General features: G+C 44.1%; 1 long non-coding RNA gene across 1 annotated transcript; it reads right to left on the reverse strand.

Moving 5' to 3' along the window:
• Positions 1-2,171: 2,171 nt before the first annotated feature.
• LOC129393881 (uncharacterized) lies at positions 2,172-121,056 on the reverse strand. The gene is made up of 5 exons (XR_008620986.2): positions 120,838-121,056; positions 115,045-115,313; positions 33,666-33,743; positions 6,191-6,408; positions 2,172-5,192 (listed from the first exon to the last, which is right to left on the reverse strand). It is a non-coding gene; the product is annotated as an uncharacterized LOC129393881 (long non-coding RNA).
• Between the last annotated feature and the right edge of the window lie 14,460 nt (positions 121,057-135,516).

The following is a 135,516-nucleotide window of genomic DNA, read 5'->3' on the forward strand; positions in this document are numbered from 1 at the left end:
GAAGTCTCAGGGAAGGACCCCATAGGTTCTTTTGAAATGCGCTTCATTGCCTTGTCACCTCCTGCACCCCCTTCTCCCTCTCCTAAGTTCTCCGCTAGCCAAACCTTCTCTTGTTATATACCCAATGATAAAACCAAAGTAGCTGTTGTAGAGGTTAAAGATTTAGAACAAACTATAGCAATTGAAACAGGGTATCAGGATGCAAATACTTGGCTGGAATGGATTAAATATTCTGTTTGCATGCTAAACAAAACCGTCTGTTATGCTTGTGTGACAGGCAGGCCAGAGACCCAAATTGTCCCCTTTCCACTTGTGTGGTCCTCTCATGGACCAGGCATGAGCTGTATGGTAGCTCTCTTCCAGAACCCCACAGCCTGGGGCAATGAGTCATGCAAGACTGTTTCACTGCTGCTCCCTGAGGTCAAGAGCCCTGTGGGTCAGCCCCCGAGGGCCATCCGGCCTCCAGCCCCTGATGTTAACTTCACCTCATGCCTTTCACGGCGGGAGGAAAAGTTAGCATTCCTTGGAGACTTAACAGGGTACAGCAAAACCAGGCCTTTTCAAGAGCTTACCAATCAGTTTGCCCTTGTTCATCCTGGAGCAGGTGCATGGTGGTATTGCAGGGGACTACTGCTGGGTACTCTGCAAGTAATTAGAGCAGCACTTGTGCTGTAGTCCAAGTGGCCATCCCTTTCACCCTAGCATTCCGTCAATATGATTAAGAAAATCGTAAAAGAAGAAGTGTTCCACATGGGTCCTTTGACCACCATGTTTATGTAAATGCTATTGGAATTCCTCAAGGAGTACCAGACAAATTTAAAGCTCAAGATCAAATAGCTGCAGGATTTGGCTCAATATTTTCGTGGGTGACAATAAAAATGTAGATTGGATAAATTACACCTATTATAATCAGCAGTGATTTGTTAAATACACCAGGGATGCTGTCAAAGGAATAGCTGAACAATTGGGGCCCACTAGCCAGATGGCCTGGGAAAACAGAATGGCCCTAGATATGATATTAGCTGAAAAAGGCGGTGTGTGTATTATGATTAAAACTCAGTGTTATACCTTTATCCCAACCAACACTGCCCCCACTGGGAGCATAACAAGGGCCTTACAAAGACTTACCGCTTTATCCAACTTGTTAGCTAAAAATTTTGAAGTCAATAACCCTTTCTCAGGATGGCTAGAAAAGTAGTTCGGTAAATGGAAAGAAATCATAGCCTCAATTCTTACTTCTCTTGCAGCTGTAATAGGTGTACTCATTCTTGTTAGGTGTTGTGTCATACCCTGCATCCGTGGGCTGGTGCAAAGACTTATAAAAGCAGCACTTACTAAAACCTTCCTTAACTCTCCTCCACCTTATTCAGATCAGCTTTTTTCTTTTAGAGGATTCAGTCGAGCAGCAAAGCCAAGACATGTTAAAAAGATTTGAAGAGGAAGGACTATGAAAATTGGAAGGGGGGAAATTGTAGGATATAATAACTTCCTCTTCAGAGGTTTTAGCCTGTAAATTGTTAAGTACAATGAGTTCTGAGATCCTCTCCAAAGAACCAACGTATCAGTACGTTCAGCTCCCCTGTTCTTTGCTCTTCATTTTCAAGGTTAACTTCTTCGTTCTCCTCGTTTCCTTGCCCCTAGCCTCAGTAAACAATCCGCCAGTTCTAATCAGTAGTTCACATCTGTTCCCCTGGTCACCTGCTCCATTCTGAGGCACTCCTGGTCACCTGCTCCATCCTGAGGCACTCCTGGTCACCTGCTCTGTCCTGAGTCACCCCTGGTCACCTGCTCTGACCTTAGTCATCCTTGGTCACCTGCTCTGTTCTTAGTCATCCTGAGTCACCTGTTCTGTAACTGTCCTTCCTGCGAACCACTCACCCCACCACTCCGACTCTCTTTAAAATAGCCAATAGGAATTAGCTTAGACCGTGAGGTCCAGCCCTAGCCAATAGGGGAACAACACAGCAGTAGGCACTACCTGCGTCAGGGATAAGAACCCCTTCCTCTCCCTTGTTCAGGTGTGCTCTCACCATTGCTCCATCTATGAGTCACACCCTTCTATAGAAGTAAAATTGCCTTGCTGAGAAAATTAAATTTATGTTCGAGTGCTATTTCTTTTACAGCACTGAAAATTTATTTCTAACACTATTTTTTTTAAGAACAAGGATAAAATTAGCAACTTCCATAATATCACAATAGCAGATTTTATTTATGAGGGTTAATGACAGGTACCAAAATCAAATAAGCAAGCAGGTTTGCTGAGGAGAATTTCTCCTGGTTTTCCTTCCTCTGCAAATGTCTTTATTTCATCTTCATTCCTGAAGGAAATTTTCAGTGGATAAAGAATTCTGTGTTGACGGTTTTCTTTCAGCAGTTAACAAACGCCATCCCACTGCCACTGACTCATGGGCCTGTGAAAGAAATCTGCAGTTGTCAGAGTTATTGTTTCCATAAAGGACAAGAAAGGACAACCACTAACACACGAGAGGGAAAAGAATTTTCTCCATTCTTTCTGACCTGTAGGGCCCCTGTTTCCTGTCTTTCAGACTAGAAACAGAGGGCTTGCCTTGGGATTTTTCTGTGCATAGTCAATATGTAATTCCAGGTTTTCAGCTGCCTTTGAGGTCAAATTGGAAGATACTGGAGGGAAAAGAAGAAAGATGGGTGTCAAATGAGACTCGCTGCTGATACAATAATTCTTTCAGTTCCAGCTTCCTCCTCCAGTCAGCCTGTTACCATCCACTTCCAGGAATCCTGAGGGCTGCCTCCTGTCTCCTGTCCAGGGCTTCCGTTTCACTCACTTCTTGGAGCCCCAGAGGAATGTACTTACCTCATCTTGACCCCAGTCATGTTTTATTTTATTTATTTATTTTTTAATTAATTTATTTATTTATTTTGAGTTGGAGTCCTGCTCTGTCACCCACGCTGGAGTGCAGTGGCGTGATCTTGGCTCACTGCAACCTCCACCTCCTGGGTTTAAGCAATTCTCTGCCTCAGCCTCCCAAGTAGCTGGGATTACAGGTGTGCACCACCACGCCCAGCTAATTTTTGTAATTTTTAGTAAAGACAGGGTTTCACCATCTTGGCCAGGCTGGTCTTGAATTCCTGACCTTGTGATCCACTTGCTTTAGCCTCCCAAAGTGCTGGGATTACAGGCGTGAGCCACGGCACCCAGCCCCCAATTGTATTTCCATAGATTCTTCTCTGACACATTGTAAGTTCCATGAGGGCAGAGACCACATTTGGCTTATTATCATTCTTATTATTCATCTTCTGGCCTTAGTTCAGTGTTTTTTGCACAGGAGTTACCCCTTAAAAATTCACTGAATCAATCAATCAATAGCAAACCTTAAATTAGATGACATTTTAAAGCAACTTACACAATGCTTGCCCATAAAGATGTTCGATATCAATAACTCATAACATCTATTATTGCCTGCAGAGACTTGAAGCCTGCCAGGCCTAACTTGTTTAGTTTCTAACCAGTTAACACAGAGGCATTTGACACAGAGCGAAGAACTCCTGCAAGTCAATAATCTATGTAAACAAGTGAGACACCGCTCCAGAAATGTTATCCACAGCCCCAAGAAAATCAGCATTTATTGTGCCAAATCTTGTACATAAAAATACAAGAACTGTTTTGCATACACACACAAATACAAACAGTATCTAAATTGAAATTCTTGAAAGTGTACTTTTTCCATTTCTTATATTATTTCAGCCAACAGAAGGAAACTTACATCTTTCAGGGGGAACCCTTAGTACCGAATATTTTGAAAAGATGATGCCCATTCTTTTCTGCAAAAATTATATTGCAGAACCCCTCCCTGCCCCAAGGCAGGGCATGCACGTTGCACAGCTCCAGGAGGATTCCCATGATAATCTTCTGTGAATGGTGTGGAACCAGGCTCAGGCAGTCTGTGACCTGTCCAACAGCAATCACATCTCCAGTCCAGCCTTCTTCACCTTTTGCCAAACTAATGAGTACCTCTCAGTGGTAGAAACTAAACTGGAACCATTGCCAGAGAGCCTGGGAAATGGAGCTTCCAGACTTCTAATCCCTGCAAGAAGACCTCAGAAGGTCAGGTAGAGGATGGAGCAGCAACGCACTATCTGCTATGTTTACTGAGACGGTCATATCGTCGGTCTCTTTTAACTGTTATTGCAGGAAATTACACTGATAGGTTCCCTAACCTCGAACCATCTTTTCATTCCTAGGAAAAATGTGATCTTCTAGTACATCACATTCTTGTATTTGCTCATGTTTTAGTTGGAATTTTTTTGTATCATTTGCACAAGTGGGGTGGCGTATATATTTTCTGCACTAGTTATGTCTGGATTTGGTGTCAGGGTAATACTAGCTTTATTGAATGAGTTGGAGATCATCTTTTTATATTCTGTGGAATAGCTTTTATAAGTATAATATTAATATGAATGTCATTATTCCTTAGAAATGCAGAATATGCCTGCACAGCAGTGTGGGCCTGTAGTCCTCTGATTACCCTTCCATTTTTTTCTATGGGTTATCCTTCTCTTTAGACTTTTCCCCTTCTTTAGATTTTTTCTCCTCTTCTGAATTTTAGTTAATCTATTCCCAATTATTTCTAAATAGTTTTTCATTTTCTTTCTTTCTTTTTTTTGTTTTTTTTGAGACAGAGTCTTGCTCTTTCACCCAGGCTGGAGTGCAGTGGCGCTATCTTGGCTCACTGCAAGCTCTGCCTCCCGGGTTCACGCCATTCTCCTGCCTCAGCCTCCCGAGTAGCTGGGACTACAGCCGCCCGCCACTGTGCCCAGCTAATTTTTTGTATTTTTAGTAGAGACAGGATTTCACCGTGTTAGCCAGGATGGTCTCGATCTCCTGACCTCGTGATCTGCCCGCCTCAACCTCCCAAAGTGTTCATTTTCTTTTTAACCCAAGTTATCTAGAATTTTTTCAAATTTGCAAGTAGATAGATTATTTTTTAATATTGCAGAGATATCATTTGTCAATCCCGACTGCGATCCTTGACTCCTTCCTGCTTTAGGGACCAGGCCCTCTGTTCAGCATGGCAGTGCGTCCTGCTCTCAGGCCTGGCTCCTGCTTCATTTAAGGTGGAACTCCTGCTCTTTTTCGTCAGATACTTAATTTCCCGGCCTCCCTTGAGATTGGTGTGGCTACGTGGCCTCATGTGGCCTCTTTCTTCCTGCTTTGGCTGTGAAAATACAACACCTGGAGTTACAATAAAACTTAGAAAGTAAGCACAGACTATGGGCTATGCCTGAGCTTAACTCCTGGCTGTACCAATTATTAGCTGTATGACTTTGGACAAGTTACTGAATCGCTCTATGCCTCTATTTTCCCATCTGTAAATGAGGAAAAATTACACCTGCTCATGGACAGATGTGAGCATGTAATGTATAACAATACGTCAGGGGCTCAGAACAACAATTGGCACAAAGCAAGTCATACGAAGTATCATTATCTTTATAATAATAATAATAGTTATTAATACTATTATAATCATCATCGTCATCTTGGGACCATGAGGCCAAGACAATGAGAATACAGAGCAGAAGGAACGGGCTTGGATTCTCCATGAGGATGTTAGACAGAGCCTGGAAAATGTACCTCTAGACATTCAATGAACAATACATATCGTTACTTTAGCTCCTCTGTTAATTTTTATTGGATGTGTTCTAATCAGTATGCCTCATTACGTTTTTCACTAATTCAGAAATTGATGCCAGGCACTATTCTAGGCTTTGGGGCTATAGCCACGAACAACAACAACGAAAACCCTCCGCCTCTTAGCGCCGACATTCTTTGGATACTAATTTCTAATTGTCTTCCGTTGAAGTCAGAGAAATTAGCCTAGTGAATTCTGCCTTGGGGACTTGGCTGAGATTTTGTTCCTAACAGGATTTTTGTAAATATTCCACAGGTGTTTGAAAAGAACACATACACACGCTCTTAGTATATGAGGAGTGAAGTCTAGGTTCAGGTTTTGTTTTTGTTTTTGTTTTTGTTTTTTGAGACGGAATCTCACTCTGTTACCAGGCTGGAGTGCAGTGGCGCCATCTCGGCTCACTGCAACCTCCCACTCCCGGGTTCAAGCAATTCTCCTGCCTCAGCCTCCCAGTAGCTGGGACTACAGGCATGCACCACCACGCCCAGCTAATTTTTGTATTTTTAGTAGAGATGGGGATTCACCATGATGGCCAGGATGGTCTCGATCTCTTGACCTTGTGATCCACCTGCGTCAGTCTCCCAAAGTGCTGGGATTACAGGCATGAGCCACTGCGCCCGGCCCAGGTTCATTTTTTCACATATCGATGTCCAATTTTTCCAATACCATTGGTTAAACCGACTACTGACTATTTCCCCATTGAATTGCTGTTGCACCTTTGTCAATCCAAATGGCTGTATTTCTGGAGGAGAGGGGAGGAAAAAGAAAAGGCAAATAACGAAAATGAGCACGAGAAAAATACCAAGTGTTGACCAAAACGTATGGCCAAGATGTACCCAAGCAGGACTCTCCCTCCTGGCCGCTGCAAACTGTCATGGCCTTGGTTGCATCTGTCTGTTAAAGATTAACGAGCCCTTGGCCTTAGCATGTCATTCCCAGGTAGGCCCTCCAGTAGACACGCTCACAGACATGCAACAAAAAGTGTAAACTACAATATTCCCAGCAGCACTGTTTGTAATAGCCCCAAACTGGAAGCTAACTACGTGTTCCTCATCAGTAGAGTAGATAAACCGTAGTACATTCATGCATTGGATTACCATATAACAACCAGAATGAAGGATTGAAAACCACAGGCAAGACTGTGGCTAAATCTGACTAAATGACTAAATGTTGCAACAAAAGAAACAGGCGCTAAGAAGGCACATACTGTGTAGCTCCGTTTATGTAAAGTACAAGAACAGGCAAAACTGCTCTGTATCATTGGAGGGCAGGCTAGTGATTTACCGTGGTGGGGAGCAGGGGCTCTAAGAGGGGAGTGGGGCAATTTCAGAGGTTATGGGATATTCTGTCTCTTGATCTGGATGCCAGTTACACAGGTGTGTTCCGTCAATGAAAAGGCATCAAGCTGTACACTCCTATGCACTTCTCTGCCTATGTATTATATTTCAAAGAAACGTTTAGAAAAGAGAGAGAACAGGAAAGGTAGCACTTCTATGGAAGAAAATAGCTAAAGACCTTCACAGTAAGAATAAAATCAGCCCCATTTTTGCAAACAGGGGTGCAACACGCCTGCCTGCTCCATAAACAAGTGTCAAAGCCAAGCCTTCTGGCAGGCCCTCCCCACACAGTTGTCGTTAAGTTTCAGGTTCTAGAGGGTTACAGAGGTTGCTGGCAATGAGGCACAGGGCAGGACGTGCCTCTCATGAACTTAAAATCTTGCTAAAAGAGAGGCCCCCCACCCCATTGCACCCTCCAAAGCTGAAAGCACAAGGTTCCAAGTAATTCAGGGTCCCCGTGGTAAGTCTCAGCTCAGAGTCGCGGGAATTCTGCTTGAAGACCCACGTCGTTTCCTGCCTAACGTCGCCATGAGATTGTCTGCACCAGGAGGACACAGCTCTTTTTAAAACCAGTCATCTTGGACCGCACCACTAAGGCAGTGTGTCGCTAAGGCAGGCTGTGGACACCAGAGTGGTTGTTAAGGAGCCAGGCTAAGAAGAGCGTAATGTATATGTCTGTCTATAGTATTGACATTTCGTGCAATTTCCAGAGCAGCACAGGGCCCCTGCAAACTCCTACTGGGAGGAAGGAAATCGTCTTTTTTCTTTATGAGAGTGGAAAATTGTTCATTCTCTCCAGGAGAAGCCACAGGGATTAACATTCTCAAAGGCACGGAAATGGCCTGTAGATAGGAGTTTTGCCTGCCTCCTCTCTCAATCTCTCTCTCATTCTTTTTCTCTCTCTCCACTGCCCCCTTCTCTTTCTCTCTCCTTCCTCCCTAGTTCAGAATAGGGATGGTGAAAAACTAGGCCTGTATCCTTCAATATTATTAGCAGAGATCAGGGACAGAGAAAACTCCCACTCACCACCCTAGACCCACACGTATGCATCAGGAACATTCTAGCTTCAGAGGTGGAAAGCAGGCATTAAAGAGTGAGGTGAGACTAGGGCTATAAAGCTTTCAGTCATCAAGAATTAGTTAACTGGGCTGGGTGTCATGGCTCACACTTGTAATCCCAGCACTTTAGGAGGCCAAAGCGGGAGGATTGCTTGAGCCAGGAGTTTGAGACCAGCCTGGGCAATATAGCAAGATCCCATGTCTCAAAAATAAATAAATAAATAAAGTTTTTAAAAAAGATTTAGTAAACTGTCAAAGCACCTAGATATCAACTTTCTTAATAAGCCATGCCATATAGCTGTCACTTTGGAATCAGGATGTTAAATAATAATACATAGTTGTTTTAATAAAGATTCTCATTTTTGCTATAAAGGAAAATATCTAGTATTGCCACTAGAAATACACCACAGAGTCAACTTAGAACCACTGTTCGAGATGAAGAACAATGCTTAGGCACTGTCTGCATCTCCTGGCATCTTGCCCTTTCTGTAGCGAAGTTTGATTGAATTGACAGAGGCTTAAATACCGAAAATGCCAAACAAAGCATATGAAATAGGGACAGTGTCCTGACCCCCAGCTACACTGTAAACAACGTGGGAGATGAAGGGGAGGAAGCTACGGAGTTCACTGTAGGGTGCCACCCCTGGGGCCTTCCACCTCACCCCCACCAGGACTCTGAGACAGGAGCTGCCCACCTCCACTCACAGACAGGGCAGCCCGAGCTGCGAAGGGTTTTGCCAGAGAGCAGAACTGAGTTAGTGACTGAGAGAGTCCACACTTTTGGCCTCTAATTCTGAAGCCAGTGTGCCTGCCTGTGATATCCCCACCCGGCTGTCCCCTTAGAAAATCAGCTGGTATCAAATAACTCTTCAGGTGATCCAGACGGTTCTGGATCCAACAGGATCCGCAGAGGCATGCCGAGAGGCCCAGAGCCTTGGCCGCCCCCGTGGGAGCCGGCCTCCGGGAAGACCCGCTCCACCTTCTCCTTCTGCCCGACAGCTCCAGACCCTCCCAGGCATCCAGAGTCCAAGGGTAGCTCTTGTTGACTTCGTTCTAGTAAGAGATCAGTTTGCTGAAAATAAATGAATAAATAATAAATAAATAAATAAAAGCTCATTATCCAAAAGTGAACATTTTCAAAAGCCTCACAAGTGGGTCTCACCTCCATGACTTCTTCAGCACTGCGCACCCTCTGCATGGCCGCTGGGCCACTCTGATCCCTCCCACGGCCGCAGATGGCGGCACCAAGGGAGTTCCCTCTTGAGGAGTCTCAGCCCAAGAGCGAGTGCAGAAACGGGAAAAGTGGCTTGACAGAGAGGAGGAGGGAACAGCCACCAGCAGGCACCAAGAGTCCTCTCCCAGATCCCTGGGACCCTGGAGCCCAGGCCTGCTTCCTTTCCGTCCTCACCCTGTAGAGGACTCAAGGGGGCCTTCAAAGTCTTCTCGTTGCTCCGTTAAAGCTCAAGGAAATACAGTGGAAAGGGGACAGGTTTGGTTTGATGTCTGTGTCAGTCTTCCAGGGAAGCGGTAATTCACAAAGCACCACAGACCGTGTGCCTTACACAGCCGAAGTGTACTCGCTCACAGTTCCGGAGGCTGCAAGATCCAGACTGCAGTGTCAGCAGGACTGCTTCTTTCTAAGACTGTGAGGGAGGATCTGTCCCTGGCCTCTCCCGGCTTCTCCTAACTCACTGGTCATCCTTGGCCTTCCTTGGCTTGTAGAAGCACCACGCTGACCTCTGCCTCCATCCTCAGGTGGCATCCACCCTGAGTGCGGGTCTGTCTCCAAATTTCCCCTTTTGATAAGGACCTGTCCTATTGGACGAGGGCCTACCCCATTCCAGCATGACTTCATCGTAACTAATTACCTCTGCAACTACATTACTTCTAAGTAAAGTGACATTCCAAGGTCCTGGGAGGTAGGACCATAACATAAATCTGGGGGGAGGAACACAGTTCAACCCATAATAATATGGACCGAAGTCCAGCCTGCAACTCAGCCACTTACAACTCAGCCACTTTCCTTCCTTGGAGACAAACTGCAACTGCATCTGCCCACACCATACTTCCTTCGGCTGTGAAATGGGAAGGCGGCGGCTGCTTGTCATGATTGTCATAAACAATCCAGGAGACACAGAAGCGCCTCTCAGGTGTACCACATGCCTGAGGCTTACCGTGTGCTCACAACGGTGTGGATGGCATTGTTCTCATTATCAGGCAGCTCTGCCAGTCTCTCCCAGCCTGAGAGAGGCCATCTCCCGGCCCCAGGTATAAACATCCTTTTTCCACACTTCCTGCCAGCGTCAGTGACCTTCAGAAAACCCTTAGGGGGCAAGCGGAGTGTTGAAGTGCTGAGAGTCGAAGAGCTCAATCCACTGCTCCAGTGCAACCCGGGGCCAGAGCCGGCTTTTCTCTTTGACACTTTCCTAGTGGCACTGGCTGGGCTCCACATGCTTGAAAGGAAGAAGTCATCTGCAAGGAGCTCTGGGCTGGGCTGCACACGCTGAAAATGCATTTATTTCATTTATTTTTACATCCAATCTTGTTCCAGAAAGGATTTGAGGGGCCATGTGGTGAATCAAATCCATTGCAACTTAATGGCTCTCCGCTTTGCACTTAGTGGGAGGGGGCCGAACAACTGGAAAATAGAAATAATCCCAAACTCCCATCTGATCCCAAAGGTGGCATCTTAGACCTGTTGCACATTGTTAAAGGCATTTTGTTTTTAAGCTACAAAGCTCAGCATGTCAAGGTGATGAGGACGATGATCATGGCAATGATGGTGATGACGGAGGTGTTGGCTAACACGTGAAAGCTCGTCCTCTGATGGACCAGGTACTGTTCAAAGGAAGGAAAGGAAAGAAAATGAGGGGGACAAAGGGAAGAGGGAGGGGAGAAAATGGAACAAAGGGCTGGAGACCGTGTTAGAGACCCGCAGTGTGGCCAAAGCAGTGTGCTCCTTACCCTCTAACCAAATCAAATCCCAGGAGAAAGCTCACTCATTCTTTCAAAGTTGTGACTTATTTCAGAGAACAATCTGTGGTCATAGGTGGATCATGTTAGTCGTTCACCTCCAGAAAGCCAAATCTGGACCTGGCTCTCACCACGAGGCTCTGATGACCTCTCCATTTGGCCCCTGGGAAGCCTTTGCCATATTAAATGCTGTCACCTCTGCAGCGAGCAGGTAGGCAGGCGCTGCTCCAGGGCCATCCCCAAGGATGCCTTGGCCAGCTTAGGGTGTGAGATGGCACCTGGAAAACTGTACCAGTGAGGCCAGAGGGCATGCAGCTGCTTCCTCAGTGCCCGGCATCCATCACACCTGCAGTGCCCCTTCCACATCAGCCACGTGTGGCATCCTACACGGCCACAAGTGCCATGTCTGCAACTAGTCACACTTAAGCCCTCTGGTGACCCAGAAGAAAAAGGGAGAAAAGTGGATGCTAAGCTGCTATTTGGTAAAGAGTGAATATGACTGCACTCACCACATGGGGTTGGGGAGGGGCTCCGACAAGGTGCCTGAGTCACCCAATGGGCACTTGTCCATAGCCGCAAGGATGTCCTAGCAGGGTGATCACAGGGTGCTCTGTTGAGCAGGTTCCAGGATGACAACTCCTTTGGTTTGCTCACACATCGGTAGCCACTGCTCCTAGCAAGGCCCCCCAGCCCCCCTTCCCATCCAGCACACACTGCTGGCACCCCCACTCAGCCCCCGGCACTGCCCCTGAATTTCTCTCATAGCCAGCTAGCTCTCCATTGGCAACGCTGGTGCCTGTCCCTGCCAGCAGCCCCAAGTCAGCACCATGCCCGGCTGTTCATTATTAAATTGAAAAAAGGAGGAGGGTCCTGCCTTGATTCCCTTCCAACAAAGAGGCTCCTTGGTGGCTATGCAAATGTGCCCACCTTCTCCTGGAACTTGCTGTGCAAACCGGCTTTGAAATTTCAGAGGGGCCCTGTGTCCCTTCCCCCAGGGGCTTGGCTAGCATTCCGTATCACTGAGGACTTGGCAGGAACCATGGAGGAAGGTCAGGAGCACCTGCTCCCAGCGCACATCTTGCCGAGATGGCCCACGAACCAGTCAGCAGCTCTTCTTCAGAAGCAATCTCAGGTCTGCCTGGCAGTCACAGCCCCACAGTGAAATACGCACCACGTCCCAACTGTGCATTCACATGTAATTCTCATCTCATTCTAAGTCTTATCCAATTCTCACCAAAAGGCTGAGTCCTGCTCGCCATCTGGGGAAACCAAGGCATGGTGAATCCAAGTGACTTGTCTTCTCATACATGGAGAAGGTGAGGTTGAAACCAGATCCAGGACACTGCAGAGACCCCTCTCACCCCTTTGACCTTTCCAGAAAAGGACCTGCAAGAGATAAAGTAGTTTCCGAAAGGCCTCCAGGCAGGGGAAGGGGCCTCTGATAATACTCACAGCTCAAAGTTGGTTTGGAACAAAGCCCTCCTGGTGCCACGGCACTGGGGCAGCAAAGCAGGGCAGAAAATGATGGGAGGGGAGCCGCCTCCCAAAGGGCTGCAAACTGGGGTGAATTGAGGCTACTTAATACATTCAATCCATCAGAGTAATGCCTTGTAATTAAGATTCCTGGAAATGAAGTAGTACCGGGGCACTCCATGGAAGATCTGCCTTCAAACGGTTCAGGTCAGCCTTAGGCTCAAGCACGGCTCTAATTGACGGCTCCCCTTGGGTCTGAAAGAAAAGATGTAATCAGACCACACAAAGCACGTCCTGTCCAATTACAAGGATCGGCATGGATGGGCTGACCTGTGACCTATAAAACAAAATTAAGATTTCCAAACATCACCAGGAGGTAGGGGGAGGGATGGCTGGTCCGTGCTCCAGCCTTCCAACTCCCCAGAGTGGAGACAGAACAAAATCGTAGCCCTGGAAAGAAATGTGGTGGACTTTGATCAGCCATTGTGCAACCTTTCAGTTGGAGTCTTTCTGGGGGGTGGGAGGGTCAGGGGGACTAACGCTCAGTTTCTTGCACTGGATGTCCAGATGCGTTATCACAAAAGAGCATTTCTTTGCAGTTGAGCCCTAGAGTGCCAGGAAGCTAGTTCTCGAAACAAGCCAGAATCTCCAACAGCCATAGGACATGTTAATTGCGTTTGGGGGCAGTGTGGGGATGCACTTGATGTCATGGTGGAAAACACCCCCATACTCACCCTTATGGGACCTGCACTCTGGAGCATGAGGCCGACTGCCTGGGTTCTGGGGTGAGAACCTATCAACAGCAATTGAGGAATGTTTATCCATTCTTCTGTCTCCTGACTCAGGGAGCTGTGTCTCATCTTCCAGGAAAGAACTGGGTGGGCACATTGCACTTAGCTTATTCAACTATCAGGGACCTCCAGCGGTCGGGAGGTGGAGGAAGAGTCATGGGGCCTCACAAAGTCTTTGCAGAAACAGGCCTTTGCCTCCGCGCCGCCGAGCCAGGAGAACCTGCAGCGAGCAACTAGCTCTTCTTTCCTTCTCTTTTAAAATCAACACCCGTCCCCAGATTTGCTTTTGGCAAACATTGCTTAACTGCTGCTGTTTTCCCTGAAGTCACTGAAGAGAGAGTTAGATAATGAGCTGGCATGCTCTTTTGAAATGTTTACTGTGTTCCTTAAAGCAAGGGACATGCTGGTTCCTAAACTAATTTGGGGTTGCTAGATCTTTTCTACTCTTTTTGGAGATCTCCGAAGTAAACACATGGACTTAAGTATAATTATCCGAGAGTCAAATAAACAGTCATGGGGCTTTCTAAAGGATGAACCTTTGCAGATTTGTCGATAGAAATTTTTTCTCAATTCTCCCCACAGAAAGGACAGAGAATGCATGAGTATTAAGATAATGCACCATAGCACGCCCCCAAAGATTTGAGGATAAAAGATCAGGTTGTCTTATTTTCAGTTCAAGGAAACCAAAGGTGATGACAGGATCTCAACGGCCATGGCATATGGGATAGACCCAGATAGTTAAAGAAAACTTCCTCAATGCAAACTGTTCTTCATAACGGAATTTACATTTGAAAAATTTCTGAGTTTCAACCTGGCAGGTTGCAAAGTCTTGTTAAAAAAAAAAATTAAAGCTCAAGGCATCCAGTCATGTGTAATTTCGGTAAGAACTGTAATAAATGCATCCACGTAAGCCCTAAATTCCCACTGTCGAAATGAAGATCTAGGGTTAGCATGACATTTATATAAATCCCACTTGGTATTTTGGTTGCATGTTTTTCCAAAGGAGTTCAAAGGCATTTATAGACATTCTGATTAGTGCTTGTGATATCCCAGTGGGGTGGCAAATTCTATTAGCTCGGTTTTACATTTGGGAATAGAAAATCTTAAAGCAGCCAAATGGTTTGGCAAAAACCATATGGCATGTCACTGATAGTGCTTTGAGAAGAAAACAGGTTTTCCCAGCATCTCTCCCTGCTTCAGTCCTCTGTCCAATTTGCTTGCAGGATTTTTTTTTAATGTTAGATAATGTCATGGTGATTTTTAGAGTCTATGTAAAATCTCATCTACATTTGCAGCCTGCTGGGCCAATGTCCACCTGTGCAGGACAGAGTAACCTTGAGCCCCTCCCTTCCATTTGTTGGGAAGGACAGACCTCTCTGAATTGCTCCAGCCAGCTGGAAAGCTGAGCCCCCAAGCAAATAATGTCAAGAAGAGATGATAGGAGCCCAGAAAGTAATTCCCCAAGCCCCTTTTCCTCTGCAGAATGTTTGCAGGCTCCCCGAGCGTGAGGCATAATGACTTCCTCCACTCCCAGAGTCCAAACAAGAAGTGGAGAAGGAAGAACAAGAAGAAAGACGTGGGCTTGTTGTCTAGGGCAGATGGTGTATCAGGAACAGATGTCAGGGATGAAGAAGACACTCCTCAGCTCCTCGTTGGTTGCCATCATCTCTTCAAGAAGTACCTCAGACTGCAAGGAACAGAGTGAGCAGTGGCCAGGGGAAGAGGTGAGCGGTCCAGGACTGCCGCTCAGGGGAGGAGGGTCCTATGCTCCCAGGCCACGTGATTCCATTCCAAGGCATTTGAAGACCTTGAAGACAAAATTGCTCGACTCAGCCAGTAGTAACATTTGAGGAGTTGCTGTGGCCGGAGGAAGGTGCCAAAATATTGCCGCCATGAGGCAACATTATTACTTGTGGGCCCAGAAGTGCCCTCCCCTGCAGGCTGGCTCCATGAACTGCTCTCCTTTCGCCTGGTTACACCCACACTGTCTGTCTGTCTTTTCTTTCCTCATTCTGCCCTTCCTGCTCGGGGGCCTTTACATGCTATGCCATCTGCCAGAAACGCCCTTCCCCACCTTGTGTGCACCTGCCTGTATCCTTCGAATGTTCAAACATGGCTTCCTCAAGGAAGCCTTCTTTCCCGAGCCTCAATCTGGGGTCAAGCCCACTCATTCCAGGCTTTGCAGCCTCTCCTGCAAGTCACTGGTGGCAAATGAGATGAAATCGTTGGTTGTTATTTAGTTGTGAGTTGGGCGTCTCTACCAGTGGCAGATAAACCCCATCGAGGCAGCAGGCTGAGCTTTCTCTTATTCATCGCTGTCAGCCCAGCATCCATCTATATTTAACAAATTAATAAAATAAATAGCTCATCAGTCTGGTTTGAAGAAACAGCCACATGAGCAGTGTAGAGGAAGATGCTGTAGGGTGAACTTACGGGTTTATTTCCCGCAGCCATGAAAACATTTAACACCAAGTCATATGATTTTGCCTCCTTTTCTCCATGGCCCAAATTTCCCATTCTAGGACCTCAGTCTTCTGACCTCCACTAGCCAGCCTCTGCTCCAAGAGGAAAAGGGAATGACAAGGCTCAGCTCACGTTTTCTGAATAGGAATGGTCTGCTCCCCCTTAGTGTCATTCCTGGAGAGCAAGGAGGGTCCCTTCTCTAATGGGCTAGCTCTTTTTCTGCTGGGAAATAGTGAATTTGTGTGGACTTTATAATATTTATTTTTAAAGGTAAATTTTTTCCATGGATTTTTGTAGGCTTTGCTTGTTTGGAAGAAATCAATTAGGATTTATTATATTTTAGCCATGCTTCAAAATACACAGGAGATTAAAAATCTAAACTCCTGATAATTGTATTTTATAAAATTAGGACTGCTTATTTAATTATGAGGAAAGTCTCCATCATCATTAATATCATTGTTTATAAGCTTTTGGGTTTTGTTTTCCTCTCAAACACAGTTCCACGTTTCCCAATGGGAACATCTTTAAAATATCATTAGAAACAAAGGTGTCAGCCACTCTTCACAGCTTCCGCAGCTGCTTTTATCAAATATCCAGGGGCCTGTTTTAAAAGCAGAGAAATTCTCCAAGGAAGAAATGGCTTGGAGATCTGTCATTGCTACTAGAACATAACAACCAATCTTCATAAGCAGTAAAAATAATTCCAAGAGAAGTAAGCGACAGGTAAACTGGGTCTTAAAAAGAGAGAGAATAAGAGGAAAGGTAGGAGGCAGGGGAAGGATGGAAGACGGAGGCTGGAAAGGAGCCACAGAACGGCACACAGGTTGCTGAGACGCGATTGCACTGACCAGGGTCTGGGGAGTCTCAGGTGGTGTAATGTGTCATGGAGCTTCTTCTTCTTTTTTTTTTTTGTTTTTTGAGACATAGTCTCGCTGTGTTGCCCAGGATGGAGTGCGATGGTGCAATCTCAGCTCACTGCAACCTCCGCCTCCCGGGTTCAAGGGGTTCTCCACCCTCAACCTCCCCAGTAGCTGGGATTACAGGCATGTACCACCATGCTCAGCTAATTTTGTTGTTGTTGTATTTTTGGTAGAGATGGGGTTTCACCATGTTGGCCAGACTGGTATCAAACTCCTGGGCTGAAGTAATTTGTCCGCTTCGGCCTCCCAAAGTGCTAGGATAATAGGCATGAGCCACTGCACCCAGCCACAGAGCTTCTTATTAATTACAGAAATTGTCCTGAAACTTTGAAACCAATGGGAGTGGGGAGTTGGGGGACAGGTAACAAATTTTGCCATTGATACCACTGACTTAAAATCATGAGATCTATACATTTAGAAAAGAGGAGTTTTATTTTTTATAAACGATTACAACCTGTAGGCTGTTCAGTTTAACAACTTGTTCAATCAGGAACAGGCACTTTGAAGAAGGAACAGTAAAAGAGGAAACTATGCTGAAGGAGCTGGCTAAGCGTACAGATTTAGCAGGTTATAGGAGGAGCTGGGAAGATTCATGAAGAGGGGCTGTGTGCACGTGTAGTAAGCAAACATCTTTGTTACATCCATCAACACACACATGTTCACCTGGGAGTGAAGACTTCACATTTAAATGTTTTACAGTTGGGCCCTATATGTCGCAAGGTGCAGCTGGGACTCCAAGGCACTCAGTGCACAGTCCCCATGGACCAGCCAGAACCAGTCCCCGGAGGGTGGTCTCCCATCAGGGGAAAGTTACTGAAATCAGTCTCTTGTTCACTCGAAGCTGTAGTTATGGCTTGCGGGACAGGGATCAGTTAGTCAGCATCTGGTGGAGCTGCCATTGTTTTAATACTGCTTATCTTGAGGTCAGTGCTTATTTAGCTGTTAGAAAAAAGACAAAACCTCGTGGCAGTGAGAGCCTCGTTTATTCTTGAAGCACAGAGGTGCGTGATTTAACCCTTGCCTGCCACGGCCTCCGGTCTTACTTGCAATTTGGCATCCTGTCGTCAGTCTGATTATCTCTAGCATTCATGCTGGTCAGTTGTTGTGTCTAAACTGCAAAAGGCAGGGGGTCTGGCTGTAACGTCAGGTGATTGGTTGAAATCAGCAGTGGAGCAAATCTTTCAAAAGGGCTGGTTTCTGTTTATCTCTTAAACAAGAAATTCTAATGGCGGTTAGCGAGGGAGGGGCTGTCTTGAGGTGTGCCTGACCTCTCATCCATCCCATGGCCGGGAACTCAGTTTTTAAGGTTCTCTGGGGGTCTCTGTGGCCAAGAAGAGTTCCATTCAGTCAGCTGGGGGGCTTAGGATTTTATTTGTATTTCTCAATACAATCAGATCTTTTTCAATTCCCTTCCTTAAGCTTGAATATCCTTTGAAAACTCCACAAACCTAAAATAATATGTGCACTGAATTCACGTATCCAAAATTATGAGCTTATGAAATTTAAAGATGCATTTCGATAATGGTCACACACTTATAATTCCCATTTGCTTCAAATGGTTTTAATTTCATGACAAAAGGCACTGGCCATTTACCCAGAGGCAGACACACATCTGAGAAGAGGCCATTAGCACTCCTATAAAAAACAAATGGAAGCCTTCTGTTTTCTTGACTTCATAGTTTCTACAGTGTCAAGCAAATGTGGAGCTGTCATTTTCATACCAGAAGCCAAGGGGGAAAAGGACAAAGGGAAACCCAAAACTCATGCAACAGATTTTCAGCAGCAGGGAAATTAATCTCATTGGACTCCTTTGCTCAGCTACCAAGATGAGCAACTTATGCTTCTTCAGTAAGTTCTTTTATCACTTTCTCAGATTCTAGAAGTGGAAGATATCTGCCCAGATTGAGACAAACTCCTCTCCCCTTTCCCATGTTAGTCTCTTTTCGTATCATCTGTGAGTTCCCAAACAAGGACTGAATTTCTGCCACCTGCTGCCAAAGACGGTGGCCTGTGACATGCGTGAGGAGGCAGGGTCTCCTGGGCTAGAGCTTAGCCATCGTCGTAAGAGGAAGGTGGGAACTGACTCTCCCATCCTCTGTGCGATGGCTAATTGTATGTGTCAACTTGAGTAGGCCAAGGGCTGCCCGGATCAAACATCATTATTGGGTGTGCCTATGAGAGTGTTTCAGGATGAAGTGAGCATTTGAGTGGATTCCGCCAAGCCAATCACCCTCCCCAGTGTGAGTGGGCAGCATCTCACCCCTTGAGGCCCTGAATGTAATGAAAGGTGGAGGAAGAAGGAATTCACCCTTCTTTCTTCCTACCTGCCTGCTTGAGCTGGAAAAAAAAAGATCATCTCATGTTCTTCTGCCCTTGGCCTGGGACTTACACCATCGTCTACCCTGGTTCTCAGGACTTTGGCTCCAACTGAACTATAGCACCTGGGGCTTTCCTGGGGCTCCAGCTTGCAGAGGCAGATCATGGGGTTTCTCACCTCCATAATCGTGCAAGCCAGTTCCTCATAATAAGGCTCCCACACACACACACACACACACGCACACGAGTCATGCACTGAATAATGTCATTTCAATCAATGATAGACCGCATGTACTACAGTGGTCTCATGAGATTATGATACCATATTTTTACCATATCTTTTCTATGTTCAGATATGTGTAGATACACAAATACTTACCACTGGATTACAACTGCCTGCAGTATTCAGTACAGTCACATGCCGTATGTCTTTCTAGCCTAGGAGCAAAAGGTGCTACCCTCTAGGCCTGTATGAATACACTCTTTAATGTTTGCACAACAAAATCACCTAATGACACATACCTCAGAAGGTATTCCGTCATCAAGCCAGGCATGACTGGATATATCCCCTGGTGGTTCTGTTTCTCTGGAGAACCCTAAGGCACTCTGCCTCGGCCTCATCCCCACTTTGCCAACCGGATCCTCCATTCCTTATGTCTTCACTGATTTCGTAAAGTCACTTCTCCGCAGGTGATGAACAATCTCCTATGGTCAGTGTGATCTTTGAAACAGGCAAGTCTGTCCATATTGGCCCCTACTGAAGATCCTCCCATAGCTCCCAAGATAGAGATTGCATCCTGAGTGTGACCTTCCCCCACACCTTCCAGCCTCATCCCCTGTGTCTCCCCCTTCCACCTCCTTTGCTGCAGCCACACTGAATCAGTTTCCAAAGCCGTCGGCTGTCTACACTGCCATGTCTGCCAACCAAGCAAGCACTCAGGGCTTGCTGGGCATTGTGATGGGCACTGGGTACAGTGATGGCTGCAGGGAGTTCACAGTTGAGTAAATTTAAAGCAATGTTGCAGAGTGCTGGACTCAGCTCCAATCACCCCAACCCTGGGAAAGTGCCCTGCCCACCATCCCCCAGCCCCGCTTGACCGGGAGCCCATTCTTTTGTGTTCTCAGAACAAAGTTTAAAGATTGCAGTGTAGATACTTCACACCCATTAGAATGGCTACTATCAAAAAACATAAAAGAAGTATTGAAGAGGGCATGGAGAAACTGGAATCTTTGTGCATTGCTGGTGGGAATGTAAAATGGTACAGCCACTGTGGAGAGCAGTATGGCACTTCCTCAAAATAGCTGACATATAATTATTATATGATCTAGCAATTCCACTTCTGGGTAGATAGCAAAAAGAACGGAAAAGAACTCACATAGATATATGTACACCTGTGTTCATAGCAGCTTTCTTCACAACAAAAAGGTAGAAATAACCGAGTGCCCATCAACAGATGAAAGGGTAAACAAAACGTGGTACATCCATACAGTGGAATATTATTCAGCCAGAAGATTTTGAATGCTCCCAATACAAAGAAATGGTAAATGTTTGAGGTGATAGATATACTAGTTACCTTGCTTTTCATTACACATTGTATACACATATCGAAATATCACATCTACCCCATAAATATGTACAATTCTTATGTGTCAATTAAACATTTGAAGAAGGAAGGAAAATTTGACACAATATTACAACATGAGTGAATCTTAAAGATGTTATTCTAAATAAAATAAGCCACACGCAAGAGGACAAATACTGTACTATTCCAAGATTAAGAAAGTAGAATGGTGGTTATCAGGAGCTGGGTGGAAGGTAGAAATTGGGTGTTCTTGTTTAATGGGGACATAGTTTTAACTTGGAAGGATAAACATGTTCTAGAGTGGATGATGGTGATGATTGCACCACAGTGTGAATGTACATAATGCCACACAACTGTACACATAAAAATGGCTAAGATAGTAAATTTCATGTTCTGTATATTTTACCACAATAAAAAAATGTATAGGTAAAATTTCTTTTTTTTTTTTTTTTTTGAGACAGAGTCACCCAGGCTGGAGTGCAGTGGTGCAATCTCGACTCACTGCAACCTCTGCCTCCTGGGTTTAAGTGATTCTCCCACCTCAGCCTCCCGAGTAGCTTGGATTACAGGTGCCCACCATCAGGCCTGGCTAGTTTTTGTATTTTTAGTAGAGATGGGATTTCACCATGTTGGCCAGCCTGGTCTCAAACTCCTGGCCTCAAGTGATCCACCTGCCTTGGCCTCCCGAAGAGCTGGAATTACAGGTGTGAGCCACCGTGCTCTGTCCGTAGGCAGAATTTCTGTTTCCGACCACGATGCAGTCACAGGAACTAGCTTTGCCCTCCCACACTAAACAACCAAACAACCAGACAAAACAACTATAAAAAAAAAAAAAAGACAGTGATTTTTGGACACAGAACAACAGGCCACACAGAGCAGAGATCCTTTAAAGAAGGGAAACAAATGGGCAGGCCTTACCACGGTCCTCACTTACCACCTAGAAATCCTTTCCAGGCTATGTTCCAGGGAAAGCTGACCCAAATAGAGCCTGCTGTTCCCTCAAAGGAGGAGACAGAGCTGAGAACCCAGGGAGGCTCAGGCAGCTAGAATTGTAGGGCGGAGTTCAACAAGGCTTCCCCTGGAGACTTCCACGGAGTATACCGATGGATGTATGCCTGCAAGACAACTAACAAGGCCAGGAAACTCCCACCAGAAAGGAACAGGCAGAAAAATGTGTGAGGCTCAGCGGGCCAGGAACAGATTGTGTTCTCACCAGTCCAAGTAGAGAAACTTTGTAATACCCAAGGCATCAGGTAGAGTACTCAGAAGGCTATTGCCACAAGAGCAAAGTAAAATCCTCCCTACACCAATGGCCATCCTGGTTTCCCCTGACAATGCTTTAAAGTAAACCTCAAAAAGCATCAGGCTGTTTCCAAGTAACACAATGGCTTCCAAGGATAACACTCAAGAACATGTAAAGGAATATAAAGTTATCCGGCACCTACAAAATAAAATGTACAATGCTGGCATCCAATGGAAAAGAATGCAAAGTAATAGAAAAATATGACCCAAAATCAGGAATATCAATCAATAGAAACAGACCCAGAAATGACACAGATGATAGAGTTAGTGGACAAAGATGTTAAAAAGTTATCATATTTTGTATGTAGAGTTAGTAGACAAAGATGTTAAAAAGTTATATTTTGTATGTAAAGAAGGTAGAGGAGAACATAAGAATATTGAAAAAGAGGCATTGGAAGTTGTAGAAAAGAAGACACAAATTGAATTGATAGAGTTTTTTTTAAAGCTTAGGATGAAGTGTAGATTACACTATAGAAAAAAAAATGTAGTGTACCTGAAGACACAGAAATGCAAGCCACACAAAATAAAATAAAGAAAGTAAAAAGATGGGGGAAGGGGAGACTGACCAGAGAATTAGCATTGCTGGGACAAATTCAAACGTCCCAATCTACATGTAATTGGAGTCCCTGAAGGAGAGGCAGATGGGAAAAAATTGAAGAAATTATGATTGAAATGTTTCCAAATTCTATAAAAACTATAAACCCACAGATACAAGAAGTTTGAAGAACCTCAACCACTGTACATCATAGTAAAATTGCCCAAAAGCAGTGATATAGAGAAAACTTTAAAAGCATTCAGCATAAGGGAGGGAGAAATACTTTATGTACAGAAGAACAAATGTAAGAATGAGAACCAAATTCTTATCAGAAACAAAGTATGCCAAAAGATAATACAGCAACATTTGAAAGTGAAAACAACTGTCCATCTAGAATTATTTACCCACCAAGAAAAATTAGCTTTCAAAAATAAAGGCAAAAAGGAAAGACCTTTTCAGATACACAAAAGCTGAAGAAGTCCATCGTCAGCAGACCTTCACTTGCAAGAAATGGTCAAGTAAGCCCTTTGAGCAGAAGGCAAATGATAACAGATAGAAATCTAGATGTATGCAAAGAAACGAAGAGCACCAGAAATGGTCCATATTGAATAAATATAAAAGGCATTTTCTCTTATTTAAAAAAAAACTATTTAAAAGATAATTGACTATTTCAAGTAAGCTTAATAATGAGGCTTAAAGTATATGAAGAAATGAAAGGCATAACAGCAATAGCACAAAGGCTGGAAAGGGAGAAAAAGGAGTACAGCTTGGTAAGATGGTTGTGCTATATGGGAGGTAGTCTAATATTACTCAAAGACAGACTGTTATAAATTTAAGACTTATACTGAAAGTCCTAAAGCAACCTCTATTTAAAAAATATATGTAGCAAAAGGCTGGGCATGGTGACTCACGCTTGTCATCCTAGCATTTTGGAAGGCCAGGGCAGGAGGATTACTTGAGCTCAGGAGTTCGAGACCAGCCTGGGATAAATAGTGAGACCTCATCTCTTTAAAAAAAAAAAAAAAAGGATCAAATTCATAAACCACTCTCCAGACAGATCTGGAAAAAGAAAGAGAAAAAAACAAATTGCCAATATCAGAAATAAGAGAGAAAAAGGATATCACTGAAAATACTGAAGACAATAAAATGACTATGAGAGAATATTATGAGCAACTTTCTATAAATAAACTCAATAATTTCAATAAAATGGAAAAAGTCCTTGAAAGACATGAACTGCCCGATCTCACTCAAGAACAGGTTATCCAAATAGCCCAGCTTCATATCTATTAAAGAAATGTAATTTGCTGTTTAAAATCTTCTCACAGAGAAAATCCCAGGGCCACTTGGCTTAACTAGAGAATTCCACCAAGCATTTAGGAAAGAAACAAAATCAAGTTTACACAAATTCTTTCAATAACCTAAAGAAGAGGAACATTTTACAACTTATTACATGGGGAACTATTACTCTGATACCAAAATGAGAAGACAGTATTACAAAAAAACTACAGAGTAATATGTATTATGAACACAGATGCAAATATTCTTAAAGAAATCTGAGTATATTGAATCAAACAATATGCAAAAAGGATAATATGCCATGACCAAGTGGAGTTATAAAGCAATGCAACATTGACTTAACATTTGAAAATCAAATAATGTAATTCACCATATTGGCAAATATAGGAGAAAACCATATAGGATCATCTCAATAAATGCAGGAGATTCATCTGTCAAGATCTAATATCTCATCCTTATAACTACTCTCAGCAAATTTATATTAGAGGGCATTTCCTCAACCTGATAAAGGGCATCAACAAAAATATCTACAAATTAACATCGCATCTAATTTTGAAAGACTGGATGCCTTCCCCCGTAAGTTCTGAAACAAGACAAGGATGTCTGCTCTTAACACTTTTATTCTATGTTTATTGGAGTTTCCAGCTAATGCAATAGGGCAAAGAGAAGAAATAAAAATCATATAGATTTGAAAAGCAGAAGTCAACTGTCATATTTACTAATGAAATGACTCTCTAAATTGAAAATCCTAAGGAATTTACCAAAAAAGCCACTAGAACTAAGAAGTGAGTTTGGCAAGCTTGCAAGATATGGGTCAGTACAAATGTATTACATTTCTATATATTAAAAACAAACAAAAAGACATTGAAACTTAAAATCATTTACAATGTCTTCAAAAAAGATAAAATACTTGGGATTAGATTTGACAAAAGATGTACAAACAACACCAAAAACAACCAAACAGTGCTGAAAGAAATAAAGAAGACCTATGTAAATGGAGAGATATACTATATTCATGGATTAGAAGACTCAATGTTGCTAAGATGTCAATTCTCCCCAAATTAGTGTACAGAGTCAATATTATCCCAATCAAAATTTCTATAGGTCTATTATAAAATTTGATGAACGAATTTCTAAATTTATATTAAAATGCACCTAGAATAGCCACGCAATAATGAAACCTTTTTTAAAAAGGATAAAGTCAGACAACTTAAACCATCTGATTTTAAGACTTATTACAAAGCCACAATAGTTAAGACAACTAGAGTATTGATGTAAATATAGACATACAGGTCAATGCAACAGAACAGAGGCCCAAAAGGGACCCAGACATATATAGCCAATTGATTTCCACCAAAAGTTTCAAGGTAAACCAATGAGGAAAGAATAATATTTTAAATAAATAATGCTAGGAAAATTGAATAACCATATACAAAGTTAAAAAAATGAGCTTCAATATTTCACACCACATGAAAAATTAACTCAAGGTGGAGCATAGTCCTAAGTGTAAAAACTAAAACTACAAAACTTCTAGAGGAAATTCTAGTGATCTTGTTTGGCAAATATTTCTTAAATACCACACAAGGCACGAAATGTAAAAGAAAAAAATAAATAAATTGGAGCCTTTTTGCGTTAAAAAAAATGCTCTTCAAAATAGACCTATAAAGTTTAAAAGATACGCCAAATATAGGGGGGAAATATCCAAAAAGCATATATCCAGCAATGAACTTGAATCTAGAATGTAAAAAGAACTCCTACAGTTCAATGATCCAATTAAAAATGAGCAAAATATTTAGTTACATACTTTATCAAAAAAGATGGCAAGCAAGCACATTAAAATATATTCAGCATTATTAGTTATTATGGAAATGCAAAAGAAAACCATAATGAGATACCATGATATATCCACTAGATTGGCTAAATTAGATGGATTATATTAAGGGTTTCTTTTCTTTTCTTTCTTTCTTTCTTTCTTTTTTTTTTTTTTTTTTTTTTTGAGATGAAGTCTCACTCTGTTGCCCAGGCTGGAGTGCAATGGCATGATTTCAGCTCACTGCAACCTCCACTTGCCAGGTTCAAGCGTTTCTCCTGCCTCAGTCTCCTGAGTTGCAGGGATTACAGGCTCCCACCACTACACCTGGCTAATTTTTGTATTTTTAGTAGAGATGGGATTTCACCATTTTGGCCAGGCTGGTCTCAAACTTCTGACCTCAAGTGATCTGCCCGCCTTGGCCTCCCAAAGTGCTGGGATTACAGACGTGAGCCACTGTGCCCAGCCTATTAAGTGGTGAAGAGGATGTGGAGCTTCTAAAACTTTCATATACTACTGGTGGGATTATAAAATGAATAAGCCACTTTGGAAAACGGTTTAGCAGTTACTTAAAAATGTAAACAAACACCTATCATATGATATAGCCATTTCACTTCTAGGTATTTACTCAAGAAAAATGAAAGCATATGGCCACATAAAGATTTGCTCACAAATATAACAACTTTATTCATAATAGTGAGACTCTGGAACCAATAAATGTCCATCAACGGGTGAACAGATAAACAAATTGCAGTATACCCATACGATGGAAGACTACTTAACAATGGAAAGAAAAGGAATGAACATATGCATGAGAGTGTCACAGGATCCTCAGGGTATCACTTTTCCAGCCAGAAGCCTCTGTAGTCGGGAGCACCTTGGTCTGGGTTTTGCTCAGGCCCTCTGGGCTCATTCTGCCCACTCGGCCTGGCATGCTACACTCAGCTTGTGCTAACAGACTGGATCCCATGCCTGCCAAGGGGTAGCCAGGTGTGGAGCAGCAAGTGGTGTGTGAGTGAGCATGTGCAGGATCTAGCCACTGCACACAGCCAGACATGTTAGGTGCTGCAGCAGGGCAGGCAGCTCCAGGCTCTGGCACAGGCACTGGCTCCATGCAAGCCTGCAGCTGGACCAGATGCACCACAAGCAGCTTCCACTATGGACACCCACATCTGGATGAGGGGAACAGGGTGGTGCCCAGAAGCTTGGAGATGCCAGAAACCACAGAGCCCCAAAGAGCATGTCACAGCCCCTAGGTCTGGGCTCCCTGAAGAGTCGTATCTCTTCATTCCTCATTGCTCACAATGTGGCAAGAGGAGAGGGTGTGTTTTAGCCCTGTTTGTGTTACAGCTCTTTCAGTCCCACCATTCAGCAGGCCCCAGGGTCCTGTCTCATGTCTGGGAAGAATGAGATATGCAGACAACTGGAGGGTGAGCAAGGCAAAGAGGTGCTTTATTGAGTGACAGTACAGCTCTCAGGAGACCTAAAGTGGGTAGCTCCTTTCTGCAGTCAGGTTGTCCCAAAGTCTGCTCAAGTCTGGCTGAGTCTGAGGTTTTTATGGGCTTCAGAAGGGAGGAAGTGTGTGCTGATTGGTTCATGGGCAGCCATGGGTGGGTGTGGGAAAAGCACCATAAGTTCTTACTCCAGGCTGTGGACTCCACCTGGAACTGACAGCCCAGCCCCCATGCTTCAGGTCTTCCCTGGCTTTAAGGTGGGGCTTCACCAGGGACCCACCCCTTTCCACCCAGAAGCCCATCTGCCTCCTGCCGCCATCTACATGTCATCCATGGCACCCAGGCTATTTGTGCCAAGGGGCATCTGCAGGCCCAGGCCAAGCCACCCTCAGGCCCCCACTGGCCTCCCTCCCATGCTCGTCAGTGCCCAAAGTCCAGAAGGGGCTGAGGTCACAGGAGGCTGGCGTGTCAGTGCCACCCCAAGCATGCGTGCTCCTGGCTGGGTTGTGGCTGTGCCTGGGCTTGGCTTCAACTTTGCTCTGAAATCAGAGCAAGTGCTGGGAGCAGGGACAGGCCAGCTGCCATCAATAGCATAGATGAATATCAAAATAAATATGCCATGTGAAAGAAGTCAGACAAAAAATATTTACTATATAATTCCATTTGCATACAATTCTGGAAAATAAAAACTATAATGACAGGATACAGATCAGTGTTTATCTGAGGATGGGGGTGGATGGAGGGATAGATTTCAAAGGAGCTCAAGGAAGCTTTGAGGGGAGTTGGTTATGTTCATCATTTGATCCTGGTGATGGTTTCATGGACATTGTTAAAACTTACCCAATTATACACTTTAAATATGTACAGCTTATTGTTAGAGACAATTATACCACAGTAAAGCTACAAAACATGAATTATAAAACTTCATGTATAACCCTATCAACTAGGTGATACCATGGTCATTTTCATATTAAAAAATAGTCTTGGAGCAGAAAACCAGCTTTTCAGGCCTGTTGCTGGGGCCAGCTTGGCATATTTGTGGGTCTTAAAGGATCCAGCCCTTGCCTACTCTACAGGCAGCTAAAAAGGACTTGGGCTAATACAAGCTTCCCCACCCACCCTGCCTGCCCTGCCTGGCTGCCCCTGTTTGCTCAGCTAACTGCTGTTGATTTGAAGAAACTTAGCCCAAAAGTCAGCTCCCCCTGGACATCTTTCTTGGATCCTGCGGCTGGGTGTGAGACACCTGCCTGCCTGGCACTCACTATCGGCCTGGTCTGAGATGAGTGACTCTTCATCCCTGGGTCACTCCTGGGATGCTTTGGGAAGCCTGATCTTTTAGGCTTAGTGCACAGTGCCACGCCTGGCCCCAGAAAGATGTTCAGTAAATACAGGACTCAGTAAATACAGGGATAGGGATAGGTCTCCAACAAGGGCTTGAACAAGGCTTCCTTTTGGAAGATGCAGAAACAGCTAAGATGATAGAAAGCCAGGAGCCAGGAAGCATGACCTCCATCCATCCCAGATGCCACCCTCCTGCTGCTCAGAAAAAAGGGACAGAGAAGTGAACCATTTGCGTCTCTAAAGGAGCCCTGTGTGCATTCCCTCTGTCTAGTTCAGGCGTGCACTGGAATCTTTGGCCTTCCCAAGAATTGCAAGGGGAAGCTGTGGAAGAGACTAGGCCAGCACCAGCCTTCATAAGGAGAGGCAATGAGTGAGAGCTGTAATAATCCCTTGTTTATTCCCCAAGATGCCAGAAAATAGATAAAAATCCAGGTCAATGGGCTCCAGCTTTTGACCAGAGCTGAGCTGACTCATGTAGCATCTTCCCCTTTGGATGGAGGCCCCTCTGTGGGTTCCAGAAAGGAAGAGTGTAGCTCTTTCTGACTCTGCCCCCAAAAACCACAATTCATTCTTCATTGAACATTCCTTTCTCTCCCCCACATTCCCATGAATCCCCAGAACAGCACCACCAAGAGGACCTTTATGGGAATCCACTTGCACCTCCGGCCAACGCCCTTCCCGATGCCAGTAACTCGGGTGTCCCGAGCCTGACAAGTTCCAGAACACACTCCTCTCTGCATTCCATGTTTTGCTTTTGCAGGCAGTTGTTTCAGAAGCACCAGAAAGCATCTTAGATGGCTAAGACTGAAAAGGAATGGGGGGCCCTGAAGTTACCCCACATTCATTCATCTCTCCCAACAAAATGTGTGTCCTCCCTTGGCTGGGTCCTGCACCACCTGGAGAAGGTAAGGGGAAGGTGTTGCTCAGCCCAGACACAGTAGCTCCCAAGTACTGGAGGAAACAGAGGAGGAGACAGAAGTCCCAGCCTGGAGACACTCGGAGGGCAGGGCCAGTGAGGGCAAGGCATGGGGGCAGAAGGACAGGCTGCAGGAGGACATGAGTTAAGCTATGGTTTTATGGAGTGGGCAGCCCCAGACAAGGCAGGGACCAGGAAAAAGTCTATTCTAGGAAAAGGAATCAATGTGAGTAAAGGGACGGAAGAAAATGGCGAGGTCGCTGCATAAAACGTGTAGTGTGATGGGTGGGGGCGGGGGCTGGGGGCACAGAATGGCCAGCCAGGAGCCTGCTCAGAGTCAGAGCCAAAAGTATCGCTTAGTGTTCTGTGTGCTGACTCGTGTGTGCCGTTGCTATAATTCACCATGTGACTAGTGCGTTTTAGTTTCTCATCTGATAGGATGGCTAATACAGAACCATGGTACAAGTTTCAAAAGGTACTCATGGGTTTAAAGTAAAAACAAAGCTTTCTCCTTCATTTCTATAAGACTCTGAGAGACAACCAGGTCCTGGATTGACAAGAAGAAAACACATTGCTGGACTCACAGGAAGCAAGGAAATTCCTAAAGATCAACTCTCTACCCCTCACCCCAACTCCAAAACACACACCCAATTAGAAGACAATTGGACTGAACCGGACCACAACCAGCCTAGAGCTACAGGCAAGTGGGAAGGGTGAGGCCTCCCTGAGGACGCAAGCCAGCGGAGCATGCACTGACAGGGAGCTGGCCAGCAGCAGGTGGGGGCTGGCCCTGGGGCCCCTGCAGCATCAGGACCCTCAAAGACAGGCAGTTGGCTTCTCTTAGAGAAAAATCCTTCCCAGTCTGAGCCATCAGAATTCTCACACACCCAAAAGAAGCAGACACTGGTTTATGAAGGTCACCAAGCACAGAAGAGGTGGCCACACGGGTGAGAATCCAGTAGAAATGGCAAAAAGATTCAGCCCCTAAGGACTTAAGACACCAGAAGTAGCAGAAACAGAAGATGGGATAGCGATGTTTAAAGAAAACATGGCTGGACTTCTAAAGGCAGGCCAAGAGCCCATATAAATAACTAGCATGCAGAGCTGAAAATGTACCAAGAAAGCCTGGTGCAGTGGCTCACGCCTGTGATCCCAACACCTTGGAAGGCCGAGCTGGGAGGATCACTGGAGCCCAGGAGTTCAAGACCATCCTAGGCAACATAGTGAGACCTCATCTCTAAAAAAAAAAAAAAAAGAGAGAGAGAGAGAGAGAAAGAGAAAGAAAACTTACCAAGAGGAAAAGAGGAACTTGGGAACTTGGAGAAAGGAAGGATATAATTTCGGAAATAATTACCTCAATAGATGATCAAACAGTAAATAAGACATCACTACACAAATGGCCATTTCATATCTTCCCCTTTCTCCTCCAATGCCCCAAGCCCTCTTCTCCCATCCTCACTCTCAGCTGAGACTTTGCTGAGAAATAGCAGCAGCCAGAAGAGAACTCTCCCAAATGTCTATCCTCACATCCAGCCGCATGCCGGCATCTGCACCCACACACTCAGCCTCCATTCCCACGGCTAGTGAGAAATGTTTCATGCCCAACCTGAAGGCAGTTCCACCTGTGCTCCAGAGCCATCCCACATCCCCCGCACGGTGTTCTCCAGCCATTCGCTCTTCTCCCCCTCACTATTCACGCTCCCTCTCTCCTGGAACATTTTCATCGCCTTATGTCTGTTTTTTTTTTTTTTTGACACAGTCTCACTCTGTCACCCAGGCTGGAGTGCGGTGGTGCAATCATGACTCATGGCATTTTTGATCATCGAAACTTTGATCACCAAACCCTCCTGGGTTCAGCTGATCCTCCCACCTCATGCTCCCACCTCAGCCTCCCAAGTAGCTGGGATTACAGGCGCCAGCCACCACACCTGGCTAATTTCTGTATTTTTTGTAGACATGAGGTTTCCTCATGTTCCCCAGGCTGGTCTTAAACTCCTGGGCTCAACCAATCCACCTGCCTCAGCCTCCCAGAGTGCTGAGATTATGGTGTGAGCCACCACACCTGGCTCACCTTATATCTGAACCCTAGAGTTACATGGATTCAATGCTCCAAGCTAATTCTCCTCTTTCATTGGTTGGTTGGTTAAAATTCTTTGGCTAGTAGTCTCTTCAAGACAGGCTCCAATAAACCATATTTCCTGAATTCTTACATATTCAAAGGTGTCTGTTGCCTTTACATTTGCATGTCAGTTTGGTTAGTGACATTGCTTGGATATTTGTCCCCACCCAAATCTCATGTTGGAATGTCATCCCCAGTGTTGGGGGTGGAGCTTGGTGGGAGGTACTTGGGCCACAGGGACAGATCTCTCATGAATGGTTTGTACCCTCCCCTTGGTGATGAGTGAGTTCTGGCTCTGGGTTCACATGAGATCTGGTCGTTTAAATGTGTATGGCACCTTTCCCCAACTCTCTCTCTTGCTCTGTTCTTGCTGTGATGTGCCTGCTCCCTCTTTGCCTTCTGCTATAAATGGAAGCTTCCTGAGGCCTCCCCAGAAGCAGATGCTACTATGCTTCCTGTAAAGCCTGCGTAACAGTGAGCCAGTTAAACCCTTTTTCTTTATAAATTACTTTATAAAGTATTTCTTTACAGCAATGTATGAATGGCCTAATACAGTTAGGTACAAAACAACTTCCTTAAGTACATAATAGGCCAGCTCCTCTCTCTTCTAGCTGGGAAGAAGACTCAAGTCAGATTTCAAAGATAAAAAGAGAGTCAAGGGAAAGGGATCAGGTTTTAGTTACTTTCATCAGAAATGCTTTAGTGTTGACCTCCGTATGCAGTTTCTATGGGGCACAATATTTTCTTTCAATCTATACGTTCAAGTCTTCTTTTTTTTTTCCAGAAATGTTTCTTAAGTTTTAATTTTAATTTAAAAATTTTTCATTCATGATCTTAGTTCTTTTATCCTTCAGACTCATCAAATACAAATATTGGGGATCCTTTTTACTGCCTTCCCATACTCAAGTCCTTTTCAATGTCTCTTTAATTCCATTTTCTTTTGTTCACTTTCTTCACAATCCTGTCCTCTATGTACCTGCTGTGTTCTCGATAGTGTCCGTTCTTCTTTACATCTGCAAACGATTGTATGTTTCCCTTTCACATCTTCCCAAGTTCTGCCAGTTTGAGCATGACTCATTTCCTTCTCTCTTGCCATACCTTCCCTGAGCAGCATCTCTGCTTTATGTTCTTGTTTTATAAAGGCAATTATTTTATTTTTAGAAAATGCATGGCAATATGTTTGGCTGTAAACTCTGTCTGCTCTATGATAATACTTTTTTATTAAAAAAGGAAAAAGAGAGATATTAAAAACATACACATACGTCATCCATTTTCAAGGAAACCCAATGGGCTCCATGTTTGATGGGTGCACTGATGGCTGCACAAGACATGGTTCCCCTCTCTGGGGCTTTCTCTAGGCCTTCTTCCTGTACCTTCCACCATTCCCCAGATGAAGGGCCTTTCCCCACTTCCACCCCTAATTCTCTTGGCTTCTTTCGTGCTCTGTGAATTGCTGCATCCTTGCAGAGAGCCCTGGCTGTGTCCTGTGATATGAAGCAATCATTTAGAGACACCCCCCCTACAACCACAACCATGTGTGTGTACTTCAGCATGACCTGTGTGGCCTGGATCCACCCCAGCCTTCCTGGTCAGTGGCTTAGAAAAGAAACCTCAGTGCCAGTGGAGAACAAATAAAGGAAAACCCATGACCGTCCTGTGAGTGGACACAGTCCTCTTTGGGCTCAGGGTGCTCAGCACTCACTCTGGCAGCTGTGAGGCCCAGGCAGCTCTTCTCCCTGTGCTCAGACATCTCCTGGGCTCCTTGGGAAGCACCCTTCCCTCCATGTGTCTTGCTTTCTTGATCTATTCTTGTTTTCACATGTGCATAGATTTCATGAGCCCATCTTAATCATTGGGGAGCAAAGGAGAAGTAGTAATAAATAGACAGCAACCAGAGCGTGAGCTGGTTTCGGAAGGCATTTCACTGGGTTGGACAAGGGAACGTTGTTTCAAAAGCAACAAGAAGGTGGAGATAAGATGCTGACGTTCATTGACCTGCAAGTAATGTGAATGTGGAGGAGATTATGAGTAGAACGTGATCTTTGAGCTGTTTTGGATTTCTCATGAGAGGTGAGGACCGATCCGTACTCAGCCTTTTTCCCAGCCCAGCAGGGACATAAGGGGTTTACTTGTTTCACCCGAGAGGAAGCCACCAAGCTGCAGGAAGAGCAGAAGGCTGGAGAGCCAGGGATGGGTGCAGACCCGTGCCTCCAAGACACTGGGGAGGGCATTGCACCATGGACCCATGCCTATGTGCTGGAGGTGCCAACACCAACCTAGAGAGAGGGTGGGGAGAGTTCATAGGATATTACCTGTAAAAGCATTGAGCAAGTTGCCTGGGATTCAGACTCCTGACATATCATTTGGTGCAATTTTCCTCTTTTCGAGCCCTGTAGAAGTTGAAAGACAGCTCCCGTTAATATTACCCTCCTTTCTCTGGGCATCCAGTGTGACCATTTTAACCTAGTGACTCTTAACAAGGCTGTTCTGATACCAGAAAGTTTTTGATGCTTCTATGTCAAAATGGCCTTGTCAATTTTTTTTAAATGGCTATTCTTTTACCAGTTAATGTTCATCCAGGTCTCCTGGACATTTCAACCCATTCCCCACAGTTATGTTACCATAGATATTGCCCTGTATTTTCTATATTTCTTTCATTTTTCCAATTCCATTTTCTACATCTTTTCTTATTTTTTTTATCAGTAGTTGTCTCTTTTCTTAACATGTGATTTGTCTAGATTCTTATAAGTGGGCATTATTCTTATCATCAAAAAATGGTAAATATCTTACAATAAATAACACAACTGTGCTGTGGTGCATGCTTAATGGACTGCTACCAGTTCAATAGCTTTTTTCCCAGGTGGCATGAAGCTGAGAATGAGAGGGTCCGGAGAGAGAGTCTCCTCATGTCCTCCACGATCCAGGAACCAGCAGGACAGCTCTGTGCCAGAATGAAACTCCTCAATTGGAATCTTTGAGCTACCTTGTGCCAGCTGCATGGCATTGGATCAAGTATTGAAACTCTGCTCCTCAGTTCCCTCACCTGTCAAATGTGAATGAGAATGACCGTGAGCTCATCAGTGACTGTGAGGAGTGAAAGAGGTGAACCAGGTGAGACACCCAGAGTGGCACCTAGCACGTCACAGCCATCAGCACACACACAACCCAATACGGCTGACAGATCCAAGCAGCCAGGAAGGCACAGGGGCCCTAGGAAGGTACAGCCATAAAAAGGAGTGAGGCACTGCTGCACATACCGGGAGGGAGCCTTGATGAATGTTGGTAAATGAAAGAAGCCAGGCACAAAAGACCACATTTCATATGATTCCCTTTATAAGAAACATCCAGGCCAGGTGCAGTGGCTCACAACTGTAACCCCAGAACTTTGGGAGGCTGAAGCGGGTGGATAACTTGAGGCCAGGAGTTCAACATGGTGAACTCTGCCTCTATCAAAAATACAAAAATTAGCTGGGTGTGGTGGTGCACACATGTAATCCCACCTACTTGGGAGGCTGAGGCAGGAGAATCACTTGAACCCGAGAGGTGGAGGCTGCAGTGAGCTGAGATCGTGCCACCACATTCCAGTCTGGGTGACAGAGTGAGACTGTCTCAAAAAAAGGAAAAAAAAAAAAAGAAAGAAAGAAACATCCAGAATAGGCAAATCTATAGAGATTGAAAGTAGATTTCTAGTTGCCAGGGGCTGGGATGGGGATGGGGGGCTGTAGAGAGTAATGGGAGTGGCTGCTTAATGGCTATGGGGTTTCCTTTCCAGTTTCATGAGAGGTGAGGACCAATCCATAGTCAGCCTTTTGCCCAACCCTGTAAGGGGCTTTTCTGCTTCATCCAGAGAGGAAACCAGGAAGCTGCAGGAGAAGCCCCAGGCTGGAGAGCCAGGGAACGGTGCAGACCACTCTCCCCACCCCCACCGCCTTCGGGGCATCGTGGAGGGCGTCCTACCGTGGACTCGCGCCTATGAACAGGAGGTTTGATGAAACATTTGATTTGATGAAAATGTTCTGGAACTAAATAGTGGCAGTGTTTGTGTGGCATCATGAATGTACCTCATGCCACCGAATTGTGCGTTTTAAAACAGTTAAAATGGTAAAAATATGTCATTGGTACTTTACCGCCAAAAAAGGGCAGAGATCAAATGGACACCATAATAATTTCCATTATTAAGCAGCCAATTCTATATCTTGATTATAAATCCATGAACAAGATCCCTGGAATACAACAGGAGAGGTCAGACCATCCTCAACACAGATTACACCACCGCAGGCCAATTCACACAGAATGAGCACAGGCCTTCCTTCAGATGACCAGTGGCGGTGCTATCGTTAGCTTTGCTGCTTAACAAACCTCTTCAACATCCAGCAGCTTAAAATGATGTCCACTTTAAGAAGCCCACAATTGTGTGGGTCAGCTGGACTGTTCTGGTCTGGGCCAGCTTGGCTGATCTCCACTGGGTGCTCTCAAATGTCTGTGGTCAGTTGGTGGGCTGATGGCTGCTGAATGATAGATTAGACCCTCCCTCTTATGCTGGCATTTGGCTGGGGAGCCTCAGCTGGGAGGTCTGGTATCTGCTCCACATGTTCTGTCATCCCTCAGTGAAGCTAGCCTGCATCCACAGAGCAGCTGGGAGGGCTGGTCTCTGCTCCACGTGGTCTCTCATCCCCCGGTGAAGCTAGCCTGCATCCACAGAGCAGCTGGATGGAGAACCTGAAAGGCACCTGGAGACCTGGGCTCAAAATACCCCAGCCTCATTCTGTTGATCAGAACAAGTCACAGACCCATCAGAGTCAAGGGTGGAGGAAATAGACTCCACTTCCTGAAGGGAGGGGCTGCAGAGAAGTTGTGGCCGTGCTCCAGTGCATGCTAAGCCCCAGGTGCCCGGTTCTCTGAAGCCTGATTAACCCCCACTTTATCCCTATGTCCTACCACCCTTCTCACCTCTGGGGTGAGCTCAAAAGGGGGTGAGACGCAGGGAGGTCAGGGTGTCCATGTCACATGACACTTAGTAGAGCAATATAGCTGAATATATCATGGCTTGCCAAAATATCCCCGTGTCTAAACAGCTGCATTAAAGGAACCACATCAAAATATCTTCCCTGGTTTTTGGTGTGGTTCCAGATTTCTTTTTGTTTCAGAATTAAATAGGCCTCCCACACTTTCTTCTATCTGGGTCTGGTAACTCCTCCTCTTGGTAGCTAACGGCAAGGCCTCTGGACATTCAACTGGGTTGGGAGTGGCAGGGGGCTCCATGCAGGTAGGAGAAATCAAGTAGGCAAAGAAAGATACAGGAGCAGCAAGAGCCTCTATCCAGAGTGGTCAGAAGGTGCAGACTTCTTGCCCAGAAAGGTGAGTCGGGGCTTCATGGTGAAGGGCCTGAGCCTGTGAGGGTAGACAGAGGGACTGGACACCAGTGGAACAGGGATTCCTGCAAGAACGCAGCATGCCACGGCCAGGGCTGAGCTTGGGAAGAGTCAGCAGCAGCACATGCAGGCAGAGGCAGTTCAGAGAGATCAGAGGCAGAAACGAGCCGTTAGGAGGCTGTGGACGTGGCCCAGGTAACGGAGACTTGAGCAGGGATGGTGATGAGACGTCACAGAAGTAGAACTGACACAGTTCGAAGACTGATTAGACGTGAGAGGGAAGAAGGCAGTGAATGAGGAGGGAAAGGGAAGGATGACAGGGAAGGCAATGGCCCCGAGCCCATTCGAGGGGGCCAGGAAAAGACAGTTCCGCAGAGAAGAGAACAAGAGATGGGACATTCTGCTCAAAGTTCTAAGACATCGGAGCATGGGACGCTGCAGCAGTGGGGTAGGGTTGGGGCCATGGAGGGAGGCCCCTCAGGCAGAGGGATCAGGAGGAGCAGCAGGGCCCTGCCCCATCTGTAACCTGGCCAGCCCTGTGGTCAGCTGTGACACTGAGGGTCTAAAGCCCAATTTTCAAGATTAAGCAATAACTGTTCTTCCTCCTAGGACATGAAAACCTGTCCAAGAACCAGGCCCGGTTCCTTGCCTGCTCTCCCCAGCACTTGGAGGGCTCCACGGTTGACCGCAGCTGTATCACTCACAGCAGATTTTACAAGCCTGTCCTTCTGCCAGGGCCCTTTCAGAAGTGAAAATAGCTGGAATAAGCCTGCTTTCCCTAAACCATGAAAACATCTCACCGTACCTCAAGCTGAGACTTACTGCTGTGTCAGCCCACACCCCAGCACATTTCCTGGAGGAACCCGTCCGAGCAACCTCAGGAGGGTGCACTGAGGACCCGTTCTGCACACGTTTAAACGCAGGGTCAGATTTTAAACAGGATATCCAGCCGGAGACGAAGGTAACTGTTGTCTTGGTCACTGCTAAGAAGCACCTGATCGTGCAAGACATACCGCTCATGAGAAAGAAATGTTTTCAACTCTTTGTGGCACCCTGCTGGGACAGGCTCTGCCTGGTCATTCCATCCCAGGGGTGATTAACCATCCCAGTGTTAGGGCCTGGGACTTTGCTAATGTGCTTTCAGGTCAGCCACAAACATATTTCTAAGATTTCTTAGCTAATGGTGCATTTGCGAGGTCATTCCAGGCTAAGACCAGGAGGATTAAAAGATCTGATTCCTTCCTGAGGCTCTTAGTTGTAAAGGACCAAAGAAGCCGTAAAACAAAGATTTATTCAGTTTCAGCCGGACAGTTCAATGGCGCAGCCCCGTAAGACCAGGAAAAAAGAAACATCTGGCCAGAAAAGTACACTTGTTTACAAAAAAAAAAAAAAAAAAGGCTTTAAGACTCTTCTCCAGCCTCACCAAGTTCTTGGACTAAAATTAGGCTGAAAATTAAAAACAATGTCGAATCTGAAGAGTACAAGGCAAATACAGGCAGGAGAAAGAACATCTTGTTTCTTCCTTATCCAGCTGCCTCTGGCTGGGGGTCCCCCGAGCACCCCAGGGAGCCGCCCTGCCCTGGTACGTAGCCCCCTCGGGGACCGCACAGCTGTGGTGCTCCCTGAACAGGTGACGGATGTGGCCTCTGCTCCAAGACCAAACCCTTTTGTGGGGGAGGGTGTTTTCTGCAGAGGATATTCAGAGAAGGGAGAGGGCCGTGTCTGGCTGCTCCTGATGATAAAACGCCACTCTCCAGAGCTCAATGTAAACAGCGGTAGTGCTGCTGGCACTAAGATACTGAGGCGGCCCGTGCTGGGGGATGGGGTGTTGAGGGACGGGTACATCTTGAGAGGCGTGGATGACAACTGTTTTGTAAGGAAGGAAGCCTGTGCTGGCAGTGAGGCCCTTGGCCTCAGTCGGGAAACTCAACTTCTTTTCCAGGCCTGCTATTGACTCACCAAGGACGTGCAGGCCAAGCTCTCCTTGCTCAAGTTCCCCCTCCATCCCCCACCATGTATGCAATGGCAGGCGATGGGAATCACAGGACTCAGCCAGTGCCTTCCGCTCTCCCTGGGATGCTAAAGGGATTAATGGGTCAAGGTTGGAAGATGCTTTGAACTTCTTGGCACGGAGCTGCCTCCAGTACAGTAATTAATAAACCTCCCCAAAGAGGTGGATTAGGGTCACAAGTCACCCAGAGGCTCAGGGAATAGAGCCGGCCAGGCTTCGTGGCTGGGTCGCAGGAGCGGATGGGGAAGGACACGGCATCTGAAGTCTGCACCCTGTGTGCAGGCAGCCGTGGTGCCAACAGATGTCCTTGGGTTCCTGGGCTGTGCCTGTTAACAGCCCAGACTTACACCTGTGAAAAAAGCAGAAATGAAATCCTGACCCCAGAGCAGAGCGGAGGCAGCCGCCCGACGTCACCCCAGTTAACGGTGAAGCAACATTCGTGGGAGTTGGAGATGACATTTCTAATGGCAAAGAAGGTGCTGACCAGACGTTTAACCACGAGTAACACTGTCCCTCTGCCGTCTTCAGCGTGGGCCTGGAAATCTTTGACAAACCTTGAGCAATCGGGACCTGGGGGTTCCCACATCCCATCTGAAGGATGACATTTCTGGAAACCTTGTACCGGGGGATACCAAGTGAAGAAGATCATTAACTGGGGCATAAACAAGTCCCTGAAAGTCTCCTCAGCATGTTTTCCTCCTCTGTAGGGTGGTGGGGCTGGACTAACCGTGGTGCTCCTGAACCACCCAGGCATATGTCGCTTACCCCTCTCCATGGTGGCAGCGCCTGCTTGTGGACGGTGACCTTTCTGCTGTCTTCCAGAGCCTGCAGAGCTGTTGGGAACTTGTAAGTCCTGATACCTTGCTGGCCTTGAGGAGGTCAGCCATCACAGATAAGCAGAATGAGGCATGACGTGAGCCGGGCTTGTCTGTGACTAGGTCCACACGGTGCTCCAAGACTGTTCCTGCCCACACATTTCCAGCGCTTCCACGTTTTTCCCAGGGCATCTCAAAATTCCACTCCTGTGCCACCGTTCATTCAGGCAGGGACACAGAAGCTGTACTCCCTCCACCTGAGGCTGTCTAACCATGGGCTGGCCTGGCAACTGGCACCTGGGACCTGATGCCGTGCTCTCTGCACCCTGGTTTGCACCGAACACATCTCCTATCCAGCGAGTCTTGGGCTTTGGTTCTTCAAGGAGCCTTTTCAGATGAACCTCAGCCACGGTCTCATCGACAAATCCCTTCTAAAACCCTCTACCGTTACAAAAGGGGCTACTCCAAAAGGGGCTGTGGCCTTTGGGCCACAAAGTTCATGCCCACCCATAAGGCATACCCAGCATGCAACTCCCCCTCCTCACGGCCGCCCCATCCGTGGCTCTGAGAGGTTCCTCGCCCTGCCCCAACCAAAATGTGTTCACATGCATAGAAAGAGCCATCCAACGAGGATTTCTGATTTGTCCTAAATATCTGGGTGTGTCCTGCCCCCTTATGATACTACAGTTGGTGGGTGCTACCCTTCAGCTGCATCTGGGGGCACAGGCATCACTAAGGTTGGGGTCTCACCGCACACTCTATGCACATCAGCACCAAGGTTGGCCCATTAATCCCCCACACCCTGTGAGGTAGACATCATCACCCCCATCTAACTTAGGGACCCTGAGGCTCAGAAAAGCTACCCAAAGTCTCCCAGCCGTACATGTCCAGAGTCTGGACATGAACCCCTCCTTATAACCCGAGGGCACACCCTTGCCACCGGCCACCTTCTCCCCGACCTGCCAGTGAGATGGCAATGTCTGCCCCTCAGGTTCCTCCAGCAGGCCCACAGTGCTCGCTCCACCCCTCACATCCTGACCACTGCCTTGGCCTCCCGCAGCCTCCACTCTGCTCTGCACTCACACACGCAACCCCGCTGACCCTCGGCACCCCATCTCCTCCTGAGACTCACATATTAGCTTCTCACAGGACGGCTCCTGCGGTTGCTCCTCATGACCTCATGTGTCCCACATCCAGGCCTGGGGCACTCACCAGCTCCTGTAGCCTCCATCTCTGGGCAGGACGGTGCCATCTGCCTGGTCACCAGAACTTGCTACCTCGGTGCCATCTTTCCCTACCCGCTTCTCCCAGCCCACCCCATCCGCCATGTCCACACCCATGTGATCTCCAAGCCTGCCTCCTCTGCCTCTTACCATCCCCAATCCGTCTTCTCCTTTCCATCCCAGCTTCTCACAGGAATGACCATTTCCCGCTCCCCTACCCTGCCCCCAGGCCAGTGCCAGAGCAGTCCATCTCAAATGCTGTATCTGCATCCTCTAGTAGGCACCTGACCCAGGACCAGGAGCACAGCAGTTGGCCAACACTGAATGAATGAGGGCATCTGCTGAGTGAATCACCACGTTTTCTCCTCCCAACACCCAGTGGCTGTATGACTGTCCACACCCACCAACAGCACACAAGGTTCCCTTTCCTCCACATCCTCACCAACACTTGCTGTCTTTCATCTTTTTGATAAGCCATTCGAACAGGGCAGGTGATGTCTCACTGTGGTTTTAATTTGCATTTCCCTGATGGTTTGTAATGACAAGCATTTTTTTTTTTCATAGATCTGTTCACCGCTTGGATGTCTTCTTTTGAGAAATATCACTTAATATGTGGAGTCTAAAAAGAGTCCTAGAAGTAGAAAGCAGAATGGTGGTTACCAGGGGCTGGGAGATGGGGCAAGGGGAGAAGGTCAAAGGATACAAGATCTCAGTTAGATAAGACATATAGGTTTCAGTGATCTATCGCACAGAATGCTGACTAGAATAAATACTAATGCATTGTATATTTCAGAATTGCTAAAAGAGAAGATTTGAAATGTTTTCACCACAAAAGAAAATCGGTATGTGAGGTGAAAGATTATTGATTAGCTTGATTGAAACATTTCACAATGTAAACATATATCAAAACATCAGATTGTACCTCATAAATATATAATATATACAGTTATTATGTCAATTACCAAAACTAACCAACAGCTGCGTTGCCCTGAAGGCGGGGCCTGGATCCTCAGTGTGGCCTCAGGTACCCCCGTGACCTGGCACCTGTCTCCCTCACCCTCCCCTCCACAGATGCTGCCTCGGGTGCCCCCAGATTTCCCCGTCTACCGTCTACCTCACACACCACGCTGCGCACGCAGCTCCTCTGCCTGGGGCCCATCCTCACCTCCCTGTTGCTGTCCATCATCCTTCATGCCCAAGAGCCCTCCCCACCCTCACCCCTGCTGTGGTCAGTTTTGTGGACCCCTGAAGGATCGTTCCTCCCCTGTACCGACCTTGCCAAGCAGGTCCACACTGCACACTGTCTGGGACCCGGGCTAGGGATCTGCAGACTGGAGGCCCTCGAGGGTGTGTGGGCGTCCAGGTCCCCGCCTGCCTTCCCAGCAAACGGCTAGCGAGATATAGCCCGGGGACAAAAAGCAGAATCCCTGCCCCCAGCATCCCACAGGCCCTGGGAAGGCCCTCACTGCAGGTCTCCGAGCTGGAGCAGGGCTTTCTGCCTTGGCTGGCTGGAGGGCCAACAAGTGCCCTTCCTTTGAAATCACTTTGTTTATGTGTGTTAAAGGCCAATGTTCTCCAGTTATCTCTAAGTAGTTTGCATCTTACAATGAATTACTGCTCTCAAATGGAAAGGCCGGGGGAGTGCCAGCGCAGCCCAAACGCGGCCCAAATCGCTTTGCCCTCTGAACTGCTTGTTTCAGTGTTGGCCTCAGCAACCTCGTCTGCCAGGTCTGCGCGCTCCAAAGTTCATTTCTAACGTTGTGATGCTTTGGAGAGCCACAGACAGCTGCTCCGCCTGGCTCCTGCCCTGGGCTCCGGGGGCTGGGCCTGACCGTTCTAACTCAAGTGAGTGTGGCCGAGATCGCCTCATTGGCGCCTTTCTCACTCATCTGTATTTTCTCCCGTCCTTTCCAGATGCATTTGCCACGGCCCTGTACAAGGGTTGGAAGGGCAGAGGGAGCCATAAATCATCTGCCCCACAGTCCTTATGAAAATATTAAAAATGCTCAAAATAGGTGTGGGCGGAGGCCAGTGAGCGGCAGGGCCAGCCCAGGGCAGCGTCACGAATAAGAGCTTCCCAGGCCGCATCGGAGCTCCCCGAAGGCTCCATCCTCGTAAATCAGCCTGGCCTCCGCTTCTCGCTGGCACTTCCCGCTCCGGCTTGCACGAGGGTGAGGGGGCTGCTGCTGGCCGGGTGGGATCGGGGCCTGGCTTAGCCTGGCCGGACACCCGAGGCCACAGACCCAGGCAACCCCACACCCCACGCACAGTCCGGGGATTACGCAACCTCGTCTTGATGTGACCAGAGAACACCATGTACAGGCAAAGCCCAGCCCCTCGGGCCCGCAGAAGACAAATAGCAGGGAGGAAGGAGCATAGGTGCTGCCCCGGGCAGGTCTGATTTTCCACCGTGGGCCTCGGCTGCCTGCGAGTGGCCGTGCTGGGGGGCTCGGCCCCGCACGTATATGGGGCGCTGGCAGGAGCTCCACGTGCTCTGAGACATCCCCCCTGGGTCTTGTCAGACTTCATCAGGGTGAGGCGGCTGGTAGGGGAGGATGAGAAGAAAGGACTTGAGGGTGGGGATTTGTGCCTGATTCCCACTTAATCGGGATAAGCAGCTTGGAGAAAATGGGCTGTTATAATCTCTCCTTTCATGTCTGGCCAGGAATGTTGCTACTCTACGCAGAGGGCGGCATCCAGGCTCCTAAGCCAGCTCAAGAGAGCCCAGGGGTCAGCTGTCCCAACATGACTCCGGCCATGACTGGGGAAGGTCTTTGCCAGGAGAAATGGTACAAGTGGAATAAACAAGGAGACAGCCTGCAAAAACAGGCCTGCACCACACCAGCCGCCAGGAGCTCTGTCTGCATTCCTGGAGTCGGAAGCCACCAGGAGGCAGAGCCCGGGCTTCAAGACAACGGCTCCTTACCCTCCGCATCCTAGACTCTCCTCCTCACACAGCACAGAGGCGTTTGAGCTACCTGGGACCAGCAGGTAGCTGTGCCTGCCAGCCCTCAGGGCCCTGACACAAACCCCAGCCAGCAATGTGTCTCTTTTGTAAGAGGGGACTTCCCAAAGAGCCTCCCATCCCTTCAGTCCTGATGCCTAGTCATGCCAAGATCCCAGGACGAGGGGGGTGCGGAGGCTGTTTGGAGTCTGTGTGACAACCCAAGCGTGACCCCCAGAATTGCAGCTGAGTGGCTGTGTGACAACCCAAGCGTGACCCCCAGAATTGCAGCTGAGTGGCTGTGTGACAACCCAAGCGTGACCCCCAGAATTGCAGCTGAGTGGCTGTGTGACAACCCAAGCGTGACCCCCAGAATTGCAGCTGAGTGGCTGTGTGACGCTGGCACATGGCTGATGTCCTCATCTCATGTGGCAGGACGAGTAGGTGCACACACGGTTGAAAGTTGGTCATTTCAAGGCCAGGGGCAGTGGCTCACACCTGTAATCCTAGCACTTTGGGAGGCCGAGGCGGGTGGATCACCTTAGGTCAGGAGCTCAAGACCAGCCTGGCCAACATGGCGAAACCCCATCTCTACTAAAAATACAAAAATTAGCCAGGTACAGTGGCAGGCACCTATAATTCCAGCTACTCAGGAGGCTGAGGCATGAGAATGGCTTGAACCAGTGAGGCGGAGGTTGCAGTGAGCTGAGATCACGCCACTGCACTCCAGCCTGGGCGACAGAGTGAGACTTCATCTCAAAAAAAAAAAGTTGGTCATTTCAGAAAGAGTGGACTACAGATCAAATCCAGTAGAGTTCCCCCCTCTAGAGGTACCTCACCTAAGTCAAATTTGCAGACACAGAGGGCGATTGGTGTCTCTCAGGAGCAGGGGGAGGGGAGAATGAGTTAATGTTAACAGAGAGAGTGTCAGTTTGGGAAGACGAAACATTGTGGAGATGCGTGGTGGAACGTATGTGTACTTAACACCACTGTACTGTACGCTGAGAATGGGCAAAATGGTAAATCCCATGTTAGATATATTGCACCACAACAAAAAACTCAAAACAAAGAAAGGGTAGACTACACTTATATATAAACACGACCTTGTTTGCAGAATTTAATTCATAATATATATAAACTGTGTAAAAATTGCATAAACATATTTAAAGTTTTAAACATAACAAAAACAATAACAAAGATTGAGAAGCTGGGTGGTGTCGGGGCGAGTCTAAGCCAAACCTCGTCTTTTCTAGTGTGTTTTGCGGGGGGTACACAACTGGGTTTAAACAGCTAAATCAGCACCCAGGACAAATATTTTAATTAGTGCTATGGGAGAAACTCATCAGAAGAATTGAGCCCAGAGTGGCGTGGGGCTGGAGTAGGGTGGGAGAACTGGCGTCACCCCTTATACCTTCCTGCAGTATATAGCTAACATTTGATGATTACTAAATCATGTCTGCACATCACTTCACAATAACTTCAAACAGCTGCGATTCAATCGCCCATGAAACGAGCTAAAACTTTCTCCAACAGAGACTTTAAAATCTTCAGGCAACTAACTTCCCTTCCAGGTGTTCCTGGTCTTGGCTTCCTGAGTTTGAACCTACAGATGTTTCTGACTTGAACTGGGTCCCCCACGGGGTTTGCAGCCTCAGGTGAATGGAGGACACAGTTTCCTTATCCCTCTGGGTGCCGGTGTCCTCACCCTCTCCACCTCGCCATCCCTGTCTCCTCCGCATCGACTCCTCCTCACTCTCCAAGACACAGCTCCTGGGGAAGGAGGGCTGTAGCCCCAGCAGGATCCAGTCCCCTGGCTCCAGCCCCAGCAGGAGGAAGCCCTGGGGAAGCGCAAAGGCAAACGGGAGTTTGCACACGCACAGCCTAGGGAGCACAAGGCAGCCCCCGCTGCTGGGAGCCAGGAGGACGGAGGCCGGCCTCAGAGGATGAAAGCAGAGGTGTGGAGAAGAAGAGCGGGTGAGGGGAGGGCTCCGGGAGCTGATGGAAAGAGAGCCTGCTCCTGTGGCTCTCCAGACCCTCCCTTGCCCAACCCCCCTCCTCTTCCTTCCAGCCCCTACCTCCCCCTCCCCACTGCCTCCATGGGCACAGCAGGCATGCGATGAATATGCACAGCCAACTGAGGCCTGTGGCACCGTCCTGTGTCTCTGTGACTGGACAGTTACCATCACACTGGATGCGGGGCGGTCCACACTGCTGTGGGGCCTGCTTAGCGTGTGCCCACGGAGGGTCAGGGCGTCTGTCCAAATCCGTCTCACAATCTGCCCTGGGTTCCACGTGGAGGGTAAGCGGGTTTCTCCAGCACCCCTCGTGCACATCAGTGTTCTGTGCTGATCCCTGCTGGGCAGTTTTATGCCCCGGTTGCCATTGGGTGGACACGTGGCTGTCCTTAGTGTAGCAATGACTCTGAATTCTTCGGTACGATCACAGAAGCCATACACAGCTTCCTGCCCACAGGGAGCTCCTGGACATGGGGAGGCAGACACCAAGGCAGCAGGCATGGCCCGGTAAACAGAGGGAAGTGATGGAGCCGGGCATGAACACAGGCGGAATTTGGGAAGCCTCTGTGATGACGCACTTTTAGTAGTCAGTGTCCCTCTGCTGCACCCCTTGGTCAAATATCTAATGACGTGCACATGCACAGGGCATGAAATCATAAAACCAGACAGGGCTGTGGGATGCCCATATACAAGCCAACTTCCTTTCTTCACAAATAAGCTCAACACATGTGCTCAGAATGCTTATGTGGCCCGGCCCCAGGTAGAAAGCTGGTGAGGACCACGGCCTTAGACACACATTTACATATAAACCACTGTGTGCGGAGACAGGCTCTTCTCTTCTCTATATTCCCTGAGGCAGGGACTGGGACCCTTAATTATACCTAAGAAAAATGGAAGGTGCAGGCACCGCCCTTGCTTACCTCTGTCCTAAGGGCTGGTGTGGGGAGCAGCACTCACCCCACTGCCTGCCTCCCTCCTGGGCCTTCGGTGCCCAGCAGTTGTTCCAGTTGAGAACCAGAAACATTTTGTCACACAAACACCACATGGTGCCCTGTCTTAATCCATTCCTACTGCTGTAACAAAACATCTTGGGATGGGTGATTTCTAAATCATTGGTATTTATTTATCACCATTCTGGAGACTGCAAAGTCCAAGATGAAGGCACTGGCAGATGCAGCATCTGGAGGGGCTCCTCTCTGCTTCCGAGGTGGCGCTTGTCCCAGGTCCTCACGGACGAAGGGGCGGAAGAGACAATCAGGCTCCCTGGAGCCGTTTCATAAGGGTACTGATGCCATTCGTGAGAGTGGAGCCCTGAGGACCTAATCACTTTCTAAAGGCCCCATCTCCTAAGACTATTGCATTGGGGATTAAGTTTCAACATGAATTTTGGAGAGACACAAACATTCTAGCCATAGCACCCTCTAAACTCAGAGTTGGGTGCCTCTAATTTTCCTTACAGCAAGCATTGCCTGTGGACACTTGCCAAGTGGCCAGCTGGCCAGAGAACTCATGAGCCAGCCAAGAAGGTCCGTGAAGAGGGCCTCGTGAACCCCCAGGGAACAGCCGCCAATGGCAAGACTTTTTCTGCATCCCCGCCCGGTGGACTCTGTCAGGCCTCACCCTCCTCACCCTCTGGCTTCATGCTGTTCCCTGGCAGTGGTGTTTTTTTTTTTGTTGTTGCATTCTTTCTTCCCAGCATTTAAGGATGAATTAAATTCTTTTCATTTTTTTCCTGATGCAAAATAATAACAACCCAGAAAGGAAAAAAAAAAATCCAGCTGATGAAAACTCCTGATGTGTCCAATAAATCTTTTCAAAGCATATTTGGAATTGGCCGGTCCAGTCGGGCACAGGACATGCTGCATTGGGGCGAGCGGCGGCCAGGCCGAGAGAAGGTGGCCCGTGGCGTGGCTGGGCCCGGAGTCCAGTTCTGCCACTTAGATCTGTATGGCCTTAAGCACACCTCTTATGTTTTGGGATCTCAGTTTTCCTCACTTGTAAAATGGAAATACCCATGGCCACCTCCCAGGCGGTGGTGAGGATGAAACACCCCGTGCATTGTAGGCCTCCGTTATAATCACAACCTCTGCCCGCTAGTAAGTCCCAGTGAATGAGGCCACCAAAGCATCCTCAAAGCCTGGAATTAAGAATGCGTCAGAGATGACCTGCAGGGCATGTACTTGTATCCCTGGTTTGCAAATAACTCAACTGCGCCTCAAAGAGGTTCAGAAACAAGCCCAAGGCCACAAAATCAGAGAGTCTGAAACCACAGTCTCCTGCTTGGAAGCCAGCAATCTTTCCACGTCAGCTCGTCCTCGGCCACCACATGAATTTCCTTTCTCCATAAGCCTTAAAGGAGCAGGAAAGGACTCACCAGGATGCCATTTCTTCCTCCTTCATCGCCCTCTCCCAGACCTCATCCAGAACCACACCAGGCTTCCTGCGGCCACTCTGAGAAGGACCAGGGCTCCCAGGGATGCTAGGGAGGAAGGCACCCAGCACTGGTTTCCTTTCTCCATCTCCAAGGTCACAACACTGGCCATGCCCTCCGCCAGCACCCCGGTCCCTGGCAGTTGTTGAGAAACAGGAGCTCTTGGTTGGGAGAAGCCAGGGAAGGGGCCTCCAGGCCCCAGCCTAGCACATACCAGGCGTTTCTCTTCATTCTCACTGCCGCCTGGGGCCGCGTGGCTGAGACTGTGCCCTCGCGTAGGGTTCCCATTTGGGCATTAGCTTCAGGGAGCTCCAGGACCAGGGCAAAATATTCAGCTTCTCTGTGCCTTGGTTTCTTCATAAAATGGGAATAAGGTAAGACCAGCCTTCTACAGTCTTGTAAAGGTTAAAGAATGATGCACACTGCTGGGTCCAAGACCTAAATCAGTGCTCAGATGTGCTGCGAGCTCTGTGGAGGGATGCAATCACCGGTACCATGACTTTGGTCTATGGCCCACCATCAGGTCCTCAGCCAGCCCCACGGAAGGGGCCCTGTTTTCTCTTGTGTAAGGGAGGACAGTCATACACACTCTGCCCACTTCAGAGTTGTTATAAGAATGACATTAAATCATGTCACGCGAGAGCTCATGTAAGTTCACACATCTATTTGTGCAGTCACCAAACACAGGCTGAGAGCCTACTGTGCATCAGGCACCATGCTAGGCACGGGGGATTCCCAGAGACAGATACCCAGATCCCGGACATAGGGTGTTCATGGTCTGGCTGGGGAGGAAACACATAGCTGCCTCTGTGTGGTAAGGGCACCTTGTAAGGAGCACACATGGGTGGCCCTGGGCGCAGACAGAAGGATGCTGGGGTGAGGAGTAGGGAGGCACCATGGAGAAGTGAGGTGTCATGGAGAAGTGAGGCAGGTGCCCAGCAGGGTAGGGCAAAGCTCTTTAGGCTGGCACACTGGGTCCCATGAGGTACATCAGCCCTGGAGACCTCGGGACAGCTGGGAGATGTCCACATCAACATGGGCTTCGAGCCATGATGAGGATCCACCACACACTCTGCACAGCTGACCCTGCACATCCTCTTGCAGAGCTTGGGAAGGACCCAGACAGGAAAGGAAGGAGGGCTGGAGCTGGGGTCTTCCCAGTGGAAACCCAGGCCATGGGGCTCACTATAGAGTGGTACCGGAGGCACCTCTCAGATCCCAGTGGAAATGGCTTTGTGGAAGGCATGGATTTCGTAGGTGAACAAAGCTGGTCTCACTCCCAGTATCATCGTTCAACAGCTGTTTGATGAACAGAACTTGTGTCACCTGGTAAGTCTCCACTCCTCACTGTCAAAGGGGTCAAGACCTCCTACCTCCACCGGACTGTTGTCAAGACTGAGATGAATGCAAAGTGCCTCGCACAGCGCCTGGCTCAGAGAACTGACTTCATAAATGGCCGCTCTCATTAGTAATAATTTTATAATAAGAACAAAGAGTTGGTGACACGGGAGTATTTCTGAACTCAGACTAACAGGGAAACAACATCCAGGTTTCCTAGGGGCCCAGCCATCTGTGTTCGAATAAAAATGTGAATTAGCCAACAATGTTCGCCAGCCCCACCATGTACCTGGCAAATGTTTACTGGCTTTCTCTACTCTGTCAGACCTGGAGGAAAAGTAGAATCAGAAATTCCTCTGCAGGAGCTCTGTTCTGTTTCACTTCCAGAAACCACTGGCTGTCAGGCCACTGCAGTACTCGGACACGCCAGTTCGGGAAAGAAGTCCCAGTTCCTGGCACGGCGAAGGCTTTCCCTCAATCTGTAAGCAAGACCTGGTCACTGAAGACACAGTGAATGCAATTCTCCTTCTTGGGTGGCTCTCCTGGAAGAGACACTCATCAAAGAAGTCGCCATTCCTAGGCATCGAGTTGTGTCATACTGGTGACTTAGCTTGATAATGAAAATCTCAAGAATCAAACTACTCCAAAAAATAAAATTCAGCCAAAGTTTTCCCCAAACCCCTCTACATCAAAAGTCAGCAAACTATAGCCCAAGGGCCAAATTTAACCCACCACCTGGTTTTTGTAAATAAAGCTTTATTGGCACACAGCCACGTCCATTTCTTTATATATCACCTATGGCTGTGTTCACACTACAGTGGCAGAGTTGAATTGTCGGCTGTGACAGAGACCCACAGAGCCCACGATGTTCACCATCTGGCCCTTGCAGAGAAAGTGGGCTGGCCCCCGCTCCACATAAACATGGGACAGGTGTCAGCCTCCCCAACCCCACGCTGCCATGGCCTCTGGCAGGGGTCTGATGCTCCTCTGATCCTGAGCAGAGATGGCAAGTAGGTCCCCCTGAGCGGCAGGGTGGGGTGCAGACTGCATTTCCAGGCTCGTCTGCAAGAGCTGAGTTGACTGAGGGGCAATGGACATCTCCCTGAACATCTTGGCTGGTGTCCAGTGGACAATTTGCATGTGGAGCCTGGAAATACTGGAGTGTGGTCTCACACACCTAACCCATATTAGCAGCTCCTTAGATGACAGTGATAAAAGCTTCCATTTGGCAACCGCTTTTATGTTTATAAAGTGGTTCGTATCCCTTGTTTCACTTAGTTCTCAGGTCAATCTCATGAGGCACCTTGTTTCTTAATTTGCAGCTGAGGAGACTTACGCAGAGGGTGATGTGTGGTTACCTGCATGGCCCGTGGGGCAAAGATTTCCTGACGTAATAATCCAGGTCTTGCCACACTGCACTCCCCCAGGCTCTGAGCGACCCTCTGAGGCCACCTCCAGAGGCCCGGTGTGGGAAGAGGGTTCCAGGGGACCACTGTGCTCTACGCTGAGCTTTTCAGCAACCCTACCTGAGTGCTGTGAGCCAGCGGTGGTCATCCATCCTATCTCAGAACTCAAAATAACCATTGACCACTCTTGGTCCTAAAAAAACGTCAGGACCACAGCGGGGTGAGCAGGGGCAGAAGGCAGTGAGGAGAGCCTCTCAGTAGAGAGGAAAGGCTGAGAGCAGAATTAGAGAGGGAGCCAGCAGAGGCCGGGGCTGCCCAGGCCGGCCCTCCGACCCTCCCTCTACTGCCCAGGCCGGCCCTCCAACTTCCCTTTCTGCTGCCCGTTTCCTGAGTCCTAGCTGAGCCTCTGGAACATGGAAGAGGCCACGATTTAGAATCACATGGGGATTGTGTTTCATTGTGTGTGAGTGTGCACCTCCCATGACCCCAGGGGAGGAGGCTCCTTGCCCCTTTCAGACTCTGGTGCTTCAGGCGTTCCTTGGTTTGTGGGAACAGAACTCCAGCCTCTGCCTCCGTCTCCGCATGGCCTCCCTGTTTCCATGTGTCCTTTTCTGTCTCCTGTAAGGACACCAGTCATTGGGTTTAGGGCCCACCCTAACCCAGCAGGTTAATTACACCTTTCTTTAATTACACCTGCAGAGACCTTATTTCCAAATAAGGTCACCCTCTGAGGTTCCAGGTGAACACGACGTTTTTGGAGGGTCAGGATTTTGCCACGGAAGGGTTGCCGTGAACAGATTGGTGATTGTCAGGAGAGTGGAGTGTGCCTGGCTCTGGGCAGTTCTGTTCGTGCTCCCTGGCAGAGGCGGCAGCAGGAGGGCCCTGTTACCTGTATTCCCACCTGTCCAGGACTCCGCGTGGACTTCAGTCCAACCCCTAACATGGCTCACAGGCCTCTTCACCATCTGCTGTCTGCGGACAGCCTCATCTGCCTCCCACGCTCCTTCGGAGCTCACTGACCTCTCAGGTAGACCCTGCTTTTCAGCATTCACTGCCTTTGCCCCACTGCTGCGGCTGGGCTGCCCTCAGCTTCCCACGTGGCCCACAGTCCACTCAGTTCCTGCATTCCACACTGACCCTCCTGCCCCGCGTGGGCTTGCCTGTCTGTCTTCCCTACCAGGTGACAAATGCTGCTTAGAACCACTGCTGGGTCTCATTGATCCTGAACCTCCACTGCCCAGTAAAGTTTTCCTCCTTTTAAACCTTTGCCTTGACAGCTCTTTTCTAGATTCATTCAACAAATGTACCGTTAATTTATGACAACGAAGACTAAACCAGACCTGGAATGCTCAGTTAGTGATTAGCGACACCCTGTCTTGAACCACCGAGTGACTAAGGGCAGAGCCAAGCTGTCTCTATCTTTGTTTCTGGCAGTCGGAGGATCAAGGCACTAATACGCTTACTGTGCCCAGACAGCCCTCCTTTTACCTGGCATCCCATTCACTCATTCCGTCGTCTGTGCAACAAACACTGACCACCCCTCCAGACAAGGACCGAGATGCCCGACACCCGATTCCTGCCTTGAAGGAGCTCTCTGTCTAACGGGAAGACAGGACAGGAACCCAGGCAGCCAAAATCAACTGCAGAATGCAACTTCCTTCACTAGTGTCTATAACAGCCTTGTCACAGGGTGATAATTGCTGCGTCTACTTTCCCTCGACGGCAGACATTGAACAGTAGGCACTCAGTAAGTATTCGGTGAATGAATAAACAATTACAGAAGAGCGCTGCCAGATGAAGATGGCAGGAGGAAGAAGAACCACAGACTCCTCCTCCTCCTCCAAGACCCAACCAAAGGAAAAGAATTCATTAGAGCAAAATTCACTAGCAATAACCACCTTGTGCCATAAACATGAAAAAGGGCAGCCAAGGGAAAAGCAGGAGATGCTGGTTTGGCACAAGGTCGTGTGATTCCTAACCCCACCCTCAACCCCTGGAAGCTTTCCTAAGGAAAGAAATTGAGGCTGAGAATTCTCCCAGAACTCCTGCAGTGGGCGGCCTATGGGGCAGGGCTGCAGGGACAGCCAGGCAAAAGTGAAGTTAGAGCTCTCAGGAGTAGAAGTTCCTGCACTTCACAATGGGAGCTCAGCAAGGGAAACACATTTGGCATTTTCCAGGGCGTGAGGCTGCCAGATTTAGCACATAAGAAGGTGCCAAAATGTCCCCTTGGGGACATACTTATACTTAAAAAATTATGCATTGTTTATCTGAAATTCAAATTCAACTGGGCATCCTGTATTTTATCTGGCAAGTCCACCAGGGCACTGTGCTGAGTTAGAATAACAATTTGTGGCCCGTGGGAGGGAGAACATGCCCACAGCTGAGTGAAGTGGTCCTGGGACAGAACACTCAAGGGAGGTGTCCCACAGGGACCACCTCCGCTACCCCTCACTCCCTGCAAACTTAGACAATAGGATATCTGATTGAGAGTAGTCTTCAAAGTACAGCCCAAGGAGAGAATGACAGACTAGCCCCCGGTAAGATGGGGAAACGTATCACAGAATGCATCGCACAAATAGGAAAGCTAGATGGAGCTGCCTCTGCCATATATCATGAAAAGAATGAAAAATAGCAAGGCGATAAATGCACATGTACTACCCAAAGAAGGATGGGAAGGGAGGAGAGAGAACAAAGAGGGAGGGAATGAGAGAAATCATTGAAGAATAAAGTCTGCGAGAAAACGCAGGATCAGATTCCCTGTGAGTGCTGCATACCAAAGAATGAATGCTGGCTGAATAGATAGATAGACAGATAGACAGACAGATACATAGATAGATAGATAGATAGATAGATAGATAGATAGATAGATAGATAGATAGATAGATAGATAGACAGACACATAGATAGAGAGATAGAGAGATAGATAGATACATACATACATACATAGATACATAGACAGATACATAGATACATAGATGATAGATAGATAGATAGATAGATACATAGATACATAGAGAGATACATAGATAAAGAGATAGATAGATAGATGATAGGCAGATAGATAGATGATGGATAGACAGATAGATGACAGATAGATGATAGATAGGCAGACAGATAGATGATAGGCAGATAGATACAGATAAATTAGATATATAGACAGATAGATTAGATAGATAAATTAGATACATAGATAGATATGTATGCATATGTTTGAACATATCTATATCTACATATAATATATGTATACATTTGTATATATGTATACTACTCGTATATATATATGAATACAATTATACAAAAACCAAAAGGTGCAAGTATAAAATAAAAGAATAATATTGACCAGCTAAGAAACCTAACTTAGAGCCAATTTATAAATCAAATAAATAAATTACAAACAAGAAAAGATCTGACACTTGGAAACTAAATTAATAACATGGAGTTATGTATGATCTGAGGTCATCACCGGAAATGCAGAAGAAAAAAAATAAAGAGTTGGGAGTGATTAAAGAGAAGATCACGGATATGGAGGACAGGCAGGGCATTCAAACGAAGGAAAACAAATGTCCCTCAAGCAGACAACTCACTAAATGGAATAGAAGACATTATTCCAAGATATAACACAAGACATTTTTCCTGAAGTGAAGGAAAAAGTGGATATACCAATTGAAAGATTACTAATATACCAGGAAGGCTTCAGATATACCCTGGTTGTTACTAAGCACCAATCAATGTCAAAGAGCTCATTATTTAAGCATAAAACTAGAAAAAAAGCAAATAACTTACAAGGTGGAAAAAATCTGTTAATCTCAGACATCACAGAATCATTCAGCGATAGAAGACAACAGAGCAATTTCTTACTTTGCCAAATTACCCTTCAAGAAGAAAACAAAAGGCAAGCATTCTCAAACATTAAAGAATTCAGTAATATAAAACCCATGAATCCTTCTCAAAGGAAACACTGAAACAATAATCCAGCTAAGCAAAAGATGAGTAAAATTTTAAAAACTCTAGTATAGGTGAACCTTGGTAAAGAGGTGTCAGTGAGCAATGCAGATGTTTGCAACTATAGCAGAAATCATACAATGGAGAATTATGCTTTGCTGATGGTAAATATTATAAACTCCGGTGCAGCAGACAGGGAGGTGCTCCTCTCAGACCCCTTTCAGGACCTAATGGGGGATCCCGACTTCAGGATCCAGCTGTGAGGGGTTAGGCAACAGCCTCCAGCTGTTAACTCTCAGCTTCTGAGCCAAAGTCATGCTCTTCTTGGGGCAGCCCCCAGCCAGTGACCGAGCAAGACAGCGATGGAGGAGCCTGGTCTGTTCCGCCCAAAGTGGGTCTCCTCTGAGGGACAGTCTTTGCTCTGGAGCCTCTCACGGACTGGCAAAGTTTCCTGGTCTGCATCAGACGCTGACCGCTTTCCCTGCCCTTTTCTTCCACAAGTGTTACTCCCCAATAACCTTTGCGCTTCCCTTTATTCTTGAAGAATCCAAGCCTGCACGCATAGCAAAGCAAAAATAATATATGCAACAAAAATAGGTAGACTGAGAAAGGAGGAATGGAGTGGTGTAAGGAAGCCACTCACCTCATTTTCTACAGTGGGGAGTTAAGACGTACTGCAAAAAATTAAAGCATAATGAGACCGGGAGCGGTGACTCACACCTGTAAATCCCAGCACTTTGGGAGGCTGAGGCAGGTGGATCACTTGAGGTCGGGAGTTCGAGACCAACCTGACCAACATGGAGAAAACCCGTCTCTACTGAAAGTACAAAAAACTAGCCAGGCATGGTGGCACATGCCTGTAATCCCAGCTACTCGGGAGGCTGAGGCAGGCAAATCGCTTGAATCCGGGAGGCGGAGGTTGTGGTGAGCTGAGATCGTGCCAGTGCACTCCAGCCTGGGCAACAAGAGCAAAACTCCGTCTCAAAAAAAAAAAAAAAAAAATTAAAGCATAATGAAAAAAACAACCTACTGACTCATCTGCTTATTAATTTTTAAAATCTTTTTTCTTAACCTAAGCAGGATATTTACAGACTAATATCTCTTATGGTAAGGAAATTAAAGTCAGCTATTTCATTAGAGTTTTCCTTCTTTTAAACTCAATTAAATTTTAATATTTTAATCATATAAAATATAATGCTATTTAAAAAATAATTTTCCCTTGTATATATATAATTTTAAATTGTACCATATATGTGTATATATATTAATCTATTCTTCTATCTAGTCACAGAAATTTGGCATGATGTTCATCAAACACTAACTCTGTTTCTGCGTAATGAGCAATTTGTTGGTTTCCTGTTTGTACTTCTCTGTTTTGATTTAGTTTATGTAACATTCATGCAAAACTTTTTTAAAAACAATAAAGCCATTACTTTAAAAATATAACTGTAACAACAATATATAGCTTACATTTAACAGAAGTTTACATGTATTAACTTTTTCATAACTCATAAGCAGGTGAGTTACCACCATTATAATATATTAAAATAAAGAAAATAAAGCCATTGTTTACATAGAATCTATATAAAATATCACTAGACTAATTAGTTTAACAAGATGCGGCTGCATACACATATACATTGCATTTCTGTACACCATCAGCAAACACTTGGAATCAATAAGAAATAAGTGACTATAAAAGGTGTAGCAATCAAACCCAAAAGGTATCCAGAAATGGTTCTAATTAGAAATGCATAAGATCTTTATGCCTTAAACTTTATTGAACCCTAGACTTACTGAACTCTGTTGAAATACATTTAAAAATACCTAAGTAAACGGAGAGATAGCCCATGTTTATAAATATGAACACTCAATACCGTGACGATGTCAATCTGCCCCCAAAGGGGGGTTATGATCCAATGACAATTTCAACTGGGTCATTTTGTGGAAATTGACAAGCTGATTCTAAAATGTATATGGAAAAGAAAATGATCAAGAATGGATACTCTTGAAGAATTAGTTAGAGATTTGTCCTAAAATAAAGGCTTATTCATAAAGTAAGAGCAAATAAGGTAGTGTGATATTGGTGCAGAGATAGACAAACTGACCACTGGAACAGAATAGAGGCTCTAGAAAAAGACCAACACATATATGGAGCTTTGGGATATGACAGAGGTTGCTTTGCAGATTAGTGAGGAGGGGAGAACTGTACCTCCTATGCCATTTGTTAATGGTGCTGGTACAAACAGCTATCCATTTAAGAGAAAATGAAATTAGATTTCTATTTCAAGTCATAAACAAAAATCAATTCTAAATGGATTAAAAGACCGAAACATGAAAAAAAATTTAAAGAAAATATAAGGCAATATATTTTTTATCTTAATGTAAGGAAAGATTTCTTAAGACACAAAAAATATTAAACATAAAACAAAAAATTAGGCCAGGTATGGTGGCTCATACCCGTAGTCCCAGCACTTTGGGAGGCTGAGGCAGGAGGATTGCTTGATGCCAGGAGTTTGAGACCAGTCTGAGCAACCTAGTAAGATCCCATCTCTACAAAAACTTTTTAAAAAATTAATGTGGTATGTTGGCACATCTGAGGTCCTAGCTACTTGGGAGGCTGAGGTGGGAGAATCACTCAAGCCCAGGAGTTCAAAGCTGCAGTGTTTTGTGATCATGCCACTGCACTCCATCCTGGGCAAGAGAATAAGACCCTATCTCCAAAAAACCCACAAATTAATAAACTTTAAATAATTATAATAGGCAATTTATATTAATCAAAAGCCACCATAAAACAATGGAAAGAAAGCCACAGACTGGGATTTAATGCTTGAAACACATATAAAGAACATAGCACTAGTATCTAAAATACATAAGGAACTTCTTCAAACCAATAAGAAAAAAGTTATATTAAAAGTGAGCAAAACACATAGTCATTTTACAGAAAAAGCACAAGTGCCAATACATTCATAAAAAGGGGCTCAATATCATCAGTAATCAGAAAAAAATACAAAATAAGGTCATAATAATCAATCATTTTACACTTTCTTCACAAAAATTAAAAAGTCTGACTGCATCAGGTGTTGGAGAAGATATAAACAAATACTTTTTTATTTTTTGAGACAGGATCTTGCTCTGTTGCTCAGGCTGGAGTGCAGTGACAAAGTCATGGCTCACTGCAGCCTTGACCTCCTGGGTTCAAGCAATACTCCTGCCTCAGCCTCCCAAAGTGCTGAGATTACAAGTATGAGCCACCATATCTGGCCCAACAGATACTCTTACACATTGCTAGTAGGAGTATGAATTGATACAAACACTTTGGAAACCAATTTGGCATTATTTTGTAAAGTTGAACACTTGCATACTTAACGACCCAAAAACCCCCCTCCTAGGTATATATCTATAAAAGAAACTAACCCAAACACCGCTCACAATGGAATATTATGCAACAATGAAGATAAATAAACTACAGCTACATGAAGCAACATAATATTTTTATAGAATTCAAAAGCAAATAAAATTAAATAATATATCCTTAGGCATTGCCTTAGTCTGCTTAGTGTTGCTGTAAAGGAATACCTAAAGCTGAGTAATTTATAAAGAAAAGAGGTTTATTTGGCTCACACTCTTCTGGCTGAAAGACTGGGCACCCTGTGAGAGCCTCAGGCCACTTCCACTCACAGCAGAAGGCAGAGGGGAGCCGGTGTGTGCAGAGATCACATGGTAAGACAGGAAGCAAGAGACAGGGCAGGGGCCAGGCTCTTTTTAACAACCAAATATTGTGAGAACTAATAAAGTGAGAACTCACTCATTACTGTGTGGCAGTGTCAAGCCATTCATGAGGGATCTGTCCCCGTGACCCGAAGGCCTCCCATTAGGTCTCATCTCCAACACTGGGAATCAAACTTCAACATGAGGTTTGGAGGAGACAATCATCCCCATATGATAGCAGGCATAAAAATAAGACTGACTTTTTTTTTTAAGTAAGGATATATAAGAAATTGATAGAAAGTAGTGATTATCTCTGGGAGAGGCAGGAAGCAAATAGGTGCAACTTATTGGTTTGTAGGTTGTTTCTCCCTCTGCTTTACAGTCTAAATATATGTCAAACGTCATCTTTTGTATGATTCATGTATTCAAAGCACAGAGAGGTTAAGTCATTGTTCAAGGCCATGGAGGCCATAAGAGAGAGAGCTGGGGACAAAGGCCCAGAGTCCCGTCTCACCTCCTGCACTGCATTCTCCCCTCCAACACTTTCTCACAATGCTTAATGAGCTCCCTAAAAAGAAAGGGCTGTGCAGTAAAAAGAAAGATCAAATTATGTCAATTCCAAATATCTTCCACTTTAGTGATAGTAGTCCAAACCAGCAGAAGTAAAAGAGGAAAATGAACAGAGAAAATAAAAATGATTGTGGCTCAAGCCCCTGGAACGTGTTTGCAGACCTGGCAACTGAGACTTCTCACTGGCAATGATGGGTAAAAAGTGCAAAGCTGTATGTAACCCAGCCTTTTGATTTTGGAAGGAAAAATCTCCATTTTTCTAAATATTTAGCCACCAACTCCTGAAGAGTCCTTTCAGAAGAACACTGTGAACATCAGCAGCCATGAACAAGAGCACATATCCCAGACCCCAGCAGGAGTGTTTAATGGGTAGGCTCAGCCTCTGTGAGGGGCCAGCACAAACTTTGGAGAGACTGTCTCAGACCATTCCACTCCCCTGTGCTTGGAATACATCTTCATTTTACTTAAGCCCTTACCTCTAGGACTAGAATTCAGTATCTGTAGCACTTAATTTCTTCATGTTGAAAGCACTTTTCATTTCCTTAAAAATCACCTCTTTGCTGAGTATACAAGTAACATATGTTTACTCTAGAAAATATGAAAAATACAGATAAATAATAGGAAAGAAGAATAAACCATATGCAATCCCAACCTATGAAAATAATAGCTGTATCAACTGGGTGCATTTCCTTCTAGTCTTTTTTTCTATGTACAGGTACCTACGTATTGATGTGTGTGTTTATATGTATATTTTCCTACCTAACTGAGATCTTCTTGTACACATAGTCATTAAGTACATTTTGACTTAAAAACAACACGGCTCCCTCTCCTCAATTCATTGATAATGCTCTCTGCCTTTCTTTCCATAGCCTGTGACCACATCAGCTATATCCTATGCTAGGATTAGGGTGGTAATGATTTCATTACAGTCCTTTGTGACCTGCCCTGTTTCTTTAATTTTTCACAGTTCTTCAGATCAGAGACTGTCCTGAGCCAAATACAATCTGATGAGCTCTCTCAAGACTGGGTGACGGGCACTTAAGGAAACAGTACAGCTGGGGGAAGGGAGTTTGCAATAATAATCAGCAATGTGCATTTATATAGTGGTTTGAGCTATATGATTCTTTTCCAGGGAGAAATATAGCTGTTACTCCTACGGACAAGGAAGGGCACGACAAGTTAATCTACTGGCCTCTTGAGTTGTACTGCCAGAAATTAAATCCCCACCTTGAAATTCACTAAGCCTGAGTTTTCTCATCAATAAATTGGAGCTAATAAAAGTACCTGACTACTATGGTCTGAATGTGTCTCACAAAATTATGTGTTGGAAACTTAATTCCCAATGCAACAGTGTCAGAAAGTGAGGCTTCTCTCTTTTTTTTTTTTTTTTTTTTTTTTTGACGCAGTCTTGCTCTGTCGCCCAGGCTGGAGTGCAGTGTTGGAGGTGAGGTCTTTTGAAAGGTGTTTGGGCAGAGCCCTCATGAATGGATTAATGTCACTATGAAAGGGCTTGACACAGTGTTCCTCTCCTCCAGAGGTCTTAGCATTCAAGGTGCCATCTTGGAAGCAGAGAGCAGCCCTCACCAGTTGCTGGAAGCTTGATCTTGGAATTCCCAGCCTCCAGAACTGTGAGAAATCAATTTCTGTTGCTTATAAATTACCCATTATCAGCTATGCTGTTACAGCATCACAAAGACACTAACTTATATGATTATGACGTGACAACTAAAAGATTTAGCACATATAAAGAAGACATCTAGCTTAGTTCCTGGCATATAATGAGTATTAAGTAAATGTTGCTACTATTAGTGTTGTGGTTACTGTTGATAATGGTGGTGATGATGATAACAATGATGACAAATAAGTATTTTTAACCCATTTTGAGGATTAAAGGTATCATTTTTATACAATAAAATGGACTCATTTGAAGTCTCCAGATGATTGTATATACTTGGTAACAAGGTACAGAATATTTCCATCATTCCAAAAAGTTCCCATAGACCCATTTTCAGCCAACTGCTTCTTCCCCTTGCAATGACAACCCCATTCAAATATTGTACATTAGATCTGTTGTTATACATTAGATCTGTCTTCGCAGCAATTCATACAAAGAATTCCATTTTATCCTAATTGTTGGCTTATTCGCTATATGTCTTTGTTTTGTATTTTAATGGTTGTGTGAGGGTCCATAGCATACATCTTCACTTATTATATTATCACCTTCAAATAATACCATTTCACATAGAAGAACTTTACTTCTATTTCTCTTAACTCAATCTTGATGCTATTTAATACATGTAATTTACACTTATCTCATAAACCCCAAACTTCGTTGTTATAATTTGTGTTCGAACAGCCAACTATCTTTAAAGAGATTGAAATAATAATAAGCTGTCTTCTATATTTACCCATGTAGTTACCATTTTTTGTCTCCTTCATTCCTTTGAGTTGATCCACATTTCCATCTGGTATCATTTTCATTTTGCCTAAAGGACTTTCTTTAACATTTCCTGTAGTGTCAGTCACTAATAATAAATTATTTTGGATTTTTGTATGTCTGAAATCAACTTTATCGCTCCTTCACATTTGAAACATTTGAAAATCTCTGGGTGTAGAATGCTGGGTGGAGAGTATTTTCTTTTCAGTACTTTAAAGGTGTTGCTCCACTGTCTCCTCACTGACATCATTTCCTATGATAAATCTGCTGTCATCCTTATCTTTTTTCCTCCACACTTCCACATCTTTTTTTCTTTACCCCTTATAACACTTTCTTTATTGGTTTTGACCAACTTAATTATGATTAATTATTGACGTATTTTTCTATCATATTTCTTCTCCTTGGGGTTCATTGAGATTCCTGGATCTGTAAGTTGACAGTTTTCATAGAAACTGGAAAATTTGGGGTTATTATTTCTTGAAATGTCTTTGCTGTCTCCCCTACTCCCCCCATTTTCAAAGATTCCAGTTACACTTATATTAGGCCACTTGAAGTTTTTCCAGAATCACTGATGCCCTGGGGTTGTTTTTAAGTTCTTTTCTTCTCTGTGTGTTTCATTTTGGATAGTTTCTATTGCTATGTCTTCAAGTTCCTTAATCTTTTTTTCTGTAATGTCTGATCTTCTGCTAATCCAATCCATTGTATTTTTCATCTCACACATTGTAGTCTTCATGTCTATATATATTACATATCTTCCCTGTCTCTACTTAATTTTGTTAACATATGGAATACAGTTATAACAACCATTTTAATGCCCTTGTCTGCTAAATCTAACAACTTTGCCAGTTCTTGACGAATTTTGATTGATTGTTTATTCTCCTCATGATGGGTCATGTTTTTCTGCTTCTTTGCATGTCTGGTAACCTGTGATCAGATGCCAGACATTGTGAATTTTACCTTGTTGGGTGCAGAAGTATTTTTATTTATTTCTATAAATATCCTTGAACTTTCTTGGCATAATTTGAGGTTGACATTAAGTTACTTGGAAACAGTCGATCCTTTCAGGTCTTGTTTTTATGATTTATTAGGTGGGTCTGGAACAGTGCTCAGCCTAAGTCTAATTATTCCCCACCACTGAAGCAAGACTTTTCTGAGAATTCTACCAGTGGCCCATGAGTTATGAGTTTTTCCAGTCTGGCTGGTGGAAGCAGGCATTATTCCTGGCCCTGTACGCGTGCCTTTTGGGTGTTTTCTCCCAACTTCAGGTAATTTCCTCACATGCATATGTTCATCAGTGTTCTGCTGAATACTACAGAGGGAACTTCTGCAGTTCTCTGGAATTCATCCTGTGTACTTACCTCCTCCCCACTGTCTGCACTGCAATTTCTAGATACCTTGGTTTTCCCAGACTCTCAGCTCCTTGTCCTCAACTTAGCAAGCCAGCCAGGCTCTATCTGGGTCCTCCTTCCTTGTGCTGCAGCCTGGAAACTTTGTCAAGGCAGTAAGTAAGCTGGGGAAATCCTAGGGCTCACTCAATCATTTCCCATTTCTTGGGAACCTATGTCCTTTGTTGCCTGATATCCAGGGACTTAAGAACTATTGTTTCATATTTTTGTCTGGTTTTTACTTTTTAATTTTTGCATCGTTTCAGGCAGGGGAGTAAACAGAGCCCGTGGGACCCTATCTTGTGTGGAAGCAGCAATATCAAAAGAAATATTTTTAGCCCCTTGGGCTTAAAGGTATACTTTTTTTAGAAAATGCATTTTTAATTAATTTGAAAATTTATAATTGACACAGAATAATTATATATATTTATGGGGTACAGTGTAATGTAGGCCTATTTTAAGTCTCCAGAAGAGTTTTTCTAATATTAATAAGATTTTTGACTTCATAGTACTGAATTTTAAAAATTCTTTATATATTCTAGGTACAAGATTTTGTAAGTTGTGTATGATGAACATTTTCTTCCATTCTTTGTCTTGGCTTATAATATTCTTAACATTATATTCTGAAGAGTAAGTTTATGATTTTGATTAATTTCAAATTGATTTTCTAAATGTTAGGATTTGTGTATCTGTGTCTTATCTAAGAAATCGTTGCCTACTTCAGGGTCACAAGATTTTTCCAATGTTTTCTTCCACAAATTTTATTCTTTCAGATTTTAGGTATAGGTCTATACCTCTCTTGAAGTTAGCTTTTTTTTTAATATGGCATGAGACAAGAGTCAAGTTTTACATTTTTCCATATGGATATACAGGTGTTTCAGCAACACTTGCTGCGTCTTAAGTCCCCCATTGAACCTTACTACTTTTGTCAAAACTCAATTGACCACATATGCCTGGTCTATTTCTAGACCCCTTTATTCTGCTCCACTAATCTATATGTCTAACCTTATGCCAACAGCACATTACCTTTCTTTTTTACTTTAATTTTATTTTACTTTTAGTTATGGGATACACATGCAGAATGTGCAGGTTTGTTACATGGGTATACTTGTGCCCTGGTGGTTTGCTGCACTTATCAATCCATCATCTAGGTTTTACACCCCACATGCATTAGATATTTGTTCTAATGCTCTTCCTCCCCTTGCCCTCCACCCACAAACAGGCCTCAGTGTGTGATGTTCCCCTCCCTGTGTCCATGTGTTCTCATTGTTCAACTCCCACTTATGGGTGATAACATGCGGTGTTTGGTTTTTGTTCCTGTGTTAGTTTGCTGAGGATGATGACTTCCAGCTTCATCCAGGTCCCTGCAAAGGACATGATCTCATTCTTTCTTGTGGCTGCATAGTATTCCATGGTATATATGTATGACATTTTCTTTATCCAGTATATCATTGATTGGGTATTTGGGTTGGTTCCACGTCTTTGCTATTGTAAATAGTGCTGCAATAAACATACGTGTGCATGTGTCTTTATAGTAGAATGATTTATACTCCTTTGGGTTTACACCCAGCAATGGGATTGCTGGGTCAAATGGTATTTCTGGTTCTAGATCCTTGAGGAATTGCCACACTGTCTTTCACGATGGTTGAACTAACTTACATTCCCACCAACAGTGTAAAAGTGTTCCTATTTCTCTACAGCCTCATCAGCATCTATTGTTTCTTGACTTTTTAATAATCGCCATTCTGCCATTCTGACTGGAATGAGATGGTATCTCATTGTGGTTTTGATTTGCATTTCTCTAATGATCAGTGATGTTGAGCTTTTTTTCATATGTTTGTTGGCCACATAAGTGTCTTCTTTTGAGAAGTATCTGTTCACATCCTTTGCCCACTTTTTGATGGGGTTGTTTTTTTCTTGTAAATTTGTTTAACTTCCTTGTAAATTCTGGATATTAGACCTTTGTCAGATGGCAGATTGCGAAAGTTTTCTCCCATTCTCTAGGTTGCCTGTTCACTCTGATGCTAGTTTCTTTTGCTGTGCAGAAGCTCTTTAGTTAATTAGATCCCATTTGTCAATTTTGGCTTTGTTGCAATTGCTTTTGGTGTTTTCATCATGAAGTTTTTGTCCATGCCTATGTCCTGAATGGTATTGTCTATGTTTTCTTCTAGGGCTTTTATGGTTTTGGTTTTGGGTTTTACATTTCAGTCTTTTTTTGAGACAGAGTCTTACTCTGTTGCCCAGGCTGGAGTGCAATGGCGCAACCTCGGCTCACTGCAACCTCTGCCTCCCGGGTTCAAGCGATTCTCCTGCCTCATCCTCCTGAGTAGGTGGGATTACAGGCACCTACCATCATGCCCAGTTAATTTTTTTTGTATTTTTGTAGAGACGCAGTTTCACCATGTTAGCCAGGCTGGTCTTGAACTCCTGACCTCAAGTGATCTGCCCACCTCAGCCTCCCAAAGTGCTGGGATTACAGGCATAAGCCACCGCACCCAGCCACATTTAAGTCTTTAATCCATTTTGAGTTAATTTTTATGTAAGGTTTTGGGGGAAAGTGTGTTATTACTAAATCAGTTTCAATAATGAATGTATACGGCATAAGGAAGGGGTCTAGTTTCAGTTTTCTGCACGTGGCCAGCCAAACACTACATTATCTTGATTACAGAAGTCTACATTATCTTGCTACAGAAGCTTTATAGTAAGTCTTGAAGTCAGGTAGTCTAAGTCCTCCAACACTGTTATTTAAAATTACTTTGACTATTCTACGTCCTTTGCAACCCCATATAAGTTTTAGAAACAGTTTATTCACTTCTGCCAAAAAGCAATTATGTTGGGGGCTTTACTGTGATTGCACAGAATTTATAAATTAACTGGATGATAATGAACATCTTTACATTATTGAATCTTCCAATACATAAACATGGTATATCTCTTTATTTAGGTCTACATTAGTTTCACTCAGAAGTGTATTGTTTTTAGTGTCCTTGAATATTTTGGTGAATTTATGCTTAATTATTCCAAGTATTTCTTATCTACTATAAATTACTTACCAGCATACAGAAATGTACACTTCCTAAAATGCTGCTAAACTCACTTATTAGTTCTAGTAACCTTTTAAATCAGGTTTCTTAGGATTTTCTTCAGTCATCTGTGAATAAAGACGGTTTTATTTCATCTTTTTAAATCTGTATGCTTTTCATTTCTTCTGATTACCTTACTAAACCGGCTATGACTGCCAATAAAATGTTGAATAAAATTGGTGAGAGTGGACCCCTTTGCCTTCATTCTCATTTTAAGGGAAAATATTCAGTCTTTTACTATTAAGTGTCAGGTTAGCTATAGGATCTTCAGAGATGCTCTTAATCAAATTGAGAAAATTCCCCTCTGTTTCAGTTTACTATGAGCTTTTATCATGAATGGGTATTACATTTTGTCAAATACCTTTTCTGAAACTATTGAATTAAGCATATGGTTTTTTTCCTTTCATTCTGTAAATAATGAATTACATCAATTTTTTGTAATGTTAAACCAGCCTTACATTTCTGGGGTAATCCTACTTGATCATAGTATTCTTTTGATATATTGCCAGATTTAATTTGATAATATTTTGTTAAGGATTTTTTGCTTCTAAGTTCATAAGAGTTATTGGTCTTTAGTTTTATTTTCCAATAAAGACATCATCTGGGCTTGGTATTGAACTTATACTGAGTCATGAAATCTTTCCATCCTACTCTATTTAAAATGAGTTAGAAAATATTTGCATCCTACTCTATTTTCCTCAAAGGCCTTATGTAGGATTGCTATTAATTATGACCTAAATATTTGCTAAAATTCACCCATGAGGTAATCTGCATTATAATTTTTATGGGAAACTGTGTTATTACAAATTCAATTTTAATAATGAATATGGAGCTATTGAGTTGTTTTATTTCTTCTCAAATCAGTTTTGATCATGTGCATTTTTTTTTTCTTTTATTTTAAGCTCAGGGCTACATTTGCAGGATGTGTAGATTTGGTACACAGGTAAACATGTGTCATGAGGGTTTGTTGTACCAATTATTTCATCAGCCATTTGCATCTTTCAGGAAATATGTGCATGTCATGTAGGTTGAAGAACTTATGGCCTGAATTTGTTTATTGTATTGCTTTGTGATCCTTTTAATGGCTGTAAAATGCTTAGTGATATCCCTTTCTTTCAGTCCCAATATTAGTAATTTGTGCCTTCTCTCTTCTTATCACTCTAGCTAAAAGTTTATCAATTGCACTGATCTTTTTAAAGAATCAGGTTTTGATTGTATTGATTTTCATGACTGTTTTTCTGATTTCTATTTCATCTATTTCTCCTTCCACCTTCATTATTTTCTTCTTCTTAGTTACTTTGGCTTAAATTTGCTCTTTTTCCCTCTAGCATAAAGTGATAATTGATTTAGGATCTTTATTCGGTTCTACTATAAACATTTAAAGCGATCAATTTTTCCCAATCAATGTTTTAGCTGCATTTCACACATTGTTTAGATTTTCACTATGTTCAAATATTTTGTAATTGCTCCATGATTCCTTTTTAGTCCAACAGGCTGTTAGAAATGTCGATTGTGTTTAAAATTCTGGTATTTAGAGGTTTTGCAAATTTATTTCTGTGTCGATTTCTATTTTAATTCCATTTTGGTCAGAAAATGTATCCTGCATGTTTTCTTTCCTTTGTTATTTACTAAGGTTTGCTTTATGACCCAGCAGTCTATCTTGGTGAATGTTCTGTTTACCTATAGAATATGTTCTATAGTTTTTGGATAGAGTTTTCCATAATTGTTAATTAGGTCAAATTGGTTTAGCACATTGTTCAAGTCTTGTCTATCCCTACTAATTTTCTATGTACTCTATCAGTTCCTGAAAGAGGAATGTTGAAATTTCCAACTATAGTTGTGGATCTGTCTATTTCTCTTTCCAATATTTTTAGGTTTTGCTTCCTTCATTTTGAAGCTCTGTTATTAGGTGTGCACACATTTGAGATCATTATGAATTCTTAATTAATTAACACTATTATCATTATAAAATATCTTTCTGTATGCCTGGTAATCTTCCTTGTTCTGCTGTCTACTTTGAATGATACTAACCATAGTCATTCCAGCTTTCTTATGATTAAGTATTTGCATGGTATACATTTTTACATCCTTTTATTTTTAACACTATGTCTTTATATCTACCAAAGGTTTGTTATGAACAGAACATACATAGGTAACTTTTTTAAAAAATTCAGTCTGATGATCTCTGCCTTTTAATTAGAGCGTTCGCACCATTTCTATTTAATATACATATCAATTACATTACTTTCTTACTATGTAGGTTCTATATATCCAATTTGTTCTTTGTTCTTTTTCTTCTATCTTTTGATTAGCTGTATTTAACATTCCATTTTATCTGTGTTATTGATTTATGAACTACACCTCTTTGTTTTATTATTTTAGAGGGGTGCTCTACAATCTGCAATACGCAATTTACCTTGACACAATCGCCTTTAAATAACATTATACCATGTGACATACAACTTAAGAACCCTATAACAGTAGAGTTGACCCTTGAACAACATGGGTTTGAGCTGCATGGATCCACTTATATGCAGATTTCTTTTCAACCAAACTCAGATAGAAAATACAGCATTCACGGGATAGGCCAACTATGGGACTTGAGTGTGTGTGGATTTCGGTGTCTTCAGGGGTTCTGGGACCAATTCCCCGTGTATGCTGAGGGACGACTATATTTTTATTTCCCACTCTCTTGTCCTTTGTGTTTTGCTATCATACATTTTATTCCTACATAGGCAATAAGCTGCACAATTCATTGTTTGTTTTAGACAATTATCTATAAAGAAATTTTAAAACTAAAAATTGTACCTTCTCACATATTTAACATTTCCATAATTTTTCATTACTTTGTATAGATCCAAGTTTCCATCTAGTATCATATTTTTTTTTGCTAGAGGAACTTCTTTAAACATTTATATATATATATATTTTTTTTACTTTTTAATTTTTATTTCTTCTTATAGATGGAGTCTGGCTCTTATGCCCAGACTGGAGTGCAGTGGCACAGCCATAGCTCACTGCAGCCTCAAACTCCCTAGCTCAAACAATCCTCCCACCTCGGCCTCTTGAGTAGCTAGGACTACAGGTGTGTGCCACCACACGTGGATAACTTCCTGTTTTTATTTTTTTAGAGATGAGTTCTCACTATGTTGCTCAGCCTGGTCTCGCACTCTTGGCCTCAGGTGACCCTCCTGCCTCAGCTTCCCAAAGTGCTGGGATTATAGGTGTGAGCCACTACACCCAGCCCTTTTAACATTTCTTATACAGGTCTGCTCACAACACATCTATATAGGTATTTTTTTCCCATACAAGTACAGATTTCAACTTTATTTTTGATATGTTTTCTTTGGGTATATAATTCTGGATTTACAGTGTTTTTGCTTGTTTGTTTCTTTCAGCACTTTAAAGATGTCATTTCATTGTCTCTAATTTGCATTACAAGTCTGCAGTATTGTTATCTTGTTCCTTTATATGTAAATTGTCTTTAGTCTTTAGCTGCTTTAAAGATGTTTTCTTTACATCCTTGATTTTTAGCAATTTGATTATGACGTGCCTGGGGTGTTTGTGTGTGTGTGTGTGTGTGTGTGTGTGTGTGTGTGTGTGTGTGTGTGTGTGTCCTGCTTGAGTTTTATAAAGATCCTTGGATCTATGGGTTTATAGTTTGCATTAGACAATTTTTTTTGGCCATTATTACCTCAAATATTTTTCTGTTCCCTACCCTTCTCTTTCTGTGATTTTAGTTACACGTTTGCTAGACCAGCTGATATTTTCCCAGGGGTCACTGATACTGTGTTTTCTTTCAGTCTTTTTTCTGTATGGGCTTCATTTTGGATGGTTTCTGTTGCTACATGTTCACATATACTGCTCTGTTGTGTTTTGTTTTGTTTTGTTTTCCTGCGGTGTGGAGTCTACTGTAAGTTTACCCAGTAAGTATTTTATCTCAGATTATTCCATTCTCCATCTCTAGAAGTTACATCTGGTTCTTATTTTTTGGATCTTCCCTTGTTCTCCCCATTATGCTAATGTTTTCTTTCACATCCTTAAGCATGTTACACATGTTTCTAACAGCTGTTTCAATGCCTTTTATGCCAATGCTATCATCTTTTGTCATTTCTGAGCCTGCTTCTATTGACCAAACTTTCTCTTGTTTATGGGTCATGTTTTCCCACTTAATGACATGTCTAGCAAATTTTGATCAGATGCTAGACACTGTGAGTTTTATGTTTGCACGTGCTGGAGTTTGTTTTATTCCTATAAAGAGTAACAGGCAGTTAAGTTACCTGCAAATCACCTTGAGCCTTTTGAGGCTGGTTTTGAAGCCATTTTAAGGAAGGCTCAGAACAGCCTTTCCTTAAGGCTGGGGTAGCCCCACTGCTACAGCAAGGCCCCTCTGTTCTTTACTGAAAGCCCTGTGTATCCAATGAAGCCTCTCTTCTCTCACTGGTGGGGTCTTACATCATTCCAAATCCTGTGTGAGGTCTGAAAATTATCAGCCTACATCTCCCTAGTAATTGTCCTTTCCTAAAAACTGCTCTTAGCCTGGCCTCATGGAGCTTAACCTTATGCAAATACAGAAAAGTATTTAGCCAAAGACTCAAGGAACTCTTAGGCAATTTCTGCAGGTCTTTCTCTGTGTAATCCCCTCGTCTCTGGTACTCCCTTGGATTATAATCCCATGCTTACTGATGTTCAATGTATGAGAAAGTTGTCTTATATATTTTATCTACTATTCATTTTGTTAATAGTGCTAGGGTAAGCTCAGACGCAGTACTCTTTCATGGTCAGAGCAAAATTCTGATGTCTGAATCTTTAAAGCAATGCAAGATGTGGATTAGCTTTTGGGAAAAAAAAGAGAGAGAGAGAAAGAGAGATGGTGCTGTACCAACCAGAAGTTCTTCCATAGCTCAGAGCTATGTCAGATGCTATAAGGGACACAAATACCAATTCTTTTTACACAATTGCACAATTAATAAGCATGTGGGATTTCATAATTTGCAAAGAATGTTCACCTCCATATTTCATTCTAAAAATAACTTTGTGAGGTGTCATTTATTGCTATGAACATTTTGTGAAGGAAGTGCCTCGTGATGATGGAAAGCATACGCCAACTACGTGGGTTTCAGTCCCAGCTCCCTCATGTACCAGCAGTGTGGCTTTCCATTGAAACCTTCCATCTAGCTTTCTGTTTTTTATGTGTTCATTCTTGTTTTATGTTCTTTTTCTCCCCCTTTCTTTCTTCTTTTGGATTAATTTTGTGCATTTTATTATCTCATGTCCTCCTTTATTAACCGGTTCATTCTTACTATTCTCTTAACAGATACTCTTATAAAACTTATAGTTACTCTAATAAAGTAAATGCTTTTATCACTTCCTGGCAATGCAGGATCTTAGAACACTTTGACTTAATTTACTTCCTTGAGGCCTTTTGGCTACTGTTTTCATGTGTCTTAATTTGCTATATATGTTTAATTCCACAGGACATTATTATTATTTTGGTTGCTCCATATAGTCAACATTCATTTTGATTTAGTCACACATTTGCCTTCTGTGTTGCCTTTATCTCTTCCTGCACTGGTGCTCTTCTATTTGGGATCATTTTCCTTCTGCCTAAAGAATATCCTTTAGTATGTGCTTTAGTGTGTGGTTGCCAGCCACAAGTTTTCTCAGTTTCTATTTGTTTGAAAATGTCTTCATTTCATCTTTCTTTTGAAGGATAATTTCGCTGGCATAGACTTTGGTTATTTCTTTGAGTATGTTGAAGATGGCATTCCATCATTTTCTGGCTTCCATCCTTTCCATTGAGATGTCTCCTTTAAATCTTAGCGCTGCTCCTTTGAAGGGAGTGCATCTTCTATTTCTAGCTTCTTTTAAGTTTCTCTCTTTGGAATTGTTCTTTCAGCTATTTTACTGTAATGTACCTCAGTGTACTCTTCTTTGTAGGTATATTTTGCTGGGCTCATAGTAATTATTGAATCTGTTGCTTGGTTCTTTCTACATTTTTTGATAACTGTAGCTGATCTAACTTCAAATTCTGCTTCTCCTTCATTCTCTCTCTTTCTTTTCCTTTGCAGACTCAGTTACACAAATATTAGGCATGTTGACTATTTCCCATATATCTCACGCTTCTTTTCTGTATTTTCCACCCTGTTTTTTCTCTCCACACTGTGGCATAGCTGTTTTCTTCCTGTTTGGGCTTCCTGTGCCTTATTTTCATCGGTTGTGAGACAGTGATGATAAGGAGCCCTCACCGGCAGCACTGCCATAGGGATTCAGGGTGCTAATACACGCAAGTAATTCAGACCAGTGCCTGAAAGATCACTACTACTGTCGTTCACATTACACAGACGGGAAAATTCAGGCTCACGTAGGCCAGGTGACCTGACCAAATCGCACCATCAGAAACTGCCCTCCTGAGACGGGCCTCGTAAGCTTGTCCAACTATGGGTGGGTGAGTAGAGAAAAGAGAATGGGCACACCGGAGGAACCCAAGGAGACCTAGTTGACAGGAGTGCACTGATGCTCCAGGGAGACCTGGAAGAGGACGGTTTGAACAGCCAGGGCAGCACACAGGACCAGAGGGCTAGATTAGGATAGGAGATCACCTGGAGATCACCTGCTCGAATGAGACCCCAGGACAACAGTGGCTCAAACAAGTTAAAAGTTTCTTTACCTCTCCCATAGCAGAACATGTGTGTGAGCATAAGCAGCCCAGGAGGTGTTTGAAGTACATTAAAGAAAGTCACTGAAGAGAACAGGCCAAAGTGGATTTGAATGGCCGCCAAAGACACCTGCGCTGGGGACAAAGAGCACATCTCATCTGAGAAACTCCTCAGAGGCTGGATCAAATGCAGAGCTCCTTCTCCTGGAGAGCAGAGCTCTTTGAACTCACGCTGGTGAACACTGCACCAAGCCCTCTACCAAACGTCCAACTTCCAGTCTCTCCCTTCAGCAGTCCAGCATACCAGGGCGTTCCTCCTAAGATGTATCTCAAAACATGTCACTCCTATACTTAGAAAAAGAAAGAAGAAACCAGCCCAGAAAGTTGTCCCCCTTGCCTACTAGATAATGTCCAAACCACCTTAGCTCAGCTTTTGAGATCCACCATGATGGAGCCCACCCACCCATCCTCAGTCCACCTGCTGCAGCTTCTCCATAACGCAACACAGGTCAATCATGTCTCCCTAAACACACCATGTGCTCTCATGCTGCCATGGTTTGCCTGGGGCCCTCTCTACCTCCTCTGCTTTCCGGAGAACCCTTGCACTCCTCCCAAGTCTTCAAGTTGGAAAGTGAACAGTCAGCATATGTCTCTAACTCAGCCCTTACTGCGTGGATTCATGAAGATTGGTTCACTGTCAGCCCCTGACCAGAACGTGTGTTTTAGGAAAGCAGGAACCAAGTCTTACCAATGTCTGTAGTCCCAGCCTCCACCCTGGCATACAGTAGGTGCTCATTGAATGTGGGAGGGAAAGAGGAAACACAAGGAAGGGAATGTCATTCAGTATGCAGGGCTGCTATGAAGACCTGTCAGGAGGCAAGGTGTGGGGCAGGCGGACGCATATCAACACGTACAATTCAAAGCCGCCCAGGAGGACCCCAACTGTGCACCTGGCTCATCTTTTATCACGCCCCAAGTTAATCGAATACAAACTGGATCTTACTAAATACAAGGCTGGATTCTCAGAGATAATTTGTCTCTGCTCCCCGCAGGCTGAGTTTCCACTCTCCACTACCTGTGTAAGAATCCTCAGCCCAGGCAGCCTTAGAAATCACTGCTCTCAACAACTTGAAATACATCCAAGAGCAGAACAGACAACTGTTGGCAGCTTCGGAGACCAAGCTCTGCATTGAGACATGGCATTAAATAAGCGTATCCAGAAAAAAATTATATAATACATGGAAACGAGCCCAAGAACCAGGCAATGGTCTACGCACCACAGGATTCTAAGTACAGAACAAGGCTGAAAGCTGGTAAATTCATCCATTGCAGGCATTGAAACTCAGCTAAGAGGTAAGCAGGTATCTGTCAGGTGTCACTTTAAATAAACAGCTCCATAGAAAAATGGTTTTCACCTCCCGTTTCACTCCATTTTCACTTGTTCAAGGGTCTGGCCTTATCGTTATATAACAAAAAGCTTAAATACTGAGATGATTTAAATGCTGGTGAGATAAGATGGATAAAATAATCAAAGACCTAGGGTGCCCACACCTTCCCTCAGGGCCCCTGGAGCAGCTCTGGCCGGGAAGCACAGGTTCTAGTTGGCACAGGCAGTCAATGGCTGACAAGGTCCTGTACAGACTTAGAGACCTGGTTTGGGGAAAATCTTCCAAGTGTCGGAGGATCCACAAACACAGAGTTCTTGAATTAGAAGGAAACTTGGAAAGAAAAGCATACGACCTTTCATTTTAAAGTCTGAGGACGCAGAGATGGACCAGATGCTTCAAAAACACATGATGTCAAGGAGGGGCATTCTTGGACACGGGTACCCATGAAAACCCAAACCATTTTATCCCTCTCTGATGCTCTTCTGTCCCTGAGCTCATGGGGACTCTGCTGGACTAGCTCTGTCTCAATAGCCCCTCTAGAAAGGACAAAAATTGGCTGGGCACGGTGGCACATGTCTGTAATCCCGGCACTTTGGGAGGCCGAGGCGGGTGGATCATTTGAGGTCAGGAGTTCAAGACCAGCCTGACCAACATGGTGAAACCTTGTCTCTACTAAATACAAAAATGAGCCGAGTGTGGTGGCAGTGGCCTGTAATCTCGGCTACTCAGGAGGCTGAGGCAGGAGAATCGCTTGAACCCAGGAGGCAGAAGTTGCAGTGAGCCGAGATCGTGCCACTGTACTTCAGCCTGGGCAACAGAGTAAGACTCCCTCTCAAAAAAAAAAAAAAAAAAGAGAGAAAAAGAAAAAAAAAAGAAAAGAAGAGAAAAAGAAAGGGCAAAAATCAGCTAATACCATTGGGTCAAAATGTGGCACAGGCTGATCTGCCACCAGGCAGACCCTGAAACAAGACAAAATTTCCTCAAAGGATGCAGCCAAAGGCCTTGGGCCAGGGAAGGCTGGTTATAAATGGAAGGAAAAGCACTTCCTGCCTTCTTAGCGCTCATGCAGTTTCAGTAGACATTTTGTATTGTTTTGATGTGTTTTTTGAGTGTGTCTAAGACAGAAAACTTACATAACCCTTTGGACCAGCTCCTCGGGAGACGAGAAACCTTAAATGTCAGCTTGCAGCTACAGCGAGCAGGCTTATCATGAGCAGGACTGTCCTTCACAGGCGGGCCGCAAGACACTCTGGCCACGCAGTGGGCGGCTGGTTGCTCCCGGAGCTGCTGGCCTCCCAGGTACACCACGCGAATGTTCTGAGAACAACTTTTAACCATGGTGACTTCTGGAATAGCCATTGATTACCAGGAAATTTTAGGCCTCAGGTGAACCCAGCCAGCTTTTTCCACAAACTATGTTAAATTCTCTTTACGTAAGCCCCAGCCTGAGAACTCTGTGCTATTTTCACAACTTCTTGTGAGTCTTAAACTACTTCAGAATAAAGACTTATATCTTGGAAGTTTGGTCATATCCTCCTAAATTTTTCAGATATGGATGTCAAGTATCATGGAAAGTAAGAGGCTCACCCAAGTGTGTCCATCAAGGTAAGCTCCATGTTGCTGCATGAGTACAATCTCTCTCTCTCTCTCTTTTTTTTTTTTTTTTTTTTAAGACAGGGTTTCACTCTGTCCCCAGGCTGGAGTGCAGTGGTGCAATCTAGGCTCACTGCAGCCTCGACCTCCACCTCCCCCAGCTCAGGTGATTCCCCCACCTTAATCTTCCGACTAGCTGGGACCGACCACAGGCATGCACCACCACGCTCAGCTAATTTTTGTATTGTTTGGTAGAGATAAGGTCTCGCTATGTCACCCAGCCTGGTCTTGAACTCCCGGGCTCAAGCACACCTCCATCCTTGGCCTTTCAAAGGTCTGGGATTACAGGCGTGAGCCACTGCATCTGCCACAGTCCCCAGTCTGAATGCCTCCCTCTGGTGGGCTGGAGCTCTGCTCCGAGATGGCATCGAGTCATCCTTTCTGCAGAGGTTGATGACGGGGCACCCGCGTGGAGCACTGTGGGTCACTGTGGCAGAGGCCAGGCAGGGCCAGCGGGGCTCTGGCACTTTGCGCAGCCACCGGGAAGTATCTGGCATCACCCCCACTCACATTCCACGAGGCATAGCAAGCCTAGTAGAATAAACGTCTCCTTGCAAAGATGACTTTCATCTCCCGTTTCATTCCATTTTCCTAACGGAGAGAAAGTGGAGAAAGGCAATCCCACTGTGTGTCCAAAGAGAGCCAGACATATTTGGTGGCCAGTCCTGAAGACTGGCACGTTGGACAGCAGCTGTCCTCGAGTGAGGAATGGAACATGCATCTAGTCAACTACACCGCCTGTGTCCTTTCCACTACGCCGCACAAACTCTGCAGCCGCACTGCTGTTTTTAATTACAAAGTTTAAATCGTATGTATTTTAACCCTCTTTCAAAAGTTAAAAGACTGAGGCATAAAACCTCAGTATCTCTTAATCTATGCCTTGTTTTAATGAATGTCTATTGAGTCCTCTCAGAGAAAAGTTGCTGGAGAATATACAGTAGCACCCCATTATCTGTGGGATACATTCCAAGACCCCTAGTGGATGCCTGAAACCATGGATAGTACTGAACCCTATATATATTTGCACATATGTCTATATCTACACACATGCATATACATACATGTATATACACCATGGTTTTTTTTTTTCAGTCTGATCACCGAGACAGCTACTAAGTGACTAATGGACGGGTTGGATGAGTGGCGTCTACAGAGTGAATACGTTGGACAAAGGGATGATTCGCACCCGGGGTGAGATGGAGCAAGATGGAGCAAGATGGCACAAGATTTCATCATGCTACTCAGACTGGCACGCAATGTAAACCTTATGAACTACTTATTTCTGAAATGTTTTCATTTAATATGTTCAGACCTCGGATAAGCACAGGTGACTGAAACCACAGAAAGCAAAGCCATAGGCAAGAGGGGGCTACTGCACGGGGCACTGGGTGACATCTGAATGTCAGATCACACACAGACTTTAGTGTGAGTGTGTCCCAAATGGTGCAGGGAGCCGACTTATACGAAAAAAATTACTCATTACTTATCTGTCATTCAAATTTAACTAGCATGCTGGGGGGGAGGGTGTGGTCTGTTTGTTTTTGCTAAATCTGGCAACCCTACCTCAAAGGGGGAGGGGCTCATTCTACCAAACAATGCATCAAAGCATGGGTTTTGTAAAATTTAAATTATAGGAAAACGTTTAAGGCAAAACGTGCTCTAATCTCTGTAAGGGAGGCAGAGCTCATTCCCTAATAACACTGCATGCACACTCGAAGGAAGATGTAGTGAGATAATTTCTGTGTTCATCCCAGCTCCTTGCCCAACATGCACCCCCAAAGAACTCTGGTTGGTTGGATCTACTGCACCTGCTTCTGAAGAAATCTCCAATTTTGGTGGACACCTTCCTTCTACATTACCCGCCTGACCTTTCAGAACCCAGAGGGCCAGGTCTCAGCACATTACCTGGGACAAAGAAGACCTTGATATGTGTTCATTAAGCAAAACTGAATTGGAAGGAAGAAAACAGAGAGGAAGGGAAGGAAAAAAGGAAGGAAGGGAGGGAGGGAAGGAAGGGGAAGGGAGGGAGAGAGAGAGAGGGGCATGGAGAGAAGGAAGAAGAGAAGGAAGAAGGAAGGGAGGGAGGGAAGGAAGGGGAAGGGAGGGAGGGGGGGGCATGGAGAGAAGGAAGAAAAGAAGGAAGTAGGAAGGGAGGAAAGAAAGGGGGAAAGAGGGCAGAAGAGAAGAAAGGAAGTGAGGGAGGGAGAAAGGAAAGAAGGAAGGAAAGAAAGAAGGAAGAAGAGAGGGAGGGAGGGAGGAAAAGAGAGGGAAGGAGGAAAGGGAGGGAGAGAGGAGAGGAGGGAGGGAGGAAAGGAAGGAAGGAAAGTGATAATATGGGATCCCATTTTGACTGGACATCTCTGAAAATGCCCCTGTATGCTCACCAAGGCCCTCAAGAAGGCACTCAACAAATGCTAATCAATGAAGCCTGTTCCCTTTCTCAGAGCCACCATCAGCCCCTACAGCACCTGCATGGGAATCAGGACAGGTGTCCCCTTCAGGTAAGCACAGCTCCCACATGCAGAGGTCAGTGAGCGGACACCACCTGTGGCTTGTGCCAGTTGGAACACGGCCCCCTTTCCCCTGGAAGAAGCACCGCCAGGTCCCACAGCCTGGCCAGCAGAGTAGGAGGCTGCGCCCCCGCCCTTGCCTGCACTCTTCACATCCGCTCCCTGCTTCTGATGGAAAGGCTAAAGCATTGGGAAGTGCTCTCAGAGCTGGACTTTCACCCCTTGTAGAAAATGTCTTCTGCCCAGATTACCCACACCCACCAGAGAGAGGCAGAATTGAAAGAGAGAGAGGAAAGCTCCCATCAGTGCGTGCAGGCACACCCACGCACACCCCAGTGATCGCCAGGTGTGAACTGTATGTAAGGTAAACAATTCCACTGGAGTGGTGAGTGAATGGAGCTCATCCAATTCGATATTTTCTAGATGGAGCGAATGGTGTCTACATTCTCCTCACTTGTTTTTACTTTTTTAGCCGTCTACTTGGTGTTTTTGGTGCTGCTTAAAAATGATTTAAAGAAACAAAAAAGGCATTAGGGGGTTGCACATAATGAAATGAGGACGACTGCAACCAAGGCTGACACTTATTCTTTAGTTAATTCAATTGTGCCTAATTATCTTGTTGCTTTGCAATCCAGCCTCTCCCCCAACCAGCAAGAGCCTCCGGAACATTCCTTATAATTGCAGAGCAGCCCGAGAGCTGAGATGAGTAATCCTCAGCATTCTCATTCTCTGTCCTGTCCCCGAATGCCTCTCAGGATGTGGAGGAGAAAACTTCGGAATCCAGATCTTTCTCTGAGCTTTGTGAGGAATCTCTGCCTGCGTTTCCCTCAGGCGTCAGCGTGAATGGCCGGCAGACCCTGTGCACGTAGAATTTCCTGTCTGGCTTTAGGGGAAACCACTCTGACAGCCAGGCAGAGATGAAATAACCCAACTGAAAATTAATTAACTCCAAAACCTCCGCAGAAAATAAAACACACCAAGACGTATATGGGCCGCGAGCAACTTTCAGCTTTGGGAAGGGATGGGATGTGATTATTCAATTTCTCTAGTCTTTGACTCCAGGTTCTTACACATTTTCTTCTGTGCCTATGCTGCGTTCTGTAATTAGAAATTTTTCCAACACTCTAAAACTTCAAAATTATACCCTAAAGTCAAGTTTTCAACAAAAGCAGGACTTCTTTGGCTTACCTTCACTGTAATTTGGTTTGGGAAAGTGTGGTTTTCAGCCATAGCAAAGAAAATGGTCTTCAGAACTCGAACTGTCTTTAGTGAAATGTTATTTTTCACCAAATATGTGTTCCCACAAAGTGTTTTCTAGCAGCTGGGAGAGGTAGCCAGCTGAGCTCTGTGTTGAAACGCATGCCCTGATACCCCCCGTGCCCCAGCCTGCAGTGAATTCTTGGGACCCATGCTTCTTAGGACCTTTGGTCCTCAAGCTATTTAGAGATCCATGGAAACTGCCCAGTGAACAAGGACAGGAAACAGGGAAAGGCTGCGGCAGCGGATTCTTCTTCTTCTCCTTCCCCTTCCCCTTCTCCTTCTCTTTACTCTTCCTCTTCCCTCCTCCCTCTTCCCTCTTCCCTCTTCTTCTTCGTGAATGAGCGCACTGATGAATAGCAGAGGATGAGAACCCTGCAGGCCAGGCACAGGCAGCACCAAAGAAACAGAGGGTGGAGCACAGGTGCCCAGCCCAGGAGATTTAAAATCAGATCGGGGCGGGGCGCGATGGCTCACGCCTGTAATCCCAGCACTTTGGGAGGCTGAGGTGGGCGGATCATGAGGTCAGGAGATCGAGACCATCCTGGCTAACACGGTGAAACCCCGTCTCTACTAAAAATACAAAAAAAAAAAAAAAAAAAATCAGCCGGGCATGGTGGCGGGCTCCTGTAGTCCCAGCTACTTGGGAGGCTGAGGCAGGAGAATGGCGTGAACCCGAGAGGCAGAGCTTGCAGTGAGCCGAGATTGTGCCACTGCACTCCAGCCTGGGCAACAGAGTGAGACTCTGTCAAAAAAATAAAAAATAAAAATAAAATCATCAGATCAGGCAGACCAAAAGCCCAAGTCGGGATATTTTGAAGTCGTACCCCCTCCTCGGACTTCACTTAATGCTCCCAATGTACACAGAATGTTCTGTCCCTGGATGGAAGGTGACCCAAAATAGAGAAGAATCATGGAAAGACGAAGGCGGCAGCCTTTTTGCTGCCCCACAACACCTGACACCTGAGTGATGGGTGTGGCCCTCAAGCCAGGAGGCCTGCGTTTGGGTCCTGGCTCTGCCGCTTAATGGCTGTGTGATGCTGAGCAATTACTTAGCCTCTCCATGCCTCAGTTTCCTCCCTTGTAAATGGATCTAATGAAGACACCTACTTCCCTTACTCTTCGTCGTGGGAACCAAGTGAACTAATGCATGCAGCGTGCTGAACCCTGCAGCCGCTGTGGAGAAAACACTCATTGAGATGCAAGTCTCCACGCAACAGCAGGTAAAGCCCCATTGGAAGTCATCGTTTAGAATCTCAATTATTTCCTTGACCTAGAATTGTTCAATATTAACAGAAATGAGATCAGAATTCTTTCAGCCAGGCATGGTGCCCCAAGAGTGAGAGTCCTGAAGCCACTGCTATTTATGGAGCCCTTTCCACAGAACACTTCCATGAAGCACGGTTACCATTCCCATTCACGGAAGAGGAAACTGAGGCACAATGCTGTCACGTAATTTGCCTACACGGCCAGAGAGCAACTGAGCCAAGATTCAAGCCCTCCGTCTGTCCACGGCCTGCCCTCTCAGCCACTGTGCAATGCTGACTGCAGACCAGCCACAACTGTTCTGCCAGGGCTCTGAGTAACCGGAACACGGTGATTTAATCAGGAGGAGATATTTGCAGAGATGTTGAAATGGGGGACATCCATAAGTGAAAGCAGTGATTTGCAAAAATAATCTGGCTGCTGCTTTCCCAAGGTTGCTCCTATGGAAGCCTCCCCTGTAACACGGAGTGGCACACCTTCTCTGCCCTGGCCGGAGCCGAGGGCACAGTCCCTGACAGAGCTCAGCACCCACCTCCAAGACACACAGGGTGACAGTCTTGGGGTCAGCGAATCTGCACATTCCGCCGGCACTCGCAGGGCCAGACAAGCTGCTCTGGCCCAATCTTCTCATTCTGTGGCCGACACACTGCGGCCCGGAGGGAGCAGAGGGTGGAATTTCCCAGGGTCACCCTTTGGAAAGATGCAGGAGCCAGACCCTGGCCTCCCCGAAGGAAAATAAAGCAGTGGCCCTGAGCCGGGGCCACAGAGCTCCGTGTGGCCGGAGCAGGGCTGCGGTGGGAAGGGGAAGGTTGGAGACTGGGGCACTCTCATCACTGGTTAAGGGGCTCTCCTGCCAGGCACACGAGAGAGAACATTCATGATGCTCTGAGACAGAGGAAAGAAGGTACGGACAGCAGGGAAGACTCTCTGCTCAGCCATCTTTCCAACATATTGTATTTAAACTATCAAATGCTTTAGCCAATCTGCAAAAAATAAATTCTTTGCACAGGGGGGTGAAATCTGGCTCTCTCCTCGGCAGAAGGCCCTTCTCCACGGCTCCCCTTGGCTCCCACAGAAAACACAGGGCAGCTTCTGCAGCTTCTCCACACCATATATCTAGAATTTACATAATCACAGGCAAATAAAATGATAAAAGCACACTCTTTCATAACAGGCACATTGTTACTATTATTATTCTTAAGGCAAATTAGCTTCTGATTATAGAGATTAGTCAAAACCATGATTCTGTTGATTGTGAGGTGGAACTGATTTTCTTTTCTTTCTTTTTTTTTTTTTCAGCAAGGAGAAGAGCTGTTGTTTCGATGTCAGAAAATTACATAAAATGGTACTCAGAGAGAAATAAAGTTTCTGAAAGTCATTTAATTATCAGTTCTCTTGGAAGCGTTTAGGCATTCCAGCCTTTCGGTTGTTGTCTGTCTAGCCAAACATTTTACCCTCAAGTTTATTAACTGTTTGATTTTATTTTATTTAACCTCTTTCTTTTAAAAGTTTCTCCAATTTAAAAATACCAATATTTTAGATATTTGTATGTGTTTATTGGGCTTTCTTCATCACTGAAATAATTCATACCTCTTTTGAACCAAAGAGATGCTTGTTCTTTCACCAGCATTTTTGATCAGAGACAACCAGGAAGGAAGCATCTCCTCCCTGGGCAAAATGGAGGATCCAGAACCATTAAGAGTCTGCTGCAAGATGTCACCACTCAGACTCAGGGCAGCGCCAGGCACCAGAGGCTCCGTGAAAGCCCTTGGCAGGAGAGCAGCACTCACGTTGCTCCTCCCTGCCCACTACCTGTTTTAATCATTAGTCCTCAGTTAGGTCCAGTGTCTGAGCCCTGCCTCCAGAGTTGAGTCCCGCCTCCTACCTCACCTGAACTAACTCTGAGGTTCCAACCTGGGGGTGATTTTGCCCTCTAGGGGACATCTCACAATGTGTGGAGATGGTGGGGGTTATCAGAATGGTGAGGAGGTGGTGGGAAGAGGCAGCGTTTGAGCCACAGGGCAGTCCCACCACAAAGAATGATCTGGCCCCCAATGTCAGTAGGGTCCCTGTTGAGAAACCCTGGTCTAATTGATCAGAAATGGTGGGTGAACTTTGAACAGATAACACCAGGGAGTCGTGCAGCTCTAGGGGAATCCTCTCGGACCCTGGAGTGCCCGATAGAAGCGGCGTGCACATGGGGACTCTGCTCAGATCCGAGTCCTTTTGTCCGTCATGATGTTCCAGATTCCTGCTGTCATTTTGCATAGAATTAGACTGGAACATGCAAAAATATATACAATTGTTGATACCAAGATGCCTGAAGTTAGGAAGAATTCCCAAACAGAAAGATCCCTCCCCCAAAATGTATGCATATAAACTTTTAAGGATGCAGATAAAATTGCCAGATGTCTTTCAATCTGATTACCTCACATGCTGGCCTGTATCCCAGATGTGAGATCCAGAGAAACGTGATGGAATGTGTCACTGTCTTCTTTTCACATCCTCTCCCAGGTTTCATTAATCTGCTGATAGGTACTCATTAAAATACTAGTATTCGCCCTGGGACACAGTTTCATGAGATTACTTCACGACCATTACAGGACATATTACAGTAAATGAATTTTCCTTCTTTTAGCATGGTGGATTAAAAAAATACATAATTTTGTGCCCCAGTCCTCAAAGAATTAAACATTTCAGCATATCTTACAACAGGATATTGGCAAAGTTTTCTGTAATGGGTCAGATAGTAAATATTTTGGGCTTTGCAGGTCACGTGGTCTCTGTCGCAACTACTCAACAGTGCTATGGCAGGACAGAAGCAGCCATAGATGATGTGTAAATGAACAAGCTTGGCTGCATTCCAATAAAACTTTATTTACAAAAACAGTCTGTGGGAAGGACTTGGCCCGCAACCCTGGTTTGCCTACCTCTGTCTTACAACATAGATTTCCTGAAAATAAAGCATCTAGGCAGAAAGAATAGGGGAAAGTTCAGAGTAAGCCGTTGTAAAATATCGGCAAGAGTTCTCATCGTCTTACAAGAAGTAGCCTGTGTACAACTTAATATCAATCCAAGGAGGACCAAGAGGCATGCCGAAATGAGATTTAAAGGTTAAACAGAAATCTGGAGGGAAAGGAAGAATTGCAACCACACTGGCCAATGATCTAGTGTTGTTACTCTCATTTATTTGCTAAGTTTCCCTTTCAGTTTAAAGCACGGCATTTAATTCAGACATTGTCCTTCACTCCCCATGAGCCAATGAAAGAGGAGATGCGTGGGCTGTGGAGGGGCTGAGATGCTTGTGGACACCTGGGGCAGCAGCTGTGGGCTGTGGCCTCCCGGGCTGTGCAGGTCAGGAGGTCAGGAGGTCTCTGGAGAGAGGCATCATCATGGAGCTGGGCCTGCTGGAGAAAGGAGTTGGCCACGGACACCCCAAACACCCCGATTTGATCATGACACATTCTGTGCATGGAACCCCACATGTACCCCTTAAAATTTTACCCTGTAAAATATTATGTATCAATACAAGAGAGCACCAAAGCAATTATCCTACTAGCCACTATATGCCGTCCTAGCTTCTCCACAGTAACACGTCATTTACTCCTCAGAGCGGCTCAGCGAGGTAGGGCCTGCTGATGGTCCCTTTCACAGGTGAGAACACAGAGGCCCTGGGAAGCTGAGGGGTTTGCTAGAGATCAGGAAGCCAGGACTCGGGCTTGGGTGCTGGGCTCTGGGCCTGTGTGTCTGACTTCTCCGAGGGGGTGCTGCCTTCTCCTTTCCTCTCTTTCTCCCTAACCCCCCCACACTCAGCCACTAAGTATTTTTAGAATTATTACTATTTAGGTATCATCTATAAAACATGACATTTACCATTTTAACCATGTTTTCATGTATACTCCAGTGGCATTAAGTACATTCACACCATTGTGCAACCATCCCCACCACCCATCTCCAGAGCCCCCATTCAATAGAAACCCCCCCTTCTCCCCTCCCCCAGCTCCTGGCCACCACCATCCTGCTTTCTGTCTATGAATTTGACTGCTCAGGGTGTCTAGAGTGGAGTTCTGCAGAATGAGCCCTTTTGGGTAGAGGTGATTTCATTCAGTACAATGGCCTCAAGGTTCACTGGTACTGTAGAGCGCGTGTCAGGGTTTCCTTCCAGTTTAAAGTAGAATCCTCTGGTTGTTTGTCCATTCCTCCATGGACACCTGGGTGGCTGCCACCTGTGCCCTCGTCTCTAAGAGCTGCTGGCACTCTCGCTCCTTCCTGGTCCCCTTCCTTGCTCACCTGCCCTCCCCTGGCTCGGCTCCTCCTCCCAGGCCTCCAGCCTGCCTTCCCGGCACCCCACGCCTGCTGCCTCGGGAATCTTGCCCAAACTCCAATCTGCTTGGGCCTCTCTTACTGGTAAACCCACAAGGATCCCCACCTTCAGCAAAAAAGAGTTTCAAAGGCTCCATGTAGGAGCCCAGGCCCCTCACTGACTGCCCTGGCCAGCCTCTCCAGTGCTGCCCCAACGGAGCCCTGCCCTATGTACCTACCCTTGTTTTCCTGAAAACCACACTCTTTCCTGCCTGGAGGACACCCTTCTCACCCTGGAGAGATTACCCTTCTAGAAACAAACCAAACACACCCTCTGCAGAGGCTCTGCCAGCCGCCTTCTCCAGGCAAGGCAGGCTGCCTGCCCCCACGCTCACGGCAGCTTCCTGGCATACTCGCTGCCTCGGTTTGTGCAAAAGCAAACCTGCAAGTCGCATACTTAGGGGATGGCCCGGGAAGCCCATAAGGATGTGGGAGAACAAGACAGGGAGGGCAAGAAGGACAATCACAGACTCATCCTGGAGCACATTCAACTTGTCCTGTGGACACAGGAACTCATCCCTGAGACTGCCTGGAATGCAGCTCGGAACTGTCCCAGCAGCTCCTAACCTTCCGAGGTTGATGGTCCCTCCTGGTTAACTCCGTGGCCAGCAAGAGTTCCCAGGAGGCCATCACTGCACACAGCAACCATCCACCATGCCTGCACGCAGGTGGCCTCTGGGTGGAACAGAGGGATGTGGGCAAAAATCTGGGATGACCGCAAGGGCGCCAGGCACACAGTGGGTTTGCGACTGTGGTATCTGCCTCTCCCACGGGAGGCAGACCCCATCACCAATTTCTCTCTGTACCCCCAGCCCATGGCAGGTTGGAGACATCTGGAAAAGGTAGCAAATGAGTCCATGAGTGGCTGTGTGGGAATGAGATGGACTGGGTCTTGGGAGAGAGGAGGCAGGAGTGGATGTTGGAAAGACAGGCTGCTGAGAGGAGAACACAGTGGCAGGGCAGGTGAGCAGCGGCCAGGGGCTCCCTCACACACTTCACCCCAGCCCCTGCGCCAGCCTCATCTGCCTGTCTCCCACCTGGCCCTTTTGCCGGTTCACCTCCGTCCTCTCTCTGCTGGGTTCTCAAGGCAATCGCACCTTGCCTAGCAACTGTTGCTACCGAAAGCCAACGTCCCTGGTATTCCAACAATAAAGCACAGCGCTCCGACTACAACTCCCAGATATTATTGAAAAGAAAGGCAGGTTTATTTCAAGGCCAGGAGGGGAGAGGATCTGCGTGTTGGAGGCTGGAGCAGCAGCGCATTCGATGGCCGGCCTGACAGCATGGCGAGCAGCTTGTGCTGGTGCGTCCTCCAGAAAAAGAATGCGCGCTCTCCAGGAGGTGATGGTCCCTGTTCATAAACTCCCTGTTGCTCCCTGTTCCCATTCAGCTGGGTCAACATGTGCCTGTAAATTCCTCCCGAAAGGGAAATCATAACAGCATCAGCAGCCCCAGAAATGACAAACAACTCAAGTATGGAAAGCCAGCTGCCAAGTATTCAACAGTACTCATGTTGCACCAGAAACAAAAAAAATCAGATAAGAAAAATAAACCCAGTTGTGTGCATAGTTCCTTAAATATGTATCCCATTTTGTGGTTCCTTCCAGTCTTCGGTGTAATGAATATATCCATTGGTTAGGGGTCACGGAATGGCAGGTCCTACCAGGCTGCCTTGGATTGGCGAACTGTGATGTTCTGCTTTCTCCCTTCTCTGAAGCATGGAGCGGTGCAAGACGTTCAGAACAGACAGCCACTGACATTAATTTTCCTGCTGGCCTCCTTGCTAAATTGTTTTATGACTTGTTTGCTGTGTCTTGGTTGCCCTATTGGGTTGGGTTGATTTGGCAGTGGTTATTTAAAAAATGCTTTGTCATCCTCAGGATGAGTGGAGGATCCCGGGGGTCACTTTTGCACAACAAATGGTCATCGAGCTGAAGAACCGTCAGAGTCACCACCTCCACAGTCAAGTGGCAATGGAATCCGAAGACAGGGTCAGCTCGGTACACCACGAGCCGAGATCCACGGGACGGACGGTGTGCAGGCACCAAAGCGTGGACAGGCCATGCTTTGCTTAACGGCATGGGGCTGGCCACGGCACCAGGGCCTCTGCCAGCCTCACGAGGCCCCTCCTGGCATGGCCATAAAAGCCACAGCTGCAAACACTGACACGGCAAGAAAAGAATATGGTGAGAAACCAGCTTGCCTTTGCTTCTCAGACTCCTCGGAAGATCCGAAGGGCACTTTCCCATCCCCAGGAATGAGAGGCCAGATTCCTCCATGGTCCAGTCAGGAAATGTAATCAAGCGTCAATGCGGAGCCAGGATCTATGCCTAAAACTTGAAACGTGGCCCTATCTTCAAGGGTGCTCACACTCAGATGACTTAAACCAAAAATGACACGGTGTGGCCTGCACTTGCCCATGCCATAGTCAGGAAAGCCTAGTCAAGGACAACGCAAGCCCAGAGGAAGAGGGTCTAAACCCAGCCGAGAACAGCCACCCAGAGCAGAGGCCCTCCCCTGAGAGAAAGCCACCTGCTCTCAGCCATCCCTCTTCTTTCCCTACGAGCTCCAGGAGACAGGAACCATGATGCTTAGGTAGACATCAATCTGTTATGGCAGGCACCAGAATGTTTCTTCTCCTGTGTCCCATCAGGAGTCAAAACTGATCTCAGCCTGGGCAATGTAGCAAGACCTCATCTCTACAAAAGATAAAAAGGTTAGCCGGGTGTGGTGGGGTGCGCCTGTAGTCCCAGCTACTCTGGGGGCTGGGGTGGAAGGATCGCTTGAGCCTGGGAGGTTGAGACTGCAGTGAGCCGAAATCATACCACTGCACTCCAGCCTGAGTGACAGAGCAAGCCCCTGTCTCAAAAAAAAAGAAGAAAAGTGATATCTCTGCTACTGAGGACAAACATCATGCACCCTTTCTTCTTAAAGAGGAGCAAATTTCCCACTTCCAAGTCCTGTTAGTGAAAGTCTCGGAGGAGCCCCAGCCTGAGCCATAGCAGGAGAGTCACAGAGAGACGAAAGGGTCTGTCCCTAGCCCACTGTGGCCTCCAGAGGCAGCATCTTCTGCTCAGCAGCAGAACAAACATTTCCATGGAGCAGCTAAGTTGAAAAGTCCCCAGGAGGCAAGGGTAGGAGTTACAAGAAACCAGAAAGTCTACGGCAAGGTCAGGGTGACTCGGGTGGGGTTTCTCTTGCTTCCCCTTTCAATAGCATTCATGAAGTAGCTGAAAGTCTTCATCTTGTTATTAGCTCTGCTTTCTGGCCTCGTTTATCTCTAATTGTTTTCCTAAGCCTTGAAGAGGAAATTCTGTTTTCTTTCTGGACCTGCTTACATTTAAATCCACTTAAGTTTCTGTCTGTGGCTTTCTTCTCAAAAGGGCCACCGGCTCCCTGGGGGACAAGCATCCTCCTTATAAAGTTGAAGGGAACTGGGGAGATCTTGAAAGACTTCTCCTCTATTGTTCATGCAGACAAGTTGTGGGAATTTATTTCTGTGGGTCTGTTTCCTCTTTGTTCAGGGGGCCCCATTCTTCTCCAATTATCTGCCTATACCAGAGAGTATTTTCAGAATCTGTGCAGGATGTTTTAGACTGAATAAGGACAAGCATTGAGGGAGGTTGATATTTTGCTAATAATAACAATGGAAAAAGGTACCATTTCTGAAGCACCTACTGTGTGCTGGAACCTTCTGTGTGCATCACATTTTAACCCTCTCAACTCTCCAGGAATGCATTATGACACCTACTCTATAGATTCGAAAACTGAAGGGCAGAGATGTAAAGAACTTGCCAGAGTTACCAGCAGTGAGAGAACCAGGGGTCAAACCCAAGATTGACCCAAGCTCCTGCTGACCCCACGATTTCACGTGGCGCCCAGTGAAACTGTAAGCAAAGCACCACTCCACAAATGCCTCACTCATCTCCACAGCCACCTGACACAGTCATTGGATTTTAGGACACGCATCCTTCTTTCAAAGTTCAGGAATGTTCACAAGCAAGTCAAAATTCATTTTGAAAGCTCCTTTGACTTGACCGAAGACACCCCAAGATGTCACTAAAAGCCAAGGTTGGGAAGCCCTGTTCTATCAAGGTGCTGAAACCCAGTCCTGGGGAGTGTTTGACTTGGGAAGTAGGCTGCCCTCCTTCTGCTCACCGTGGGCAGGGACCAGAGAGAGGGTCTGGGATTCAATACGAGCCTGGTGGGGGTTCTGCCAAGGGGTGTTGGACAGGGGCGTTCGACAAACCAGTGCAGGCTCAAACCCTGCTCCTCTTGCCCCCAGCCCCAAGAGTCACCGAGAAAACAAACACAGTAAGTCTTTCTTAAACCTCCCACCAAGCAAGTGTGCAAAGGAAGACCATGGGCCTCAGCGTGAACGCCCACGCACCATAGCTCTTGGCATGGGTCCCCCCGCCTGCCACATGTTACCACCACTCGCTTTGAAGAACAGCGTGTTCATCAGCACTCACGAGGCTTAACAGCCACAGTTTAACCTAGTAATGCCCAGCCCCCACAGCAGGCTAGTCATCATGGTCAGTGAGAAACAGCCAGAATTTTCACGCAGATGGGCATTTTTGGGGCCAGTCTCTGCACTCTCCAAGCAGGCGCTGGTTGGAGTCTCTGCAGGCTCAGGCCCAAGACGGGTGTCCTTCCCAGCATCTTCGCCATACCACCTGCCACGTGCTATACCGATGTCCTTCGAGGCTCATCCTAGGACTTCATCAAAACCGTTTTTTGCAGATGCCAGGACTGTAATATTCACCACTTCCCCCAACCAGCACATGACCTTGATGGAGCTGGAATCAGCCAGATCCAAACAAACTGCGCGCAACGTCTGCTCTCCAGCTGCACTGTGCTTGGGGTGCACTCAGGGGTTTGTTCAGCTCCCCCGCCAAAGAATTGGAGAAGTCGTATTTCAGATATAAATATATTTTACTTCTCAGTTCACTAATATCAGCCTCTCATAAACTCACTAAATGAAAAGCTGCAAGAATCACTTCGTTAAGGATATGTAAAATGACATATTGCATGGGCTAATTATTTCTCTATGGAATGAACAGCCCCATGACTTTCGGGGGCCCCAAAAGAGAACGCTCTACAACAGAAGCACAAGGTCATTCTTTAGTGGGCAGGTAATTGGGAACTCCATGCTAGGCTGTGGCTTATTAGGGATTTGCGGTTCCCCTCAATGCACATTAACTGAAAAGCTGGACAGTATCTAGAGCAGGCGTGCCTTCCATGGCAACAGCATCTCCGTCTTCCCAGTGCATATGGCTGTCAAAGTCCTTGTCAGGTACCAGTTCAGAAACACATAACCCATCCTGGTATTTTTGTAGTTTCACACATCTAGTGGACTACTTGTTTGCAATAACATCATCTGGTGAGCTTTTGAGGATTTGATTCTGTGGCACTTCTTGAGGAATACATTTTTGAATATCCTTTAATTTTTGCCTAAGGACTTGGCTGAATCCAAGTTAGATCCACATGTAACCTTTTTAAGGAAGGCTAAATTGAGACAGAAAGGCCAAGATTTTTCTCCGAGTGGAAATGGATATTTATTACTTAAGAAATTGCCTAAATGTTGCTATCGAGGCTTTATAAAGACTCACTTGGTGTACTGGGGAAAAAACACACAAAGCAAAACTAGTCCACTGATTCTGTACCAATTACAATGTTTACCTTAGGTGAATTGCCAATCTATGAGTCATATTTGTCTATATCACTCTGCCCAGGGTCAAGAGAAGTGTCACAAATAAGCAGGATGTGGAAAAAGCGTTTGATCACGGTGGCGATGCCGAGGTGGGGAAAATTCCAGTAATAACCTCTGAGGAAAATAAGCCATTTCTTACAACTAAATCCTTTCTGTCATTTCTAAAATGAAAATTAGGAGCTTATCAAAATGTAACATAGCTTAACTATCAAGATCAATTAGAGATGGAAATAATTGGGTAGCTAGTGTTCTCTACAGAAAGCCAGTGTGTAAGGAAACAGTAGTGTTATTTGTAGGAGGCATTTAATTATTTCCAAGTTGTGGGACAAATAATAAACAAGGGTACATTTCTGGCTGTAGAATTTTGATCTATAAATGTCCTTTGAGGAATCAGCTTGTTAGGTGTATTAGTCTGTTCTCACACTGCTGATAAAGACATACCCGAGATTGAGTAACTTATAAAGGAAAGACATTAAATGGACTCACACTTCCACGTGGCTGGGGAGGCCTCACAATCATGGCGGAATGTGAATGAGAAGCAAAGTCAGGTGTCACATGGCGGCAGGCAAGAGAGTTTGTGCAGGGGAACTCCCCTTTGCAAAACCGTCAGACCTTGTGAGACTTATTCACTATCACGAGAACAGCACAGGAAAGACCCGCTCCTCATGATTCAATTACCTCCCACGTGGTCCCTGCCACCACATATGGGAATTATGGGAGCTACAATTCAAGATGAGATTTAGGTGGGGACACAGCCAAACCATATCATTAGCTTTTCAAAGATTGTACTTTCAATTATGATCAAGGTTCCATCTTAGAAAAAGAAAGCAAATGAATAAAATAATGGTCTTAAAACCAAATTCCAAATTTTGGTTGCTTCAAGGCGTAAGGTCTTACAAACCATGTTTGGAACGATGGTGGATAGTTCTTTGATGACTGACAAAGAGTTATAAATTTCTTCTGTCACCTTACAGTAGGAGAATCAGAACTGATTTTTTTTTCCTTCAAAAATTCCCCGCTGGGGACAATGACCTCTTCCACAGCTTTAGTGTGCACACTCATGTACAATTTGAACAAGCAAGCCACGCCTTCTACCCCCCAGTGGCATCCCTGCATTCCTCAACACACCAAAGGGATCTGGAGACAAAAAGGGGGTCAGCAGATACAGGTCTTTCTATAACTTAGTGATACGTGTACCAAGATAGCTGTTTTTTCAGGGGAGGAGGAGGATATTTAGATATTTTAAACATCTTTTTAAAAAATTGGATGGTACCAAAAGATAGAGAATTGTATCTTCCCTATCCCTAGAGACTCATGCCTTCTTCCAGAATGTCATGTTACCTGATTTTCTGTTTGCACCAGGTTGAATAGTAACCCCAAAATTCATGTCTATCTGGAATCTCAGAATGTGACTTTCTCTGGCAATAGGGTCTTTGCAGATGCAATTAGTTCAGATGAGGTTATAGTGGGTTAGGTCAGACCCCAAATCCAATGACTGGTGTCCCCATAAGTAGAAGAGATAGACACAGGGAGACAGAGGCACAGAGGGAAGAAGGTGGCGTGTCAGTGGAGCCAAAGACCAGAGCTGTGAAGCTGAGGAGCACTGAGGCTTGCTGGCAATGCCGGAAACTGGGTCGAGGCGTCCTCAGGGAGCACAGCCCTGCTGATGCCTTGACTTCAGACTTCTGGTCTCCAGAACTGTGACAATATCCATTTCTGTCGTGTTCAGCTCCCAGTTTGTGGTCATCTGTCACGGCAGCCCTCGGAACCTAATCCGCTGCTGAAAACATGCCCCTTACTGATGTGCTGAACCCTATTCCCATATTTGGACAAAGAAATGGAATCATGTGGCATGACCAAAACCATCTGCATCTTTAGCAGGGGCGGCATCCTAGGCTGCATGTTAGGATCTCCTGGGGTTTTTTTTATTTTAAATCCCACTGCCCAAGCTGCACCCCAACCAAATTAAATCAGAAACTCTGGAGGTAGACTCAGACCTGGGTATTTTTAACCCTCCCTGGGTCATTCCAGTGTGCAGCCAAGACCGTGAGAACCACTGATCTCTAGGATGCAGCAGCGTGGTTTTCTCACAAAACCACTGGCTTCAGAGTTAGTCAAGTTTTGGGTTAATTTCTTGTTTTGCTACCTCCTAGCTGTGTCCTTGGGCAAGTCATTTACTGTATCTGATATTTACTTTCTCCCATCTGCAATGAGATTGTGAAGATCCGTCTTTTTAAGCATGTAAAATATCTGAAAATGCCTGGCTCAAAGTAGACAGCAAATAAATGTCATTTTCTTTTCATTCTCCCGACACATAGAGGGACAATTTCAAAGGACATGTAAGAATCCAGGCTGTAGAGTGAGGCTGTGAGAATCAAATCCTGACTCCACCACCTACTAGCTGTAAAACCATGGGAACTTCTCAGTGCCCAGTTTCCTCACCTATAAAATGGGGCCTCAGAGAGCCATTATGAGGTTTACATGGGATAATAAGGTAATTTGACCCAGGTAAAGCACTTAGAATAGTACCTGGCTCATTGAAGCATTCATTAAATGTTAGCTCATATTGTAGATTTACATTATAGACATTATCTGACAACACTCTGCACAGCCCGTCCCCCCTTGGAAATGTGAACTTCATGTGGTACATTTTAGCATTGCTTCTCTTCGCCGTCCAGAGCAACATGATACACACAAAAGAGTCAGTAGACAGCAGTCCAGAGACTTGAGCTCTGAGCTCTGCTGAGATGCCACTAAGCTTCAGATGGAAGACAACACTTTTCTCTATGCCTCATTCCAGGACTCAAATTATAAAAGAAAGGGTTTACTAAGCTGATCCCTATGGTTCCTTCTAGCATATAAAAGTTATGATCATCTGAATATTATAAAGCAATAGATGAAGTTTGGGCTGTGTTTAGTAAACAATCTCAATGTTTTCATGGTTAGGATTTTATTCTGAGGCTAGAATTCACACAAAAACGTCCAGTATCGACAGAGAAGGAATCCAATCCATTTCATTGGAACAAAGAACAGCCTTAGAGATTTTTCAAGAAGTTTCAGGCCGAGTCACCCAGTCTCCCAGTCTACCATATAACTGCTGGTTGAAGCTGGAGAGAAGACATTAGTGGCTCATGCACAAACTTTAAAGCTTAATTTATGTGAGAACATAAATTGATACAACCTCACTAGTAGAAGATTAGATAATATGTATCAATAGTCTAAACAATACACAGTAATTATGTTTCTAGGAATCTCTCCTGAGGAAATACAATTAAAGTGGGAAATTAGATAATAGGGATTAGTAGTCTAAAATAGTCTAAACTATACAAAGTAATTACATTTCTAAGACTCTATCCTGAGGAAACACAATTAAAGTATCCTTTTTTCATGCTTTTGGGACCAGCAAATGGACAATGTGGCCAGCTCATTGAAAAGCCAGTTAAATAGGGAAATCTTAAACAATGGTGCAAATATACCATAAATACGTTGTTATAAGTTACAATATAAAAATATGAATTTTCTCACCAGTCTTGCAATAAAGGACCAAGGCTCTTCTCTGAGTATCACTCATGTTCTGATTGGAATTATGTGCCCTCTTTCTTGCACAAAACACACCTATATAATTCATGCTCTTAATTTTGAGTTTTGGTTTCTTAAAAGTGGAACACAAACTTAAATATTTGGAGGACAATGTGACAGTAGACACTTTCTCCATTTTACCATTTTATTTTCTCAAATTGTTCAGTTTCCTGGCTCATAATCTAATTTTATAGCAACTGTATTATTACTTCACTTTATTGCGTCTCCCCAAAGCATTCTACTTAGTTTTTATAGTTTATATGGAAGCAACCACCCTCTTTCTATTCTCACTCATATTTCACAGGTTAGTATTCCAACCAATGACATCACAACAACTGTCATAAACAGGTTTGAGAACAAACACGGTAATTAACTCTTGGTAAGCCCATATTCCAAATAGTGGGAGAAGGAAGACTGAGGCTTCCCGATGCAAGCGGCATATTTACCGAAGGCATACAAGACGTCAGCGAATCCAGCAAAACAATGCAGGGAAACAGTGATTATGAGGGTTCCTTCTGTAGTCAAATATGTCATCAAAGGTTTATGTTTAAAGATGTTTGAACATCTGGAATAGTAACTGATGCTGGCAGAAATATAGAAACTATATAAGTTTACAATGAGAAAATAGCTAAGTAACATAAAACATATGATGAAATGGTATGTAGACATCAAAAACTGCATTTTAAAAACTATTTTATGATATAGAAGATGCCCATACTATGATCTAATGTATAATTCAATAAAGATTTACCAAGCAATAGAAAATTTTGTAAATTCTGAAAAAAAAGGTCTATTTTCTATCTTTCTTATAAAAACCAAAGTGGGCCAGGACTTGGAAAACGGGACTGATGTCATGTTGAACTCCTCGCTTCCTTTGACCTTGATCTATTTGGAGTTTAGGCATTGTTTTTAAGAAGAAAACATGCCGTGCAGGTTCTCTAATAATAAAATGCACATAACCTCAAGAAAAGGTGGGGTCATTTTTCTTCTTATATGGCCAAGTAAGCTTCTCCTAGACCTTCCTGCAGATAACCACTATCAGCTTTGGATAAAAATATAAAATAAGGCTTCTGTTCACTAGACTGTGAGTAAAAAGCAGGAAGACTCTAGCAGCAAGCTAGAGGAAAAAAAATGCCAAGAGGTGAAATTCCCATTTTTATAGCTTTTAGCCTGAGGGCATGTCAAAGTTGTCACCATGTAAGTGAGTGAATCTCTAAAAGAAAACGTTTTGTTTTTCTGGGCTGAAGACAACAGAGTTCAGAACAACTAGGGTCACTGGAGGATGAGGGAGTAATTCTGGAAAAGAGACAAGCACAGAAGAAGCACCCCAAATTTTCTAAGTGAAATCTGAACCGTATATGTGAGAGGTGGATTCAAAGCAGCTAAACTAAGTGTAAAAAACTGAACTAAAATTCAAACTGCTCCAGGGGAAAGAGTTTTCAGTTTGAGTCCAATCAAGTTAATTATCTGCCCTTTGAAAAAATCAGTGTTCTTCCGAGAAATATAACAGAATCCAGATGGCATTCACAATGTCCAGGATACGATCCAAAATTACACAACAGAGGAGAGACAAGAAAATGACCTATCCACAAGGGAAAAATAATAGATGAAGACCAATTCTAAAATGATCCAAATGTAAAAATTATTAAACAATAATTTAAAAGTAAGGACAGAAGTGAAAATATGTTCTCCATGCCTGTAAAGATGGAAAGCATCATCAGATAAATAGAAATTATAAAAAAGAATCAAATGAAAATTCTAGAGCATCAAAATACAATATATGTATGATATTATAATGTTAGATACATGTCCTTGTACATTTGTCCAAATCCATATAACGTACAACACTGAGAATGAACCTTACTGTAAACTATGGACTTAGGTGATAGTGATGTATCAATGTAGGTTTAACAATTGTAATTAAAGTACCACTGTGGTGGGAGATGTTGATAACAGCGGAAGGTGTACATGGGGGTGGAGGGTGGGCAGGGAGTATATGGAAAATCTCTCAATTTTGCTCTGAACGTAAAACTACTCTAAAAAGATAAGTATTTTCTTAAAATGCAACTTAAAAAATTCTTCATATGGACTCAATAGCAGAATGGATATGACAAAAGAGTCTGTGAACTTGAATATAGGCCAAGAGAACTTACTCAATCTGAAAAATGTAAAGAAAAAAGATTGGAAAAAATTAACAGAGCCTCACAAACCCCTGTGACAATACCAACAATCTACTATCAGTGTAAACGGTAGAATGGAGGGAAAAGTGAGAATAGGAAAAGAGGGAAACATTTTGAAAAAATAAGGACCAAAAAGTTTCCCAAATTTAATGAAAGACATAAATTTACAGATAAGAAAGTCAGAAAGCCTCGAGCAGAAAACTACAGAGAAAACCACACCAATCACCCATAGTCAAACAGTTCCAAAGCAAAGAGAAAGAGAAAATCTTGAAAGCAACTGGAGAAAAACAAAACATAATGGACAGAAGAACACCACATCAAATGACCCAGTTTATCATTACAGAAGGCCAGAATATACTAGAACAATATATTTAAAGTTCTAAATGAAAAACTTTAAAAACCTATTAACCCAGAATCTGATACCAAATGAACATATCCTTCAAGGATTAAGACAAAATAAAAACAAGTTCATTTAAAAGATAGCTGACAAATCACTGACAGCAGATCTCTACAGGAAGTTCTTTATTCCGAAGGGAAATCATATCACATGGAAATTCAGATCTTCTGCGGAAAAGGGAATCTACTGGAAATGGTGAATATATAAAATACCTGGGAAGTATAGAAAACTTTTCTTCTTGATTTGTTTAAAAATATGTATAACTGGCCAGGCTTGGTGGCTCACCCCTGTAATCCCAGCACTTTGGGAGGCCAAGGCAGGCAGATCACTTGAGCTCAGGAGTTTGAGACCAGCCTGGGTAACATGGTGAAACCTCGTCTCTACAAAAAATACAAAAATTTGCTGGGCATGGTGGCACAAACCTGTAGTCCCAGCTACTCGGGAGGCTGAGGCAGGAGGATCGCTTGAGCCCAGGAGGCAGAGGTTGCAGTGAGCCAAAATCGTACCACTGCACTCCAGCCTGGGTGACAGAGTCAGACCCTGTCTCAAAAATAAAATAAAATAAAATAATATATATATAATAAAATAAAATTTTATATTATATGAATAATATAAAATTATATTTTATATATATAATAAAAAATATATAAAATAGCTTATATATATAAAGCTATTTAAGTAAAAATTATAGCATTGTTGGGTTGGGTTTACACTGTAAATGTAATGTGTACAGTAACTACAGTATGAAGTAAATGGAGATAAATGAAGCAATGTAGCTGCAAAGTTTCCACATTTTACATGGTGAGCTACAATATTAACACTAAGTGGACTGTGATAAGTTAAGGAGGCATATTGTAATCTTTAGAGAAATCATTAAAAATACAGAAATAAATGGCTTAAAAGTCAATAGATAAATTAAGCTGAAATTCTTTTAAAAAATCAAATAATTTAAAAAGAAGGCTGAAGAGAAGACTGGAGGAACAAAAACTACATAGGACAAACAAGAAACAAACAAAAATGGTAGACCTCAATCCAACCATATAAAAATACTTTAAATGAGTAAATAATTAGAAGGCAGAACTAGAATAGAAGGAAGAACTAGAATAGAAATAGAATTTTAAAAGGAAAAAATCCTGGACCCATCTATAAACCGTCTGTAAGAGAAGCACATTTTTAAATATAAAGATACAGATAGGTTGAAAGTAAATGAGTGGAAAAAATCCACATTATTATATGGAAGCATAAGAAGGCTGGAGTGAATATGTTAATATCAGATAAAATAGGCTTCAAGAATTGCGGCCAGGTGTGGTGGCTTATGCCTTTAGTCCCAGCACTTTGGGAGGATGAGGTGGATGGATCACCTGAGATCAAGAGTTCGAGACCAGCCTGGCCAATATGGTGAAACCCCGTCTCTACTAAAAATACAAAAATTAGCCAGGCATGGTGGTGGGTGCCTGCAATCCCAGTTACTTGGGAGGCTGAAGCAGGAGAACTGAGGAGGCGGAGGTTGAAGTGAGCTGAGATCATGCCACTGCCATCCAGCCTGGCTGACAAGAGCAAAGCTCCATCTCAAAAAATTAAAAAATAATAATAATAATAATTGAGTATTTTACAGACAATTACACCCCAAACCTGGAGAATATATTTCTTTTCAAATGTACATGGTATATTCATCAATACATAAGACATAAGACAAGTCTCACTAGAATCATATAAAGTATGTTCTCTGACTACAAACGAATTAGAAATCAAACAACAATAAAATATCTAGAAAATCCCAAATACTTAAAAATTAAACAACACACTTCTAAATAATGTATGGGTCAAAGAATAAGTCACAAGAGAAATGGGGAAATATTTGAATGGAATGATAATAAAAACACATAAAAATTTGTGGAATTGACCTAGATCTGTGCTTAGGAAGAAATTAATAGTTTTCAATGTTTATATTTGAAAAGAAGAGGGATCTAAAATCAAGAATCCAAGGTTCCAACTAAAGGCACTAGAAAAAGAGGAGCAAAGGAAACTCATAAAGTTAGTAGACAGAAGTAAATACTAAACATAACAGCAGGAATCAATGCAATTAGAAAACAAAAAGTACCAAAAAATGTAATCAAAAGCTTGTTTTTGAAAGATAAATATGAGTTGTATACCTCTAGTTATTCTGATCAATAAAATAGAAAGGGCACAAATTAACAATATTAAGAATGACATGGGAGACATCCCTGCAGGTGCCACGGATATTAAAGATATAATAAAAGACTATGCTAACTTTAAATTAACACATTGGACAACTTAGATGAAATGGACAAATTCTTTAAAACAGAAAATCTCAATACTCATATATTTATCAAGAAATTAGCTTCTTTATCAAAAACATCTTCACAAAGAAAACTTCAGACCCAGATAGCTTTATTAGTTAATTCTATCAATACTTAAGGAAATAATAACACCAACCACATAAAATTCTTCCTAAAACTAGAGGAGGAAACCTTTCCTAACTTGTTTTATGAGGCCACAGAAACCCTAAAATCAAAGCCTAACAAAGATGTTACAAAATAAAAGAAAATTATAGGCCAATATCATTCACGAACATAGATGCAAAATGCTTAACAAAATATTAGTAAACAGAATACAATATGTAAAAAAGATAGTATATTATGATGAAGTGGGGACATATCCCAGAAATTTAAGGTTAAATTAACATTCAAAAATCAATCAGTGTAATTTATATTATTAACAGACGGAAAGAGACAAACCATATGATCACTTCAACAGATGCAGAATAAACATTTAACAAAACTCCACATTCATTTACGAGAAAAATTAGAAATAACATTACACATAGGGCTATCATATTTAATGATGAAAGATTTCAACTTCTCCCGTTAAGATATGGAAAAAGGCAAGGATGCCCACTTCCACCATTCTTACTCAACATTGCACTGGAGGTTCTAGCCAGTACAATAAGATGACAAAAGTAAGTAAATAAACAAGTAAACAAAGTCATCCAGAGTAAAAAGGAAGAAGTAAACTGTATCTATTTTTAGATAACATAATTGTTTACATAGAAAAATCCAATAGAATCAACCAAACCACCACTAGAACTAATTCATGAATTTAGCAGTTTGGTAGAATCTATCCTTCTACCAAAGGATAGAAGGTAAACATGCAAAAATCAAATTTATTTAAAAAATAAATTTAAAAAATAATTCCACTTATAATACTATCAAAAAACTTAAGATACATAGGGACAAATTTAACAAAATATGTTCAAGACTAGTACTCTGAAAATTACAAAACATGTTGAAAGAAATTATAGAAGGTATAAATAAGTGGAGAGATATACCATAATAATGGGCCAGAAGACCAACATGTCAGTTCTCTCCAAATTGATCTATAGATTCAATGTGATCCCAATTTTAACCTGCACCTGTTTTGTGGGAATTAATACGTTTATTCCAAAAATCTATATGGAAATGCAATGAACCTGCAGCTGCACCATACATTATGGTGGTCGATAACTACATATGGCTACTTAGATTTGTACGTAGGTTAATGAAAATTAAATAAAATTAAAAATTAAGTTCCTCCACCACACTAACTACATTTCAAGGGCTAAATACTCACATGTGACTAGTGATTACTCTTCTTAAATGGTGTAGATGTGCAACATTTTTATCATTGCAGAAAGTTCTGTTGGACAGCACTGACCTCAAATAGCCAAAGCAACCTTGAAAAAAACCCCAAAAACAAAAAACTAGAGGACTTACATACACTACCTGACTTCAAAACATACTACAAATCTACAGTGGTCCAGACATTGTGGAATCACATAGACACAGGAGAAAATGTTCAGGACTTAAGAATAGGCAAAGGTTTATTTCACAAGTCACATGAAACAACCATAAAAGTAAAGGTAGACTTCATCAAAATTAGAATCTTCTGCTCATCAATAGACATTCTAAGGAAAATGAATAGGCAAGCCACAGTCTGAGAGAAAATATTTGTAAAACAAGCATCTGACATAGCACTAGTTCCCAGGAAACATAAGGAACCCCTCCAACCCAAAAATAAAAGCATAAATAACCCCTCTCCTCAAAAAACTGGAGTGAGCAAAGGTTTTAAAAAGAAATTTTCCAAAAGAAGATATGCAAATGTTCAATATACACAACAAACAGTTCTCAACATCATTAGAAATCAGGCATATGCAAATTAATCAGGCATATGCAAATTAAAACCACAATGATAATACCACTACACATCTATTCAGATAACTAAAATTAAAAACAATGAAAACACCAAGTGTTGGTAGGGTGCAGGGCAACTGGAACTCTCATACATTGTTGGTGAGAATGTAAAATGATACAGCCACTTTGGAAAAATACCTTGCAGTTTCCTAAAAAACTAATCACACACCTGTGACCCAGTAAGTCCACAACTAGATTTCTACTTAAAGAAAATAAAAACATACATTCATTCACAAAAAGACATATGCAAAAGAAAATAGCAGATTTATTCATAATGGCCTGAAATTGTCCCTGTGTTCTTTAACAGAAAAACAGATGAATAATTTTTTTTATTATTATACTTTAAATTCTGGGGTACATGTTTAATATATTCATATAACAGAAGAAGATTTAGCAACAAAAAAGACCAACTATTAATACATGGAACAAGATGGATAGATCTCAAAAATATGCTGAGTAAAAGAAGCAAGACCAAAAAAGGGGCATATACTGTATGGTTCCATTTATATGAAATTTTAGAAAAGGCAAAACTAAGCTATACGGTTAGTTAGCAGCGTCAGAAGAATTGTTGTCTCTGGGGATCTGAGGATGGGAACAACTTGGGAAGTAGCATGAGGAAACTGTCTAGAGTGATGGTAATGTTCTACATCTGGCTAGGCTTTGGATTGCAGAGTATGAACTTGTCAAAATTCAGTATATTCATTTACTACTGTTGCATAACAAATTACCACAAATGTAGAGACTTAAAACAGCACACATTTATTATCGCATAGTTTTTGTTAGTCAGAAGTCCAAACACAACTTCCTTGGGTCCTCTTCTCGGGATCTCACAAGCCTGCAATCAACATGATAACCAGGCTGTGTTCTCACTTGAAGGTTTGACTGGGGAAAAATCTTCCAAGTTCATTCAGGTTGTCAGAAGTCATTTCCTTGCAGCTACTAGGCTGAAGGCACTAGCTTTTAGCTGGGTATCATCTGGAGACCATACTTAGGTCCTAGAGCCCACAGTTCCTAGAAAGTGCCCTCCATCCTTTGCAATCCAGGTTTCTCCCAGAAGGCCACTTTTTTCACCAAACTCGCAAAAGTCTCTGGTCTTGTCTGCTAGCAAGATGGAGGTGCTGATGGACAGTGCCCTTAGACCTTCTAGAGGTCCTCTGGTTTGATTGAGAGGATCTGGGAGGCATGCCCTCTTAAAAGATACCTTTTTGTGACTAAATATGCTCACCTTTTGATCTTTCAGATTTTAGCAAAGGGTTGCACAGTCATACCCTCTAATTTTTCTCTAGACCACACTGTCTTAATTTGAGAATCTATTGCCATCTGGAGAGGCTTAAAATTTTCAAAATCATCCAGTCCTAGTTCCTTTCTGTTTAAGAATTCTCTTGATTTATCTTTCTCTCCTTTCACATTTTACTGTAAACAGCCAGAAGAGACTGGGATGCCTTCAACACTTTTCTTGGAACTCTCCTTTGCTACATAACCAAGTTCATCACCTACAAGTTCAACTTTCCACATAACTGCAGATGACAATGTTGCTAAGCTTTCTGTCACTGTTTAACAAAGGTTCTCCCTTCTGTCAGTTTCCCATTACGCATTCCTCACTTCCTCCTGAGCCCTCTCCTGCAGTGTCCTTAAAGTCCAGGTCAGGAAACAACAGGTGCTGGAGAGGATGTGGAGAAATAGGAACACTTTTACACTGTTGGTGGGACTGTAAACTAGTTCAACCATTGTGGAAGTCAGTGTGGCGATTCCTCAGGGATCTAGAACTAGAAATACCATTTGACCCAGCCATCCCATTACTGGATATATACCCAAGTGACTATAAATCATGCTGCTATAAAGACACATGCACACGTATGTTTATTGCGGCATTATTCACAATAGCAAAGACTTGGAACCAACCCAAATGTCCAACAATGATAGACTGGATTAAGAAAATGTGGCACATATACACCATGGAATACTATGCAGCCATAAAAAATGATGAGTTCATATCCTTTGTAGGGACATGGATGAAATTGGAAACCATCATTCTCAGTAAACTATCACAAGAACAAAAAACCAAACACTGCATATTCTCACTCATAGGTGGGAATTGAACAATGAGATCACATGGACACAGGAAGGGGAATATCACACTCTGGGGACTGTGGTGGGGAGGGGGGAGGGGGGAGGGATAGCATTGGGAGATATACCTAATGCTAGATGACGAGTTAGTGGGTGCAGCGCACCAGCATGGCACATGTATACATATGTAACTAACCTGCACAATGTGCACATGTACCCTAAAACTTAAAGTATAATAAAAAAAAAAAAAGAAAGAAAAAAAAAAGTCCAGGCTTCTATTACTATCAGTCTTTTCAGGAAGACTTAAGCTTTCTCTATTCTACTCCCCTGCCCACTGCTGAGTTTCAAAACCACCCAACGTTTTCAGATATTTATTAACAGCCACACCCCACTTCCAGGTATCAACACTTGTATTAGTTTTCTATTGCTGTGTGACAAATTCTCATAGATGCATTTATGATCTCATAGCTTCTTTAGGGCAGGAGTCCAGGTACGACTTAGCTGCTTCCCTGCTCAGAATTCCACAAGTCTTCACTCTCCTCTGAAGGCTCCACTGGGGGAGAATCCATGCTGGAGCCTACTCTTACAGTTGTTTTGAGAATTATTTCCTTGCAGCTGTATGACCCAGGACCCCAGCATTTTGCTGGCTGTTGGTTGGAGGCTAACCTCAGGTTCTGGGGGCAAGACACAGTTCCTTGCTACATGGGCTTTTCCAATATGGTCACTTACTTCATGAAGGCCACAAGGAGTCTCTAGCTCCAGCCTACCAGCAAAAGGGAGTCTTACAAAATGTTAACATAACCATAGGAGTGACATCCCAGCACCTCTGCCATATGCATCTGCTACTGGTTATGAGCAAGTTATAAGGGATTACCCAGGATGTGAGTATCATCAGGGGTCACCTTAATGTATGTCCACCATACTCAGAGAATGCACACTTCAGATTTGGGCATTTTACATAAAAAGGAAAAGGTAGATTGGACTCTAGATATGCATGCTAAATTGTTTAGGGAGAAGTACACTGAAATGCATCAGTAAAAAAGATGAATTGATGGAAGGATAGAGGGACGGATAGATGAATAAATATATAATGACACAAGTGTAATAAAATGTCAATGGAAGAATCTAGGTGTGGGTATCTGAGTATTTGCTGAAAATTTAGTTCAATATTTTTGTATATTTAAAAATTTTATAACAAAATATTAGAAAAGTAAATGTATACTTATTAAAAAGAGCACAGACATAAATGAGTCATCTATTTCTTTATACTTTTCAGCATTTTCTCACTTTACTCCAATAATCATGAATTTTGTGTATAATCAAGAGTTGGGGGCCGGGCACAGTGGCTCACACCTATAATCCCAGCACTTTGGGAGGCCAAGGTGGGCGGATCACGAGGTCAGGAGATCGAGACCATCCTGGCTAACACGATGAAACCCTGTCTCTACTAAAAAAAAAAATACAAAAAATTAGCCGGGCATGGTGGTGGGCGCCTGTAGTGCCAGCTACTCGGGAGGCTGAGGCAGGAGAATGGGGTGAACCTGGGAGGCAGAGCTTGCAGTGAGCTGAGATTGCGCCAGTGCACTCCAGCCTGGGGGACAGAGCCAGACTCTCAAAAAAAAAAAAAAAAAGAGTTGGGAAAATGCATTTAGTTTATAAAGCAGTCAATATATCAAGCCAGCGATCTCTCCAGTCCATTACTGAGTCTTTCCCTGCTTTCCCATGAATCAGTCACCAAGAGAACAGAAAGTTACCCCCACCTCCAAACATTCTTGAGGTTTTCTACTAGCCAGCTGTGGAGTGATTATTCCTCTGTTCACCTAAACCTCTGAAATTGCACATTTTTAGGATGCATTATCTCTTCGACATAACAGTTGCATAATAGTACCACAAGTTGCATACAATTGCTCTTCTATTTATATATTATAAAACTGCCTCCTTAATATTTTAGATTCTCCCCTCTGGTTCTAATATTTTTGAATTTGGTAAATAAATTGAAATTCACGCTAATCCTAGTGATTCAGATTCTACCATAAAAATCAATACTATGTAAAACTGGAGTGCTTAAGGCTAAATCAACAACATATGTAGTCATACCTATTAGTGTCCTGCGTTTGTAGGTAAATTAATTAGTATTACTTGGACCACATCATACCACAGCCAATAAAAATAACAGATGTTTGGAGAATGAAGTAACTGGTGTATACAGGCCTAGACATTGGCTTTTTTGTTTTTGCTTTTTACAAGAGAGAATGGTTCTGTCCAGTCAAGCACATTATTAAGGCATTCATATTTAATAAGTGGGTCCTAACATAGGAAGGAAAGTTCTAAGGCTACTTATTGGCATTAATATATTATCTATGCTCCCCTCAAAATTATTTAATCAATAAGTATCAGTCACCTCCTCTGTGTTAAGTCTATTCTAAAGAGGATATAGAAAAGGAGAGAGAGTAAATACACAAAGTCATTAGCAAAGAATACAATACAGTATCTAGCTATGTGCTAAAATCGCTAACAGTTCAATACAGCATTTGTTAGGCTAGATACTAAGAAATTAGCAACAGAATGCAATCTTCCTCCTGCCTTAAAGCACGCCTGGTTCTCTGCAGAACAGAGCTGAGATGTAGGACATCAGTAAATCAGACCTAGAAAAGTCAAGGGGTTTACAGAGATGGCAGGAATTCGTGGGAAAGAAAGCCAAGATCCTCAGGATGGGTTGGCTTTAGATGGCATCAGTAAAACCAAGGACCAGCCTTCAGTATCATCTTTAGTTGTGGGGTAAAACAACTGCAACCCCAATGTTACTGCCTGAGGACTTAACAGTTAACCTGGCTGCCACTGGGATGGGCAATAAGCTCAAACCACAGCATGGAGTTTTGGGGGGACCATGTTTCTCGGGACCTGGCCAATATGATGAGGATAAAGGATGAATAAGTAAACCCTCAATGATGATTCTCTCAATACTCTCAACCAGTGTTCTCAGTGAAGGTTGGGGGGCATCGTGGAAAGCTAGGGGGAAACAATTTTGCTGATCACATTATTTGAGAGGTGCTTTTTGAATTTTCAACTGTATTCACCTAAAATAAATACATGATAAACTGCATATATTTAAGTGTACTATATGCTTATTTAAGTGTTTTTTCCACACGCACACACAGACACACACACAACAAACCTGCAAGACCATGGCTACACTGAAGATGATAAAAATATTCCTCACTCTCCTTCACAAAGGTCTCATGCCCACTTGTGATGCTTGCATGCCCCTCCCCTCTTCCATCATCCTCAGGCAAACATTGATCTGCTGTCCTTATAGATTACTTTGCATTTTCCAGAATGTCATCTAAGTGAACTCATATTGTATGTATTCTATTTGTCTGGCTTCTTTCCCTCTGCATAATTATTTTGAGATTCATGTATGTTGCAGCAGGTGTTAATAGTCTATTTCTCTTTATTGGCGAGTAGTAGTATTCCACTGTCTGGATATACCACAGTTATTCTATTCATCTGTGAATAGGCATTTGAGTTGTTTCCAGATATTGGCAATTACAAATAAAGCTGCAATGAGCATTTGTGTCCAGGTCTTTGTATGGATGTATGTCCATACAAAAATCATACACAAATCATTTCTCTTAGATGAAATGGAATGGCTCGCACTGTTTTCCAAAGTGTCTTACTCATCTCACAAGCCCACCTACAGAGTTTCAGATGAGCCACATCCTTGCCAACACTTGCTATGGTCAGTCTTTAATTTATCCATTTCAACTGGTTTAAGTGCTATCTCACTATGTTTTTAATTTACAGTTCCTTAATAACTAATGACACTGAGCATCTTTTCCTGCCCTTATTTGTCATCCATATATCTTCTCTGGTGAAGTGTCTATTCAAATTGTTTGCCTAATTTTTTTTTTTTTTTTTACTTTAAGTTCCAGGATACATGTGCAGAACATGCAGGTTTGTTACATAGATAGACATGTGCTATGTGGTTTGCTGCACCCATTGGCCCATCATCTGGGTTCCCTCCCCTCACTCCCCATCCCCCAACAGGCCCCAGTGTGTGATGTTCCCCTCCCTGTGTCCATGTGTTCATATTGTTCAACTACCTCTTATGAGTGAGAACATGCTGTTTGGTTTTCTGTTCCGGTGTTAGTTTGCTGAGGATGATGGCTTCCAGCTTCATCCATGTCCCTGCAAAGAACATAATCTCATTCCTTTTTATGGCTGCATAGTATTCCATGGTGTATATGTACCACATTTTCTTTATCCAGTCTATCATTGATTGGGCATTTGGGTTGGTTCCATGTCTTTGCTATTGTAAATAGTGCTGCAATAAACATAAATGTGCATGTGTCTTTTTTTTTTTTTAAGTTGGAGTCTTTCTCTGTCACCCAGGCTGGAGTGCAGTGGCACGATCTTGGCTCACTGCACGCTCCGCCTCCTGGGTTCATGCCATTCTCCTGCCTCAGCCTCCCGTGTAGCTAGGACTACAGGCGCCTGCCATCACACACGGCTAATTTTTTGTATTTTTAGTAGAGATGGGGTTTCATTGTGTTAGCCAGGATGGTCTCGATCTCCTGACCTCGTGATCTGCCTGCCTCGGCCTCCCAAAATGCTGTGATTACAGGTGTGAGCCACTGCACCCGGCCCACATGTGTCTTTATAGTAGAATGATTTATACCCCTTTGGGTTTATACCCAGTAATGGGATTCCTGGGTCAAATGGTATTTCTGGTTCTAGATCCTTGAGGAATAGCCACACTGTCTTCCATGATGGTTGAACTAATTTATATTCCCACCAACCATTTTAAAAGCGTTCCTATTTCTCCACAGCTTCACCAGCATCTATTGTTTCTTGGCTTTCTAATAATTACCATTCTGACTGGAGTGAGATGGTATCTCATTGCGGTTTTGATTTGCATTTCTCTAATGATCAGTGATGTTGAGCTTTTTTTCATCTGTTTGTTAGCTGCATAAATGTCTTCTTTTGAGAAGTGTCTGTTTATAATCTTTGCCCACTTTTTGATGGGTTTTTTTTTTCTTGTAAATTTGTGTAAGTTCCTTGTAGATTCTGGATATCAGACCTTTGTCAGATGGGTAGATTGCAAAAATTTTCTTCCATTCTGTTGGTTGCCTGTTCACTCTGATGCTAGTTTCTTTTGCTGTGCAGAAGCTCTTTAGTTTAATTAGGTCCCATTTGCCAATTTTCACATTTTTTGCAATTGCTTTTGGCATTTTCATCATGAAGTCTTTACCCATGCCTATGTCCTGAATGGTATTGCCTAGGTTTTCTTCTAGGGTTTTTATGGTTTGGGGTTTTACATTTAAGTCTTTAATCCATCTTGAGTTAATTTTTGTATAAGATGTAAGGAAGGGGTCCAGTTTCAGTTTTCTGCATATGGTTTGCCTAATTTTTAATTAAATTTTTTATCATCGAGATTTAGAGTTCTTTATACATTCTGGATACAAGTCTTTATCAGATACATAATTTATAAATATTTTCTCCAGCCTTGTCATTTTCCTAAGAATATCTTTTGAAGAGCAGAAGTTTTTAATTTTGATAAAGTTCAATTTATCAATTTGTTATTTTATGGATCATATTATGGTTGTTCTAACTAAGAAATATTTGTCTCACCCAACGTCATAAAGGTTTTCTTCTATAAGTTCTACAGCTTTAGATTTTATATTTTGGACTAGGGTCCATTTTGAATTAATGTTTTTATATGCTTAGATCAAAAGTCCCAGCACAAACTGTTGAAAAGAATATTCTTCCTCCATTGCCTTGGGGAGTTGTCCGTATAAGTATGGGTTTGTTTCTGAACTTTATTCTGTTCCACTGATATATTTGTATATTTTAAGCCAATACTGCACAGGGTTGATTACCATCAGTCTATGATAGGTGTTGAAATCAAGTAATGCTAATCATTTTTAAAGTTGTTTTGGCTATTTTAGGTCCTTTATAGTTCCAAAGGAATTTTAGAATCAGTCTGTCGAGTGCTACAAAAAAAAAAAAATACTTGCTCGGATTTTGATGAGGATTGTGTTAAATCCATATAGCAGCTTTGGGAGAATTGACATGTGAATAGTAAGAACGCTTCAGATCCATAGACATACTGTATGTCTTCTCCACTTGACGTCTTCTTTGATTTATCTCCTCAATGTTTTGTATGTTTCAGTGCATACAACTTGCACATCTTCTGCCAAATTTATCCTTACATATTTTATATTTTGGATGCTGTTATAAATGATATTCCTGAATTTCAATTTATGATCTTTTTTATTCTTAATATATAGAAATGCAATTGATAGCTGTGTTTTGATTTTGTATAATGCAACCTTGCTAAGCTATTTGTTCTGGTAGCTTTTATTGTAGATTCATATAATTTTTCAAGACAATCACATCATTTGTTCATAAGGTCAGTTTTACTTCTTCTTTTCCTATCAAGTTGTCTTTCGTTTCTTTTTCTTGCCTGATTGTCTTGGCTAGGATCTCTGGTATGATAATGAATAGAAATAGGAAGAGAACATATCTGTGTCTTGCTCTTGACCTTAGAGTAAAAACATTCAGTCTTTGACACAAGCTAAAGAATTTATGTAGATGCCCAATATCACACTGAGGAAATCCCCTCGATTCCTAGTTTGCTGAGAGTTGTTTTTAGAAATGGATATTGGATTCTGCTAAATATGTTTTTGGGTAAAGAGAAGGAGGGTGTCTATTGAAATGACCACTTGGTTTTTCTTTCTCAGTTTGTTCATACAGTGTATAATGTAATATACTATACAATGTAGATTGATTTTCCAGTGTAAAGTCAACATTGCCTTCCTGACAAACCACACGTGGTCATAATGTGCTATCGTTTTTGCATATTGTTTCATTCAATTTGCTAAAATTTCATTTAGCATTTTTGCATCTATGTTTATAAAGGACACTTTCTGTGATTCCCTTTTCTTACAATGTCTTTGTCTTATTTTGGTATTAGGATAGTACTAGCCTCATAGAGTGAGTTGGGAAGGGTTCCTTCCTCTTCAATTTTTAAAAAATGTTTGTAGAGAACAAGTATTATTTCCCCCTTAGATGTTTGATAGAATTCACCTGTATAGCCATTTGGCTTGACATCTCACTGTGGGAAAGTCTTTAACAACAAATTCCATTTCTACAGTAGACATAGTGTTATTCAGGTTATTTAACTTTAATTGGTAAGCATTGATGATTTGTATCTTTCAAGGTATTTGTCCATTTCATCTAAGTTGCAAATTTATTGGCATAAAATTTTTCATATCATTCCCTTATTGTATTATAAATAACTGGACAAGCTATAGTGATATCACCTTTCTCACTTTTTTTTTTTTGGAAACAGGGTCTCACTCTGTCACCCAAGCTGGGGTGCTGTAGTGCAATCATAGCTCGCTGCAGGCTCAACCTCCTAGTCTCAAGCAATCCTCCTGCCTTAGCCCCCTGAGCAGCTGAGAGTATAGGCACAGGCCACCACACCTGGCTAATTCTTTATGTGTAATTTTTTTGTAGAGACTGGATTTTGCAGAGACTGTGTTGCCCAGGCTGGTCTTGGACTCCTGGGCTTTAGCAATTCTCCCACCGAAGCCTCCCAAAGTGCTGGGATACAGGCTTGAGCCACTGCTCCCAGCCCTTTCTCATTTTTGATACTGTAATTTGTTTCTTCTCTCTTTTTTCCTGATCAATCTGTATAGCGTTTTATCAATGTTATTGATTTATTTAAAGAACCAGCTTTTGGGTTCATTTGTTTTCTCTATTGTCTGTTTTTATTTTTTCATTGACAGCCACTCTGGTCTTTTTTATTTCCTTTCATCTACTTACTTTAAGTTTACTTTGCCCTTCCTTTTTATATTTGTTAATGTGGAAAGTGAGATCTTTCTTTTTTCTTAATATAGGCATTTCATGCAACAAAATTCCCCTTAAGTGTTCCTCTAGCAGCATCCTACAAATTCTGATATGTAGTGTCTTCATTCAGCTGAACACGATCCCAATGGTGGGAGCTAGAACAATTGGAGCAACAAAACAAATAACACAGTATTGGCTTACAGCCCAAAGCATAAGATAAATATCCATGAGTCTATCCTGATAGAAATAGATGATTGAGTAAATAACTAAAGGAGGACAGAAGAGCTGAGTCTCCCATGCAGAACAACTCCAAATACTTTATGTAGATTCTCTGCCAGCTAGGAGACAGAGCCTAGCTCCCTGCTCACATGGGAGCTGTGCCTAGAGACTTCCATCCAAAGATGATGGCATTGGAAAGGGGTAATGAGTGACTGTCCAGAGAAGAAGGCTGACAAACACTACGTCCGTCTGGTGATGAAGGTCAACATTAACGGTGATAAGCCATGTTGATGGTGGGCACCCTTGGGTGGGATGTGATGAGAATGGATTTTATCTCTGTAGTCTTCCTTCCAAAACCCGTAAGCCCATATAATCACAAGAAAAACATCAGACAAATCCGATCTGTGGGATATTCCACAAACTACCTGCCCAGGACTCCTCAAAACTGTCAGGGTCCTCAAAAATAAGGAAAGTCAGAGAAATTGTCAAAGCCAAGAGAAGCTGAGAGAGACATGATGACTGAACCTAACATGGTGTCCTGGATCCTAAAGAGAGAAAACTAAAACAATAGGAATAAAGCATGGACTTTAGTTTAAATAATGTGCTCATATTGGTGCATTAATTGTGATGAGTATGCCATACTATTGTGAGATGTTAATCTTAGGGGAAACTGGGTGGGGGTAGATAGGAACTCTGTGCTATTTTTGAAAATTTTCTGTAAATCTAAAACTATTCTCAAATGCAAGTTTCTTTTCTTTTTTCTTTTTCTTTTTTTTTTTTTTGAGGTGGAGTCTTGCTCTGTCACCCAGGCTGGAATGCTGTGGTACGATCTTGGCTCACTGCAACCTCCGCCTCCCAGGTTCAAATGATTCTCCTGCCTCAGCCTCCCAAGTAGCTGGGATTACAGGCACCCACCACCACGCCAGGCTAATTTTTTTTATTTTTAGTGAAGACGGGGTTTCAGCATGTTGGCCAGGCTGGTCTCGAACTTCTGACCTCGTGTTCCGCCTGCCTTGGCCTCCCAAAGTGCTGGGATTACAGGTGTGAGCCACCGTGCCCAGCCACAAGTTTCATTTTTAAAAAATCTATGGGATATGTTGAAAAGAAATATAAGGAGAAAAATAAAAATTTGAGAATTAGAGACGTATATATTTCTAAAATTATTGACATTAGGTATCGTTTCATTTAAGTAGTCAATTTAATTGTGTTATGTAACAACTCTTTTTAAAAGTCAATATTATAATGTCAAGATTTATATATTGAATCTTATGATGAAACTTTCAAATAACTTGACAATGTTGCAAAAGGAACAGAGTTTTTCATTCCAAAAACATTTAGGAAATGAAAGAAAAGTCATTTGAGTCTAGTGGTAGAGAGGACCTGAGAGAAGAGATTGCACACTCCACCCCAGTTCCCCATGGCCATTTAGACAGGGAGAGATGGACATATAAGTGATTCTTACAGCTCCCTAAACTTGTGTTTGAAAACTGGAGAAGGGATAAGAACTCTAGTGTTGCTACCTGCCTGGGCCCCTACCTGGATGGAGTACTGGTGAAGCACGCATCCAATTCAGCTGATGATCCCTTTTTTTTTTTTTTTTTTTTTTTTTTTTTCCAGACAGAGTCTCACTCTGACACCAGGCTGGAGTGCAGTGGCATGATCTCGGCTCACTGCAACCTCCGCCTCCCAGGTTCAAGCAATTCTCCTGACTCAGTCTCCCAAGTAGCTGGAACTACAGGCGTCCACCATCACGCCCATCTAATTTATGTATTTTTAGTAGAGACGGGGTTTCACCATGTTGGCCAGGATGGTCTCGATCTCTTGACCTCGTGATCCTCCCACCTCGGCCTCCCAAAGTGCTGGGATTACAGGCGTGAGCCACCGTGCCCAGCCTGATGACCCCTTTCTTAAGGCTTCCTCAGAGACAGCCAAGAGCCAGGATGATGCTGAATAAACAGCCCAAGAGAACTAATCAACTCAGGCAATCAAACGCAACCATTCCAACAGAGATCGCCAGCACTAGCATGAAACTGACCAAACCAGAGTTGGAATAAGACTACAGAGACTCCAGCATCTGGGGGAGCCCTGGTCTCTTCACGCTGAAGAGCCTGACCACTGCAACAGTCCTGTGTGGCTGGAAATCTGAGGTCTCTGGAGAAGGCTTGAGGAAACCACAGAAGCTCTCTCGGAATGGCACGATTGCATTTTACGTTTTCTGAATGTGTGGGGCACATATGCTCTTAATAAAATATTCATATCTGGAAAAAACCTAAGTAACTGCCTATAAACATGTATCTATCTAAAGGTACTAAAAAGAAATGTTTTTAAAGTTATTAAGGTGAGCCAATCCTGCTTACGTTGTTAGTTATTAAAGTAAGTTTAATTTAAATGTTATTATTTTTATACCATATATATTCTATCTGCAAAGGAAAGGTAACATCAGTGCCAGCAAAACCCTGAACCTCATTTCACGATTGACTAACACTCACACACTCACCACATCCATAGATGATTCTGTGCCCCTGTTGGCATCAGGAGCTGTCCTGTGCCCTGCAAGGTGTTTATCAGTATTCCTGGCTTCTACCCACTATACGCAAGTAGCACCCGCTCCTTGAGTGGTGACACAAAAACATCTCCAGACATTGCCAAATGTCCTGCGGGGAGCAGAATCACCACTGGTTGAGATCCAGGGTCTGAAAACTACAACCGTAGAAATCCGGCTCACTGCTTGCTTTTGCAAATAAAGTTTTATTAGAACACAGCCGTGCCCATTCATTTCTATTTTGTCTGTGGTCCCTTCCACACCACAGTGGCACAGCTGAGTGCATGCAACAGAGACAGTGTAGCCCACAAAGTCCAAACTATTTATCATCTGGCGCCTTATAGAAAAAGTTTGCCACCCGTACTCTAGTTTCTACCTCCTAAGTCTCTTCTAGATCCATATTTACCGGTCTCCTGCCTCACTGTTGCCACCCAGCCCACCCGGATCAACTGCCACCTGGATTTCTGCAAAACTCCCGGGGCACTCCTGCCTCTGGTCTGGCTGCCCTTCAGTTCATGCTTCACAGAGCATCCAGGGGGACATTTTCCGAAAGCACAAGGTTCATCATGTCACTTCCCTGTTTAATGCCTGTGGGTGGCCTCCCCTGTGCTTAAGATAACATGAGGCCCCTTCACATGGCCTGTGAAATTCAAAGATTGACCCCATCACATTCCAGCCTCTAAAAGGTGTCCATGAGAGACCTCCTTCTGTCCTGCAAGCAGGGAATACAACAAAACCCAGCTCTGACCTCCAGACACGAACAATCCCATGGAACTGTGAGCCTGGGTTTACCCTCTGTACCGTGTGGCATGGCATCTCACCTGCCACAGGTGCTCCGCCAGATGTCAAACAGCCACACAGCTGCCCCTGTGCTGTTAGCTCCTCATACATATTCAGTTAATGTGTCAGCTACTCCACTCAACCCCAACTTTAACCATAGGAGACTCTAAAATTTAGTGTTTGCTGAATAGTCTCTGCAGCAGGGATTTTCCAGTTTTTTGATAATGACCCAAAATAAGAACTGAATATACAAAACATCGTAATCTAGTACACACATGCTTCTGTGTGTGTGCGAACACATCTGAGACATACATTTCATGATAGAATATTTACCTTTAGGCCGGGCACGGTGGCTCACGCCTGTAATCCCAGCACTTTGGGAGGCCGAGGCGGGTGGATCACAAGGTCAGGAGATCGAGACCATCCTGGCCAACATGATGAAACCCCATCTCTACTAAAAATACAAAAATTAGCCGGGCATGGTGGCACACGCCTGTAGTCCCAGCTACTTGGGAGGCTGAGGCAGGAGAATCGCGTGAACCCGGGAGGCGGAGGTAACAGTGGCCGCTGCACTCCAGCCTGACAACAGAGCAAGACTCCATCTAGAAAAAACAGAAAAAAAGAATATTTACCTTTACTAGTAATGTTTTTTATTGTTTTCTATTTCATTGTTTAAATTTTGGTCACAACTCACTAAATTACTTCAATTAACCTACTAACGTGTTGTGATGTACAGTTTGAGAAGCACTGCCCTGCAGCTTCTAGCAAGGTGACTTGATGAATTAACTAAGTGATGAGCTGGTTATGAGAATATCCAAGAAACAGTTGGAAGGGCCTGGATCTTTAGCTCTGGGTCTTTGGACTTTCCAATTTGTTAGACTTTGTGGCAAATGACCCGATCCTCCCTCACAAATGCCGAATCCCTCAAAAGGGCCCTGGCAGAAAGAGGAATGGATACAAAGGTGCTGTTGCGAGTGTGTTTACCCAAATCCTTGGGCTCCTGCAAAAACCCTGTGGATTGACAACTTCAAGGGAGCCAGAAATGACCAAAGATTAGCTCAAAGTCATCCTCCAGAAAACAACTGCCAAGAGAGGCTACAAATGTATTCCCCCAAAAATGAGAATACATGGATAAAAGCAGAAAAATTTTTAAAACTTAGAATCTGTAAAAAACAGCGTGGGGCACTGTGCCTTGGTTACCACTGAATGCACGGCTGTAGGGATCCGGTGGGCTCAAGTGGGATCTGGTGGGTTCCGGTGGGCTCTGGTGGGCTCCGGTGGGGTGGGCACAAGGTACCAACTACCTTCCATCCTGCTGACCTTGGCTGGCCATCTCAAGTTAGGCTTACCCAGCTGGCCAGCCTGACTCCTGAGCAGTCCCCAAGCTTCCCTGCCCTGTCCCCTTATACACCAAGATTTGACTTTATAAATTATCAACTCACATTCCCCAAATGAAGCAAACTTAACTTTGACCTGTTAGTAGATACTATATGCCTCAAGGTGGTTTGTAAACTTGAATGGGAAAAAAAATTCTACCTTTATTTTCAATACTTTCTAACAGACATTTAGAACACTTGCTTCAATTATAAACATACGCAAGAAACCTCAGTGGTATTTGCAGTTCCTGTGACTTTGCTGTCAGTAGAAATCACAAATGTTTTCACACATTAAAGCGGTTGCAGGTATCTCGAAATATTACTCGCACTCATCACTACTCCGAAATCATGGTAGTTGTTAGATTTATACCGCTCGATCTTATTTAAGATATTAATAAAGAAGCACATATGAATATACATCACAAATGTGGCTTTTGATATATTGTCACCTTATTTCAATAGAACAGGTTTCCTTTGTGACTCTTGGTACTTTATTCATTTAAAAACATTAGTCTGAGAAAGGGTCTGTAGGCTTCACCAGGCCACAAAACGGCGACCATGAAATGGGTCACAACAGAAAAAGGAATCTTTGATGAATGCCTCCATAGGCCAAGCAATTTGCAAAAAAAATTATTTCTTCTTATTTCAGCTACTTTATTTTTTAATTTTTAAAAATATTTATTGACTTGTATTCTCCAATTCAAAAAATAATTTGATCTTATTATAACAAGTGAAACAATGCAAGAAAAAGATACACAAAGGCAGTCTATCTTGGAAGTTTGATACACACATCACAATGGACTGCATAACAACATAGATTCAAATAAAGTGTTATGAAGCCAGCTCAGAGAAACACAGTGAGGCTGGCAGGTAGAAGAATTGCTAGTGATGGTGTTTCCATTGTGGACGAAGTAAGCAGTCATTCCCATAAGATGTGAGCAGGCGCCCTGTGCAAAAGGATTCTGTGGTCACAGTGGATGAGAAAATGCTCGGTTAATCAAAGGCACACTGCATTTTTTTTTAATACACTAAAATGCACTGAGAATCTCCAAAGGAGAAAATATAATATGCAAGGTTTCTGAAATACAGTTGTCTACAAAATCTTCCTCTCTCCTCCCCCACCCTCCCCAAGAACTTTCTTATATTCCCCAGAACATGGTTTGGGAATTGCTGAAACAGGGTAATGTAAGTTTCATCCTGACCTCAGCCATTTAAAACATGCAGCCAACAATGGCTACATCTTTTGTTTTTCTCTCCTTAGGTCAGTAAGGAGATATGAGATTTTTTGTCTTGCCAGAATTCTTTATTTATTTACATTAAAAACGAGAAAAAATATATAACCACCAACAAAGGTTTCACTCTTTTTTTTTTTTGTACTAATATACTTCAGACTCAGCTTTTACCTTGCTGGAGGGAGAACTTAATTACTTACAGGTTTTTCTAGAACAGTCCTTAGTTCAACCCTACCACAGTTTACACTGCAGCCCACATTACAGAATTCCACTGGCATTTGGCTCTCCAGTCTCCCTCTTTAGAGTGGTAATACAGTGCTCTCAGCGATATACACAGAGAAGTTTAGAAAATACCAGCCAGTTGAGACTAGTTGGCCCCTCCACTCTGAAAGCTGCAGAATGCCTTTCACCCAGCCACACCAAAAGATGTAAGGAGCAAAGAGCTCCCACCAGCCACGCACACAAAGGACGTGTATGCTCACCTAGAAATCAGTGGCTAAAGAGGTAGCACCCTTGCGGGGACCAGAAGGGACCCAAAGAGGCCTGAGGAAAGTGAAGGAAACTAGAAAAGACAGCAGAGGCTCACTCCTATAAGTAAACTTCAAACTTGCTTTTAAAATGATTAGCAACACATTCTGGTTTGTTTATAGTCTATACATGATCTCGCAGAGTCAAGAAAAGACAGACTTCCCTCCGTAACCTTTCCACTTGCACCAATGATTTCCAGATCATCGGTGCCTGAAGCCAATCGCCTGCTTCAAAGAGGCATCCTTTGCAAGAGCACCTGTGCGTTCAGAGTTCCAGTGGTACCAAGGATGACAGTGAGGCTTTTGATAGTGATAGGCGGCTTAACGAAGAGAGCCAGGACAGCATGCTTGCTCTGCCCCCACTCGTTCACTTGCTCCCTAACAGTGAATCGGGTGATGGTCTGAGGCTCTCCACTCCCTAACCAGAGCCCACTGAGCCCAGACTGCCACCTCGAAAATGGGTGATGAGCATCCTTTCCTTGACCAGACAGGCCTCGACATCAGCCTTTCTATAGAATGCCAGAAATGGCAGAGCCTGCCCTTGGGCGAAAACACTTTTTAGATAACTCATCAGCAATAATGCTGCAACTGACCTGCCTGCAGGCTTCAGCGGCTCCAGATCTAAATTACCCTAATTTTTCTCCCCCAAAATTAGGCATAATATTATAATTTCAAGGAACGCAAGAGCCATTTCTCCCATCATTGGATACCAAGCTCAAGATGTTACAGGAAAAAGAAATAGCTTTTACTGCTGATATGAGAATTTTAAAAGAGAGACAAGTGTGAGCAAACAAAACCTGTCACATCAAATACTCTGGCAAAAAAAAAAAAAAAAAAGCTAGAAAAAAAATGCCAGAAATGCTGAAATCTAAATAAAGTCATTTATTTGTTATTTTAACCCCTTCAATGTCAGAGCTACTCTGGCATAAGGCTAGTTAATTCTCCAGAGGTGAGCTTTATTAAGGACAGTGCCCTTATTCTTGCAGCCATTGTTTCCTTGTCACACATTTCTCTTGATTATCTGGTCCCTTCAAGGGGTTCCACATACAAATGGGGTGCTGTTGATGCTCCTTGGGCCGTACCTCCTTTTAAAGTATGATTTTTTCAGAGAATTTGATTTTATCCAATTTCCACCATGCTAAGCAAAAACACTAGACTGTGAGATCCCGAAGGGTAGCAGCCCCGTGACCCTCATGGTTCTGGCACATGGAAGGTATTCAAAGCATGAGATGGAAATTGCTTTTTGAACTCTGTGCCTTAGGCAGTTAACATGCAAGCAAAGATAAGATGCCTTCGGCAGGGGAGGCTATGACAACCAACGAGAAAAATGGAAAAACACCAATTGGATGGGTCTGCAGTTGATCACTTGCTCTTCCTTGGTCAAGTTCATGAGCCTGTCTCCTGTTTCGAGGATACACGCTTTTATAAATGTTAAATAAGCTAACACTGCTGAAAGGGCATTGCTAATGGAGGTCTGTGGAAATAGAGGGAAATATTTCTAATTAGAAGGTATGGATTGGGCACTCACTGTGTGCCAAGCACTACAGTGGACCCTGAAATGAGTCAGCCACAGACTCGGTCCTCCAAGATCCCCGCTCCTCCAGCTCCATTCATTTTAGCCCAACGCAATGAGGCTTCTTTCTGCCTTCAGGAATTGCTTGGGCAATGGTTCCCAGGACCTTCTGACCCAGAGGATTCCACAGACTTTTCAGCCCTTTCTTCTGGGAGGTCTCCGTGGCCTTCCCACCACTGCCTCAGTCTTGTGGTGGTGCCGCTCCCCATGGGGGCTTCTCCCACCCTCCCGGCTGCTCCTCCCCCACCTCCTGAGCCCACCTCTAGAGGCTGGGTCATCTCGGGCTGTTCCTGCGGTCTCTTCTGCCCTCTAAATACCCACTGTCCAGGAACGCCCACCCTGCGGTGGCCTCAGCTCCCACCTATAAGCCCAGGACTTTTCTCCCAAGTCCTAATCTTAAATATGCTGCCTGCCTGCAGGCTGTATTCACCAGCCATCTTCTCGCCTTCGCCCAGGAGTTGATACCACCACTGAGAGGGCACTGCCAAGCACCTATGCAGGGAGGCCCGGGTCCCTCTGGGCCCTGCCTGGGCCACATCCTCAGCATTTCTCTCCGTCTCAACAGCTCAAGCCCTGTGGTACCTCTTGCTGAGCCTCTGGGGGTCTCCCAGCAGGCCAGCCCTACCCTCGTCTGACCCCACAGTCCTGCCTCTCCAGTGCTGCTAGACTGTCTTCCCCAGCTGACGCCCATCTGCGGTTCCCCACGGCCAGTCTCAACAGTCTCCTGCCTCCACCCACTCCTCAGCCTTCCCCATTGGAGGCTCCCCTCCTCAGACACACAGGCCTGTCTGCTGCCCCATCGTCTCTGTGCAGGCTGCTCTGTCGGTGTCCCTGGCCCATGCCCACTCCACGCTCCAGGGCTCAGCCTCCTCTCCCGCTCTCCACCCCACCCTTCGTCTCCTGCCCTCCACCCCACCCCTCCTTTCCCGCTCTCCACCACACCCCTCCTCTCGGGCTCCTGGGCACCCCCCCCCCCCCACCACCTGCGTCTCCTGTCGTCAGCAAAATGCACTATTTGCTCATCCAATGCCCACAGTTTGCCCACCGGACGGCCCTGCTAGGTGGGAAGCTCCTTGCAGGCAGGAACCCCATCTCCTTGACTTTACTTTGGAATCCCGGCAGCCTCATACGGGGCTGAGGCAGGTCCTTCCGTAAAATGGAACTGAATGAGCGGCGCTTAATCCATCCGCCAAAGGCCAGTCTCCCTTGGGTTTTCAACAGGTAACATGAGCTTTTAAAAATGAGTCTTGTTAAATGAAGTGCCCTGATTTTCAAAGTTATGCCCACACAGAACGACAGGGCAGGGGCTCCCTTCCAGAATGACAGAGCCCTGGGGCTCGTCTGACCACTTCTCCACCCCCAGATTCCTCTCATCACCCGATGCCTTTACTTTGGGACTCTTCCAGGTCGTTCCTCACCTCGTGCAGCATTGCTGTGAGTGGGCGACAAGGAACCTCGTGGTCTCCGTGTGCTTTGCGGGGACCACCTCTTCACAGGGGCCGCCACCTGCCTCTCCGGCGCTGCATCCTTAGCATCCCCACTGCCCCCGGATCTCCTTCAGGGAGGTGCGGCGGAACAGCGGCCCCAGCAGCCTCCTCCTGTGGCCCAGGCGCACCAAGGCGAGCGCGGCCACGAGTTCCGGCCCAGCGCCACCCAGACTCTTTGATGTGGGTTTGTGTGTGGGAGAGTAAAAGATGCACACACCCTCCGCAAGTCTAGAATTTGTGGTTTTTGTTATCTCACAACTTCATATTTGGAAGAAGTATTTTAATGTCTTATGAGTTGTGAATAATTATGTAATTCTGCCACTTTCTCAAAACCAAGATTTTTCAAACGGACTGCTCTAGTCTGGAGCTGACATCCTTAAGAGAACTTTGCTTTTTTTCCTGTGGGTTTTAAGCAAGAGCGTGCCAAATGAATTCTTTCGTCCGCTTAAAACAGTTCATTAGGGGGAACCATCCTGTAAAAGGAAAGGAAAGGAAAGGAAAATCCTTCCTTCTTCAAATGAATTCTCAAAAATTACTTCTGAGATGCAAATGCTGCCTGAGTGTTTGAGCTCCGTGAGAGAGTCCACTTCCCAACTTGTTTTCAGTCTGCTGTTGGGTGCTACTGAATTTCTTAAACATTGTGTTTCTCCCTTATCTGTGAATTAGCCATGTGTTCTTTGGAATCTCTTCCTGGGTCTTCGTTATTCTTCCTCAGTTATTTAAGAACCTAGGGAAGGCCCGGCGTGGTGGCTCACGCCTGTAATCCCAGTACTTTGGGAGGCCGAAGCGGGCGGATCACCTGAGGCCGGGAGTTTGAGACCAGCCTGACCAACATGGAGAAACTAAAAATGCAAAATTAGCCGGGCGTGGTGGCGGGCGCCTGTAATCCCAGCTACTTGGGAGACTGAGGCAAGAGAATTGCTTAAACCTGGGAGGCGGAGGTTGCAGTGAGCCGAGATGGCGCCATTGCATTCCAGCCTGGGCAACAAGAGCGAGACTCCGTTAAAAAAAAAAGAAAAAGAAAAAGAAAAAACCCTAGGGAAAGGGTCACGAAGACTGCATCATCAAATGACACCATGAACTCCTCAAGGGTCTACCCATTGTTTTAACTTACTGCCCAAAACGTACTTCTCATTCGAATAGCCCCCATTCTACAGTCATCTCTATCAATCATCATGTCACTTGATCATGACATCGTTCTAAGCACCTGTAACATCCCAGACCCTGTCTGAAGCACCAGGAATGCTGGGTGAACGGGACAGAAGGGACCACAGATCCTTATGTTGCCTTATCAAGTTTAGACTCTAGTGGCCCCGATGGCTGATCTCATGACATTCAAATAGGAGGCGATCATTTCCTTAAATACAAACACGAGATTGTCAATAGTTAGGATGTGCTTATTTTTCCTCCAGGGCATAAGATTTTTTTTCTTGTATGTATTTCATATCCCTAGCTGGAGAAATATCAAAAGAATCTGAATATCACCATCTGGAAGTTGTGCCATGGACTCCAGTGGGCAGGATTCGAGCTGGGATTCTCTTCTTCCTCTAGCAGTGTATTTCTTCTGCTTAAAATGAGCACAAACACATCTAATTCCCTAATGGACCAACTCAGACCTAAAAGTCTCTTATTCTTTGCCCGCCTTCCTCTACCCACATGGATTCCTGGGATTCTCTAAATGCAGATGGCAATGGGGAGGGCTGGGGATTCCCATCAAGGATATTTGATCATCAGTGACTTCACTTAACCAATAAATCAAACGTGTTGAAATACACACATGTCAGAAATGTGGTATGCTGTTACTCACTCAAAAGTCTGTTGGTCTGTCTTGGTTGCGATCGGGCAATGAAGCCCTAGGGACTTATTTCGGCTTCAATAGTCTGTAACCCCCAATCAATATTTCGTTAAGTGTTAGTATTCATTCCTAATATTTCCCCAAGTTTAACTTGTTCCTTTTGAAACGACTGGTATTCTTATGAGCCAGAAGACTATTATTTGAAAATGTTTCCTTTTTTTTTTTTTTTTTTTTTTTTTTTTTTGAGACGGAGTTTCACTCTTGTTGCCCAGGCTGGCATGCAGTGGCACGATCTCGGCTCATTGCAACCTCCATCTCCCAGGTTCAAGTGATTCTCCTGCCTCAGCCTCCCGAGTGGCTGGGATTATAGGCACCCGCCACCATGCCCAGCTAATTTTTGTATTTTTAGTACAGACGGGGTTTCACCATGTTCACCAGGCTGGTCTCGAACTCCTGACCTCAGGTGATCTGCCTGCCTTGGCCTCCCAAAGTGCTGGCATTACAGGCGTGAACCACCAGGCCCGGCCAATGTTTCCTTTTTTAAACCTTCATTATATATCACTTTCACATTTAGAACTCTCTTCGCCTCCATCTAGAAATATTTTCGTTTTCTCTGGATGTGCTTCTGTCTCCCGCCGGACAAGCCTGGCGCTCCGGGAAGAGGACCCTGTGTATCACGACACCTGGCACACAGAAGAAGCTCAATCGACGCTGAATGATTTTTTTTTAACATTGAAGTTGTTTTTAGCTCTCCCCTATTAGCCGTTAGTTAGCAGTTCACATTGTATGTGGAGTCTGTATTTATAATATAACATTAGTTCTGCCCTAAAATTCCACAGGACAAATTCCATTTGGAAACGTCCTCTCATTGTCATGCAGTGGTTCTGTTCAAACTGCGGGAACATTTCTAAATCCCACAGCTCTAACAGGCTGCCTGCCCATTTACAGAAGGAGACTTCAGGCGGAAATTCAAAACACTTGCTACTGTGACATCTGCCCAGTGGTACTAATTTACATCCATTTGTATTTATTATTGTATAGTTTGGGATGTAATAAGATGCTGCCATCACCCCCACAAGCCTCTGGAATACTGAGGAGTGGTATTGCATGTCATGAAGCACGCAGGCTCTTCGAGTTTGACCTCTGCTTTGAATTCCCACTTGACCCGGGATGAGGAAGTCTGACTGAGCAGCGGTTTCCTCATCTGTAAAATGGGTATAACACCAGCACCTATCTTGCTGGATTGGCACCTGGAATAAATTGAAAGCACAGGCCAAGCCCTCCAGCATTGGATACAGTCAGCATGTAATTAATGCTAGCTCTTCTTATTAAATTCCTTTAGCTTCAAGACAAAGTAATCAGAGACACTTACAGAATTACAGAAGAGTTTATCATGCCGTTCTCTTTGAGGAAAACAGTTAAGCAGTTTTAATCCATTTTATAATAATGTCTTACATAATCCTTACTCAGAGCTTTAATCAAAAAGGTTGTCTTTTAATAAACAAGATTCACATTTAGACTCTGTCTACACACACAAGCCAGTTTTAAATGTCACCCAGATTAAGTCAAACAACCGATAATTAACAATGTTTTACATGTAACTGGTTTTGTTTGTGGACCCAGTCCTAAACATTTTTTTACCAAGTAACCTTAAATATGTCATCAGATGGGTTTTTAGTAGACATATCTGAACCTAATTTTGTAGCTTAAAAATAGTATATTTTATTCACTTTTTTTAATATTAAATATGTAGGATATTTTAATACTTGGCCAATTCAAGTGTTGATAAGTAACATCTGTCAACATTTACAATATTATCTAGCTCAGTTATCCAGAATAAACTGAGAATCTTCTGGATTTTTAAAACAATTCTCAGGCCCTGATTTACTAGGAGAGTTTGGGAGGACCTTTAGGCAGACAAACAACTCATAGTTTAAGTTGGCTTCCGCTCCTTTCTAACACAAAGATAACCTCGAGGTGGAAAAATATCACTTTGTGAAAACGACATCTTAGCAAAACAGATCTGTACAAGGCAGAACTGGACAAAATATGTTGATTCACATTACCACTGACTTATATCAGACATTCTATCATTTTATCTGCCTTGAGCATTTATCAAAGTAAACTGCTGCAGAGTGCAACTGCCTCCTTGTCGGCCGGGACAGGTGTTACCACATCTATCGCCTCGCCTGCTTGTAAATGGGGATAGCCCGTTCCTACAGCTAATCCTGGCAACACAAGCTCACCTTCACACAGCAGGATTGGGAGGCTCTGGAAGGTTCTAAGGCCAAAAGACAGAGCCAGGTCTGCTTGGAAGCCATCTGTGATCCCCGTTCCTACCCCTCCACCTTGCTCATGCCTCCCTCTGCAGTGACCAGCCTGGCACCAAAACAGCACCTGCCAGGGGAACTTGAGGATTTGGCTGGCCTGGGGCTAGAGCTGTCCATTCCCACCAAGAGGAAGAGGCCCACAACCCCAGTGGCCTCTGAGGCCAGCAGAGCCTGTGGTGCCACAAGGGAACAGCCTGTGAGCCTGTCCTCCACTGCGCCCTGCGCTTCTGACTCAGACTAACACACCAGGATTTTCCATTTCAACAGCAGTGTCTGTGGTCCTCTTTTCTAAGTGAAAGAGTCCAAGCTAAGGTTGGCTAGAGGGATCCTTGCAGCTCCGGAGCAGGTGTAGGGCTGATACCAGCCCTCTGCTGTTATTTGACAGCTTGCAAAATGTACAAACTGGCCAGATACAGGTGTGTGCTTGCATGTGTGAATATCTGAATATATGTGTGTATGTATCTATACATCATACTAATAAACTAATAACTTCCATGGGCAATAAATTTTCAAATTTCTTAAGGATTCAGATAAGGAGAATGTATATAATCAACACATTAATTATTATGCATACATAAACATACTAATACTCTTAATACGCCCTTTGAAAAAATATATTCAACCAGCTTAATTTTTCTAATTTTGTTTTTGTTAAATCCTGTTTTCTTATTAACTATTGATTGCTAAGCAGCAGGCAGTGTGCTAAGTACGTTACCTGGATTATCCGGTTAATCCTTCCAATAGCTACACGGTGAAGACACAGATGTCCACATCTTCTGCAGATAAGGAAACTGAGGGGTAATAATAAATAATTTGCACAACACAGCACAAAGCTGAGGAGCCAACACTGGACCTGACGAAGTCCCATTCTGGAAGCCAAACTCCCAACTGCTAAGCTCTGCTTGAATTCTCATTGAGCATCTCGCTTCTTTAAAGTTTCAACAACTCAGCAGTCTATAATCCAACTCGCCTTCTCCGCAATGCCAAAAGGTAGAAGTGACACTTTCTTTTTTTTCTTTTTTTTTTTCTTTTTGAGACAGAGTCTCATTCTGTCACCCAGGCTGGAATGCAGTGGCGCGATCTCGGCTCACTGCAACCTCTGCCTCCTGGGTTCAAGCGATTCTCCTACCTCAGCCTCCCAAGTAGCTGGGGCTACAGGCACACACCACCACACCTAGCTAATTTTTGTATTTTTAGTAAAGAGGGGGTTTCACCATGTTGGCCAGGATGGTCTCAATCTCTTGACCTTGTGATCCACCCGCCTCAGCCTCCGAAAGTGCTGGGATTACAGGCATGAACCACCAAGCCTGGCAGTGCTTTCTTATAAGGGAGGTGCTTTCCCTATCCATGAGGGTATTTAGGGAACCATATAAAAATATATATGTAAGTTGTATAATGGTAATTGATAGACATAACACAGTTAGTTAAAAATGGCGTCAAACAATAGAATAACTACTTTCCATCCTTCATAGATTCAATACTCATTTAGCTGAGGTTTATCATTGGCCAACACCAGGGTTGAGCTCTGGGAGGGAGAATAAGAAGTAGTAGGCACCCTCTTCTCCCCAAGAAATCACACTCTTCTCCCCAAGAACTCACACTGATCATACAGATAATATGTGTGTGGTATAACACTTGCTTTCCATGAAAATAAATTGATTAATCACATTGAAAATAGAGGAACAAATAATGAAAGTGTTTCTTAGGGCAAAAAATAAGAGCGCTGGGGGTTTTCATACCCTAAAGGTAGTCCTTTTTCTAACAACCAAAGAATTGGCCATGTCTACTCCTGACATATAGCCATCCTCCTTTGCTACCAGGAATAAACAACAATTTGACTGAGCCAAATAGCAGATGCAATTTTGCATGAAGCTAGTAATACTGTTTATGCTTTACTATTTTTAATATGCTATAAAAACTATTTGTCTTTTCAAAAAAATTTTTTTTTACAGATTTAATGCCACTGCCTTAACTTTAAACCAATGGGGTAGACATTTCTCCTTCTCTTTTCAGGGGCAAATTTTGGAATTATTTTAAAATCAGTCTGATGCCTCACACATCACGGCTGCTAAACTTGGGTATTTGTTTTTCAGTGCAATGAGCTTCATGCTGAATACTGATTTGAAGTGTGGTTCACCACACAGACTTAAATTGTCCTTCCCACAACTTTATCTGAGAAGCCTGACAACGGTGACAATCACAGGACTAGTTTTATTGGGTAAGACTATTCTATGTGCAATTTATTCTGACAGGCTCCACAATTTTTAAGTGCAATTAAATCCTAAGAATTTGCCCAGAAAAAAAAAAGTCTACCACTTTTTTAAAAAAATTTTTTTGAAGAAAGCAGAAAAAACAGTTGAATTGAACAACTAATTACTAACTGGTTGCTCTCTTGAAAAAAAAAAAGATATTTGACAGAGCCTCAAAATCGATTTCATTATCTAGACAGGCAACTTTCTGGGTCTGAGAAAGAGAAGGCTTCCAGGAGGTCTGCAGCCACCTGCTTCAGCCACTGCTGGTATCCACATCTTCAAAGCGGAGGTTTAGCCACACCCAGAGGGGGGAATAACACTTGCAGAAAACAACGCTCAGAAATTGGTGTCACCTGATTCCCCGCAGCAGAGCAGACCAGCTGTCTCCTGTACAGGTGGAAGCAGCTTGCACGCTTCCTGCCATCCGCATGCTCACTCCTCCCTCACAGTCCCAGAAATGGAATCCCAAGAGGCCGCTCAGGCAAGCCAGATAGAGCCACCCATGTGATCAAGCATTCAGGGCGTGAGGGCCCCCACTGCCATGGCCCAGAAAATACATGCATCAACATGACTCATGTCATTTGCTTGCCCTTGGTGAATTTCACGTTGCATTTCTAACCCGAAGCTAGGGTCGCGATTGTCTGGGGCGTAGAGTCCCTACCACTTCTAGGTATTCCACATTCCCAGTCTCTATTCAACAAGAGGCTAGGCTGACACTGAAGCAGCTATCCAGGTTATTCTTCAGAAATCAGATATTTTTAAAGTGATGCCAAGTTACACCTAACATCATAGAATATTCTCTTCATGTGAACTTAATTCAGTAGAAAACATCTTCGGCCAGACACCTGCAGCCGGCATAATCTGGCTATCTGGTGCCTGCTGCTCCCTCTACCCTTGCTGCTGCCCCGACTTGCCCCATACCCCAGCCCCCACTGGGGTCGACGGTTTCCCAGAGATACTCAGCCTTTTGGTGCTCCTCTCTCCTCCTGGTATACCCCATGCATTAAGCATTGATCCTCCCATCTTGTGTGCCCCCAAGACATCTACCACTGGTAACACTAAAATGGCCTTGCCTGTCTCACCCAATTTGGCTCCAAACTCATTGAGGACCACGTTACACACTCCCCAGCACCTCACACAGTTACTGGTACAGAGCAGGCTCCCGGGGATGTTTGCTGAAGGTCTTTTTTTCCCTTCTGAGCTGCTAAAACAACAGGCATTAAACAGTCACCTGGGCCACGTTGTTGCTGTGAAATGTCCTTCTCTGCAGATCGTAAGCCCCGTGACGTGATGGCAGAAACCATGCCCTCCTTTTGTGCCCTAATACCTGGGCCAGTGCTCTGGGCCTATTAGATGCCAATAAATGTTTCTTGAATAAATGAATTAAAGACAATACTGATACAGACATCCTGAGAGAAAGCCGAAAAGGTCTAAAAATGAAGGCATTCCAACATCCATGTGCACAGAACATTGGGAAAGCTGTCCATCAGCGTCTCTCTTTTGTGACTTCCTATTAAAGGTGCTCCGCAGAACTTGAACTGACCTATTGCAGTACAGCACAGTACTAGGGACATAGGCCAGGTGGAAAGAGATTACTTCATCTGCTTGTCATGCAAAGCAGGGCTGAGGATCCGAGGCCTCGACATGGAGAGTGGGACCCCAGGGCCCTCACCCCTCCCTTCTCAGGCCATTTGTTCCTTTTTCCTGGATGACCACCTCCCACCTGTCACCCCCTGCCTTTGCCTTCCACTTGGCCAATGCTAAATCACCCTCTCAGACTCATCTCAGGTACCACCTCTCCAAGGACGCGTTCCCTGACCCCTCTGGGCCTGGCCTGGTGTGAATGCATACTATGCTGTTACCCTCACTGGACAGAGACACTCTCTTCCTTTTTTTTTTTTTTTTTTTTTTTTTTTTCAGACAGAGCCTCACTCTGTCGCCCAGGCTGGCGTGCAGTGGTGCGAACCTCCACCTCCCAGGTTCAAGTGATTCTCCTGCCTCAGCCTCCCAAGTAGCTGGGACTATAGGTGTGCGGCCACCACATCCAGCTAATTTTTGTATTTTTAGTAGAGACAGGGTTCCTCTATGTTGGCCAGGCTGGTCTTGAACTCCTGACCTCATGTGATCCTCCCACCTCAGCCTCCCAAAGTGCTAAGATTACAGGTGTGAGCAGCCACGCCAGGCCTGGTCACTTCCTTTCTGAGTATCTCCACCGCTACTGAGTGAGGACCTTGAGCAGTGCCAGGATTTGCTGTTGCTCCTGCCTCCCACCCTCTCTTGAATCCTGCTCCCTTTCCCCCTGCCTGGGCCTTTGCCACTTCTCCAGATTTTAATTATGCAAAATTAAATAGCTGCTTCATAGGCGAACAGCTGGATACAACACCTTGCAGTCTTCAGGGGAAATGGTGCAAGCATAAAAAACAGGAAGAGCAACTTAAGATTAAAATACTGCTTTGAGGCTGGCGTGGGCACTGTCTCCAACAGAGGCTGACACTTGCCTGCTGGATTTAAACCTGCCCATGGTCAGGCATCAAGCCCCCTATGCCAGGCCTGGGGGAGACAGAGGAGGTGAGATGGCCACACCCTCAGCCACCTTTCCTACTACTTTTGGCAGCTCCACGATTGGCACCAGAATGGCACTTATTGGAGGGTTTTCTCCCTCGCAGCCCTCCTAAGAATCGCCTGCTGCCTTTCCTCCTACCCATTCTAACCCTTCAAACCCAGGGGATGCTGGGCTTCCGACCCTCTTCCCCTTTTATAAGTGTAAGGTGCTATCCCTGGGAGGCCAATGCTGTTGGCTGCACACTTATAGAACCCCAAGTTATTTCCAGGACCCCCTAAAAATGTGCAATGCTGAAACAGGACTGTTTTACTTTGAGCACCAGATGAATTCTGGAACAGTCAGGTGCAAAACTGAATCCTGGCATGGCGAGTCATCTTCCCCATGGCTTCCATTTTAATTTCAGAAGTGCATTAGTGGAGGCTGAGAACTTGCATCCAACACAACACGAAATCTAATGAGGAATTCCGACATTGCCTGAGAGTGCACACAGCCCATGTGCATTTCATTTGCCTGTATGTGCCCCATAAAAAATTCAACCAGTTTGGGAGGCCGAGATGGGCGGATCACGAGGTCAAGAGATTGAGACCATCCTGGCTAACAGGGTGAAACCCCGTCTCTACTAAAAATACAAAAAATTAGCTGGTCGTGGTGGCAGGTGCCTGTAGTCCCAGCTACTCAGGAGGCTGAGGCAGGAGAAGGGCGTGAACCTGGGAGGTGGAGCCTGCAGTGAGCCAAGATCGCGCCACTGCACTCCAGCCTGGGCGACTGAGCAAGACTCTGTCTCAAAGAAAAAAAAAAAAAAAATTCAACCAAATTCAAACGCACCATCTTTTATAATAAAAATATCTCTAATATTTAAAATATACATCATACTCCCATTTAAATCACAATGCTTACTATTTTTACCCAAAGTGCTTCTATTTCTTGAAAGAGCTGATGTTTACTAGAACTGAACATGGGTCATGCAAGATGCACTGAGTCAAGATTGGCTGGGACTGCGGAATCCTCTCTCTCCTGCAGGAATCCCATCCACACGCTCCTGGTTCACTTTCATCATCTGAAGGACCTCTTCGTACCTAGATTCTACTTGTTATGTGCAGTTTATTTTGGTTCTAAAGGTCAGAGGCAAATATTAATAAAGGCATTTGCAGCCTTTTAAGCTTGGAAGATATTCCTGGCAGGGCGAGGGGCAAGACATGGCATCAGAGGTCATTCACCATCCCCGGCGCTGTGTCCCGCCGGCCACAGGACCCCTGCATTCACTCCCTTACCTAGTAGTAGGATATATGGAAATTAGCCTGGGAAATGTTGTATGTTAGCATAGTTCATGTTTAATATACTAAAGCATGGCCTTTAATCCATAAGGTTTTATGAATTACCCGAACATATACAAGCATTCTTTAAACAAATAACACTTAAATACCAGAGCGACAATTAAAACTGACCAATGGAAAGGATCTGGAAGGCCCTGGAACAAGTGCCTTTTCTTTTTTGTTGTTTTTGGGTTTGTTTGTCTTTGAGGGAAACAGGAGAGGCTCTGAAATCCAAGTCTACGGTCTCTTACATGAAAGTACAAAACTCCAAAAAGCTCTAAAAACCAAAAGTTGTTACTTAAATTTTGCAGCCCACCCTGACATGCGGATATCTAGGGTCTTCCTGTCACTCCACTTAGAGTGACCATTCCTATGTTCACTATCCAAATGCCCATGCAATTGGGAAGAAAGGAATCCCAGGCTGGAGAAGTCTAGAATATCCCATTACAGTCTTGATACTGTATTCATTTTCTATTGAAAGAAAAAAAAAATCTCAATTCTGAAAAACATCCAACCACGCAGGTTTTGCAGACTGGTACTATTAGAGTCTGACATAAACAGGGGCCTGGCATGTAATTAAGTGAGAAGGTGCCCAAGCTACATTGAAGAAGGACGGTGACTCGTAGGGTTAAAACTGAGAGCCTGGCTCTGACCCAAAGCTGTGTTTAACAGACGTGCAAACATACCACACCGGTTCACCGATCATCAGCCCAAGCTCCAATAGCAATTCTGTGTTAAACCATCCATCTAAAGTGGATATTTTTGTTATTTTGTTTATCTTTTTTCCCCCATTAGGACACCCTAGTGAACCAATTTCAAATGACACCTGAACCTACCTATTTTTCTTAAACTACTGAATTGGAACAAAATCAAAACATCAAAATATTCTCCAAAAGTGGCGGGAATGGAATCGGGATTTCATTTCGGTTTAAGTCCCAGGTTGAAAAGGCACAAGATGGTCAGGTCATCGCATGGATGGAAAGGGCTTAAACCACCCATCCATTTTTGAAACCTTGACCTCGAGAAGAAAGAGAGAAAGCTTTTAAGTTTTTAAAACAGCTGGAAAATCATACCACCTGTGCATTTTTACCCAGCCATACTCCAAACCCAGCTCTCTATTTTATATACCTGTTTTTTTCTTGTGATTATCTCACTGTTCCTTGCAAGAATGAGCCGATAATTTGATACTCCAGGGGGAAGTTCAATTTCTCAGCTGAAGATGAAGACTCAGGGGTGGCCTCCTTCAGGAACTGTAAAGTTCAGGGGAGAATGGCAATCCATTTTTATATGCTAATACTTTGTATTTAGTTAATTTGATTAAGTGGTATGAAATGATACCTTGCTCGTAGATGGATGGTTCGCATATTTGCAGTAAAACCTAAATGCCAAATTTTCCTCCTTCAAGTTCTTGAGAGAGTTATTTTCATCACTTTCATTTCTTCCTGTACCACAGCCATTGCTCATCTCTTTGTTCCCTGAAGAGCTTTAAAAGTAGCTGTGTTCATGTCATTTTTATCTTGTTACTTTAATCATGTGCTTATTGACAAGAGCGGAATTTGTCATCCTCTTCCAAGCAAGCCCTGTCGCCAGTTTTTCAGCGTGATTCAGCATAAGTCATGCTCCCCTAAGGAAGGGACACTAACCCAACCCACCCAGGAACACAAGGACGTCACTGGAGAGGAACTTTTCCCAAAATCCCCAGGACCTGCCTTGGTGCAGGGCAACTTCAAAGGAGAGGGTCTTGTGTGACCAGGAACAGATAACCTGAGGAGGCATCATCCTTTCCAGGAGCCTTCGCCATGACATGGCAGCACTGTTAGAATGTCTTGTTTGTTTCTCCAGAGTCTGTTCCTTTTCTTAGGCAAGTCCAGAATATCCAAAGCAGACAGAACTGTTTGGATTTCTGGATTTGCTTTTGTTTGTGTTTTCTCTACTTTGTATTGCAGTCCAACTGAGTCACATTCATTTTTTAAACAACTTACGATTCCATGTCATTTAAATAGTGTTATGTTGTTTGAGAAAGTCCAGTGGCAGGTCTGGTGAGTTCAGTGAAGAAGCATGCCCACTGCTGGCCTGTGGCTTCGGTGAACGGGTACATTCTTTTTTTTTAAGACAAAGTCTTGCTCTGGCACCCTGGCTGGAGTGCAGTGGCACTATCTTGGCTCACTGCAACCTCTGCCTCCCGGGTTCAAGTGATTCTCCAGCCTCAGCCTCCTGAGTAGCTGGGATTACAGGCATGCATCACCACGCCCAGCTAATTTTTTTATTTTTAGTAGAGACAGGGTTTCACCATCTTGGCCAGGCTGGTCTCGAACTCTTGACCTCAGGTGATCCGCCCGCCTCCACCTCCCAAAGTGCTGAACGGGCGCATTCTTAACTGTGTTTCTCCTTCCGACTTGCTGAAATATGAGTCTGATTTATAACTCAGCATCCTATTGACTGACGGATGGCCTGGTTTCTGTGTGCTGGGTGCTGACAGAGCCCCCAGAAGTGCGTAAAATGATACTCGCTCACCAGGGGTTCCCATTATTTTCTCCTCAACCAGAAACATTCCCAGAGACATGCCACACAGTGAGAAATAAACATGGTGCAATAAAACACAGACGGTACCGCGAGGTCCTCTGTGAGGAGCAAGAGGTGGAGACAGTCCCAGGGGAGTCCACAGTGGGTGGGGTCAAAGTGGGTCTGAGTGGTGATGGGAGAGCTGGATCTGAGAGGTGCCATCTGGACAGGTAGAAAGAAGGGTGGAAGGCATTTCAAGTACGGAAAAGGAGGTAAGGGAAGTCCAGAGACAGTGGGGGAAAGGCTGGTTAGGGAGTCAGGGAAGAACTCAGTGCAGTCAAGGAGGAGGATTTTGAAGGCAGGGCTGAGAAGTGCCTGAGGTTGGATGTGGAGTTGGGAGTCTTGACCTTTCCCACCCAGGCCTTGATGTATCCCAGCTGAGAAGATGCAGGGTCAGCAGGCAGGCTAGGGCGGCAGATGGACACAAAACCAGAGACCAGGGACCAAGGAGTAGATCCCTGCGACAGCAGGACCAGGACAGGCAATGAAATTTGAGAAAAATTTCAAAATAATTGATGACTAAGAGAAAGCAGTCTAAACTCCAATATTCAGTTTTTGCACACCCATCTTTAATGATCTCCTTACAGTTAGAAAGCAATCCATTTTCCCCATAAACGGTAGTCATTTCATTAGCATCTAAATTATAATTCCTTAATTATAAGCCTATCACCTATTCTGCTTTCCAAAAATTAATCCAGAAACTGTCAAATACAAACTTATGTTTAATAAAATGAACATCTGTGATCACACACCAGGAGCAAAATCCTAATTGTTCTAAACCCAGCACTTTGCTTTGACAACCAAGTACCTTTTTTTTAATACTTTATTTCTTTAAAACACCTGCTTTCTTTACATACTGACTTTTAAAGGAAGAGATTAAATTTTATTGGCAGGAACAGAAGTTAGTCTCTAAAATAGCAAAGGAAGAACTATGCTTTATAGAAAAGTTGCCTGCTACATTAAATAATAAACCAGAATATGAATCAAAATCCACAAATCCAACAGGGGCCAATCCCCAATTTTCCCACAAAGAGAGCCGACAGTCTGATAACCTCAGCTCTTTGGAATTAGGCTGTTGGTGGCGGCTGCAGTCCTTGTTCTGATGGTAGCCACACCACCCCAGCCCAGGATGGCTGTATTTCCATTAGAATTGGCTGTCCTGCCCTCTCTGCCTTCGCCACCCCCCTTCGCCCAAGTCCGGTTATTCAGTGAGTTATAATCTGGCACTAAAACTCAATTAAGCTGAAACGTTGGTCATACGTGGTGTTTTTCCCAGCATAGCATAATTTCTTTGACCCATTTTCCAAATGTCAGTCGATCGATTTTAAAGCACAGAGAGGTAAAAGTTTGTTTAAAAATCCAGCTCGCATTTCTAGAAACTGGCTGGAAAATTTTTTTTTTTTTAATTTCAAATAAACAGTCAGGATGTGGTGTTACTATATTAAAGCGCTTCAGGTTTTCATAGCGCTCGTCAAACAGAGACCTCGGAACACTCTGCAGACATTAATTAATGTTCGCTCCGGCCCTGGAAGCCATTTCACCAATGGAAATTCCGATGAGAAAGGAAGAAACGAGGGGTTCAAGGCCGCGCCGTTGTGAGTCCGCTGCGGAACTAGGAACTGAAACCCCGTGGTTCCCAATGAGCCAGCGAAAGTCTGTCGAAGTATTGAGCACCCCTATTGAAGACTGTGGGAGTTTTGGCGGCTTAATGGGATTGTGTTCGGTCCTTCAGGCTCTCCTTTAAAAGATTCCATGGCACCAACGAGACTCCAATAAAAGGGCCTCTCTAATTGCT

The sequence above is a fragment of the Pan paniscus genome, chromosome 15 (genome assembly GCF_029289425.2).
Source record: "Pan paniscus chromosome 15, NHGRI_mPanPan1-v2.0_pri, whole genome shotgun sequence".
NCBI lineage: Eukaryota > Metazoa > Chordata > Mammalia > Primates > Hominidae > Pan > Pan paniscus.